This window comes from Hemiscyllium ocellatum, chromosome 9 (genome assembly GCF_020745735.1).
Source record: "Hemiscyllium ocellatum isolate sHemOce1 chromosome 9, sHemOce1.pat.X.cur, whole genome shotgun sequence".
NCBI lineage: Eukaryota > Metazoa > Chordata > Chondrichthyes > Orectolobiformes > Hemiscylliidae > Hemiscyllium > Hemiscyllium ocellatum.
The window spans coordinates 109,173,117-109,317,295 of record NC_083409.1 but is presented as its reverse complement, the minus strand read 5'-3'; positions in this window follow the sequence as shown (position 1 = coordinate 109,317,295).

Sequence of the window (144,179 nt, the reverse complement as noted above, 5' to 3'; positions counted from 1 at the left end):
CTTTGCTAGCACCATGCTCTCTGACTCTGACCTCCAGCATCACTTTTCCAAATCCTTCTAAACCTTTCCTATCCATGTATTTGTCCAAATGCCTTTTAAATGCTGTTAATGTACCCGCCTCAACCACTTCCTCTGGCAGCTTATTCTATAAACGTACCACCCTCTGTGTAGAAAAGATTCCCCTCAGGTTCCCTTTTATTCTTTCCCCTCTAACCTTAAACTGGTGCCCTCTAGCCCTCGATTCCCCAAACCTGGGAAGACTGAGTGCACTCACCCTATCCATGCTTCTCCTAATCATATACACCTCTATAATGTGCCCCCTCAGTCTCCCATGCTTTAAAGAAAAAAGTCCTAGCTTGTTCAACCTCTCCCTGTAACTCAGACATTGAGTCCGGGCATCATCCTTGTAAACTTCTTCTGTATTCTTTCCAGTTTAATAACATCCTTTCTATAGCAAGGTGATCAAAACTTGCAGCTTATCCCTCATAACCCCAGAGACCAGGTAATGCTCTGGGTTCCAGGTCCACTCATAGCAGATGGAATTTGAATACAGTAAAAATCTGGAGTTAAAGAGTTTTAATGATGACCATGAAATGGTTGACCATTGTCAGGAAAGTTCCATCTGGCCCACCAACGCCCTTTAGGAAAGGAAACTACTGTCCTACATGTGGGCATGCACTGCCTCTGGGCAATGAATAAAAATAAATATCTGACCCCCACTGATTTCTCTGGGAAATAGGATTCCCAAGACCCTTTAAAAGGATAAAAGTCCTCCTCATATCCATTTTAAATGGGAGAGCTCTTATTCCAGATCTATGCCCCAGAATCTCCCGTGAGGGGAAACATCCTCTTAGTATCTGTCAGGTCTGGTAAATTCAGAGACATAAACAGTCAATACAGTACAGTATCCCCCACAGGACTGTGTCACACACGTTTCCTCCCACGGTATGTCTTCCCAGCCCATCACCAGATCCTTGCTACCTCATGAGGTCATCCTGCTTCTCCTGAGGTTGGTCAATGATCTCCATCATAACTACTTAACCCCAATTCCACATTCTCAGCATTCTCTGGATGAAGACGTTCCTCCTGAATTTTCTATCAGAGCATGCAGTGATTGTTCCTCAATTAGCCAAAATAACTTTACCTCTATCTCAGCAAAGCCATTTATAATTTTAAAATTTACTGATAGTTCATGCCTCTTCCAGAGTGGAGATCCTGCTTGTTCAGCCGCATGTCACAGCCTCTCAGTTAGAGTCACAGATAGAGTCACAGAGATGTACAGTACGGAAACAGACCCTTCGGTCCAACTCGTCCATGCCGACCAGATATTCTAACCTAATTTAGTCCCATTTAACAGCACTTGGCCTATATCCCTCTACACCCTTCCTTTTCATGTACCCATCCAGATACCTTTAACATGCTGTAATTGTACTAGCCTCCACCACTTCCTCTGGCAGCTTATTCCATACACGCACCACCCTCTGTGTGAAAGGTTGCCCCTCGGGTCCTTTTTAAATCATTTCCCTCTCACCTTGAAACTATGCCCTCTCGTTTGTATGAGGTCTCTATCATTCTTCTAAACTTCAGTGAGTATAATGCTAACTGACTCAATCTGCCCTCATATATCAGTCCTACTACCCCTGGAATCAGCATGGGAAACCTTCTCTGTACTCCCTCTCGAACAAGAACATCCTTCCTCAGATAAGGAGACTAAAACCGCACACAATATTCTATGTGTGGTCTCACCAAGGCGTTGCATAGGTACAGCTCCTGTACTCAAAGCCTCTTGCTATGGAGGTCAGTATGTCTTGTTTGCTGCCTTTTCCATAGATACTCCACAGTGTATCCTCTATCACTGATCACGGGATAGATTCGAGACAAAAAAAGGTAGAGTGATTAATGACAGTGAGCGACACTGATCCAGTACTACCCAGAGGTAGCAGTGGCAAATACTGCAAGGTACCAGGAGAGGTTATCTGTGAAAATGTCACTTTGTCCAGTCCCTCTATATCTATTATTACTTTCCAGGAAACCAAATGATGCAGCAGCCTCCTGGAGATTACACAATTTATTGAGATGCATTATCCTATGCTTTATTTGCTGATTAATTTAGTTTTTGTTGATATTGCTTGTATTCTTATGAGGATTATACACGCAGGAATATGGTGTAGCAGCGCAATAGGAAGACAACATCCCTCAAGTGAAAAAGAGAAGTGCTTTTGCGAGGATCTCTGGGGACCATGTCTTCACAGATGGCTAGAGATGGCAAATAACATCAAGCCCAATTAAAAACAGCAGCACATCTGGATTCTGCTCAATATTCAAATAAACTAAAGGTTTGGAAGTGAATGAAGATGCTTAAAATTAAATTCCCTCAAGCGAAGGTAGATAAGCTTGCTTGTGCATTGATGGTTTGGAGCAACCATTTCTGTTCCAACTAGTAATGTGGGCAAACCAGAATTATATTTTGTACACTTTTCTATGTTTGTCCTTTCCTCCTAAAGTTCAGATATAGTAGGCTCAGTTTCTCACAAAGTACAGGCACCCAACTCCCTCCTCCCCCACCTCCCAAAATGGGCGTGTAAACACACACACACACACACACACACACACACACACACACACACACACACACACACACACACACACACACACACACACACAAATACAGGCACATACTCTTGGACACACACAGAAATGCAAACACACCACAACGCATACTCCTACCCACAATGAAATACAGACACACGTACTCACAGACACAAACAAATACAGATGCACATGTTCACACATGAACACTCAGACACAACATTCATTATTGAAAAGGAGTTGTTTCTGAGCCTTTTAGAGCACAATAAAAACTGGGGCACAGGAAAAATGAAGTGGGTAAAAGTTTGATTGAAGAAGATTTCTTTAGGAGGATCACCGTAGACATATGACAAGGTAGAGAGGTTAAAGGGGAAGTTAGAGGCAATTTAAAAAGGGTTTACACATAATCTTGGAGACAGAAATGATTGGTGATATGAAGGTCAGAAGGTGTGTAAAGACTTACTTAAAAGGTTTGTGCCATTTGAACTGAATAACATTTTTCCGTTCCAATTTGAGCCGCTGCAGTTCATATGCTGTAGGTAGACCCACAATGTCCTGAGTGAGGGCACACACTATGTCTCCTGATATTCTGAGTGATTAAGTTTAACTAGCTCATGGAAATGTAACTGTTTTCAAGATAAGTGCCTCTTCTTATAGTCATGGAGCCATAGAGATGTACAGCATTAAAACAGACCCTTTGGTCCAACCTGTCCATGCCGACCAGATATCCCAATCTAGTCCCACCTGCCAGTACCTGGCCCATATTCATATACTCATCCAAATGCCTCTTAAATGTTGCAATTGTACCAGCCTCCACCACTTCCTCTGGCAGCTCATTCCATACATGTACCACCCTCTGTATGAAGGAATTGCCCCTTAGGTCTCTTTCACTTACTCTCTAACCCTACCACTGTCTGCATAATTGGCCCATTAACCCAATAGAAAGCGCAGGTAACAAAGTGAATTCAGAACCTTTGATCCAGAAAAGATTTACAAGCATGTTGCCAGGATTGGAGGGTGTGGGCTACAGGGAGAGGTTGAATAGGCTGGGGCTATTTTCCCCGGAGGGTCAGAAGCTGAAGGGTGTCCTTATTGAGGTTTAAAAAATCATGAGGGGCATGAACAGGGTGAAGAGCCAAGGATAGGTGAGTCCAAAACTAGAGGGCATAGGTTTCAGGTGAGAGGGGAAGAGTTAAAAATGATCTGATGGACAATCTTTTCATGCAGAGGGTGGTGTGTGTATGGAAGGAGCTGCCAGAAGAAGTGATGGAGGTTGGTACAATTGCACCAATTAAAATGCATCTGGGTGGGTATATGAATAGGAAGGGTTGAGAGGGATACGGGTCAAATGCTGGCAAATGGGACTAGATTAATTTAGAATATCTGGTCAGCATGGCCGAGTTGGACCAAAAGGTCTGTTTCTATGCTGTCCATCTCCATGCCTCTGTGACTCTATGACACCACATAGCTAACTATGCAACCTGACTGCCTGTATCGTGAATGTGTGACGGTGTTGTCACTTTAAATAAGAGGTTATTTTGACCTGGGTTATTGTGAAGAGAGGTTGTAAAGGCAGAGGTGCTGAAGTGGCTATGGGAGACAGCGTAAGTCACTAATTTACTAAGCCTTCGGGTATTTTTTTAAACAGTTTAACAATGGAAGGGGAGTGGCCAGTCCTTCAAGATCAGGATGTTTCAGTTTTGAGCTGGAGCAGTCAGTAGCTCTTTGGGTCCCAGAAGCTTCCTAGCTGTTACTTTCTCTGAAATCTTTCTTGATGTTGTTTCTTCCTAGATTGGAAAACTGCATCTATGAATCTGTGTATGAATGTACCTTTTTGCAAATGGGTATGTTTATGGGATGTTACTATAATAGAACAGTTAATTACTAATTAATTTTCCAATGGGTATTCTAAATTGCTCTTTCTTTTGTTTGTATTTTGACTGTAGTGTTTAAATAAATTGTTTTGCTTAACATTGAGTACTTTGACCTGTCACTTCACATTTGGAACACACACTTCACATCTGCCTTTAAAATAAGAAAAAGTTAGGGTGTAGGCTATCTTGAAAATGCTTGAGAGGGTTTGGGTCTGGTCCATTATAACTGGAAGAGCTTTCCAGACAAGTGAGCTGGGGACCGAGGTAAATTCCTACAGTTGGTTCTGGTATTACATGTGTTTCTTCAAGGTAAACTTGTTATAATGTGATTGAAGAACTTAGACCACAATTTGTGGAATACAATCTTTCCTTGTCTGTATTGGCTATAACATGATTCTGGTCTCATTGGTTTAAAGGGTGCTGCTATTATATGATTTTCTTATAACACCGAATTGCACAGGAATGGAACTATCTCGTTATATCAGAACAGATGCTACTTTCAAGATTCCAGATGACTGGAATGACTAGGTATCATTCTCCAATAAGTACCAGCCAGTGTGCCTCCTCATGGCAGTCATTGACTGCCCATTGCCTAACGTGCCACCCACAGAGGGTATCTCTCCTCTGAAAGCTTGTTGTGTGACCGTCATTGATCTCTCTCTCTCGTGCTGTCAAACCGGGCACAGCCACCAGCATTTACATACTGGTACTGGGTGCAGGGGAAAAATGTGACGGTCCATGCTCCGATCCTCCCCCATCGGCCTCATAGCTTGGTGTTGCTTCCTGTATCTGCTGCAGGTGCTCCTCCTGCGGGAAGCAACAACAGGAGAGTTGTGTGCACCTTCATTCTTGGTGGAAGAGTTTGCTGAGCCATGCTTCCTCATGGAAGAGTCCAAATGATTGAATACGGTTCAGAGAAGGTTAACCAGACTCATACTCACATTTGGTGAGTTGTCTTATGAGGAAAGTTTGGACAGGCTGTATCTGCTGGATGTTAAAAGAGAAAGAGATGATTTGATCAAGATCTTATCACATGGTGGGAGTGGGATAGCCCTGTTCCTTGTATATCCTCCTTTACAAGGCAATGATGCATAGTCCAAATGATGAAGTGTTCACTGATGACATGAGCACATCATCTTCGCCTCCTAGCCGAAACAATGGCCCAAATGGGGATGGAAATGGTCGGCTCAATTGAAATTTGTTTAGTTTTCAAAGATTCTCTGCTAAATTCATGGACAGTGACACTCGTTAACCTTTTCAACACCATGTCACATTGCCTATAGTTAACCCACCTCATCAAGGTGCAGGTAATGTTTTACCCCGGGCATTTGGATTCACAACTTTAACCAGTGGTTAATGAGATTTTGCCAATGCTGGGTGTGCTGGCAATTTCAGTCACCACCCTCCTACAGTGGCTACAGCGAACCGATGTGATAACATTGTGCTTGTTCTTAAGGGGAGGAAGCAATGGTCACATGGTATTGTTGCTGGACTGTTAATCCAGAATCCCAGATAATGTTCTGGGAACTTAGGGTGAATCCTGGCACAGCAGATGGTGGAGCTGGAATTCAATTTTATTTTAGATCTAGAATTAAGAGTCCAAAGATGCCTATGCATCATCTGTTTTATTTCCTTTGAGGAAGGAAACTGCCATCCTTACCTGGCCTGGCCTCCATGTGACTCCAGCCTCACAGCAACATGATTGACTCCAAACTGCTTTATGGACAATTAGGGATGGGCACTAAAAACTGGTCTAGCCAGTGACGTCCATATCCCATGAATGAATAAAAACATTTTGGTGAATTTTCACAGTGGCATATGCCAATCCCACTTTGCGAATGTAAACTTCTTCACCACCCCCCCACCCCTCCCCCCCCCAACCACCCCGCCTTCTTATACTCTCCAGGAATTGTCCAGGAAGATTTTGAGAAGAAAGATTTTGCTGTCAGGTTTTTGCCAGATAATGAAAAGGAGCACAAAGGAACGCCTTCACCTCTCCAAGACTGCTCAATATTGATGGCTGACTCACTCATTTCAGGAAGAGAATGTTGCTCTGCATCTTATAACTGACAAACCCAGCACAGCTAACTGTGTATCTTCACTGCTTTTTAGTGAGTGGAAGATTTTCCAGACAAATTAGCTGGGGACCGAGGTATATTCCTACCTTCAAGATTAATGAAATGCAGAACTCCACTGCACAAACAACAAAGAACAGGGCAGTTGGATGATGAATTATGGATTTAAATATCTATCTTGACTAGGCAAGTCTGAAAAATACTAGACAAATTAATTATGTAGAAGGTACAAAGGGGTGAATGTCCACCGAACCATATTTCAAACAAAAGGGTTAAGTTCTACAAAATTGTTATAAAATTTTAACTTGGGTGAGGTGACCCATAATCTTATAGAATAAAACAAATGAGTTAGAAGCACAGACTCAGTTTTAATGGGGAAATCATAGAGCTTTCATGTCATGGTGACATTACTACAAGTTGCCTGTGGATGGGAGCTTAGCATTTCTGGCTGTAGTGTATTAATGTGGCAGATTAGAAATGACAAAAGATACAATGACCATCAGATGTTGGAAATAGTATAGGCAAGGCAAAAATGAATGGATAATGTAAGGCTAAAATAGAAGTTATCCACAGAGCAGGCGGGAGTGGGTGTTGTAGGGTAAGGATGGTTATCTCAGTTAGATGGACAGATGATCTGCAATGCAAAGTTACACCAACCACGTGATCTCCATCCCCGTGCCAATTGGGGTTACCATGAAGGACTCTGCTTCTCGACCTCTTCCCTCACTTGAGGCATGGTGACCCTCAGGTTGAACCACCACCAGGTGATCCTCTCTCCACTGGGAGAGTAGCCCTACAGTCCAGTAGGACTATGGTGACTTTATAATTACTACAGATCTCCAGACAGTAGTGATAGGAGATATATAAATACAGAGAGCAAGGAAGGAAAATAGTTGTAATGAGAGATTTTAATTTTCACACAGCCTCGGAGAAGCAGAACAATGTAAATATTAAATATAATATTTAATGGGTCATTTAATTTAATGGGACTCAGTCATGCTAGACTTAGTGATAAGGAATTGACCAAAATTAGTTTACATTGAGTCATAGAGTCATACAGCACAGAAACAGACCCTTCAGTCCAACTCATCCATGTTGACCAAAAAATCCTGAACTAAACTAATCCTATTCACCTATATCCCTCTTAACCCTTCCTATTCATGTACCTGCCCAAATGTCTTTTAAATGTAATAGCTGTACCAGCCTCTATCATTTCCTCTGGTAGTTCATTCCATACACGCACCATGCTCTGTGTGAAAAAATTGCCCCTTTGGTCCCTTCTGAATCTTTTCCATCTCACCTTACACTTATACCCTCTAATTTTGGATTCCCCAACGCTGGGGAAAAGACCTTTTCTATTCACCCTATCCATGTCCCTCATGATTGTATAAACCTCTATAAGGTCACTCTCCTATGCTCCAGGGAGGCCATACCTTGCAGATGGTAATTATCATTTGACTGGATTTGATATTAGGTTTAAGAGAGAAGGGAGAATCATAAATCATAGTTTCAAATTTAGGTTAGGCAAACTTCACTGCTGCTTCTTGTAGCGACTCTGAGGATATTAGGGATATTTTGGTCTCTTGCACTCATTCTGCTTTCACCATAATTGCACATCCACTGCAGCTCATTTGCAAATACTCTTTCACATCTATCAATCAGGTACGTTGAGGTTGACCCCTATTTCTGCTCCTGTCCAGTTGAACTGCAATTGGGGTATAGGCTTTGCCTTCAATAAGTTAATTGTATCTGATTTGGCAGATCTGACGACTTATGTTAACACTCATAATACAAGTACAAGGTAATGTGGTATTGAAAGATTCAACAGGCACTTATTATAGACTCTGCCACACACAAATATTTTAATCAGTCACAATTTAATCTTGTACTAATGTTAAGCGAGTCAGTTGCAAAGACTAGCATGTCATGCTTCAAGTTAAGATGGAGTCTGAGACTTTGTACCCTAGTCACTGCAATGATTCAGTGATGATGTCATGAACATGTCCCTTTAAGGTAAGCCACATATGACTGTAAGACATGACACAACACCATTTTCCCCTCAAGAAGAAATCTCTGCAGCATTTGGTTGTTTGCATTTCCCCCATGGGAAACCTGGGCAATAAATAAGGATTGCTAGAAGAAAATAGTGACGTTTGAAATGTGGATGATAAAGTGTATGCGAGAGGTGTCATATACAGACCATCAGGCAAATAGGAAGTCACAGAGTCACAGAGATGTACAGCACGGAAACAAACCCTTCAGTCCAACTCGTCCATGCCAAACAGATATCCCAATCCAATCTAGTTCCATTTGCCAGCACTTGGCCCATATCCCTCCAAACCCTTCCTATTCATATACCCATCCAGATGCCTTTTAAATGTTGCAATTGTACCATTGTCCACCACTTCCACTGGCAGCTCATTCCATACACACATCACCTTCTGTGTGAAAATGTTGCCCCTTTATATGTTTCCACTCTCACCCTAAACCTATGCCCTCTATTTTTGGACTTCCCCACCCCAGGGAAAAGACTTTGTGTCTTTAGTCTATCCATGCCCCTCATGATTTTACAAACCTCTATAAGGTCACCCCTCAGCCTCTGACGCTCCAGGGAAAACAGCCCCAGCCTGTTCAGCCTCTCTCTCTTTCGCTCAAATCCTCCAACACTGGCAACATCCTTGTTGCCAGGAAACAAAGAGTAGTGATAAACGGCTCCATTTCGGAATGGCAGGCGGTGACCAGTGGGGTACCGCAGGGATCAGTGCTGGGATCAGTGCTTTTTACAATATATATTAATGATATAGAAGATGATATTAATAGTAACATTAGCAAATTTGCTGATGATACAAAGCTGGGTGGCAGGGTGAAATGTGAGGAGGATGTTAGGAGATTACAGGGTGACCTGGACAGGTTAGGTGAGTGGACAGATGCATGGCAGATGCAGTTTAATGTGGATAAATGTATGGTTATCCACTTTGGTGGCAAGAACAGGAAGGCAGATTAACACCTAAATGGAGTCAAGTTAGGTAAAGGGGCAGTACAAAGAGATATGGGTGTTCTTGTACACCAGTCAATGACAGCAAGCATGCAGGTACAGCAGGTAGTGAAGAAAACTAATAGCATGCTGGCCTTCATAACAAGAGGGATTGAATATAGAAGCAAAGAGGTTCTTCTGCAGCTATACAGGGCCCTGGTGAGACCACACCTGGAGTACTATGTGCAGTTCTGGTCTTCAAATTTGAGGAAAGACATTCTGGCTATTGAGTGAGCGCAGCGTAGGTTCATGAGGTTAATTCCTGGAATGGCGGGACTACTTTACGCGGAAAGACTGGAGCGACTGGGCTTGTTTACCCTTGAGTTTAGAAAACTGAGAGGGGATTTGATTGAAACGTATAAGATTATTAAAGGATTGGACACTCTGGAGGCAGGAAAAATGTTTCCGCTGATGGGTGAGTGCTGAACCAGAGGACACAGCGTAAAAATAAGGGGTAGGCCATTTAGGACAGAGATGAGGAGAAACTTCTTCACCCAGAGAGTGGTGGCTGTGTGGAATGCTCTGTCCCAGAGGGCAGTGGAGGCCCAGTCTCTGAATTCGTTCAAGAAAGAGTTGGATAGAGCTCTCAAGGATATTGGAATCAAGGGTTATGGAAATAAGGCAGGAACAGGATACTGATTGAGGATGATCAGCCATGATCATATTGAATGGTGGTGCAGGCTCGAAGGGCAGAGTGGCCTACTCCTGCACCTATTATCTATTGTAAATCTTTTCTGTACATTTTCAAGTTTCACAACATCTTTCTGATAGGAAGGAGACCAGAATTGCACTCAATATTCCAAAAATGGCCTTACCAACATCCTGTACAGCTGCAAAATGACCTCCCAACTCCTGTACTCAATACACTGACTAATAATGGAAAGCATATCAAACGCTGCCTTCACTATCCTATCTGTCTGCGACTCCACTTTCAAGGAGCTATGAACCTGCACTCCAAGGTCTCTTTGTTCAGCAACACTCCCGAGGACCTTACCATTAAGTGTATAAGTCCTGCTAAGAATTGCTTTTCCAAAATGCAACACCTCGCATTTATCTGCATTAAACTCCACCTGCCACTCCTCATCCCATTGGCCCAATTGATCAAGATCCCGTTGTAGTCTAAGGTAATCTTCTTCCTTGTCCACTACATCTCCAATTTTGGTGTCATCTGCAAACTTGCTAACTATAATTTTTAAAATTGAAAACAAATTCCAAAAAAAATGACACCAGAACAGAAAAGTTCAGTACTTTTGGGCATTTGTTCAGAGCTATAGAGAATTTGAAAGATGTGAAATTAATTGGGATGCTGGGATGTAAACCAACTATAGGGAGTACTCAAAGAGATGTTTGGGACTATATGAAACTAGTACATCAATGCTAAAGGCAAAAACAAAATCTGCATGAACTAACAAAAACCTTTTATTTAATAAATGTCTTTATAAGTACAAAGGACGTGCCTTATTCTAACTCTATGTCTGAGAATGAGTCTTCAATGGGTTAAAATCAAGTTCAGAGAGTTATAATGGAGAACATAGGCTCATTAAAGTAAGATGAAGGTGAGTCTGAAATGGATAATAGAGAAATAACTGACTTGTTAAATGAATACATTAGATCTATTTCTGCAGCAGAGGAACAAGCCAAGAAAGCAGTGATGCAAAGCGACACTAATATATGTCAGGTGGAGAAACGTGGTACAAGTTAATATCAATTAAAACTAATGATAATGAAGAATATAATTGTAATTGAGGTAGTCAAATTTCCTGGATCTGATGGTTTCCATCACAGGATAGATATCTTTTCTCAACCTGTCAAGAAACACCTTTGGAAAACTTGGCTAGTCTAATTAGTCAGTTTGCAGATGATAGAAAGATTGGTGGAATTGTGGACAGAGAGGATTGTCAGAGGTTACAGCAAGATATAGATCAGTCGGAGGCATGGCAGATGGATTTAAATCAGGACAAATGTGTGGTGATGTATTTTGGAAGGTCAAGTACAGGTGGAAATTATACAGTGAATGGCAGAACCCTTAGGAGTATTGAAATGCAAGGGATTTGGGTGTATAGGTCCACAGATCATTGAAGGTGGTTGTGCTGGTAGATAAGGGAATAAAAAAGGCCTATGACATGCTTGCTTTCATTGGCAGGGGCATTGAGTATAAGGATTGACAAGTTATGCTGCAGCTTTGTAGGACTTTAGTTCAGCCACACTTGGAATATTACACACACTTCTGGTCACCAGACTACCAGAAGGATGTGGATGCTTTGTAGAGGGTATAGGACAGGTTTACCAGGATGTTGTCTGGTTTGGGGATTTTAGCTATGAAGAATGGTTGGATAGATTGGGTTGGTTTTCACTGAAATGCCAGAATTTATAAGATTGTGAAAGGCATGGATAGACTGGCAGGATGGAGGGGCCAATTACTCAGGGGCACTGGTTCAAGGTGTGAGAGGGGGAAGTTTAAAAGAGATGCACGCGACCAGGTTTTCACACGAAGGGGTGGTGAGTGCCTGGAATGTGCTGCCGGGGGAGGTGGTGGAAGCAGACACAATAGCAGCATTCAAGGAACACCTGGATGATGATATGAATAGGAAGGGAATAGAGGGACATGAATCCTGTAAGGAAAGACAGTGTTAGTGTGGAAGGGCAAAATATTTCGGCAGAGGCTTGAAGGGCCAAAGGGTCTCTTCCGATGCTGTATTGTTCTTCGTTCTTTGTTCCAGTCCTCAGTGGAAGAGTCTCTACCTCTGAGCCTGTGTTCAAGACCTTAACTTCTCCAAAGATGTGTAAAAACATCTCTGAACAGTTCATTGAGAAACAACAGCTACACCTCTGGAGCAGGTGGAGTCCTATTGGCCCAGAGGTAGGGACAATGCCACTGCACAGCAAGAGTCCACAATCTGCCACTGGATATTGGAAGAAAGGTTCTCAGTACTGGACTTGTGATGGGGTGAGTGGAGCCAGGGGAAGACTTGATACGTCTTTTTTGTATTGTATGACTCAAAGAAAGGTAGGAAGGCTAAACAGAAGGTATGGGAGAGGTTTACAGGAATGAGGAGTGCAGTTAATGGATAGGATAGACGAACTGAGCCTGCACCCCACGGGGATGATTTGACAGGGGGGAACAAATCCATGAAGAGTCTTGGTGGGAGAAACTATTCCCATAGCTAAGAGGGATGAGAGATGAAGATTTATGATGTTTGGGAGGTGAAGAAGCAACAATGTGAGAAATAATGTATTTTTAATGCAGCAAGTAATTAGGATCTGAAGTATGGAGTCAGAGAGTCCTACAGCACAGAGACTGGCCCTTTGGCCCAAACTGGTCCATGCTGACCAAAATGTCCACCAACATTAACCCCATTCTTGGCCCATATCCTTCTAAACCTTTCCTATCCATGTACGGAGGAACCTTGATTATCCAAATGAGATGAACAGGCACTATTTCGTTTGGTTAATTGATTATTCGGTTAATTGATGCAACGCTTTTCCTTTGGGGCTCGGAGTTTTCTGTTAAGTCCTCTCCCCGTTGAGGAGGCTAGGCTGCAGCACACCACACGTGAGCCCCCGCCAAGACTACTGCTGCTGCTGACTTTGGGATGAGTCTCCAAATAGCACACACGCGCACACACACATCTTTTTACGGCAATTTTTTGACAGTTTCCATCTCTGCCCTGTAGAGGACAATGTTGGAGAGATTATCTGGGGAAGGGGAGGGGGTTTTAGGGTACACTCCTGTGTAGAATGTCAGCGAAAGTGTGTGGAGAGAGAGATAGGGTGGGAGGTCAGTCATTTGGAGACAGTGCCTGGGCTTCCATCGATGTCCAGGACTGCTCTCGACAGCATTCCAGTAAGCCAAGTTCATTTTTAATCATTGTAACAAAAGATGCGATCAGTGTTGGCAACACGTCTTTGATGTAATGTTTCTATCAGGACCTCAAGATCATCTTGGGATAATCCGATATTCAGATAATTGGTATTCAGATACTTGAGGTTCCTCTGTATTTGTCCAAATAGCTTTTAAATGTTGTTAATGTGACCTTAATGAACCTCAACCACTTCCGTTGGCAGCTCATTTCATATGCGTATCACCCTCTGTGTAAAAAAGTTGCCCCTCAATTTCCTTTTATTCTTTCCCCTCTAACCTTAAATTGATGCCCTACAGTCCTCGATTCCCCAACCCTGGGAAAAAGACTGAGTGCATTCACCCTATCTATGCCTCTCATGATCTTATACACCTCTATAAGATCCCCTCTCAGTCTCCTTCGCTCTAAAAAAAAGGTCCCAGCTTCTCCAACGCTCCTTGTAACTCAGACCATTGAGTCCAGGCAACATCCTTGTAAATTTCTTCTGCACTCTTAAGAAATTTAATACCATCCTTCCTATTGCAAAGTGACCAAAACTGAACACAATACTCCAAGTGTGGTGTCACCAACCTCCTGTAACAACTGCAACATAACTTCCCAACTTCTATACTCTATGCCCTGACTGATGAAGGCCAGTGTGCCAAAAGCCTTCTTCACTGCCCTGTCTACCAGAACTCCACTTTCAGACAACCGTGCACCTAAACTCCAAGGCCTCTCTGTTCCACTACACTCCTTAAGGCCCTACCATTCACCATGAAACTCCTACCTTGAATTGACTTTCCAAAATGCAAGACATCACATTTGTCTATATCAAACTCCATTTGCCAATTGTCAGTCCACTTCCCCAGCTGATCAAGGTCCTGCTGCAATTTCTGATAACCTTCCTCACTCTCCATGATACCGCCTATTTTACTGTCATCTGCAAACTTACTAATCATGCCTTGTACATTCTCATCCAAATCATTGGTAAAGATAACAAAAAGCAATGGACCCAGCACTGACTCCTGAGGCACTCCACAAGTCACAGGCCTCCAGTCCAACATGCATCCTTTCACTCTTTGCTTCCTACCACCAAACCAATTGTGTATCCAATTTGCCAGCTCAATCTGGATTCCATGCAATCTAACCTTCTAGAGCAGCCTATCATGTGGAACCTTATCAAAGGCCTTACTGAAATCCATATAGACTACATCTACCGCTTTTGAGTATGAGGAAGGTAGATTCAATTGTATTTCTCTTCCTGTCTTTATTCCTCACATGGATGTAAACTCATGGTACTACTTTACATAGAACATTGAACAGTACAGCTCAGAAATAGGCCTCTCTGCCCACCATGTCTGTGCAGAGTAAGATGCCATTCTAAATGAATCCCATTTTTAAAGACAGTATTTGGACATTTTGGATAAACCAGAGAATTACAGACCAGTGAGTCTCACATCAGAGATAGGAAAAGTATTGGGCGAAAATTCTGAAGCAGAGAATTAATCTTCACAAGTAGGGGGAAGACTTGATCAGGGATAGTTGACATAAATTTGTCTGAGGGAGATCATTCCAAATGAAGGTTTTCGAGGAGGTGACTGGATTTTTTGATGAGGGTGGTGCATTTGATGTAGTTTATATGGATTTCAGCAAAAGCTTCGGCAAGATCCTAAATGAGGGACTAATAAAAAAGATAAAAGCACATGGAATCCAGGGTAATTCAGCAAGTTGGATCTAAAATTAACTTAGTGATAAGAGACAGAGAGTGGTTGTAGAAGGCTGTTTGAGAGACTGCAACCCAGTATCCAGTGGTGTGCCACAGGGTTCAGTGCTGGGAATCTTATTGCTTGTGATATACGGGTGTATAAATTATATGGATGTATATGTTTATATGGAACAATAAAGAAGTTTGTGATAACACAAAGATTGGCTGGGTGGTAGATTAGATTACTAGTTTAGATTAGATCACTTACAGTGATCACTTCAGCCCAACAAGTCCACACCGACCCGCCGAAGCGCAACCCACCCATACCCCTACCCCTAACCTAACGCTACGGGCAATTTAGCATGGCCAATTCACCCGACCCGCACATCTTTGGACTGTGGGAGGAAACCGGAGCACCCAGAGGAAACTCACGCAGTCACGGGGAGAACATGCAAACTCCACACAGTCAGTCGCCTGAGGCGGGAATTGAACCCGGGTCTCTGGAGCTGTGAGGCAGCAGTGCTAACCGTGCCACCCACTATTTGTTCAAAAAGGGGAGGAGGGACAACCCTGATAATCATAGACTTGTGAGTTTTACTTTGATTGAGGGTAAAGTGTTGAAAAGGATTATAAGAGATAGGAGTTATATTTATTTGGAAAGGAATAATTTGATTAGGGATAGTCAACATGGTTTTGTGAAGGGTAGGTCATGTCTCACTAACTTTTTTGCGATCTTTGTGAAGATGACCAAACAGGAGGATGAGGGTAAAGTGGTTGATGTGGTTTATATGGATTTCAGTAAGGTGTTTGATAAGGTTCCCCAGGATAGGCTATTGCACAAAATACGGCACAAGGGGACATAGCTTTAAATTGAGGGGTGATAGATATAGGACAGATGCCAGAGGTAGTTTCTTTACTCAGAGAGTAGTAGGGCTATGGAACGCATTGCCTGCAACAGTAGTAGACTCATCAATTTTAAGGGCATTTGAACGGTCATTGGATAGACATATGGATGAAAATGGAATCGTGTAGGTTACATGGATTTCAGATTACTTTCACAGGCCAGCACAACATCGAGGTCTGACGCCCCTGTACTGCGCTGTAATGTTCTATGTTCTCTGCCTTAATAGAGTGGAAGATTGCTGGCGGTTACTGGAGGATATGGATAGTTGGTCAGATGATATGATCAGTGGCAGATGGATTTTAACCTTGAGAAGTGTGAGATGAGGGACTTTAGAAGAAGGAACAAGTCAAAGGATTACTCATAGAATGGCAGGCCCCAAGGAAGCTCAGAGGAACAGAGGGATCTTGAGATGCTTGTTCACAGATCCCTGAAGGTAGTTGGCCAGGTTAATAAGGTAGATGAGAAAGTATATGGGACACTTGCCTTTCTCAGTTGAGGTTTAGATCAGAGGAAGGTTATGTTGGAGCTGTAAGAAACGTTAGTCACAGCTGTAGTACTATGTGCAGTCATGGTCACCACACTATAGGAAGGATGTGATTGCAGTGGAAGGACTGTAGAGGAGGTGCACCAGGATATTGCCTGGGATGAAGCGATGAAGAGAGGCTGATAATTTCGGGTTATTTTCCTTTGAGCAGTTAAGGCTGAGAGGGGATCTAATTGAAGTGTATCAGGTTATGACAGGAATGGAAAGGGTGGATAGGAAATAGCTGCTCCCCTTAGTTGAAGGGTCAATAATGAAGGGAAAATAAATTTAAGACAAAGGGCAGGAGATTCAGAGGGATTTTGAGGAAACTCCATGAAAAGGAATCAACTTGCATTGTGGCTGCTCATCAAACATCATTTGTTCTGCTTTTAAAATATGTATGTTATGTTGAAAAGGGAGTGTTAAAGCGCAGAAGATGTACAGGAGGCTATATTTGAAACAATCTAGGAAGAAATGACCGTGCAATGGACACATTTGATAAATCACATGCAAATACTTTAACCATTGACAGGAAGAACCTTGGCAAGGAGATAATCACATTGAGCTGCCAAGCTCATCGGACAAACACACTCATAAATCTTCCATAAATGTCCCTCAAGTATGCTCTTCTCTACACACGGAATTCATTGCATATTGTTCAGGATACAGGACATGACACTGTCACAAGACCTTACTCTGACAGACTACAGAGCCCACAGCAAGACATGGATGATCTCACAGAGAATCAGTGTGGGAAAAACGCAAATGATGCATTGTCAACCTGGTAACCAAGAAACGATCAATGTCAATTCAGGAATCAGGTTATGAAAGTAAGATTTGCCTCATTGATGGAATGTAAACTTGCCTCCTTTTTTTGTTTGAGTGGTTTGTATGGCTATGAGCAATCAGTTCGAACAGTTGTAAAGCTGAAAAATGTCACAGAACCTCCAGCACCAGGTGGTGATGCTGAGGGAGGGCACTGTGTAGGGGATATAAAATGTGGAGCTGGAAAAGCGCAGCATGTCAGACAACTTTGGAGGAGCAGGAAAGTCAATGTTTTGGGTCAGGACTCTTCATCGGGAGTGAGGAGGGGGAAGGGGGCTCAGAAATAAATAGAGGGAGGGGTTTGGGAAAACTGTAAGTGGGATGGTGATAGGTGGATGAAGGAAGGGGGTTATTGTGATTGGTCAGTGGGAAGGGTGGAGATGAGGAGGAAGGTGGGCAAGTTAGGCCTGGTCAAGATGGCAGGGAGAAGAGGAAAGGCTGGACAGGGGATGAGGTTGGGCCTGGGGAGATTTTAGAGCTGGTGCACTCTACGTTGAGGCCATTGGGCTGTAAGCTCCCAAGATGCTGTTCCTCTGGTTTGCATGTGGCCTCATTTTGACAGTGAGGAGGCCCAGGGTGGATATGTCGCCAATTGAGGGGAGAGGGGGGAGAAATGGCTGGTAACCAGAAGGTGTTGTTGATTGGAGTGGACAGAGCTCCACCATCAGGTTGCCCCCAGTCTGTACTTGAGCTCTCTGATGTAGAGGAGACCACATTGGGAGTAATGAATGCAGTAGACCAGCTTAGAAGAACATTCCTGATGAAGGACTTATGCCTGAAACATCGACTTTCCTGGTCCTCGGATATTGCCTGACTTGCCATACTTTTCCAGCGTCACATTTTTCAAATCTTATTCTCCAGCATCTGCAGTCCTTGCTTTCTCCAGGTTAGAAGAACAGCAGGGCAGTTTGTGTAGTTGCACTGTGATGTTCAGAAGCAGGTGATGATGTTGAGGGCCAGCAGATGGAGCTGGCGAATGGACCGTCTCTGTGTAAAAGGGTGCCTTTTAGGGAAGGTGGACCCAGGGAAAGAAGATTGTCAAAAGATTCGTCAACCTAATGTAAATCACAGGCTTGTAAATACTTCGTTGTTTAATCTTTATTTCCCTCATATTTGTGACCTGATGTCAGTGAGATAAAGAATCCTTGCATCATGATCTTTGGGCTGTCCATGAGTTCAAATCTCATGTGACAAAAGGAAGGAGCTGAGTCAAGCATTTGCCTTGCAGTGAGTGACCTGAGAGTGGACACTAGGAGTTGGACATAGGGAGGTAATGGCCTAGGAGTCAGCCACTGTTGGAATATTGCATGCAATTCTCATCTCCTTCCTATCGGAAAGTTGTTGTGAAACTTGAAAGGGTTCAGAAAAGATTTACAAGGATGTTGCCAGGGTTGGAGGGTTTGATCTATAAGGAGAGGCTGAACAGGCTGGGGCTGTTTTCCCTGGAGCATCGGAGGCTGAGGGGTGACCTTATAGAGGTTTATAAAATCATGAGGGGCATGGATAGGATAAATACACAAAGTCTTTTCTCTGGGGTCGGGGAGTCCAGAACTAGAGGGCATAGGTTTAGGGTGAGAGGGGAAAGATATAAAAGAGACCTAAGGGGCAACGTTTTCACACAGAGGGTGGTACGTGTATGGAATGAGCTGCCAGAGGAAGTGGTGGAGGCTGGTACAATTGCAACATTTAAGAGGCATTTGGATGGGTATATGAATAAGAAGGGTTTGGAAGGATATGGGCCGGGAGGTGGGAGTAGATTGGGTTGGGATATCTGGTTGGCATGGATGATGTGGTCCGAAGGGTCTGTTGTCATGTGATACATCTCTATGACTCTATGACTCTATAAATCGGCTTCCAAGTGGACTCGAGCATGGAACCCGATTGTAACTCGGGGACCATCTGTATATTTTGAAGAAGGTTTTGAAAACTGTTGAGGTTTACTGGCAATTTCTGATTTTGTTTCTGACTTCCAGCATCTGCAGTCTTTTTTCAAAATTGATGCATTTTTGACATGATGTGCATGGTTATGGGATGTGGATGAAGGTATTTAAATGTTGGATCAGACATCATTGTAGTAAATGGGACAGACTTAATGGGCTGAATGGCCTGCCCCTGTTCCCATTAGTAACCAGATCCGATTCATGATGCAATAAAAAGTGATGTACACGATAAGGGAGGTCACTCAACATCCCTCTCATTTGAGGACCATTTGTCAAGTCACCTCTATAAAACCAAGTGTCTGAAATTTGAATGCGTTCCGTAATACAAGAAGGACTTGAGGGGTAAGTTCTTCACCCAGAGAGTGGTACATGTTTGGAATGGGTTTCCTGAGAAAATGGTTGAGGCAGATACAATAGGTACATGGATAGGAAAGGTTGAAAAGGATATGGACCAAATGCAGGCAAATTAGCACTAGCTGAGTGGGCACTGTGATCAGCATGGACCAGATTCAGTGACAGTGAGGACTGCAGATGCTGAAGATCAGAGTCGAGAGTGTGGTGCTGGAAAAGCACAGCAGGTCAGGCAGCATCCGAGGAGCAGGAAAATCGACGTTTGGGGCAAAAGCTCTTCATCATTCCTGGGCGGCACGGTGGCTCAGTGGTCAGCACTGCAGCCTCACAGCACCAGAGACCTGGGTGCCATTACACCCAGACTGTTTGCGTGGGTTTGCTCGGGTTTCCTCCCACAGTCCAAAGATGTGCAGGTCAGGTAAAGTGGCCATGTTAAATTGTCCCATAGTGTTAGGTGCATTAGTTAGAGGGAAATGGCCTGGGTGGGTTAATCTTCAGAGGGTTGGTGTGGACTTGTTGGGCTAAAGGGAATCTAATCTTATCCCTTTGACTGTTCCATACAAGCCTGCTGCCTGAACAGTAAACACCAGCGCTGTCTCCTTCCTGGCTACGCCCTAGATTTTGACCAGACACAGCATGAAGTTAGATTGCACTCTCCAGCAAAATTGCACAGGGAGTTGATGTACCTTTCCCGTTGTAGGTCGCCTGATCCATGCAGACATTGCAAAGGCATATTTTAGTGTGCAGCGCACTTTGTCAGTAAATGGATGCTTAATTTCACACGCCTCATTATCTGTGTCCTGTAGGATTTGGTGAATTATATAGTGGAGTCATTAGCCACAATTTAATTCCTGGTGCTTATCTTCCAGAATCCATCCAGTCCTCTCCAAACACACAGGATCAAGACACAGTGAAAGAGTCATGCCTTGAGCTCTCAGTTTGTGCATCAATAATTACATGGATTACAAGCCAACTATGCATACAGGAATTAAATTACATTCACTGCCATCCACTTGGTGCTGTCAGACTGATTTGGAAATATCAGCTTTGGACTGGGGTCTTTAAAGTTTAAAAATCACACAACACCAGGCTATAGTCCAACTATGCAAAAGTGAGGACTGCAGAGGCTGGCAATCAGAGTCTAGCTTAGAGTGGTGCTGGAAAAGCATAGCAGGTCAGGCAGCATCCAAGGAGCAGGAAAATCGCTGTTTCGGGTAAAAGCCCTTCATCTCTATAGTCCAACTATACCCACTTCCAAATAAACCTGTTGGACTATAACCTTGTGTTGTGTGATTTTTCACTCGAAGTTTGGGAGAAGATTTGTAGCTCGTGTGCTCGGTGTTGTGGTTCTGTTCGCCAAGCTGGGAATTTGTGTTGCAGACATTTCGGCCCCTGTCTAGGTGACATCCTCAGAGCTTGGGAGCCTCCTGTGAAGCGCTTCTGTGATCTTTCCTCCGGCATTTGTAGTGGTTTGTCTCTGCCGCTTCCGGTTGTCAGTTCCAGCTGTCCGTTGGCACTCATCCACAGATTCAATCAATAAGCACATCGACCTGGACCCAATATACCGGCCACTGCAGCGGACAGCTGGAACTGACAACCGGAAGTGGCAGATTCAAACAACTACAAATGCCAGAGGAAAGATCACAGAAGCGCTTCACAGGAGGCTCCCAAGCACTGAGGATGTCACCTAGACAGGGGACAAAACGTCTGCAACACAAATTCCCAGCTCGGCGAACAGAACCACAACAATTTTGCACTTTGTTAGAATGAGGTTGTTTATTGGTGCCATGTACAATGAAAACTGGCTTGTTGCATCATTCTGCCACTTCCATTTTTAGTCTCCAAGTTCCACTCACAAACTAAAGGGCAGGGGGTAGGTCTGGATCTTCACTTGGATGTTGTGAGTGGAGGATAGACATATAATGGGTGGCACGGTGGCACAGTGGCTAGCACTGCTGCCTCACAGCGCCAGTGACCCAGGTTCAATTCCTGCCTCATGCGACTCTCTGTGTGGAGCTGCACATTGTTCCCGTGTCTGAGTGGGTTTCCTCCGGATGCTCCGGTTTCCTCCCACAATCTAAATAGGTGCAGGTTAGGTGAATTGGCCATGCTAAATTGCCAATAGTGTTAGGTGAAGGGGTAAATGTAGCAGAATGGATCTGGATGAGTTGCATTTCGGCGGGTCGGTGTGGACTTGTTGGGCCGAAGGGCCTGTTTCCACACTGTAAGTAATCTAATCTAAAAACTCTAACAGAATGATGCGGAGGTGCCGGTGTTGGACTGGGATGGAGGCAAGGTCAGAATTCACACGGCGTTGGGTTATAGTCCAACAGGTTTATGTGAAATCACCAGCTTTCGGACATGCAGAATGTCCTTAGCTTGACTATCGCATCAATGTGGGAGGGCCAGAGCAGATCGTTGGTGAACATCTCTCCCAGGAATTTGACGCTTTCAACCTTACTGACATCTTACTTCTTCCCTATCCAGCAGGTCAGGCAGCATCTGAGGAGCAGGGGAATCCACACCGACCCGCCGAAGCACAACCCACCCATTCCCCTACATTTACCCCTTTACCTAACATGATGGCCAATTTAGCATGGCCAATTCACCTGACCTTGCACATCTTTGGACTGTGGGAGGAAACCCACGCAGACACGGGGAGAATGTGCAAACTCCACACAGTCAGTCGCCTGAGGCAGGAATTGAACCCGGGTCTCTGGCGTTGTGAGGCAGCAGTGCTAACCACCGTGCCGCCCACATGTTGGCAATCACCACTCAGGCAGGATCCATGGAGAGAGAGCAAGCTAACATTTCACTGAATCATAGAAACCCTACAGCGTGGAAACAAGCCATTTAGCCCAACATTGACCCTCCAAAGAGTATCCCATCCACACTCATTGCCCTACCCTGCCACTCTGCATTTCCCCTGACTAATCCACGCATCCCTGAACAGGAAAGGCAATTTAGCATAGCCAATTCACCAACCTACACATGTTTGGACTGTGGGAGGAAACCAGAACACATAGAAGAAACACAGAGAATGTGCAAACTCCACACAGGCAGTCACCTGAAGGTGGAATCGAACCTGGATCCCTGGCACTAAGAGGCAGTAGTGCTAACCACTGAGCCACCATGCCACCTGTTCTGAGTCAGAATAACTCTTCAGCAGAGCTGAAGTTAAGCGTGAAAGGGGAAACATTTAATCAAGTGTGTGTGTGTGTGTGTGTGTGTGTGTGTGTGTGTGTGAGAGAGAGAGAAAACGAGATGGTGTGCGGGATGGGGGGGGTTGTCTAACTCTTCAGCCATTCTCACATTCTGATCCCCTGATCTGAACTATCAAGAACCTTTATTTGCCCCCCCCCACCAATATTGTATAAATGCTGACCCCTCCACACTTCACATCAGCTCTGATGAAGGGTCAGCTAGACTCAAAACGTTACCTTGCTCTCTCTCTCTGTGGGCGCTGCCTCATTTCTAGCGTGTGTCTTTTTTAGTCCTTAATCCAAAAGTACTGCTGAAGACAAGAACAAAGAGGTGACACAAGTCCATTTCCCTGATACAGGATACTGATAAACCACTTAGATCCAATATCATATGTACCTATCACAGAACAGATGGCTTTCCTCACCTCAGTAGGAAACAATTCAATTCATGAATATGCAGTTGTTTTATAATCCTTAGTGTGCCATGACTTATTTATATGCAGATTACCTGTGCCCCAGGCATGACACTTCCCTTGTCTCAATCCTCTTTGTCCAGAATGTTTCAGAGATGCATGGTGGTTGGAAGATAAACTCAAGGCATTAACTTGCTGCTAATGACTCCACTACAGCAGGTAATTCACCAGGTTCTAATGAATACATATAATTAGTTATGTGAAACTACAAATTCAAAGGCACTGCAGATTGGAGACTTATTCCTTAAACCACTCCATCTCCTTTTCATTCTTTAACATTTCTTAAAATGAACCTCTTTGATTCAGCTTTCCTTCACATGCGAATGCTTCATTGTCTGTGCACCCCAGACCGCCCGATTCTATCTTCTACCGAAGATTCACTAACCTGACTTCTCTGGTCAACCCATTGTCTCAGCCTGCTCCTGTCCCACTGAACTCACCTCTGCATACCTTGACAATGTTCCCCTTAGTCCAGAAACTCCCTACCTCTGTTTGGGACATCACCAACACCCTTCACCTCTTCCAAGATTTTTGTTCCGCTGGCTCCCAGTGCCTCATCTTCACCATGGATATCCAGTCCCTTTTCACATCCATCCTCCATGAAGAAGCCTCCAAGCCCTCCATTTCTCCCTCTCACGCCATCCCAACCAGTACCCTTCCACTGACACCTTTATCCCCCTGGCTGAACTGGTCCTCACCCTCAACAATTTCTCCTACCAATCCTCCCACTTCCTCCAAACCAAAGGGATAGCCATGGGCACCCACATGGGCCCCAGCTATGCCTGCTTGTTTGTCAAGTACGTGGGACAGTCCATCTTCCACAGTTAAACCGGCACCATTCCCCATTTGTTCCTCTGCTACATCGATGACTGTATCGACGCGACCTCATGCTCCCATGAGGAGGTTGAACAGTTCATCGACTTCACTAACACCTTTCACCCTGACCTCAAATGTACCTGAACCATCTCGGACACCTCCCCCCGCCTCCTGGACCTCTCCATCTCCATCTCTGGCGACTGACTAACCACAGACATCTACTACAAGCCCACCAACTCCCACAGCTACCTAGACTACACATCCTCCCACCCTACATCCTGTAAAAACACCATCCTCTATTCCCAATTCCTCCACCTCCATGCATCTGTTCCCAGGATGACCACCTCAGAAAGTCCCAGATGGCCTTTTTCTTCCAAGATCAAAATTTCCCTTCCCTCATGGCCGACGATGTCCTCCAGAGCATCTCCTCCATTTCCCACACCTCCGCCCTTGAACCCCACCCCTCCCAATGCAACAAGGACAGAGCCTCCCTCGTCCTCACCTTCCACTCCACCAACTTCCGCATACATCGCATCATCTTCCATTACTTCCACCACCTACAAATGGACCCACCACCAAATATATTTTTCCCTCCCCACTGCTATCAGTGCTCCAGAGAGACCATTCCCTCTACAACTCTGTCGTCAGATCCATCACCCCTCCCCCACCCACCCACACCCCTACCCCCCCCCCCCCACACCAACCCACACCCCGCTCTCGGCACCTTCCCCTGCGACTGCAGGTAGTGCAAAACCTGCACCCACATCTCTCCCCTCACCTCCATCCAAGGGATTCTTCCACATCCGTGAGAAATCTACTTGTACCTCTACCAATGTCATCTACTGCATCTGTTGCACCTAATGTGGTCTCCTCTACATCGGGAGACAGGATGCCAACTTGCGGATCATTTCAAATAACATCTCTGGGACACCCGCACCCCATCACCCCATGGCTGAACGCTTCAACTCCTCCTCCCACTCCATCAAGGACATGTAGGTCCGGGACCTCCTCCATCGCCAACCCGTTACCACCCAATGCTTGGAGGAGGAATGCTTCATTTTCAGCCTTGGGACCCTGCAACCACACGTGATAAATGTGGATTTCACCAGTTTCCTCATTTCCCCTCCCCCACAATTTGTCCCTGTCCCAAGCCTCTAACTGTGCACCACCCTCCTGACTGTCTATCACCTTTCCCATCTATCCGCTCCACCCTCCTCTCTGACTTATCACCTTCTCCCTCACCTTCATCTATCGATTGCATTCTCAACCACCTTGCCCCCAACCTCACCCCCTTCTCTCGCAGCCCCTCAGCCCACAAGCCTCATTCCTGATGATGGGCTGATGCCCGGAAAGTCAATTCTCCTGCTCCTCGGATGCTGCCTGACCTGCTGTGCTTTTCCAGCACCACACACTCGACTTTCATTCACCTGTCCCAACATCCTCCTTCAGAATTCAGTTGCAATATCGATCCAATATCATTCCTACAGAGCATCTTGGGTTTCTTTCCTTGACTTGTTTTAAGGTTCTACGTTATTGCTGTGCTGAGATGAGTTCTAGATCAGGTTTTCCAATCTGAAGTCATGGCTGGGATGTTGGGAGTGGGGGTGGGGGGGTCCTTGCTCATTGAAACATAGGAAATCAGAGCAGGAATAGGCCATTCAGCCCCTCCCCAGCCTGCTCCACCACTTAATAGAGTCATGTATGATCATCCAACTTAGTCCCCTGTCCTTGCTTACTATCATATCCTTTGTTCCCTTTAGTCCTAAGAACTGTAAACATCTCCTTGAAAACTAACGTTTTGGCCTCAACTGCTTTCTGTGGTAGAGAATTTCCCAGGCTTTGAGTTCAGGAGGGCAGTAATAGTCCGGACTACTGCCCAGTGATCTGAAGCCATGTTGGTGGTATCAGCACTTGGTACTACATTTACCTATTTCATCCAGAAAATAAATGCTCAATAAATGACTAGCCTGTAGCTAGTCATATCTTCAAAACTCAAGATAGGAACACCGTACCTAAATACATGTAAAGCTAGGCGGAATCTCCAACCGCAGGAACTGCACACTGAAGGAAGGGCAGTATATTGCCAAGTCAGGATGGTGAATGGCTTGGAAGGGAACTTGCACTCCAATACTGATGCCCAGCAGCAGCAGCAAAGTGTACTATCTACAGGATGTAATGCAGAAATTCACCAAAGATGCTTAACCAGCACCTTCTAAATCCATGATCCCTTCCATCTCGAAGGAGGAGGGCAGCAGATACATTGGAACACCATCGCCTGTTAGTTCCCCTCCGAGCCACTCACTATCCTGACTTGTGTGAAAAGATTTTATGTTTTTCCCCTCTTACCTTAAACCTATGGCCTCTAATTTTGGACTCCCCCACCCCTGGGGAAAAGACCTTGGCTATTTACCCTATCCATGCCCCTCATGATTTTATAAACCTCAAAAGGTCACCCCTCTAACTGTGCACCACCCTCCTGACTGTCTATCACCTTTCTATTCTATCCGCTCCACCCTCCTCTCCGACTTATCACCTTCTCCCTCACCTCTGACTCTCCAGGGAAAATAGCCCTGGTCTATTCAGCCTCTCCCTGTAGCTCAAACCTCATCAGAGCAAGTGTGAGAATGCCAAGCTTTCAATAGTAACAATAAGTTATACACGAGGGCAAAAGGGTGTTGTTTGCTTGGCTTGTCAATTCTGATTGGTCAAGGCATTATCATCAAGAAAACATTTGATTGGATCTCCAAGCTCCTGCGCAATTCAGGGTATGAGGCTTGAACATATTCCTTTTGTTTGCAGAGAATAGCTCCCTGCCCATGTACACATGCCACATCTTCCAATCTCTGACATCATAGCTATAGCTCCAGAACTCAAATAATTCTCAAAACTTAAGTAAAGAACCAGGGATGCTGCAAATCTAAAACAAAGTCAGCAAGATCTAATAGTATCTGTGGGGAGAGAAAGCAGAGTTCCTGCTTTCATGATGCCAGACCTGGAGAGTTTTGGCGGGGAGAAAGTGAGGTCTGCAGATGCTGGAGATCAGAGCTGAAAATGTGTTGCTGGAAAAGCGCAGCAGGTCAGGCAGCATCCAAGGAGCAGGATGAAGTCTGCCTTCCCGATGAAGGGCTTATGCCCGAAACATTGAATTTCCTGTTCTTTGGATGCTGCCTAACCTGCTGCACTTTTCCAGCAACACACTTTCAGCTCTGTAGAGTTTTGCCAGCAATTTCTGTTGTTACTTCAAATAATTCTGCTTGCTTCAAGACTCATACAATAGCGTCCTATTGACTAAAGGTTCTGCTGGCTTGCCTTACTTAGAATTGAAAGAGGGTAGGAGCAGTGCACAGAATTGTTTCTTCTCTCTCTACTGATAAACCCAGGGGTGGGATAGTCAAGAAAGGAAAAAGCTGCTGTCTTCCCATTGGAGTTAAACCCATTCCAACAAGACAGGAGCTTAGATTGAGAATGGTGTGCTGGAAAAGCACAGCAGGTAAGGAAGCATCTGAGGAGAAGGAGAATTGACATTTCAGACATAAGCCCTTCATCAGGAGCTCATGCTGGGCGTATGTTGGGCAGTTAACATGTTTGATATTGAAGGAGGGCTGCAATGGTTGTTCATGAGAATTTGGAAGCTGGATGTTTAACATGGACCTGTCACTTTAAGACCGGTGCTGGTCTGCTCCTTGTGTTAAAACGTATACATCCGAAAGTCAGGCAGAGTTTCATTGTTCAGGGGAGATCTTGTAGGTTGTGGTTTGCTTGTAAATTGCCAGCACCACTTCTTGTGGAAATGCCAGTTTAGGAAGGTGGAAAAAACACTCTTCTGGTTGGCACCATGGGCTGGTGGCTCACTGGTTGGCACTGCTGCCTCACAGCACTAGATACTCAGGTTCGATTCTAGACTTGGGCGACTGGCTGTATGGAGTTTGTACATTCTTCCCTGAGTCTGCGTTGATTTTCTCTGGGTGCTCTGGTTTCCTCCCACAGTCCAAAGATGTACAGGTTAGGTGAATTGGCCAGGCTAAATTGCCCATCGTGTTCAGGGATGTGTAGGTTCAGTGCATTAATCAGAGGTTAGGGTAGGGGAATGAGTCTGGGTGGGTTTCTCTTCGGAGAGTTGGTGTGGACTTGCTGGTCCAAAGGGCCTGTTTCCATGCTGTTGGGATTCTATGGAATGATTTTAAGTGTTTTGTCTAAGTTGTGAAACAGATCATTCTCCTATAACGGGAGTTGTGTTCCAGTAAAACCTTGTTTAATAGAAATAGTGGGGCCCATGGGTAAAGTGGGGTTGGGGCAGATCAGTAAAAAATACCACTTAGAAATCACCCAAACATAAAGTATAGCACAGCCTGAATGAAGGTATAAATCATATTTATTAATGAAACAAAAGTAAATTTAACACCATACGGAGGTAAACGTTCTCAAACATACCATTCTCAAATTCTTCAGCGATGTTACAGCCAAATCCCACTGCGGCAACAACATGCATTATCCCAAAATTACCTGTCGATAGAAGACTACACAAACTCTCTCTCTTTCACACACACACACACACACACATCACACTCACACACATCACACACACACACACACCACACAAACCCCTATGTTCACACATACCCATGCACAGATATACATTCACATACTCATGCATGCACATACTCAATGATATACTGAAACGCACACATTCCATACTACATCTCAGCACACATACGTAAAATGTGACAAACACACACGGAGTCGGCCACCAAAGAATAAAGACACAAACTAACCAACAAATAAAATGGAATATGCTGGAAAAAGTCAAGTCTTCACAATGACCTGATGAAAGAGCGGTGCTCTGAAAGCTAGTGCTTTCAATTAAACCTGTTGGACTATAATCTGGTGTTGAGTAATATTTAACTTTGCACACCCCAGCCCAACACCAACATCTCCAAATCAAGTCTTCTTTTCTGTTTGATTTCCACATCTGCTATATTATACTTTGGTTTTGAAAGCCCAATTCCAGTTGGTTTAATAAGACGGAGCGTTATTCTACTTGATAAGTAATGGACCATAAGTCAGGGCTGGGTTCGTCTAAAGTCATGAAGCCTAATTGTTGTTAAGTAAACAGAGGGTCATCTGGATCAGAGCTTAATTGATTGTTAGATTGGAATGTTTTCAGGTGAGTGTCGGAAGGTGTTTTAAAATTGTTTTGTGAAAAATGTAGTGTCTGGGGTGTGAAATGCAACATTCTGTATGTATTGACATAATATTTTAATATGTTAATTGGTATAGATGGATAACAGTGTTAGTGTTTGAAAACTGCACGCTGCAGCAATGATTTAATAACTGTGGCTGGGAGAAAATGTTGATGTGAGGCAGCCTGGCTAGAAGGCTGCTGTAATTAGTATGTATATGTACATGCCACACAATATGCTGAGCAATTTTAAAAGTCGAAAAGGTACAGGTCTCAGAAATAATCCGCTGCAAATCAATAGACTGTGGCATAAATTGGCTTAATGTACTTGACCAAACATTGAGGTTTCTGGAAAACTCCAGAGTAGCTGCTCTGCCGTGTCTAATGATTTCCAACATAACATTTCTCAATGAGATCATTCCTCATTAAAGGAATAAGTCATTAATTTATCAGATGATTTGATGCCTCTGTATTTTTCTGTAACACATTGACAGGGTTTGATTCTATGCACAGCTCCTCGAGGGAACAGCTTGTTCAATGCCCAGTTGTTAAAGAGGGGAAAGGTGAGTGAAAGGGTTATGGTAATTAAACTATGCCTTAGAAATTATTCGGAGACTTGATGAAACTCAACCTTTTTGCTTTGAGTAGGTCACAGACCTCCTGTACATCTTACACCACTAATGAGAGCCCTTCCTAATAACAAGTACAGAGCAACATCCTAATACCATTTGCCCGTCTCTCCCTTCCTAAGGACATGTCATCAAATATTTAGAGATGTTCAGACCGGCGTTTGAGAAATCTAAATTTAGGATCAAGACACTGTAATCTCAGACTCCCCAAGTCATTGACTTTCTTTTCAGCTACAAGGACTTAATTTGTATGTTGTATTTGTCAGTGAGGTTTACAGCTGACACATAATAAATTCATTTCTGGCTTTCTAGAGAGTGAGATTTTATTTTAAGTGGAGTGCCTTCCTTCTCATTGATGTTATTAATTAGACATCCACCTTACAGTTTTAGCACAGAGAGAGACTCGAAAGTTACAAGTTGCTCAGTAACAGCGGGTGAGCTGGCATAGTACCCACTGAGGTTATCTCAATGCATTTTACAGACGGTTCAATATCTTTGAAATGTGGCTGCTTTTGCAACGAAGGTTCAGCTGCTCCTTTGAGCACGGTAGCCACTGGTCAAAGCACAGCAGGTTAGGCAGCATCTCAGGAATAGAGAATTCGACGTTTCGAGCATAAGCCCTTCATCAGGAAGGGCTTATGCTCGAAACGTCGAATTCTCTATTCCTGAGATGCTGCCTAACCTGCTGTGCTTTGACCAGCAACACATTTGCAGCTGTGATCTCCAGCATCTGCAGACCTCATTTTTTACTTACAGCACGGTAGCCACTACAAGCTTGTGGCAATTACCAGATAACTTGCTTTGAATTGATTTGATTTGATTTATTGTTGTCACATGTACCTAAATATAGTGAAAGGTTTTGTTTTGTGAGCATTATAGGCAGATCATAGTAAACAAGGACATACAGATCATAGATTGCTTAGACAGAGTGAGGCATATAAGGTTACATCTGCATGGGAGGTGCGCAAAAGCAAGGTCAACATTATTTGAAGTTAGAGAGTCCGTTCAGCAGACTGATAACAGCGAGAAAGAAACTGTTCTTGAACCTGTTGGAGTGTGTTCAAGCTTCTGTATCTTCTGTCTGACAGAAGAGGGTGGAAGAGAGCATTACCGGGTGGGAGGGGTCTTTGATGATATTGGGGTAAAAAAATGAGGTCTGCAGATGCTGGAGATCACAGCTGAAAATGTGTTGCTGGTTAAAGCACAGCAGGTTAGGCAGCATCCAAGGAACAGGAAATTCGACGTTTCGGGCATAAGCCCTTCATCAGGAATGGCTTATGATATTCTTTGATGATATTAGCAGCCTTTCTGTGGCAATGAGCCGTGTGTATGGAGTCCATGGATGGGAGGTTGGCTTCCACAATGGTCTGGGCTATGCACACCACCTTCCATAGACCTGGGTACAGAAATTTTTCTTAATTTCAAAAATATACTTTATTCATAAAATTATTCGGATCTCTACACAATTGATCATGCCATTCTTGTACACGCATTCCATTGCTTTATATCCAGACATCGAAATTTATTTTTCCTATATACAAGTCTGTATGTTTACTATCTAGCTCTTCTGCTGAGGTGTCTGCAGAGCCCAAATGACTGGGTGGCCCCTGTTCTTCTTAGGCAGGCAGCTGTTACACGGTGGTCTTTCCCCACCGCGCCTTGGCGGCAGCTGCTCCAAGCTTCAACGCATCCCTCAACACGTAGTCCTGGACCTGGGAATGTGCCAGTCTGCAACACTCAGTCGGGGTCAACTCCTTCAGCTGGAAGATCAAGAGGTTTTGGACAGACCAAAGAGTGTATTTCACCGAGTTGATGATCCTCCAGGCACAGCTGATGTTCGTCAGGGAACAGACTGTAGAGTATGGAGTCCTGCGTCACGGAGCTGCTCATGACGAACCTCGACAAACCCCACTGCATTCCTCTCCAGACTTCCTCTGCATAGGCACTTCCAGAAGGAGGTGTGTGACAGTCTCATCCCCCCCGCAGCCGCTTTGAGGGCAGCGTGCGGTGCGGCTGAGAGTCCGGGCGTGCATAAAGGATCTCACAGACAGAGCCCTTCTCACCACCAGCCAAGCCATGTCTTGGTGCTTGTTGGAAAGTTCTGGTGATGAGGCATTCTGCCAAATGGCTTTGACAGTCTGCTCAGGGAACCGCTCAATAGGATCCGCCCTCTCCTTTTCCTGAAGGGTCTCAAGGACACTACGTGCTGACCACTTCCTGATGGATTTGTGGTCAAAGGTGTTTTTCTTCAGAAACTTCTCCATGAAGGACAGGTGATACAGAACGGTCCAACTACTCAGAGCGTTCCGCGGCAGTGAGGCCAGGCCCAACCTTCGCAACACCAGGGACAGGTAGAACCTCAGTACATAGTGACACTTGGTGTTTGCGTACTGGGGATCCATGCACAGGTGGCCATCAGGGTGAGGGTGGCATTGGGTGTGTTTTTTCCCCCATTGTCCAGATCTTTATACATCGAGTCCCTTCGGACCCAGTCCATCTTCAATCTCCCTATAAAATGGAAGATGGCTCAGGTGACTGCAGCGGCACAGGTTCTGGGAATAGGCCAGACCTGTGCCACGTATAACAACACTGACAGTGCCTCACACATGATGACCAGGTTTTTTCCCACAATGGAGAGCGACCGTAGCTTCCATCTGCCCCGTTTCTGTCCCACTTTGCTGATACACCCCTCCCAAGACTTGACGCACGCCCCAGCCCCCCCGAACCAAATACCCAGCACCTTCAGGTAGTTGGTCCTAATGGTGAAGGGGATCGAGGATTGGTCGGCCCAGTTCCCGAAGAGCATGGCCTCGCTCTTGCCTTGGTTTACCTTGGCCCTTGAGGCCTGTTTGAATTGGTCACATATGCACATGAGTCTGTGCATGGACAGCGGATCCGAGCAGAAAATGGTGATGTTATCCATGTACAGGGAGGCCTTAACCCGCAGGCCCCTGCTGCCAGGAATAGTCACCCGCCTCAGGCTCGCATCCTTCCTGATGGACTCGGCAAATGGCTCTATGCAGCAAACAAACAAGGCAGGAGAGAGAGGGCAGCCCTGCCTGATTCCAGATCTGACTGGGAAGCTGTCTGATGTTGTGGTTCTGTTCGCTGAGCTGGAAGGTTTTGCTGCAAACGTTTCGTTCCCTGGCTAGGGAACATCATCAGTGCTATTGGAGCCTCCTGTGAAGCGCTGCTTTGATGTTTCTTCCGGTATTTATAGTGGTTTGTTCTTGCCGCTTCCGGGTGTCAGTTTCAGCTGTAGTAGTTTGTATGTGGGGTCCAGGTCGATGTGTCTGTTGATGGATGTTATTGCCGCTTCCGGGTGTCAGTTTCAGCTGTAGTGGTTTGTATATGGGGTCCAGGTCTATGTGTCTGTTAATGGAGTTTGTGGATGAATGCCATGCCTCTAGGAATTCCCTGGCTGTTCTCTGTCTGGCTTGTCCTATGATGGTAGTGTTTTCCCAGTCAAATTCATGTTCCTGGTTGTCTGAGTATATGGCTACTAGGGATAGCTGGTCGTGTCGTTTTGTGGCTAGCTGATGTTCATGGATGCGGATTCTCACTAGAACAAAGGACCCAATAGCCAGCACGAGCCAAACTAACGTAGTTTACAAAATACCATGCAAGGACTGCACAAAACACTATATAGGACAAACAGGAAGACAGCTAACAATCCGCAAACCACTATAAATACCGGAAGAAACATCAAAGCAGCACTTCACAGGAGGCTCCAATAGCACTGATGATGTTCCCTAGCCAGTGAATGAAACGTTTGCAGCAAAAACTTCCAGCTCGGCTAACAGAACCACAACAATGGACACCCGAGCTACAAATCTTCAACCAGACTTTAAGCTGTCTGATTCCCACCCATTGATTGAGACTGCACTGACAATGTTGGTGTAGAGCAGTCTGATCCAATTGCAGATTCCCTCCCCAAAGCCCATTTTGGAGAGAACATCTCTCATATACCTGTGTGATATCCTGTCAAAGGCTTTCTCCTGATCCAGGCTGATGAGGCAGGTGTCCAACCCTCTGTCCTGCATGTAGGCAATCGTATCTCTGAGGAGTACGAGACTCTCAGCGATCTTTCTGCTCGGTACAGCACAGGTTTGGTCAGAATGAATCACCGACCCCAGAGCAGACCTGACCCGGTTGGCGATGACCTTTGACAGAATTTTGTAATCCGCATTCAATAGTAAGGTTGGTCTCCAATTTCTGAGTTCCTCTCTCTCCCTTTTCCGCTTGTAGATGAGGGTGATGATGCCTTTCCTCATGGATTCACTCATGGTACCTGCCCGAAGCATACTGACATATACCTCCAGCAGGTCCTGGCCAATCAAGTCCCACAGAGCAGAATAGAGCTCGATCGGAAGCCGTCGCTTCCGGGAGTTTTATTCTTTTCGAAGGACTCGAGGGCCTTGGTCAGCTCATCTAGAGATAGCGGCTGGTCCAGCCTCTCCCGTGTTCTGTCGTCTAAGACCTCCGTGATAGGGGACAGGAACGACTGGGAGGCCGCGCTGGCAGTTGGCTTTGTTGCACCCAAACAGTATGCTCTCAGTCGTGCATCTGTAACAGCTGGTGAGGGCCCTTATGGTCCTTCTTTCAGTGATGTTGATTTAAGGATAAAAACTGGCCAGGACTTTGGTTAGAACTGGCAATCAGAGAATTACAGAATTATTATTCTTTTGGTTTTGATTACAGTGCAGAAAGAGGCTATTTGGCCCATTGTGCTTTCATCAGCTCTATTCTCAAATCTGGCTCTCGTGTGCAGTGTCAATCTCCTGCCTTTTCTCCATCTCCCTGCACACCATTACTATTTTTAAAAAAAACATCCAATGCCCCTCTTGAATGCCTCAGATGAACGTGCCTCCATCTTATTTCCAGGCAGTATATTCCACACCCTAGCCACTCACTGTGTGAAAAAGTTTTCCCTCACTTCAGCCTTGCTTAATTTGAATATCACTTTAAATCTGTGCCCTTGGCTCTCTATGCAGGAGTCGTCCCCCTTTCTCTCGGGGATCTGGGATGGAGGGTGCTGCACGCAGCGGTCCCCTGCAACCGCAGATTGCGGTGGTTCACGGACTCCCAGCCCAACTGCTTGTTCTGTGGTGCTGTGGAGTCCGTGGACCATGTGTATATTGGGTGTGGGCGTTTGCACTCCCTTTTTGTTTTTCTTAAAAACCTCCTCCTCTGTTTTTAGTTGCAGTTCAGTCCCATGCTCCTGATCTTCGGGCACCCGGTGCGGAGGAGGGAGGGCAGGTCTGAAGACCTCCTCGTGGGTCTGCTCCTGGACCTGGCCAAACTGGCCATAAACAGGTCCAGGCAGCGGGCCGTGGAGGGGGTCGTGAGGGCTGACTGCCTGCCCCTCTTCCGCGGTTACGTTAGGGCCCGGGTGTCCTTGGAGAAGGAACACGCGGTGTCCACCAACACCCTGGAGTTGTTCAGGGAGAGGTGGGCGCTGCAGGGAGTGGAGTGCATTATTTTCCCCTCCAACTCTATTCTGATTTAACCCCTGCCCTCCCCTTCACTGTTTGATCACACAGCATTGCCCTTTGATGTGAAGGGCACTGCTTGTCACTAGCCACTCGGGTGTTTCTTTTCTTCCTGGTGGTGGAAACTGAATAAAGATTCGTACACCTTGTGTCTCTCATTGTGTCTCACACCTGTACACACACACCATGGGTGCTGGGGGAAAAATAAGCACTACTGCAGTTAGGCGGTGGTGTGGGGGTTAAAAAAGAAACAGGAGCGTCAGAAATTCTCTTCACTCTGAGAGCAGGCTCTGAGGGAGCTGGATCAGTGTCAAGGACTCTCCATGTGTAAATAAAGGGTGACTTGGTGATGGGATACCAAAAAAAAACAGGAGTGTCAGAGGTTCTGTTCACTCTGAGAGCTGGCGCTGAGGACACCAGACAAGTTGCAGGTACTATTCACAAGTAAATAAAAAGTGATATAGTGACAGAAAATCAGCTTCTGTGGAGTTATTTCAGTGGTGACGAGAGAAAAATATGCTCCTGACGAAATTCACTTGCAATAGTCGTCTTTGGGTTGGAGTAAGCATTTCTGGCTTTGTGCTGTAATTTGGGAAGTTTGACTTGTTTGATCCTGCCCTCGAAAGCTCGGCCCAGTATGTGGAAAGAATGCATTATTTTTTCAGGGCAAATGACAAAAAAAAATAAATCCGTGCCCTTTCATTGTTGTTTTTTTCATGAGCAGGAACAGCTTCACCCTACCTACTATGTCAGCCCGCTCATGATTTTGAAAACCTCGATCAGATCTCCTCTCAACCTTCATGCCTCCAAAGAGAACAGTCCCAACTTCTTCAGCCTAATTTGATTTCATTTGACTTATTGTTGTCACGTGTACCTAAGTGGAGTGAAAAGTTTTGTTTTGCCAGCAGTAAAGGCAAGTCATAACATACAAGGATATACTGATCGTAGGATGTTAAGACAGAGCAAGGCATACAAAATTACAGTTGCACAATAAGTATACAAAAGCAAGATTTGCATTAGAATTGAATTTCGAGGCAGGAGTTAACTATGATGCATGTCTCCTGGCACAGAGATAAGGATACCCCACTGCGCAACAAATGCTTCCAGCCAACACACAACTGAATTTGGTTTAGATAGTGTTGGCTCATTGAAAATGAAACACAAACTCTCTTTCTCTCTCTTCACAGCTGCTGCGAGACCTGCTGAGCATTTCCAGAATTTTCCATTTGTGTTCAGGGTTTTAAAGAAGTTAGCGTGGGAGAGTGATAGGACACTGAAAGGAACATCAGCTTATTTGTACCAAATATCTCCATTTGTTCTATTTGTGATTGTTTCATGTGTATAAATCATAACAGCACCTGTTTGAGAGTAAATCCACTCTGACGTGGGAGTCTTTTAATGACCAGTGGGTTAGAGTGCAGGACAGGCATGTTCCTGTGAGAATGAAGGACAGGGATGGTGAGATTTGGGAACCTTGGATAACAGGGGAAATTGTCAGCTTAGTCAAAATAAAGGATGCACACCTAAGGTCGAGGCAACTAAAAGCAGACAAAGTCCTTTAAGTTGGGGGAATCTACAGGAATGTTTAAGGAGCGCTGGTTATGGAGGTGGGTAGATAAAAGTTTGTTGTACTTACAGTTTTGAAAGTCCTTTAAGTGTTTAGAGAAGGGAGGAAGGAGTTCAAAAAGGGAGTTAGGAAGACTAAAAGGGTCTATGAAATGTTCTTGGACAGAAGGTTTAAGGAGAATCCCAAGACATTTTATATGTATTAGGAGCAAGAAGGCATCTAGGAAAAGTAGGCCCATTCAAGGATAAGGGAAAGTGGTTATATTTGTATCCAGAGGAAATGGGTGGGATCCTTAATGTATATTGATATTGACCAAAGAGAAGGATGTGAGGGATGTTGAGGTTAGGGAAAAGTGTGTGATTACTTTCCGCAGGTCAACAAGACGTGTTGTGTGACTTGGATTACGTTAAGTTGGACAAGTCCACAGGGCAGGGTGGGATCTATCCAAGGATACTGCAGGAGGTGAGGGAGGAAATAACTAGGGCCTTAACAGATAACTTTGCCCTCAGGGAAGGTTACAGAGGACTGGAGAATGACCAATATTGTTCCTGTATTTAAGAAGGGAAACAGAGATATTCCAGGTAATTATAGGCCAGTAAATCTGACATCAGTGGTGGGGAAGCTATTCGAGAAGATTCTGAGAGATAGGATTTATATACATTTGGAAGTGAATGGACTTGTTAGTGATAAAGCAGTTTGGGTTTATGTGGGGAAGGTCATGGCTTACCAACTAGGTTGAGTGTTTGGAGGAGGTGACAAGAATGGTCACGGGAAGGGCTGTAGATATTGTCTACATTGACTTCGATAACGCATTTGATACAGTACCTCATGGCAGGCTGATACAAAAGGTAGAGTCTCGTGAGATCCGGAGTGGCCTAACTACATGGATACAAAACTGTCTTGGCCATAGAAGCAGTAGTTGTGAAAGGATGCTTTTCGGAATGGAGATCAGAAATTCATGGTGTTCCACAGGGATCAGTGCTGGATCTATGTTGTTTGTACTATATGTAAGTGATCTGGAGGAAAATGTAGGTGCTCTGATTAGTAAGTTTGTGGATGACACTGAAATTGGCGGTGTTTCAGACAGTGAGGAGAATTCTCTAAGGATACAGCAGGATATAGATAGATTGCAGATTGGTCAGAGAAATGGCAGATAGAATTTAATCTGGATGAATATCAGGTTATGTATTTTTGAAGATCAAATTCAGGTGTGACTTGTACAATAAATGGCAGGACCCTTTGCTGCGTTGACATACAGAGGGATCTGGGCGTACACTTCCACAGATTCCTGAAGGTGAAAACACAGTTGGATAAGGTGATCAAAAAGGCATCCAGCATGCTCGCCTTCATGAGCCAGGGCATTGAATGTAAAAGTTGGCAAATTATACTACAGTTGTATAAAACTTTATGGTAAAAACGAGGACTGCAGATGCTAGAAACCCGAGCCTGGATTAGAGTGGTGCTGGAAAAACACAGCAGGTCAGGCCGCATCCAAGGAACAGGAAAATCGACGTTTCAGGCAAAAGCCCATCATCAGGAATAGAGGCAGGGAACCTGAAGGGTGGAGAGATAAATGGGGGAGTGGGTGGAGAAAGTAGCATAGAGTACGATAGGTGAATTGGGGTGGGGATGGAGGTGATAGGTCAGAGGGGAGAGTGGGGGAAGGTAGAAAGAGTACAATAGGTGAATGGGGGTGGGGATGGAGGTGATAGGTCAAATGTGGCTGTGGTAGTGAGTCTGTTTCAGGACATGGTTGAGGAGTTTCAGGGCAGAGGAGATGACCCTGGGGTTGCAGTGAGAGAGAGACTCACTGAGATTCTTATAGAGTGAGGAGGAGAACTTCTTCAAGGCAAAGTTAAAAATCACACAACATCAGGTTATAGTCCAACAGGTTTAATTGGAAGCACACTAGCTTTCGGAGCGCTGCTCCTTCATCAGGTGATTGTGGAGGGCTCGATCGTAACACAGAATTTATCGCAAAAATTTGCGGTGTGATGTAATTGAAATTATACGTTGAAAAATTGATTGTCTGTTAAGCCTTCCATCTGTTATAATACAGTGGTAGTTTCACTTCTTTCATGTGTAAATTACAAAACCTTTTTTTTTAAAGTTGCATTCTCGGGTTAGCTGTTAACAATGGTGATAGCTAGACAATATGTTGAAGGTGTTAGCCCCCTGTTTTCTCTGTCTATTATTGTGGTTCTGTTCGCTGAGCTGGGAAGTTTGTGTTGCAAACATTTTGTCCCCTGTCTAGATTAGATTAGATTAGATTACTTACAGTGTGGAAACAGGCCCTTCAGCCCAACAAGTCCACACCGACCCGCCGAAGCGCAACCCACCCATACCCTACATTTACCCCTTACCTAACACTACGGACAATTTAGCATGGCCAATTCACCTGACCCGCACATCTTTGAAATGTAGGAGGAAACCGGAGCACCCGAAGGAAACCCACGCAGACACGGGGAGAACGTGCAAACTCCACACAGTCAGTCGCCTGAGTCGGGAAATTGAACCCAGGTCTCAGGCGCTGTGAGGCAGCAGTGCTAACCACTGTGCCACCGTGCCGCCCACTAGCATGTTTCCTCCGGCATTTATAGTGGTTTGTCTCTGCCGCTTCCGGTTGTCAGTTCTTGCTGTCCGCTGCAGTGGACGGTATATTGGTTCCAGGTCAATGTGTTTGTTGATAGAAGCACTTCACAGGAGGCTCCCAAGCACTGAGGATGTCACCTAGACAGGGGACGAAATGTTTGCAACACAGATTCCCAGCTCGGCGAACAGAACCACAACAATGAGCACCCGAGCTACAAATCTTCTCCCAACTTTGATTCTCTGTCTATGACCTGATGTTTAGATTGATTCTAATCTAAAAAGTGAGATAACAGTGTTTTACATAAATTCTTGCAGTTTTTGAGCTCAGAGTTCTACATGAATGTATGCAGTTTTTGAGCAAAGTGCTATGTAATTCTGCAATGCAAATTCACCCCACAAAATATATGTGTGCATGTGGGTCTTTGTCTGTATGTGTGTGTGTGCGTCTGTCTGGGGTGGGAGATGTGAGTTTGAGAAAGTGTGTGTGTGTGTGTGTGTGTGTGTGTGTGTGTAGTGGGTGCAGAGTGTCTTAAGACCCACATGCACACATATATTTTGTGGGGTGAATTTGCATTGCAGAGTTACATAGCACTTTGCTCAAAAACTGCATACATTCATGTAGAACTCTGAGCTCAAAAACTGCAAGAATTTATGTAAAACTCTGTTATCTCACTTTTTAGATTAGAATCAATCTAAACATCAGGTCATAGACAGAGAATACAGGGGGCTAACACCTTCCACATATTGTCCAGTTATCACCATTGTTAACAGTTAACCCGAGAATGCAACTTTAAAAAAAAGGGTTTTGTGATTTACACATGAAAGAAGTGAAACTATCACTGCAATCTAACACATGAAAGGCTTAACAGACAATCAATTTTTTAATGTATAATTTCAGTTTCATCACACTGCAAATTTTTGCTATAAATTCTGTGTTACGATCGAGCCCTCCACAATCACCTGATGAAGGAGCGTCGCTCCGAAAGCTAGTGTGCTTCCAATTAAACCTGTTGGACTATAATCTGGTGTTGTGTGATTTTTAACTTTGTACACCCCAGTCCAACACTGGCATCTCCAAATCATTCTTCAAGGCAGGCAGCCTTGCAAGATGATTCACAATAAAGTTAAAATCAACTAGGTAAAAACAAGGCCTGCAGATGTTGGAAACCAGAATCTAGATTAGAACCTCATTTGGAATATTGTATGCAGTTCTGGTTGCCACGTTACCAGAAGGACATGGATGTTTTTGAGAGGGTGCAGAGAAGGTTTAGCAGGATGTTGCTTTGTCTGTAGAGTTTTAGTTATGAAGAGAGGTTGGACAAACTTGGATTGTTTTTCACTGGAAAGACAGAGGCTGAGAGACAACTTGGTAGAAGTCCATAAAATTACAAGAGACCTAGATAGGGTGGATAGTCAGAAACGTTTCCCCAGGATGGAAAGGTCAGCTACAAGAGGGCATAGGTTAAAAGTGAGAGGGAGAATGCTTTGGGGAGAAGTGCAGGGAAAATCTTTCACACAGAAAGTGGTGGTGGGTGCCTGGAATGCACTGACAGGGGGAGGTAGTGGAAACAGGCATGTTAGCGATGTTTAAGGGGTACCTTGACAGACATATGAACACGAGGTGAACAGAGGAACAGAAACCACATATGGGTTGTAGGTAGCAGGTCTAAATAAGGACGAGGAATTGGCTCAGACTTGCTTGGTCAAAGGTTCTTTTCCTGCACTGCATTGTCTTGTATTATCGTACAGTATTGTATATAAATACATCGATCCATTTCAATAAAGAGAATGGCTTGACAATCGAAAGGTTTACAAGCAAAGCCTTTGTAAACAAGATGCATTAAACTCTCACTGGAACAATAGATGGAACATTGTAATCAATAACTGAATATGCAGTAACAATAGGCAGCTGGGACTCATAACAAGGCAGTAATCCCATGATGATAGCACCGTGACCCACTGAGCGAAACTCAGAGAGTTCACATCATTAACCCTCCACAGCCTTGAAAGTACTCCTGAGAATCAGTTTGAAGTGCTCTCAGTTTTGAAAAGTGCAACTCCAATTGCAAGTAGCAATTGATGAGCGAGAAAATTTAATGCCACGGCAATAATCAAAATATGTTATTCATAACTGTAATTTTGGCATTGACTTTACCTGCCCCTTGGCTGGGAAACTGTTGGCAGGGTGGGGACTCAGACAAAATAAGGAAGCCATGGTTCCCATCTAGTTCTGCATTGCGTGGCAAGACACAACATCGGAACACAGGAACAGGAGGAGGCCATTCAGCCCCTTGAGTCTGTTCTACCATTTAACAGCTGATCTGTGGCCTGACTTCATATGCCTGCCTTTAGCCCATATCCTTTCATGTCTAACAAAATATTATCTCTCTGATTTAAAGTTAACAACTGATCCAGCATCCACTGTGGATTGTTGATGAGCGTTCCAAACCCTTTCTATGTAGTAATGCTTCCTAACATCTCTCCTGAATAGTTTGGCCCTAATTCTCAGAGTGTACCTGTTAATGCTGGAATCTCCAATCAATGGAGATAGTTTATCTGGACCTACCTTGTCTTTTCCTGTGAATGTCTTGAAGACTTTGATCAGATTCGGCCTTAATCTTCTGAATTCAAGAGAAAAAAAAGGCTTAATTTAGATGGTCTCTCCTCATAACCCCTCAAGTCCAGGTATCAACCTGTCAGACGCAAGGCTGACTCTGATTGGTCATGGCATTGCCCTGAGACATGAATCAAAGAATGATTACCACCAGTGCTGTGGAGTTGAAGTAGGCACAATGCATGTACAAGTTGTTTCGAAAACAGAAATTGCTAGAAAAGCTCAGCAGATCAGACAGCATCTGGTGGAGAGAAATCAGAGTTAATGTTTCAGGTCAAGCCTGACCATTGATGCCCACACCCCAGAAAAGACTCTACATCCAGCAAAGTTGAAGAAAAGCTGCTGGAGGACAGAGTGGGTCAGTCGAGGATTGTGGAGTATGGAAGCGAAAATAAATATCACTGTTTTATTAAGATGAAGAGAAATAGCAAGTTATATGACAGTAGCAAGAGTCGAAAAATGTGGTACTGGAAAAGCTTAGCCGGTCAGGTAGCATTCAAGGAGCAGAAGAGTCAACGTTTCAAGAATAAACCCTTCTTCAGGAATTGGTGGGGGGGAAGGTTATAGCTGAGGGGGCTGAGAAATAAATAGGTGGGTGAGGGTGGGGGTGGACGTGGACATGGGGACGAGATAGCTGAGAAGATGATAGGTAGATGCCATTGGAGGGTGATAGTGATAGGTTGGAAGGGAAGCCAGAATGGATAGGTGGGAAGCAAGATGGACAGGTAGAACAGGTAAGACATTGCCGAGTTGGAGGGTTGGATCTGGGAAGAGGTGGAGGGAGGGGAGATGAGGAAATTGGTGAAGTCGATGTTGATGCCATGTGGTTGGAGGATCCCAAGTGGAAGATGAAGAGTTCTTCCTCCAGACATCGGATGGCTTGAATTTGACGGTGGAGGAGGCCAAGGACTTGCATATCTTTGGTGGAGTGGGAGGGGGAGTTGAAATATCTGGCCACAGGGTGGTGGGGTTGTTTGGTGCAAGTGTCCCAGAGATGTTCCCTGAAATATTCCGCAAGTTGGTGTCCTGTCTCCTCAAAATAGAAGAGACCACATCAAGAGCAAAGGACACAGTACCAATTGCAACTGATTAATGGCCAGCTGAAAGATCTTTGAAATGAAGGTTAACAGGAATAGATAGAAATGTGGAATTTGAAACATAACCAGATCAGACATGAACTCATTGAATAGAAGTCTAGAGAAGTGAATAGTGTAGTTCTGCCCCTAATTTGTAAGCTCATGTGGAACATAGAACATAGAACAATACAGCACTTTGTTTGTTGATACTACGCCGGCGTTTTATCCTACTCTGTGATCAGACTAACCTACATACACATCATCTTCCATGTGCCTATCCAAGATTTGCTTAAGTGTCCCTAATATATATGACTCTACTCCCACAGCTGGCAGTGCATTCCACACACCCACTACTCCTTGTGTAAGGAGCCTCCCTCTGACATCTCCCCTGAACCTTCCTCCAATCACCTTAAAATTATGTCCCCTCATGATAGCCATGTCCGCACTGGGAAAACATCTCTGGTTATCCACTCTATCTATGCCTTTCATCATCTTGTACACCTCTATCAAGTCACCTGTGATCCTTCTTCCCTCCAATGAGAAAAGTCCGAGCTTCCTCAATCTTTCTTCATAAGACATGCCCTCCAGTCCAGGCAGCATCCTGGTAAATCTCCTCTGCACCCTCTCTAAAGCTTCCACATCCTTCCAGCTGCAACATAACCTTGTGACTCTTAAACTCAATTCCCCTGCTAATGAAAGCCAACAAACTACATGCTTTCTTAATAACTTGGATGACAACTTTGAGTGATCTATGAATGTAGACCCCAAGTTCCCTCTGTGCCTCCACACTGCCAGGAATCCTGTCTTTAATCCTGTAAATGACATTCAAAAATTCAACTTTCCAAAATTGGTCACACCACGCTTTTCCAGGTTGAACTCCATCTGCCACTTCTCAGCCCAACTTTGCATCCTGTCAATGTCCCATTGCAACCTACAACAGCCCTCCACACTATCTACAACTCCACCAACATTCATGTCATTGGCAAACTTACTAACCCACCCTTCCACTTCCTCATCCAAGTCATTTGTAAGAATCACAAACAGCTGAGGTCTCAGAACAGATCCCTGCAGAACACCACTGATCACCAAGCTCCAGGCTGAACACTTTCCATATACTTCCACCTCCTGTCTTCTATGGGCCAGCCAATTCTGTATCCAGACAGCCAGATTTCCCTGTATCCCATGCTTCCTTACTTTCTAAATGAACCTACCATGGGGAATGTTATCAAACGCCTTGCTAAAATCCATATACATCACACCTGCTGTTCTATCTTCGTCAATGTGTTTTGTCACATCCTCCAAGAATTCAATAAGGCTTGTGAGACAGACCTTCCCCTCACAAAGCCATGCTGACTATCTCTAATCAAATTATGGTTTTCCAAGTAATCATGAATCCTTTCTCTCAGAATCCTCTCTAATAATTTGCCCACCACCAATATGAGATTAACTGGTCTGTAATTCCAGGGATTATCCCTATTTCTTTTCTTGAGCAAAAGAATAACATTTATTACCCTCCAATGATCTGAATTTATCTAGAACTTTTGATGCTATTAAAACATTTAGAGAAGCAGAAATAAAACAAAGAAATTCCTTCCATATGCTTTGCGAAATGGACTGCGGAATCCATATTACATTTTATTATTTGTTCATAGGGTATGGGCATTGCTGGTGAGTTTATTGTTCATCCTAAATCGACCAGAAGGGAATTAAGATTTTAATGTTAGTTAAGTTACTTCATTGATAACTACTATCCTTAAAAGTTCTGATCCATAAATATGATAAGGTATGTATTGCCGTACTCCCACTGTGTATTTCTGAGTAAGTTAGGCAGAAATGCAAAATGACCAAGCCATGAAAAGCCACATTTTAGCTGGTGGAAGACGTACAGTAAGTTTAGCCAAATTTGTTCTAAATCTTCAGAAAGCAAACGTGTACTTGTATATTCACCATCTAGGTGGCACAGTAGCGCAATGTTTAGCACTGCCGCCTCACAGAGCTAGGGATCTGGGTTCAATGCAACCCTTTGGCAACTACCTGTGTGGAGTTTGCACATTCTCTCCGTGTCTGTTTGGGTTTCGTCCGGGTACTCTGGTTTCCTCCCACAGTCCAAAGATGTTCAGGTGAAGGGGAATTGACCATGCTAAATTGCCCCATAGTGTCCCGGGATGGTGTAGGTTATGTGGATTGGGGAAATTCATGTTTACAGGGATAGAGTGGGGGGAAGGTTTGGATTTGAGTGTGATTCTCTTTGGAGGATTGGAGGGGCTGAATGGCCTGCTTCCACACTGAGGGGATTCTATGATCTCTCTTCCCATTCTTCTGTCTCTCCATATTTATCCTGTAGTTACATGTAATTCAATGTCAACAGTGTCCTTGGGAAATGAACCATTTGGTGCAATATCATGGGACACTTTAGAATGCATTTTGCTTAATGCAGCGTATAAGATAATGTGCACAATTTGGGTCTGCAAGGCAAATGAAGGAGGGCTGGGCTAGCTTAGTTCCTGAGGTGTTTGCGTGTGGTTTAAAGTAACATCAACAATGCATATTTGATTCCCATTCAGGCTAAGGTAGACCTGGAAACCGCCTCCTCCCAAGTGCCCCTGAAAGTAGAGGCTAATAGCAACCCATTGCTGACAAAATCTGTCAAGGAAACAGCTCAGACAATGAGACAAAGGTTTGCCTGCAGGCAGAGTACTCAGGAACTCAAGAGGAAAGGTGAGACAGTCTAGGGCTGTATTTTCTGTAGTTTAGAAGAGACAGACATGACATAACTGAAACATTTAAGATTCTGTGGAGACTTGAATACATGCTTCCTTTTGTTAAAGAATCTAGAATTTGGCGTCACTGTTTAAAAATAAAGGTTCACCAATTTAAACAAAAAGATGAATAAACATTTTATTTTCTCTCAGATAGAGTCATAGAGATGTACAGCATAGAAACAGATCCTTCGGTCCAATTCGTCCATGCCGACCAGATATCCCACTCAATCTAGTCCCCTTTGCCAACATTTGGCCCATATTCCTCCAAACCCTTCCTATTCAACTACCCATCCGGATACCTTTTAAATGCTGTAATTGTACCAGTCTCCACCACTTCCTCTGGCAGCCCGTTCCACACAAACATCACTCTCTGCCTGCAAAAGTTGCACCTTAGGTCCCTTTTATATCTTTCCCCTCTCATCCTGAGACTATCCCCTCTAGTTCTGGAATCCACCACCCCAGGGAAAAGACTTTGCCTATTTACCCTATTCATGCCCCTCATGATTTTATAAACCTCTACAAGGTCACCCCTTAGCCTCCTACACTCCAGGGAAAATAGCCCCCAACCTATTCAGACTCTCCCTATAGCTCAAACCCTCCAACCCTGTCAACATCCTTGGAAAAATATTCTGAATCGTTTCAAATTTCAAAACATCTTTCCAATAGGAAGGAGACCAGAACTGCACAAAATATTTCAAAAGTTGCCTAACCAATGTCCTGTACAGCTGCAACATGACCTCCCAATTCCTGTACTCAATACTCTGACCAATAAAGAAAAGCATACCAAACACCTTCTTCACTATCCTATCTACCTGCGACTCCACTTTCAAAGAGCTATGAACCTGCATTCCAAAGTCTCTATTCAGCAACACTCCCCAGAACATTCCTATTAAGTGTATAAGTCCTGCTAAGATTTGCTTTTCCAAAATGCAGCACTTCACATTTATCTAAATTAAACGCCATCTGCCACACCTCAGCCTCAAGATCCCATTGTAATCTAAGATAACATCCTTTGCTGTCCACTACACCTCCAATTTTGGTGTCATTTGCCAACTTACTAACTATACCTCCAATGTTCATATCAAAATCATTTAAATGAATGACGAAAAGCAGAGGACCCAGCACCGATCCTTGTGACATTCCACTGGCTAGAGGCCTCCAGTTTGAAAAGCGACCCTGTAACACCACCCTCTGCCTTCTACCTTGGAGTCACCTTTGTATCCAAATGGCTAGTTCTGCATGTATTCCACAAGATATAACCTAGCTAACCAGTTTATCATGAAGCACCTTGTCGAATACCTTACGGAAGTTCATATAGATCAAATCTACCGCTCTGTCCTCATCAATCCTCTTTGTTACTTCTTCAAAAGCTCATTTAAATTTGTGAGACATGATTGTTATGAGTCTTTGGAATTCTTTCTCTCAAAAGTCAGTGGACACAGAATCTTTAAATATTTTTAAAGCCAGGGATAGTTACATTTTGGATTAGCAAGGGATGAAACATTTTCAGGAATGGTGCAACAGGCCTCATCACATATCTTGCTTATATTTTTATTTTATTTACGGGATGAGGGTGTTGCTGGCTTGACAGCATTTGTTGCCCATCCCAAGCTACCCCAGGGGTCCATTAAGCATCAACCACATTGCTGTGGGGCTGGAGTCTCATGTAAGCCAGGCCAGGTAAGGATGGCAGATTCCTTCCCTAAAGGACATGAGTGAAGCAGATAGGTTTTTCCTGACAATGGATTCATGGTCATTATTAGACTTTTAAAGTCCAGATCTATTTTTAATTAAATTCAAATTCCTGCTTTGGTAGGATTTGAACCTAGGTCCCCAGGACATTGTCTGGGTCTCTGAATTAATAGTCCAGTGATAATCTCGCTAGGCCATCACCTCCCCTCTATGTTCATGCCTGATGACTGATCAGACCAAAGGAAAGCAGGCTACACTTTGGCCTGTATTTCAGGCACAGTTTGGTATGCTTCACTCTCTTACTGGAGTTCCATTGTAGGGTGGTCCTAGCGATATTATCTTTAAAATTAATTCAGAGTTCTTGGTAATGTACTGAGGGCCTGGTTTTGAATTCTGTCATGGCAGATAGTGAAATTTGAATTCAATGAGTACCTGGAATTTGGAGTCAAAGGTTGACCAAGAAGCCATTACCTATTGTTGGGGCAAAGCTTATCTGCTGAGGAAAACTCATAGTTCGGCACACTTTTGCTTTTCACTTTGCACAAAGACCTGGCTACAGTCAGATGTAAGATTACTTCCTCTTGGCAAAAGGAGGCAGCTCAGAACATAAGTTAACTCAGTTTGGTTTGAAGACCAGAAATGTTTGGTTGGTAACTTGAATCAGTTGTTTGTAGCTCAGAAAGTTTCAGCTCAGTTGTGTGAATAATCTAAGAAAAGTTATCAAGCTCCCAGGAGAATTGAAAGAAACAGTTCAGTCAAGCTCATAGATATGATAGAGAAAGGATTTTTCTCTGGTGTTTGAGTATTGTGAAGTAATGGTATTAGGAATAGATGGGATTTTATTCAGCTGTATGTTCTGAAATGTTTCAAATTGATTCATTGGTAAATAGCTTGGTTCATTCTACTTTATCTTCATTTAGTTTGTGTAATGAACTTCTGTTTTGTTGTTGAAATTAAATCTGTCACATTGTGTGTTTGTGTTTCAGTGAGAGAACACCTTATTGAAATCAAAATGATAAAACATGATCAATCAAGCCAGTTTTCAGTTTGGGAGCTGTCTTGTCCAGTAGTAGCATCAGCTGGGCTCATATGGGTTTTGCAACAATAGTGATCATTACTGAGACTTATTTTAAATCCCAGATTTATTATAGAGTCATAGAGCTATACAGCACTGAAGAAGACCCTTCAGTCCAACATGTCCATGCTGACCAGATATCCTAAATTAATCTAGTTCCATTTGCCAGCATTTTGGCCCATATCCCTCTAAACCCTTCCTATTCAACTACCTATCCAGATGCCTTTTAAATGTTGTCATTGTACCAGCCTCCACCACTTCCTCTGGCAGCTCATTCCATACATTCACCACCCTCTGTGTGAAAAAGTTATCCTTTTTAAGTCTTTCCTTTCTCACCTTAAGCTTATGCCCTTTAGTTTTAGACTCCCTGGGGAAAAGACCTTGTCTATTTCCCCTATCCATGCCCCTCATAATTTTATAAACCTCGATAAGGTCACCCCTCAGTCTCTGTCATTCCAGGGAAACGGCACCAGCCTATTCAACCTCTTGCTATAGCTCAAACCTTCCAACCCTGGCAAATCCTTCCAAAGCTTTTCTGGTCTTTTTAGTAATTGAATTTAAACTCCATCAATTACATGATGAGATTTGGACCCAGGTTGTCCAGAGAATTATCCAGAGACAATGAATTCTAGTCAAGTCACATTACTCCTGGAGCCCCATCTGTCCTGATACAATCCAAATGGCTGCTTTGGTATGACAGGGCATGATGAACATGTGATGTTTACTTGCATCTAATACTGTAACTGCTAGTGAACAAAAACCAAGGAACTCCATAGAATATGAACAAATGACCAGTAAGTGAAGAAAATGGTCCAATTTTCAAACTTTTGATACGCTCTCAGAGCTTTAAGAATCTTATAAACTTCTCATTAAACTGTAAATGTGCTGCAGTCCACAACATGTAGCCTGACATTTGATGTTGATAGGAAAACAGCTAAATTGTCAAGAAAAATCTCCTGAACTTCTATTTTCATCAGAACTCTATTAACTGCAAAAAAAAATCCATTGATGCAATCATAACGTGTAATGCACAGAGTAAACAATCCCATTGTTCATTTTGAGCTGCTCTCCTGATGGCTTGGTGAGTTAAGGCAGTGCATTACGCAAATGGAGTCAATTACCATCTCGAGTTGGACTAGTTGTGCTAGACTCGGGTGATGGTGGACGGGCTGCACTTGGTTATAGCTTCCCTAAGTTTAGAAAGGTTAACGACTGATGAAGGCTTCTGCCACTGATTGTTGTTGGAACAACAGCTATTAGAGAGTCATACAACACAGAAACAAGCCCTTCAGCCCATCAGGTCAATAGTAACTCAAATTCCTGATGAAGAGCTTATGCCGGAAACATCGATTCTCCTGCTCCTTGGATGCTGCCTGACCTGCTGTGCTTTTCCAGCAAAATACTCTCGACTCTGATCTCCAGCGTCTGCAATCTCCACTTTCCCCTGCGATCTAACAAATGGCAAACTGCATTAATCCCATTTACCCATTCCGCAGTTTGCCAGCAATTCCCAAATCTGTGACATCCCATGGCTGGAAGAACCGAGAGACAAAAACAAACAGCAGATGCTGGAATCCAAAGTCGATGGGCAGGAGGCTGGAAGAACACAGCAAGGCAGGCAGCATCAGCAAGTGGGGAAGTCGATGTTTCAGGTGTAACCCTTCTTCAGGTCTGCAGGTGGATGGGACCAGCTCCACCTGCAGGCTCCCCCCCACCCCACCCCCATCCCCTCCAGCCATAGAGTAATGGGAGAGAGTGAGGACTGCAGATGATGGAGATCAGAGCTAAGAATGTGGTGCTGGAAAAGCGCAGCAGCTCAGGGAGCATCCAAGGAGCAGGAGAATCGATGTTTCAAGTATGTGCTCTTCATCAGGAATGAGGCTTGTGGACCAAAGGGGCTGAGAGATAAATGGGAGGGGGGTGGGTCTGGGGGGAAGGCAGCTGAGAATGCAAGAGGTAGATGAAGGTGGGGGTAATGGTGATATGTCAGAGAGGAGGGTGGAGAGGCTAGGTGGGAAGGAAGATGGACAGGAAAGACAGGTCAAGAGGGCGGTGCCGAGTTGGAGGGTTGGATCTGGCAGAAGGTGGGGTGAGGAGAAATGAGGAAATTGGTGATATCCACATTGATCCCATGTAGTTGGAGAGTCCTAAGGTGGAAGATGAAGTGTTCTTCCTCCAGGTGGCAGATGGTAAGGGTTTAGCAATGGAGGAGGCCCAGGATCTGCATGTCCTTGGCGGAATGAGAGGGGGAGTTAAAGTGATCAGCCACGGGGCAGTGGGGTTGCTACATGTGTGTGTCCCAGAGATGTTCTCTGAAACAATCCGCAAGTTGGCGTAATATCTCCCCAATGTAGAGGAGACCACATCGGGAGCAACGGATACAGTAGACGACATATGGATGTGGAGGTGAAACTTTGATGGATGTGAAAGGCTCCTTTGGGGCCTTGGACAGTGGTGAAGAGAGGTGTGGGTGCAGGCTTTGCAATTACTGCGGTGGGGGTGCCGGGAGGGGGAATCTGATGATGGAGTCGTGGAGAGAATGGTCTATATGAAACACTGTTAGGGGAGGGGAGGGAAATATATCCCTGGTGGTGGGGTCTGTTTGTAAGTGGTGGAAATGGCAGATGATGATGATGCAATGTTTTCAGAGGTTGCTGGGGTAGAAGGTGAGGACCAGGGTGGTTCTGTCTTTGTTGCAGTTGGAAGGGTGGAGTCTGAGGGCGGAGCTGGGAGAAGTGGATGAGATGTGCTGGAGAGCATCATTGACCACGTGGGAGGGGAAATTGCAGTCTTTAAAGAAGGAGGCCATCTGGTGTGTTCTATGGTAGAATTGGTCCTCCTGGGAGCAGATGCGGCAGAGGCAGAGGTGGGGGATTTGGGATTAAGGGATCATATTTTTCCAGGAGGCCAGATGGGAGGAGGTGTAATCCAGGGAGCTGTGGGAGATGGTGGGTTTGAAGTAGATGTCTGCATTGAGTCCGTTGCTGTTGATGGAGATGGAGAGTCCAGGAAGGGGAAGGAGGTGTCCGAGATAGTCCAGGTGAACTTAAGGTCAGGGTGGAAAGTGTTGGTGAAGTTGATGAACTGTTCAACCTCCTCATGGGAGCACAAGGTAGTGCCGATACAGTCATTGATGTAGCGGAGGAACAGGTGGGGAGTGGTGCCAGTGTAGCTGCAGAAGATGGACTGGTCCACGTTCCAAGGGGCAGGCATTGCTGGGGGTTGAGAGTGGATTGCTGGAAAAGCACAGCAGGTCAGGCAGCATCCGAGGAGCAGGGGAATCGATGTTTCTGGCCTGAGCCCTTCATCAGGAAGATGATGAACTGTCTGTTCTCCACTTTGCAGATACTTGGGGGAGTGGTCCCTCACCACTGGCCTTTCCTGTGTGCCATGATGCCATTGCTGGTCCTGAAAATGTCCCCTGCTGTCTCCAGAACATGCCCGGGCAGGAATCACTCACATGACGAGGTATATTGCAGTGGTTAAAGAAGGCAGCTCACTATTACCTTCGGGATGGGCCGTAAATGCAGGCCTCACCAGTAGTGCCCACATTCTGTAAAACAATAAATGTTTCAGGAGAAGCTCTTTCATCCTACTCTGCCCATCAGATCGTGGCTGACCTGTAGCTCAACTCTCATTACTCACAATCAGTCCATACACTTTCATCACCTGACCCAACAAAGTTCTGTCTGACGTGACAAAGTCAGAAGTCACATGACACCAGGCGAGAATCCAACAGGTCTATTTGAAATCACAGCAGTGCTCCGAAAGCTTGTGATTTCAAATAAACCTGGTAAAAACAAGGACTGCAGATGCTGGAAGCCAGATTCTAGAGTAGAGTGGTGGTAGCCTCGGATGCTGCCTGAACTGCTGTGCTTTTCCAGCATCACTCTAATCTACAATTTCAAATAAACCCATTGGACGATCACCAGATGTCATGTGACTTCTGATTCTGTCCACCCCAACCCAGCACCGGCACCTCCACATCATGGTTAGCTAACAAAATTCAATCTTACCGAATAAAGCTCTATTAACATCAGACTTGTGACCTGCAATAGTCTAACAGCATAAACATGTCATTTGAGAATTACAGATAATGAGAATGCTCTCCAGGGAAAGGTGTTTTCTGATTTTGGAACACAGAACATAGAACTGTACAGGCCCTTCGGCCCTTGATGTTGTGCTGACCTTTTATGCTACTCTATGATCAGACTAACTGACATACCCTTCATCTTACTATCATCCATGGGCCTATCCAAGAGTCGTTTAAATGTCCCAATTGTATCTGACTCTACTACCACTGCTGACAGTGCATTCCACGCACCCACCACTCTCAGTGTAAAGAACTGACTTCTGACATCTCCTCTAAACCTTCCTTCAATCACCTTAAAATTATGCCTCCTTTCGATAGCCATTTCTGCCCTGACTATTCACTCTATCTATGCCTCTCATCATTTTGAACACCTCGGTCAAGTTGCCTCTCACCTTTCTTCGCTCCAGTGAGGAAAGCTCCCTCAACCTTTCTCCATAAGACACATCCTCCAGTCCAGGCAGCATCGTGGTAAATTCCCTCTGCACCCTCTCTAAAGCTTCCACACCTTTCCAATAATGACGTGACCAAAACTGAACACAATATTCCAAGTGTGGTCTAACCAGTGCTCTATAGAGCTGCAGCATAACCTCATGGCTCTAAAGCACAATCCCCCTGCTAGTGAAAGTCAACATGCCATCAGTCTTCTTAGCAACTCAACTTGGGTGGCAATTTTGAGGGATCTATGGACCTGGACCCCAAGTTCCCTCTGTTCCTCCACACTGCCAAGAATTCTGCCTTTGACCTAGTATTCTGCACTCAAATTTGACCTTCCAAAATGAATCATTTTACACTTTTCCAGGTTGAACTCCATCTGCCACTTATCAGCCCGGCTTTACATCCTGTCAGTGTTCCATTGAAACCTACAACAGCCCTCCACATTATTCACAACTCCACCAATGTTCATGTCATTGGCAGACTTACTAACCCACACGTCCACTTCCTCATCCAAGTCATTTATAAAGATCACAAAGAGCAGAGGTCTCAGAACAGATCCCTGCTGAACATGTCTGATCACTGAGCTCTAGGCTGAATACTTTCCATCTACTACTACCCTCTGCTTTCTGTGTCTAGACAGCCGCATTTCTGTGTATCCCATGCCTCCTTACTTTCTGAATTAGCCAACCATCGGAAAGGTTATCAAACATCTTGCTAAAATCCAAGTGCACCACATCCACTGCTCTACCTTCATCAATGTGTTTTGACACATCCTCAAAGAATTTAATAAGATTTGTGAGGCATGACCTGTCCCTCACAAAGCCACGCTATTTCTAATCAAACTTGGTTTTCCAAGTAATCATAAATTCTATCTCCCAGAATCGCCTCCAATAATTTGCCCACCACAGATATAAGACTGACCGGTCTGAAATTCCCAAGAGTATCCCAATTTCCTTTCTTGAACAAGAGAATTACATTTGGCACCCTCCAATCATCTGGCACAACTCCAGTGGACAGTGAGGACTCAAAGATCATTGGCAAAGGTGCAGCAATCTCTTCCCGCATTTCTGAGTAGTTGACATTGAGTATATTCTGTCTGATCCAGGGGACTTATGTTTTTCAAAGATTTTAGCATATCTTCCTTCTTAACATCAACCTGTTTGAGCATATCAGTCTGTTTCAGATTATCCTCACAAATGGCAAGGTCCCTCTCAATAGTGAGTATGGATTCAGAAAAAGAAAGTCAGAGTTATTGATTAATAGATTTTTTGCAAGAAAGTTAAATGGAATTAAGAAAGAAAACCACAGACGCGTTCCTTGTTTTTAGAATCAGAAATATATAGAATATAAAAACAAAGAAATGATGCAAAATCTTTTTCATCATTGGTTGGGCAAGAGCTGGAATACTGAATCCAATTCAAAGAATTGCTATTTGGAAAGGATGTCAAGATCTTAGAGATAGTTAGAGGGGATTTTCTGGTCTGCTGGTGTTGTGGGACGACAGGGTATTTTGCCTAATATGGCAATGCTTTTGTTAGTTCCCATGACATAAAAAAGACTGGATGTAGATATTGTGATATTGAAGGATTCAACAGCCGTTTACCGTATTGAATCCTTATGCACAAGTTCTATATTGTTCAGTGTATCGGTGTCTGGACTAACACTGAGTAATTCGATTGCAATAGAATAGAATGCTTCCAGTAGCATGCCATGCACCAAGTGATCTGAAGGTAGGGTGTAACAGCAAGTCTTTTAAAGATATACTGACCTACCGACTGTGAGACATAATACAAGGAAGCAGGACTTCAGTTACATGATAAGGTGAGAGGAACTGTAGTCGTTTGTCTTTGTTAAGGTATTGTGGTAATTTAATAGAGAGAATCAAAATCATAGTAGGCTTGGCTGTGACAAATGGGAAGAAATTCTTTCAGTGGTAAAAGGGCGACTAACCAAAGAATACAGATGCATGATCATTAGCAAGAGAGCCAGGGGCAAGGCAAGAGGAAATTATTTACATGGCGAAAGTGGGAACTGCAGATGCTGGAGATCAGAGTCAAGATTAGAGTGGTGCTGGAAAACTATATCAGGTCAGGCAGTATCCGAGGAGCAGGAAAATCAAAATTTCAGCCAAAAGTTTCCTGATGAAGGGCTTTTGCCCAAAACGGCGATTTTCCTGCTCCTCGGATGCTGCCTGACCTGTTGTGCTTTTACAGCACCACACTCTCAACTGAGGTGAAGACAGACCAGGTTTATGTGGCTGCTTCTCACTATGCAATTCACCAAACCTTGGCATCATTCTGACATAGCTATATTATCAAAGTGCAGTATGTCCTACCCAAGGTGCAATTTCCAAAACCAACGCAGCATTCCAGCGACTGCCTGGAATTCTTAGTGTGTGGCTATTAGGTGAGGACAAGATGGGCTCTTCAATTAAACAATGCGCCCAATACTAAAAAGCAAGACTCAATAATGTTTTATGATAAAATCAAAAATAGCTGGAAATATCCAGTAGAGAGAGTGATAGGGTAGTTGAATGGAATCTTCCCTGTTCTGCATGGTGGTTTTACGATTGAACTAATGTGACCCCACGATTTACCAAGGGAGGGAGAGGGTGAATGGAGAACAGTAGACCTGTTGGTTTGGTGCCAGTCATGGGAAATAGTTGAAACCTAATATAAAAGATGTGAAACAAGCACAGAGAGTGCTGGAGAGACTCAGCAGGTCTGGCAACATCTGTGGAGACAAACAGAGTTAATGTTTCAGGTCCAGGATGACTCGACTTCAGAACCGAAGAACTCAGCCTGCAGTTGAAAGGTTAACGCTGTCTCTGTCTGCACAGATGTTGCTAGACCTGCTGAGTTTCTCCAGCATTCTCTGTGCTTGTTTCAAATTTCCAACATCTACAGTATGTTACTCCCATGAAAAATGTAGTAACCAGAGACTTTGAAAATAATTGGCTGAGTGGGCAGAGTCACTACAGATTGATGAAAGGGAAATCATGTTTGATAAACCTGTTGGAGCTTTTGAGGGTGTTGCTTGCAGCATTTATAAAGCAGAACTGGTGGATGTGATGCATTTAAAGTTTGAGAAGATGTCTGAGAGGTTGCACAAAGGGGGTTAGGAAGTGAAATTATGGGATTGACCATTTTAGTTTGGATTGGGAATTAGTTCGCTAAACAGAAAGCAGAGAGTAGAGATGAATGGATCATTTGAAAGATAGCAAGCTATTACCAGTGGGGTACCACAAGGAATCGCTGATAAGACCCAGCTGTTCACAATCTGTATGAACAAGATTGATGTAGGGAACATGGTAAAATTTCCAAATTTTATGGTGATCCAAGACTAAGTGAGAAAATGCAAGAAGACTTCAGGAGGATTTGGAAAGACTGAATGAATGTAAAATGTGATTAAGTGTGAAGTTATCCACTTTGATGGAAGAAACAGAATTACAGAGAATTCCCAAAATAATAGGCGTTTAGGAGGTGTGAGAGCCCACTGCCTGTATGTCACTGAATTACAGCATGCAGGGTCAACAATCAATCAGCGTGGTAAATGATGTGTTGGTCTTCATAGCAAGAGAGTTTGTGTACAGAAATAAAGATATTCTTGCGTTTAGCCTTGGGGACTGCACACCTTGAGGATTGTATTCAGATTTGGTCTGTAATGAACACTTCTCTTTAAGGGATTGCAATGAAAACTCATCAGATTAATCTTTTGAGGAAAAATTGAGAAAATGTGGTCTAGTTTCTTGAGAGCTTTGAAGAAGGGGAAGTGACCTCGTTGAAGGTTACAAATTCCTGCCATTGAGTTGTTATAGTCTCTCTCTATTCAAAGAACAAGAACAAAGAACACTACAGCCAAGGAACAGGCCCTTCAGCCCACCAAGCTTGCGCCAATCCAGATCCTCAGTCTGAACCTGACACCTATTTTAAGACCATAAGACCATAAGACATAAGAGTGAAAGTAAGGCCATTCAGCCCATCGAGTCCACTCCGCCATTCAATCACGGCTGATGGGCATTTCAATTCCACTTACCCGCATTCTCCCCGTAGCCCTTAATTCCTTGTGACATCAAGAATTTATCAATCTCTGTCTTGAAGACATTTAGCGTCCCGGTCTCCATTGCACTCTGTGGCAATGAATTCCACAGGCCCACCACTCTCTGGCTGAAGAAATGTCTCCGCATTTCTATTCTGAATTTACCCCCTCTAATTCTAAGGCTGTGTCCACGGGTCCTAGTCTCCTCGCCTAACAGAAACAATTTCCTAGCATCCACCCTTTCCAAGCCATGTATTATCTTGTAAGTTTCCATTAGATCTCCCCTTAGTCTTCTAAACTCCAATGAATACAATCCCAGGATCCACAGCTGTTGCTTGTATGTTAGACCAGGGATCATCCGTGTGAATCTCCACTGGACACGCTCCAGTGCCAGTATGTCCTTCCTGAGGTGTGGGGACCAAAACTGGACACAGTACTCCAAATGGGGCCTAACCAGAGCTTTATAAAGTCTCAGTAGCACAACGGTGCTTTTATATTCCAACCCTCTTGAGATAAATGACAACATTGCATTCGCTTTCTTAATCACGGACTCAGCCTGCATGTTTACCTTTAGAGAATCCTCGACTAGCACTCCCAGATCCCTTTGTACTTTGGCTTTACAAATTTTCTCACCATTTAGAAAGTAGTCCATGCTTGTATTCTTTTTTCCAAAGTGCAAGACCTCGCATTTGCTCACATTGAATTCCATCAGCCATCTGTATCCCTTTGCTCCCTGCCCATTCATGTATTTGTCCAGATACATCTTAAATTACACGATCATTCCCACCTCGACCACCTCTGTTGGCAACGTATTCTAGGCACCCTGCTGTGTAAAGAACTTTCCATGTATATCTCCCGTAACCTTTTTCCCTCTCACTTTGAACTCATGACCCCTAGTAATTGAGTCATTCACTTTGGGAAAAAGTTTCTTGTTATCCACTTGAGGTTTATAAAATTATGAGGGGCATGGATAGGATAAATAGACAAAGTTTTTTCTCTGGGGTCGGGGAGTCCAGAACTGGAGGGCATAGGTTCAGGGTGAGAGGGAAAAGATATAAAAGAGACCTCATGGGCAACTTTTTCACGCAGAGGGTGGTACGTGTATGGAATGAACTGCCAGAGGAAGTGGTGGAGGCTGGTACAATTACAACATTTAAAAGGCATCTGGATGGGTATATGAATAGGAAGGGTTTTGAGGGATATGGGCCGGGTGCCGGCAGGTGGGACTAGATTGGGTTGGGATATCTGGTTGGCATGTACCGGTTGGACTGAAGGGTCTATTTCTGTGCTGTGCATCTCTATGACTCTAAAAATCTCATGATTTTGTCAGCTCAAACAGATCCCCCCTCAACGTCCTTCTTTCCAATGAAAACAATCCTAATCTACTCAACCTCTCTTATAGCTAGCACCCTCCATACCAGGCAACATCCTGGGGAACCTTCTTTTTAGTTTCTCCAAAGCATCCACATCCTTTTGGTAATGTGGCGACCAGAACTGTACACAATATTCCAAATGTGGCCGAACCAATGTCTTGTACAACTTTAACATGACCTGCCAACTCTTGTACTCAACACCCCGTCTGATGGAGGAAAGCATGCCGTGTGCCTTCTTGACCACTCTACTGACCTGCGTTGCTACCTTCAGGGAACAATGGACCTGAACACCCAGATCTCTCTGTACATTAATTTTCCCCAGGACGTTTCCATTTACTGTCTGTTTGCTCTTGAATTGGATCTTCCAAAATGTATCACCTCACATTTGTCCAGATTGAAGTCCATCTGCCATTTCTCTGCCCAACTCTCCGAGCTATCTGGTCCTCCTGTCAAAATGTATCACTCCCCATCTTCCTCTATTAAGTTCCATCTGCCACCAGTCCCCTTGAGCCTGGTCCACCATTCAACAGGATCATGGTCGATCCGACATTCCCCATGTCCACTTTCCTGCCCTTTCCCATAATTCCGAATTCTCCAACGGATCAAGAATCTACCCATCTACGCTTTAAATATACATCATTCTTTTGAGCAATATTTATTTAGGTATTATAAAAATAGAGAGGTTCTATCTTTGTTCCTTGGGGACCATTACTATTTATCATCTCCTGGAATGAGTAATAGCCAATACAAGCATGTGCTGCTTTTTAATCAGTGAAATTATTATGCTGGACACAATTCAGAAGAGATTTACCATAATGTTGCAGAGTATGGAAGGTTTAAGTTATTAAGAAAGGCTGGTAAGGGAACTTTCTCATGGAGTGTAGGAGGTTGACAGATGACCTTATAGAGGTTTATAAAATCATGAGGGGCATGGATAGAATTAATCGAAGTTGTCTTTTCCCTCGGATGATGTGGAGGTGCCAGTGTTGGACTGGGGTGGACAAAAGTTAAAATCACACAACATTAGGTTATAGTCCAACAGGTTGATTTGGAAGCACTAGCTTTTGGAGCACTGCCCCTTCATCAGGTGGTTGCGGAGTATACTCTAAGAGTAAACCACATTGTTGTGTGGGCTGGAGTAACATGTAGGGCAGAGTATTCTCCACAACCACCTGATGAAGGAGCAGCGCTCTGAAAGCTAGTGCTTCTGAATAAACCTGTTGGGTTATAACTTGGTGTTGTGTGATTTTTAACCTTCCCTCGGATGGGGGATTTCAAGACTAGGGGGCACATTTTTAAGGTAAGAGGAGCGAGGTTGAAAAAAGACATGAGAGGCAATTTTTTTACACAGAGGGTGGTTTGTGTGTGTGAATGAACTTCCTGAGGAAGTGGTAGATGTGGGGACAGTTGCAATATTTAAAAGATATTTGGATAAGTACATGAATAGGAAGGGTTTGGAAGGATGTAGACCAGGATCAGGCAGATGGGATTAGTTTAGTTTCGGATTATGTTCGGCATAGATTAGTTAGACCGAAGGATCTGCTTTTGTGCTGTGTAACTATATGACTCTATGAACACTGATCCTCAAATTCCTGGTGCTATAATTTGGTTTGATGTGGTACTTTGTCAAAGACTTTCTGAAAATCCATACTGACAGTGAAGGCAGTGTTCCAACTGTTTGGGAAAATGCGCTGATTCCAAAGCACCACTATACCCGGATCAGTGCAAAAGTAAATGATCCAGTCAAATTCCCAATTTACCGGTCTGATGGAATCAGGTCAACAGAAAACATTGACATGGTTTCTGTACTTCACAACAACTGTTATTTGTTGTTTAAAAACAAATAAGTATTGGTCACAATTAAGTGCAATAGTGGAACCATCAACAAACATGTCAACTGTTTGGAATTCTAATCCCCTTTAAAACCCCTGCTACGCACACAGTCAAGACAAAAATGGTGCTCAGCATGATAGAGGAAAACATTGAGGAAGCACAGCTCAATAGCATCAGTTTGTTGGATTTGTTGAGATGTTCCTTTCCTTTCCAAGGATCTTCTGATCTTTGATCTTCTTCAGATTCTTTCACTTATTTGTAGGAGGCAAACAATTTGTGCACTAATTATAAAATCGCTTCGTTACTTTTTAAAACATCATTGATGCGGTGAGGGCTAGGCCAGTACTTATTGCCCATCCCAGAGGGCAGTTAAGAGTTAACCCCATTGTTGTGTGGTCTGGAGTAACATGTAGGGCAGACCAGGTGAGAATAGCAATTTCCTAATGGTCATGAGTGAACCAGAACTACATGGATTAGCACCAGGAATTTGAGGGTCAGTGTTCATAGAATCATACAGTCGCATAGGACAGAGATGGACCCTCAGTCTAATCAGTCCATGCCAAACATAATCTAGTCCCATCTGCTTGATCCAACAAACAGATACATTGAATTGCTATGGTAGGATTTGAACCCTGGTCCCCAGAACATTCCCTTGGGTCCCTGGAATAATAGTCTAACAGTTTTACCACTAGATCATCACCTTCCCCTATTACAGGTTACCAGCAATGGTTAACAGCAGCTGGTGGGAGAAAATTATTTTCTTACTTCAGGATTCAGATATTTTCGCTGGATGAACATAGAGATATAGTTTCTGCTTTCTCCCATTTTGGAATCTTCCTGCTTCTGTACTGACCATACCCACAAGCTGTTTGACTGCCCAGGATCCAATCAGAGAGTTGCCACCAGGCCGATGACCTTTGGCATCCACAACTGGACACAACCCAAACTGCACAAACCAATCAGAACTCTATTGCTGGCCAAATCTCACTCAGCACCCAGGCGCACACACCCTGGTGCCCTGTCAGTTACCATTCCCATGAAATGTATTCCAACACCACTCCCACAGGGATCGCCTGGCAATTGCCAATAGGTTTTTAGAAAAAAAGGTTCAAATGTCATTCTCCTTCCTATCGGAAAGATGTTGTGAAACTTGAAAGGGTTCAGAAAAGATTTACAAGGATGTTGCCAGGGTTGGAGGGGTTGAGCTTTAGGGAGAGGCTGAACAGGCTGGGGCTGTTTTCCCTGGAACATCGGAGGTTGAGGGGTGACATATTGAGGTTTATAAAATCATGAGGGGCATGGATAAGATAAATGGACAAAGACTTTTCCCTGGGGTGGGGAGTTGAGAACTAGTGGGCATAGATTTAGGGTGAGAGGGGAAAGTTATACAAAAGACTTAAGGGATGACTTTTTCACACAGAGGGTGATTTGTGTATGGAATGAGCTGCCAGAGAATGTGGTGGAGGCTGGTACAATTGTCACATTTAAAAGGCATTTGGATGGGTATATGAATAGGAAGGGTTTGGAGGGATATGGGCTGGGTGCTGGCAGGTGAGACTAGATTGGGTTGGGATATCTGGTCAGCATGGATGGGTTGGAATGAAGGGTCTGTTTCTGTGCTATACATCTCTGTGACTCTATGACTGTATCCTCCGAAGACCCCTTCTTCATCCTCTCATATGCACCCCTGCCACCCTCCAATAGTATTTCTGGTGAAAGGGTTGGCATTTCTCCAAGGACTGAGGAACCCAGTATCTATTGCATATTGGGCAACAGACCTAGAGTATGCCACCTCCAACAAGGTCATGCTAGGGGACATGAAAACTTCCATCTCACACCTTGATTGACATTAAGATGTTTTAATTTGTGGTCCTTTCATCAGAACATTAACTCTTTCACTCTTCATGGATGCTGCCGGACTTGCTGAGTACTTTTCTGGTTTCATTTTAGATTCCCAGCATCCATAGTATTAGACATCAATTGCAGTAACGTTTTCTTGGAGAAATACCTTGCAATTTTGCAGAGCTGAGTCCACCAGGGAAACAGGGGAGAGATGAAGATCCAAGGCGGGTCCCACTCCAGAGAGTTGACAATGAAACCAAGACTGCGCTTGTGGTGCTGAGGGAGTGCTGCATGTTGGAGATGCCATTCAAATGGGATGTGAGGCAAAGCCTCAAACACGATCTCTGAGGATCCCAAGACCATTCCAGTTTAAAACAGATTGAGTTCTCTCCTGTGTCCTAGTCAACTCTTAACCCTCAACGAAACATTAGTAAAGCAGATAGTCTCAGTCTTTAATTCATTGCTGTTTGTGGGACCCTGCTGCGTACAAATTGGCTTTCTGAAATCACAGCAGTGACTACACAGTGTATATTGTTCCTAGGCTAGAAAGCAGGTCCTTAGGTCATGAAAGACACAGTAACTGGAAATGCAAAAACTTCTTTGTTTGAAACGTATAATGCACCATTCTCTGACAAATCGCATTTATTAAAATGTGCATCTGGTGAATAGCTGGACAACCTCTATTTTGTATCAGCTTCATTAAATATTATTGCAGTCACCATCTGTAGGGCTTCAATTAATGTGACTGCTTTTCTTGTTCCATTTTATTTACTGCCTCATTTAGCAACTTATTACCATACTGCCACATTCATTTTTTAAAATTTGGCAAACATTTCTCTCTTTAATTTTTGAGTAAGTTCCAGTAACTGTGGAAACCTGTTGAAAAAACATACATCTATGTGCAAATTTCTAGGAAACATTTTACTTGTTTTGGCACAGGAGCTAAATGACAATTTCCATTTTGTTCTTGCACACTCTATTTCCTTCTCTTCTGAAAGCAGCAGTCTTTAGGCGAATGTACCCAGGTGTGCTTTCCTGTTTGTGGTTTCTCTGTAGCCCAGGCAGTCAGTGTCAATGGAGGAATGCACTTTGTGAGATAAGCCTCTATATTACAGCTCCGTCTTCTATCTGCCAACTACTTCCAGAGTGAAACTATGGCTGAGCTGAGCTATCCATCTGGGTAATGTTGAGAAGATAAGGAGGGATTTCTTCTCTCAGACAGTCATTCGTCTTTTGGAATTCTCCCTCGCACCAGAGAACAATGGAGGATAGGTCATTGAATATATTCTTATGAGATCAACAGGTTATTGATTGGCAAGGGAGTCATGCAAGGAGACAGGAATGTAGGGCTACAACCACACCAGATCTCTCATGATCAGATCAAATGGCTGATTCGTATTTCCATTTTTAATGTTCTAATTGACCAAATATTGATAAATAAGCTGCATCCCAGAGGTGAGATGAGAGTGATTGTCTTTGACATCAATGCTACTTTTAGTCATAGTCAGAGAGTCATAGAGACATACAGCTCAGAAACAGACTCTACTGTCCAACTTGTCCATGCCACCCAGATATCCTACATTAATCTAGTCCCACTTGCCAGCACTTGGCCTATATCCCTCTAAAACTTTCCTATTTGTATACCCATCGAGATGCCTTTTAAATGTTGTAATTGTACCAGCCTCCACCACTTCCTCTGACAGCCCATTCCATACACGTACCACCTTCTGCATGAAAAAGTTGCCTTTTAGGTCCTTTTTAAATCTTTCCCCTTTCACCTTCAACCTATGCCCTCTAGTTCTGGACTGCCCCACACCAGGGAAAAGATCTTGTCTATTTATCCTATTCATGCCCCTCATGATTTTATAAACCTCTGTAATGTCACCCCTCAGTCTCCAATGCTCCAGGGAAAACAGCCCCAGCCTGTTCAGCCTCTCCCTGTAGCTCAAACCCTTGAACCCTGGGAACATTCTTGTAAATCTTTTCTGAATCCCTTCAAGTTTCACAACACCTTTCCAATAGGAAGGGACCAGAATTGCACACAATATTCCAAACAGGGCCTAACCATTGTCCTGTACAGACACAACGTGACATCCCAACTCCTATACTCAATGCTCTGACCAATAACAGATAGCATACCAAACACTCAAGAAAACGTAGCAAAACTGGAACCAATGGGAAGAAAAGACAAAAAAAAACCCTCTTTTGGATTTATTCACATCCAACTCAAAGGAAGATGGATGTGGTTGTTGGAGGCCAAACATCTCATCCCCAGGACATCTCTGCACAGGTTCCTCAGAGTGGTGTCTTAGACCCAACCATTTTCAGCTGCTTCATCAATGACCTTCCCTCTGTCATACGATCAAAAGTGGGGATGGTCACTGATAATTGTTCAATGTTCAGCACCAAACATAACTGTTCAGGGAATAAATTAAGTCATGCCCATCCCTTAACCAAACCTAGACACCACTTAGATTTTCTCTTTGATGAATTGGAGCTTTAAGTGAAGGGAAATGCCACCACCTTGGATTTCTCATTTATCTTATGCCTGATCCTGATTTAATTATACACTGCTATTTCACTGTTGTTGACTCAAAATCCTGGAAATCTGAACAACATGATGTGTATCCCAACACCAAGGTTCGATTCCAGCCTCGGGTGACTGTCTGTGTGGAGTTTGCACATTCTCCCCGTGTCTGCGTGGGTTTCCTCTGGGTGCTGCAGTTTCCTCCCACAGTCCAAAGGTGTGCAGGTCAGGTGAATTGGCCATGCTAAATTGCCCATAGTGCTGGGTGCATTAGTCAGAGGGAAATGGGACTGGGTAGGTTACTCTCTGGAGGGTCAGTGTGGACTTGTTGGGCTGAAGGGCCTGTTTTCACACTGAAGGCAATCTAATCTAACCAAATGGACTGCAGTAGTTCAAGAAGACAGCTCACCACCATCTGCTCAAGGGAGTTAGGGATGGGCAATAAATATTGACCCAAAGGTGACAGCAATGTCCTAAGAATGAATATTAAAACGAATATGAGGATGTAATTGTACTGAAGGACCGCAGAGGAGATGCACCAGGATGTTAAAATTGTTGCAGTGTAGAAGCAGGCCATTCAACCCATTGAGTCCATACTGACTGTCCCACTCCCCTCCCCTATAGCTCTGCATTTCCTGTGGTTAATCTACCTAACCTGCACATCTTTGGATTGTGGGATGAAACCAGAGCACCCAGAGGAAACCCACGCAGATACGGGAAGAATGTGCAAACTCCACACAGTGGGTCACTCAAGAGTGGAATTGAACCAAGGTCTTTGGCACTGTGAGGCAGCAGTGCTAAGCACTGAGCCACTGTGCCACCCCTTGCTCAGAATGAAGAGAGGCTGGATAGGTTTGTGTTGTTTTTACTTTGAAGTAGCAAAGACTGAGAAGAAATCTGATTGAGATGTTTAAGATTATGAGGGGCATGGACAGGTTGAATAGGGAGCAGCTGTTCTCTTAATTGAAGGGTTAATAGCAAGGATGAATAATTTCAAGGTGAAAGACAGGCAGTTTAAAATGGTATGAAGAAAAATGTTCCCGCAGTGGGTGGTGGGGCGTCTGGAATGCACTGCCTGGGAAGGTAGTTGAGGCGAGGAACCTCACAATGTTTACAAATTACTTGGGTGACCACTTGAAATGTCAGAACATTCAAGGCTGTAGGTCTTGTGTGGAAAAGTGTAGATTTAGTTGCACTTTAATAGTACAGACTTGATGGGCTGAAAGGCCTCTTCTCCACTGCATGATTCTAAAAGAAATTAAAAACACATGCTAAACCTCTACAGTAGGCATGTTGAAAGTGTTACTGTATGTGTGTATACACAGCTCTGATATCAGGTGCATATGTAAGTCCTAATTAGAGGATAGGTATTGGCCTGGTGGTATTATCACCAGACTGTTAATCCAGAAACCCAGTGAACCTTCTCATGAACCACATTCAAATCTTGCCATGGCAGATGGTAGAATTTGAATTCAATAAATAATTCAATAAATCATACAGTGCAGAAGAGGCCTCTCAGCCCATCAAGTCTGTACTATCAAAACTGTAACTAAATCTACACTGGTCCCACTTGCCCCCACAAGGCCTACAGCCTTGAATGTTCTGACATTTCAAGTGCCAGAGGAAGTGGTGGAGGCTGGTACAATCTCAACATTTAAGAGGCATTTGGATGGGTATATGAATAGGAAGGGTTTGGAGGGATACGGGCCGGGTGCTGGCAGGTAGGACTAGATTGGGTTGGGATATCTGGTCGGCATGGACGAGTTGGACCGAAGAGTCTGTTTCCATGCTGTACATCTCTATGACTCTATAACTGTGCTTGTTGTTTGAAAAAAAATACAGTAATGGACTACTTTTGGAATTGTTCTGTCAGGACCTGGTTTAGAATGCAAGCAAAGAGTATAGATGAGGGCACAGTGGAGGACATGATCTATAAGGACTTCAGAAGGGTGTTCGACAAGGTTCCCCATGGGAGATTAGCTAACAAGGTTAGATCACATGGAATAAAGGGAGAACTTGGATTTGGAAATAGAACTAGCTCGAAGGTAGAAGACAGAGAATGGTAGTGCAGGGTTGTTTTTCAGACTGAAGATCTGTGACCAGTGGAGTGCCACAAGGATCGGTGCTGGGTCCACTGCTTTTTGTCATTTATATAAATAATTTGGCTGTGAACATAGGAGGTATGGTTTGTAATTTTGCAAATGACATCAAAATTGGAGGTGTAGTGGACAGCGAAGAGGGTTACCTCAGATTACAGCGGGATCTTGATCAGATGGGCCAATGGGCTGAGAAGTGGCAGATGGAGTTTAATTCAGATAAATGTGAGGTACTGCATTTTGGAAAAGCATACTCAGGCAGGGCTTATACATTTAATGGGAAGGCCCTGGGGAGTGTTGCTGCATAAAGAGACCTTGGAGTGCAGGCTCATAGCTTCTTGAAAATTGAGTTAGCGATAGATAGGATAGTGAAGAAGGCGTTTTGTATGCTTTCCTTTACTGGTCATAGTATTGAGTATAGGAGTTGGGAGGTCATATTGCGGCTGTACAGGACATTGGTTAGGCCACTGTTGGAATATTGCGTGCAATTCTGGTCCCCTTCCTATCAGAAAGATGTTGTGAAACTTGAAAGGGTTCAGAAAAGACTTACAAGGATGTTGCCAGGGTTGGAGGATTTGAGCTACAGGGAGAGGTTGAACAGGCTGGGGCTGTTTTCCCTGGCGCATTGGAGGTTGAGAGGTAACCTTATAGAGGTTTACAAAATTATGAGGGGCATGGATAGGATCAACAGAAAAAGTATTTTCCCTGGATGTGATATCCAGAACTAGATGGCACAGATTTAGGGTGAGAGGGGAAAGATATTAAAATAACCTAAGGAGCAACTTTTTCATGCAGAGGGTGGTGTGTGTATGGAATGAGTTTCCCAAGGTGGAGGCTGGTACAATTACAACATTTAAAAGGCACCTGGATGGGTATATGAATCGGAACGGTTTAGAGGGATATGGACCAAGTGCTGGTAAATGGGATGAGATTAGTTTAGGATATTTGGTTGGCATGGATGAGTTGAACAAAAGGGTCTGTTTCCATGCTGTACATTTCTGTGACCCTGTGAAATAAGTCTGGAATTAAGAATCTAATGATGACCATGAATCCATTGTTGGAAAAATCCATCTGGTTCACTGATGCCCTTTAGGGAAGGAACTGCCACCTTTATCCAATCTGGCCTACGTGTGGCTCTTGCAACATGGTTGATTCTTAACTACCTTCTGGGAAATTTTAAGGATGGGTAAAGGTGCTGGCCTAGCTAGCAACTCCCTCATCCTGTGAATGAGTTTTAAAAAATTAACCAATACACCCACCATATTATTTAGCAAGGGCACAAGATGCACAAAGAGTTGCAAGGACACCCATATCCAAACCTGACTGAGCATCGTGCATAAGCTGCAACGTGAGAGAGTGACTCTGACACAGTGATTCAGCCTCCGTGATTGAAATGAATGATTCGAAACAGTTTGTGCTTTGGTATGTGATTGTTCATGATGTCATCTGAACATGATTAAGATTCCTTTCTGGTAATCACTCTTAAGTATCCATTATTCTGTGTATAATTTGTCACTGCTCTGTAAGAGGAGAAGCCGCATTCTTTCTGTCCCATGCACTGCCTCTGGGCACTCTAACAAAGTGCAGGCAGTTATTATTCTCAAGGTTTAAAGGGGAACTGTGTGATGATAGCAAGCTACATCAGAGAATACAAAGCAGAGCACCACGGCAGGTCATTATTTTAAATAGTGACACAGAATGTCCTAAGTGTACACAATGAAAAGTTTTGATACAATGGGTTGGACAGTCCTCCTTATGTGTCAGTGTTTTAGTGAGTCACAGTTATAAAGTGGAAACTGATGTCTCTCACACAGCCCCATGTAAATAAATTAGATTATTTACAGTGTGGAAACAGGCCCTTCGGCCCAACAAGTCCACACCGACCCACCGAAGACCAACCCACCCCCCTACATTTACCCCTTCTCCTAACACTGTGGGCAATTTAGCATGGCCAGTTCACCTAACCTGCACACCTTTAGAGCACCCAGAAGACACGGGGGGAATGTGCAAACTCCACACAGACAGTTGCCCAAGGCAGGATTTGAACCCAGGTCTCTGGCACTGTGAGGCAGCAGTGCTAACCCCTGTGCTGCCTGTGCCCTTACATTTAAGCCAGATGTGGAGGAGCCAATGATGTACTGAGATGGTCAAAGTCACACAACACCAGGTTACAGTCCAACAGGTTTATTTGAAATTATAAGCTTTCGGAGCACTGCTCCCTTGTCAGGCGAAGTCACTTTGACATTTTGAGACAAATGAACTTCTTCAAGGTCCTGACGAAGAGTCACTCGACTGAAATATTAACTGATTTCTCTCCACGGATGCTGAGCTTTTCTAGCAGTTTCAGTTTCTGTTGTTGGTTGTGAATTAAATAACCTTTACTTCCCTTATCCCAAGGCAAGATTTAAAGTAGAAAACAAATATTGAATTTATTTTGCACTTTTCACAACCACCGAATTCCCCAAAATGCTTTCCAGTCAATGACAGCAGAGTCAGCACTGTAATTTTGGCAGCCCAGCAGCCAGTTTATCCAGAGTAAAGCCGCATCACAATGAAATAATGATTGGAGGATGGATTTTCACAATGTCGATAAGAATAGGTTATGACAGAAGGCAAATTTTCTCAACCTTTCTTTGAAACAGGGCTGTGGGATCTTTTATGTCCACCAGAGAGAGCAGATATAGCAAGGGCTTAAAGATAGCATCTCCAACAACGCAGCTCTCCCTCAGTCGTGTCAACATAGATTTTATGCTCATGTCTCCAGTTGGGAACTTGGACTAATTACTTGGAATAACTTCCCAGAGAGCATTGTGGGTCAACCTACAGCAGAAAGATTGTAACTGTGTAAGAAGACAGCTCCCTATCATCATCTCCATGGCAACTGGGGATGGGCAAAAAATTGTTGCCCTGGCCAATTATGCCAACGTTCTGTGAATGAATATGACAGCAGCCATATGTGGCACCAGGTCAGCTTTGAACTTCATTCATGATGTTGCTCTGTTATCTAGTTGGCACAATGTTTTCTTGACTTGTTCAAAGGACGCTTGTATATTAGTTATTTTATCAGTACTGAGCGAGTGCTGCACTGTCAGAGAGTCGGTACTGAGGGAGCACCATGCTGGCGGAGGGTCAGTACTGAGGGAATGTGGCATTGTCAGAGGGCCAGTGCTGAGCGAGAACCGCATTGTCGGAGGGTCAGTGCTGAGGGAGAACTGCATTGTCGGAGGGTCAGTGCTGAGGGAGTGCCACACAGTCAGAGGGTCACTACTGAGGGAGTGCTGCACTGTTGGAAGGTCAGTGCTCAAGGAGTCCCACACTGTTAGAGGGTCAGTACTGAGGGAGTGTGACACTGTCAGAGGATCAGTACTGAGGGAATGCCGCACTTTCGGACAAGTAGTGCTGACAGAATGTTGGAGGGTCAGAACTGACTGAGAATGAGTGCTGACAGAGTGCCACATTGTTGGAGGGCCAGTGCTGAAGGGGTCCGGCACTGTTAAAGGGTTAGTACTGAGGGGGTGTGGCATTGTCAGAGGGTCAGTACTGAGGGAATGCCACATTGTCAGAGGGTCAGTACTGAGGGAGTGCAGCAATGTTGGAAGGTCAGTGCTAAGAGAATGCCGCACTGTCGGAGGGTCAGTGTTCAGGGAGTTATGCACTGTGAGAGGGTCAGTACTGAGGGAATGTGGCACTGTCAAAAGGGTCAGTACTGAAGGAATGTCATGCTTTCAGAGGGCAGCACTGAGGGAATGCTGCACTGTTGGTGGGTCAGAGCTGAGTGAATGCGGCACTGTCTGAGAACCAGTGCTGATGGAGTGCCACAATGTTGGAGGGCCAGTGCTGAGAGAGTCTGGCACTGTTGTACGGTCAGTCCTAAGGGAGTGCCACACTGTCAGAGGGTCAGTGCTCAAGGAGTCCCACATTGTTAGATGGTCAGTGCCGAGGGAGTGTGGCATGTCAGAGGGTCAGTACTGAAGGAATACTATACTTTCGGAGGGGCAGCACTGAAGGAGTGCTGCTCCCTCGGACGATCAGTGCTGACGTAGTGCCACACTGTTGGAGGGTCATAGCTGTGTGAGTGCGGCACTGTCTGAGGGTCAGCGTTGAGGGAATGCTGCACTGTCGCAGGGTCAGAGCTGAAGGAATGCTGCACTGTTGGAAGGTCAGCACTGAGAGAGCGCCACACTGTCTGAGGGTCAGTGCTAAAGGAGCGCTGCATTGTTGCAGGGTCAGTGCTGAGGTTGAGTCTCACTGTCTGAGAGTCAGTGCTGAGGGAGTGCCACACTGTCGGAGGGTCAGACTGAGGGAGTGCCTCACTGATGGAGGGTCAGTGCTGAGGAAGTGTCGCACTGGCACAGGGTCAGTGCTGAGGGAGTGCCGCACACTTTTGGAGGGTGAGTGCTGAGGGAGCGCTGCACTGTTGGAGGGTGAGTACTGAGGTAGTTCAGCACTGTTGGAGGGTTAGTACTGAGGGAGTTCCTCACTGTCAGAGGGTCAGTGCTGAGGGAGCACGGCACTGTTGGAGAATCAGTACTGAGGCAGTGCTGAACTGTCTTCGAGTCAGAGCTGGGGGAGTGCGGCACTTTTGGAAGGTCAGTGCTGCGGGAGTCTGGCACTATCAGAGGGTTAGTACTGAGGAACTGCCACACTGTCAGAGAGTCAGTGCTGAAGGAGTGCCGCACTGTCGGAGGGTCAGTGTTGAGGGAGTGCCGCACTGTTGGAGGGTCAGTGCTGAGGCAGCACCGCACTGTCGGAGGGTCAGTGCTGAGGAAGCACTGCACTGTTGGAGGGTTAGTGCTGAGGGAATGCCGCACTGTTGGACTGTCAGTGCTGAGGGAGCGCTGCACTGTCGGACGGTCAGTATGAGAGAGTGTTGCACTGTCAGAGGGTCAGTGCTGAGGGAGCACCGCACTGTCGGAGGGTCAGTGTTGAGGGAGTGTTGCACTGTCGGAGGGTCAGTATGAGAGAGTGCCGCACTGTCAGAGGGTCAGTGCTGAGGGAGCACCACAGTATAGGAGGGTCAGTGCTGAGGGAGAATCGCACTGTTGGAGCGTCAGTGCTGAGGGAGTGCCACACTTTTGGAGGGTCAGTACTGAGAGAGTGTCGCACTGTCAGAGGGTCAGTACTGATGGTGGCCGGCACTGTTGGAGAGTTAGTACTGAGGCAGTGCTGAACTGTCTTAGGTTCAGAGCTCAGGGAGCTCCACACTGTTGGAAGGTCAGTGCTGAGGGAGTCTGGCACTATCAGAGGATTAGTACTGAGGGACTGCCACACTGTCAGAGAGTCAGTGCTGAGGGAGTGCCGCACTGTTGCAGGATCAGTGCTGAGGGTTCATGGATTGTTGGATTGTCAGCGTTGAGACGGTGCTGCATTGTCGTAGTGTCAGTGCTAACAGTACCCTTTGGTAGGAGGGTACCAATTATGTGTTGATGACAAAGTAGATGCCATGAAACAGCTGGCTTCACCTGGAACTCAAATCTTTTAAGACACTGTGCCTTTTCCAGGGTAATCTGAGGTGGACTGGGCATCTTTCCAAGATCAAAAATAGTCATGTTGGACCTATATTTGAGTTTGCATAATATGCAGTAAACAGTACTTAGTTCATAGAATCATAGAATTTCTACAGTGTGGGATTAGGCCATTTGGCCCATTGAGTTCATACCGACCCTCCAAAGACCATCCCACCCAAACCCAATCTTTTACCCTATCCCTGTAACCCTGCATTTCCCATGGCTAACCCACCTAACCTACACATCCCTGGACACAATGGGCAATTTAGCATGGCCAATCCACCATAACTGTGCTGCGCTGTATTTTTCTATGTTCTATGTTCTAATCTGCACAACTTTGGACTTGGTAACCATTATCCTGCTGGATAGAAACACAAATAGAAATTGCTGGAGAAACTCAGCTGGTCTGACACAATCTGTGGAGAGAAATCGAGAGTTAATGTTTCAGATTTTGACCCAAAACATTAACTTTGATTTCTCTCCACCGATGCTGCCAGACCTGCTGAGCTTTTCCAGCAATTTCTACTTGTGTTTCTGAGTTACGGCATCCATAGTTCTTAGGTTTTTATCCTACAGGATAAATTTGATTCAGCATCAAGCATACATTGCAAAGAAATGGTTTGGGACAATGTCACTGGTAATGGAAACAACAAAATCCCAAAGTGTTAACCAAGAGTAGACTGAGTGGTGAGAAGCCATTAGCAAATTTCCCCACTAGCATGTTGAGGAATGGGAGCTCTTTGAGCAGAAGAACTGAATAATTGACCACTTCATTGAATGGTGAAACAATTTCAACAAAACATTAGATCTATCACAGCTCCACTGTATTTTTTTCCTTATTCTCTATGTAGTCATTCTTTTCAGATGTTAAGGAAGTTGAGGTTAGAGGTGACGATGATATCCAGTGAGGGATAGGTAGAAAACGAGCAGTGAAGAGGAAAAGAAACTGCTAAATTAAGCTACGTACAATATTTTTAGACAGGCTGCGCTGTAAGCATTGAATTTAAACTAATGAGAAGCCTTCTATCTGGAAGGATAACACATGGCTAAGAGTCTCTGCAGTTCCCAAGTCTCTGCAGCTCCACAGGGTGGAAAATGCTGAGATTAGCAAATGTGAGCTGCTTAGTGTTAACAGCTGATTTGTGGAACTCTTTGCAGATTACAAAATAAAACATTTTCGATTCCCCTCCCTCAGCTCCGCCATTCATGAACACTGCTCACCCATGACAACCCCATCCCTTCCCTCCATAATTACCTGGAGTTCATCTACACGACCCCCAACATTAGATTACACAAAAAGCAGTAGGGTGGCGTGATAGCTCAGTGGTTAGCACTGCTGCCTTATAGTACTATGGATCCTGGTTTGATTCCAGCCTCGGGCAACTGTCAATGTAGAGTTTGCACGTTCGCCCTGTTCTGGATCAGTGGTGCTGGAAGAGCGCAGCGTCCAACGAGCAGCACAATTGACGTTTCGGGCAAAAGCCCTTCATTTATTCTTGATGAAGGGCTTTTGCCCGAAACATCGATTTCGCTGCTCGTTGGATGCTGCCTGAACTGCTGTGCTCTTCCAGCACCACTGATCCAGAATTTGGATTCTGCCAGGGCCATTCAACTTCTCACCTCACTGCAGGCTTGTTTCAAACATGGATGAAAGAATTAAACTTCAGATGGGGAAAAGGGAATAATTGTCTGTGAGGTCAAGGCAGCATTTGGCTGTGTGCAGCAAAACTGGAGGCAACGTGTCATAATCTTAGCTGATACTATTCCTGGACAAGTGAGACTGAATCTTGGCTTGTTAGCTCATGTTTTGTTTTGTTTGTGGAGAGTTAAGCTAGGGGAGGGTGGGGTGGGGAGAGAGTAGCATAGAGTTTTCAGGACATGGTTGAAGAGCTTCAGGACAGAGGAAATGACCTGGGAGTTGCAGTGGGAGAGGGACTCCCTGAGATTCTTGTAGAGAGAGGAGGAAAACTTCTTCAAGGCAGGCATCCTTGCAAGAGGATTCGCAGTAGGGTTAAAATCAACGAGGTAAAAACAATGACTGCAGACGCTGGGAACCAGATTCTGGATTAGTGGGGCTGGAAGAGCACAGCAGTTCAGGCAGCATCCAACGAGCAGCGAAATCGACGTTTCGGGCAAAAGCCCCTCATCAGGAATAAAGGCAGAGAGACTGAAGCGTGGAGAGATAAGCTAGAGGAGGGTGGGAGAGAGTAGCATAGAGTTTTCATGACATGGTTGAAGAGCTTCAGGGCAGAGGAAATGACCTGGGTGTTGCATTCACCCTGAGTCTGTCTGGGTTTTCTCCCAGTGCTCTGGATTCCTCTCACAGTCCAAAGATGTGCAGCTTAGGTGGATTGGCCATGCTAAATTGCCTATAGTGTGCAGGGATGGAAGTAGGGGGCTAGGACTGGGCCTTGGTGCTCCTCTTAGTAGGTCAGTGCAGACATGATGGGCTGAATGGCCTCTTTCTGCAGTGTAAGGATTCTATGACTGCCAACCAGTGAGCACTTGCAAAGTATTCAGCCATGACATGCAGCATGTTGGGGACAGGGCCAAAGCTATACTCAAATATGTGATTAGTGGATAGTAAATGAAATAAGGAATATGGAGTTGATGATTGATATTAAAGACATTGGTGAGACCACTTTAGGAATATTGCATTTAATTCTGGCCTCCCTGCTATCTGAAAGATGGTATTAAACCTGAAAGGGTTCAGAAAAGATTTACAGGGATGATTCCAGGGTTGGAGGATTGAGCTGGGGGGGTGGGGGGTGGGGGGTGGTGGTGGAGGGGGGAATGGTGGGGGGATCCAGAACTAGAGGGTATAGGTTTAAGATGAGAAGGGAAAGATTTAAAAGGGACCTAAAGGGCAAGTTTTTCACTGTGTGGATGGAATGAGCTGCCAGAGGAAATGGTGGACCATGGTGGCACAGCAGTTAGCACTGCTGCCTCACAGCGCCAGGGACCTGGGTTCAATTCCCGACTCAGGCGACTGACTGTGTGGAGTTTGCACGTTCTCCCCGTGTCTGCGTGGGTTTCCTCCGGGTGCTCCGGTTTCCTCCCACAGTCCAAAGATGTGCAGGTCAGGTGAATTGGCCATGCTAAATTGCCCCTAGTGTTAGGTAAGGGGTATATGTAGGGCTACGGGTGGGTTGCGCTTCGGCGGGTCAGTGTGGACTTGTTGGGCTGAAGGGTCTGTTTCCACGCTGTAAGTAATCTAAAAAAAAAAATCTGGTACCGTGACCACATTTAAAAGGCATCTGGATGGGTATATGAATAGGAAGGTTTACAGGAATATAGGGCAAATGCTGGCAAATGGGACTAGATTAGATGGGGATGTCTGGTCAGCATGAAAGAGTTGGGCAGAAGGGTCTGTTTCCATGCTGTACATCTTTATGACATGAATGGGTATGGAGAGAAAGGAGAATGTCCTGTTGTGATAAAGCATCAGCTATGACCATACAAAGTGGCGGAATAGTCTCAGAAGGCAGAATGGGTTACTCTTGCTCCTAGTGGGAAGGGGAGAGTTTGATGTTGTCGATGAAGGGTTGAATGACTGACTTCAGCTCTTGTCTCTCTTCCAGTCTGGGAGTTCGGACACTGAAGCTGATTATAATCCCACTGTTTCTATCACTCCACCCTCTCAAACTCAGTGAAGTGTGTATATGTGTATGAGAGTGTGTGTATGTCATAGAATAGAACCCCTACCCTGTGGAAACAGGTCTTTTGGCCCAACAAGTCCACGCCAACCCTCCAAGGAGTAACCCATCAGTACCCTCTTACTCTACATTGACCCTGACCTACAAATTCCTGAACACTAATGGCAATTTAGCCTGATCAATTCATCTAATCTACACATCTTTGGACTGTGGGAGGAAACCCACATAGACACTGGAGAATGTGCAAACTTCACACAGACAGTCACCCAAGGGTGGAATTGAACCCAGGTCCCAGGCGCTTTGAGACAGCAGTGCTAACCACTGAGCACAGTGCTGCCCAAATGTGTGTGTGGCTGTGTATGCGTGTGTGTGTGTGTGTGTGTGTGTGTGTGTTTGTGAGTGTATTTGGAAGGGTGCGAGTGAGGGGAGGGGTGTAAGGTGGGTGGAATATGGTGTAATTTCTGGTTTGGATACTTAGCTAGTCACTTAACCAGCTGAAACACCCTGGGAGGATGAGTTAAAGCCTTTTTCTAACAGCTAGATACTAAACTATTACTTTTAGATATCTAATCTAAGCAATGATGGATGTGTAGCACTGACAGTTACATAATTGAGGGAATTCAAATGATATAAATTATGAAACTGATGCTCGAGAGGATTCTGTACCTCATCAGTTTTCATAACCGTGCTTCGATTCTCTGAGGCACTGATCTATTTTTTAAATAAATACAATGTTTGACTTTATGACTGGTGAATTAAAATACACACATGTATTTGCTTGAATGAACCAGCTCCCCATAACTGAGCTCACCAATGGGTGGGATTTGTCGTCAGGAGGTTTTAAATATACGGCTTTTAACTCCAATGCTTTGCTCAGAATCTGAGGAAGTATCTAATGTTTTGGAGCAGGCATTGAATCCTACAGAGAAAATCAATGGGTGGGATTCTAAATTCATGCCTTCTGCCTTGTCTGTCCATGCTGACAAAATAATGAGTCTTTCAATATTTCATGAAACTGAACCTTTTAATCACACATCACCCCATTTCCAGAACTTGCCATCAATGTTCATATTAACAAGCCACACAAATGTGTGTGTGTGTGTGTGAGAGATTGTGTTTGCATCTACATATATGGTGTATGTCAGTGTGTGTGTGTGTGTGTGTATATGCATGTGAGTACATGTAAATTTGAGTGTGTACGTGCATATGTAGTGTGTATGAGAGGAGTGTATATGTGTCTGTGAGTACGTACATGTGGGATTCTATGTCAATGTGAGTGTGTGTGTGTCTTTATGTGTGTATGTGCATATGTGGTGTTAATGAGTGTATGTGCATGTGTGTGTACAGGTCTTGTGTGTGAGTCTATATGTTTATGTGCATGTGTGATATATAGGAGGGTGTGTGTATGAATGTGAATGCATGTGTGTGTATTTGCGTAACTGTGAATGTGTATGCATGTTTGTGTGCGTGAGTTTACGTGTGTGTGAGTGTGAGTGACAGTGTGTGTACATGTGTGTGTCTCCATGTCTAGTGAATCTTCTGTGTGCTGCCTCCAATATCAATATATTTTTCCTCAGATGAAGGGCTCAAAGCTGCTCTGAGATTTCCAGCTGTGGTCTGACTCATGAATTGAATAGTTTTGGTAAAACTTCCCTATTTTTTGTATTTCACTCCCTTTGAGATCAAAGCAAAGATTCCAACTGCCTTTCCGTGTTGGTCGCTGAATTTGGATGCCAGTACAATGGCAGTACAATCTCCAGCAGCAGCTGACGCTGGTGAGGGATTCTTTGAGCAAGAGAGCAGCTCAGTTCTCCAGGACCTTTAACAGATTGTCTCAGCCTGCTCCGCAGCTACACTGGCACCACCCCCCACTGAACTCATCTCTGCATACCTCGACATGGTCCTGTCCCCCTTAGTCCAAGAACCCCCTACCTACATTCAGGACACCATCCACGCCCTCCACCTCCTCCATGATTTCGCTTCCCCGGTCCCCAATGCCTTATCTTCACCATGGACATCCAGTCCCTGTACACCTCTATCTCCCATCACGAAGGACTCAAAGCCCTCCGCTTCTTCCTTTCCAGCCGTACCAACTAGTACCCTTCCACTGACACCCTCCTTCGACTGACTGAACTGGTCCTCACCCTGAACAGCTTCTCTTTCCAATCCTCCCACTTCCTTCAAACCAAAGGAGTAGCCATGGGCACCCGCATGGGCCCCAGCTATGCCTGCCTCTTCGTAGGATAGGTGGAACAGTCCATCTTCCACAGCTACACTGGCACCACCCCCCACCTTTTCCTCCGCTACATCGATGACTGTATTAGGGCTACCTCGTGCTCCCACGAGGAGGTTGAACAGTTCATCCACTTTACCAACACCTTCCACCCCAACCTCAAATTTACCTGGACTGTCTCAGACGCCTCTCTCCCTTTCCTAGACCTCTCCATTTCTATCTCGGGCGACCGAATCAACACGGACATTTACTATAAACCGACCGGCTCCCACAGCTACCTAGACTACACCTCCTCCCACCCTGCCTCCTGTAAAAATGCCATCCCATATTCCCAATTCCTTCGTCTCCGCCGCATCTGCTCCCAGGAGGACCAATTCCAATACCGAACAACCCAGATGGCCTCCTTCTTCAAAGGCTGCAATTTCCCCCCAGACGTGATCAACGATGCCCTCCACCGCATCTCCTCCACTTCCCGCTCCTCCGCCCTTGAGCCCCACATCTCCAATCGCCTCCAGAACAGAACCCCACTGGTCCTCACCTACCACCCCAAAAACCTCCACATACATCGTATCATCCATCGTCATTTCCGCCACCTCCAAACGGACCCCACCACCAGGGATATATTTCCCCACCTCCCCTATCAGCATTCTGAAAAGACCACTCCCTCCGCGACTCCCTCGTTAGGTCCACACCCCCCACCAACCCAACCTCCACTCCCGGCACCTTCCCCTGCAACTGCAAGGAATGCAAAACTTGCGCCCACCCCTCCTCCCTTACTTCCCTCCAAGGCCCCAGGGGATCCTTCCATATCCGCCACAAATTCACCTGCACCTCCACACATATCATTTACTGCATCCGCTGCACCCGATGTGGCCTCCTCTATGTTGGGGAGACAGGCCGCCTACTTGCGGAACTTTTCAGAGAACACCTCTGGGACACCCGGACCAACCAACCCAACCACCCCGTGGCTCAACACTTCAACTCCCCCTCCCACCTCCACCAAGGACATGCAGGTCCTTGGACTCCTCCATCGCCAGACCATAGCAACACAACAGCTGGAGGAAGAGCGCCTCATCTTCCGCCTGAGAACCCTCCAACCACAAGGGATGAACTCAGATTTCTCCAGTTTCCTTATTTCCCCTCTCCCCACTTTGTCTCAGTCAAATCCCTCGAACTCAGCACCGCCCTCCTAACCTGCAATCTTCTTCCTGACCTCTCCGCCCCCCCCCCCCACTCCAGCCTACCACCCTCACCTTGACCTCCTTCCACCTATCGCATTTCCATCGCCCCTCCCCCAAGTCCCTCCTCCCTACCTTTTATCTTAGCCTGCTGGACACACTTTCCTCATTCCTGAAGAAGGGCTCATGCCCGAAACGTCGACTCTCCTGCTCCTTGGATGCTGCCTGACCTGCTGCGCTTTTCCAGCAACACATTTTCAGCTTCAACAGAATGTGCCAACATTGAGGGAGGGCAGTTGGAAGGGGGACACAGATGGTCATTATCGGAAAGGAAAGCTGTATTTCATGGAAAAAGGCAAATGGGAAGGGAAGGCAAAGGAATTCCTTAGTCTGATGTGAACTACATTATCATTCAAAGTATGGAGTTCTTTGCTTAAATCTTAATTTTTCTTCCTGTTTGTAATGGCTTGATGCCAGTGGAATAAATAATCCATGCTATATGATCTTCGGGCCTTCGGTTTGTTCAAATGTCATGTCACACCAGCTTCTTTTGATTAATGCACAAGAATTGTTGTGGCATTGCTTTCTGGAAACTTTCTCCATTTGGATAGTGGTCACATTGATGTAACATCCTTTCAGCTTCTGCTTTGCCTTCCTCTATCAAAGCTTGTGATGTCCTCCTGAGAATAAAGAAAATGCAGAGACGATGGGAGGGTCTTCCCTCTCAGTGTCTGTCATCTTTCAGTGAAGAAATCAAACCTGGAGCCTTTACCTCTCTCCCTCTGCTTTGGTTCTACCAGAGCATTGGCTAAAATGGAAATGAAAAGACAAAGGGAAGAAAAAGAATGTGAGATGGAACACAAATGGGATTGGGGAAACAAAAGGAGAGGAAGTGTACATGAATTTGACAGACATTATTTTTAGTTTCCCAAGAACTGATTTTTAAATTTGATGACTAACCAAATGAGATGAGCTTGACCTTCTGGGGAATGGCTGGACGGATTGGGCCTGTGAGGAATGATTGCATGGACTAGGCCTGTGAGGAATGATTGGATAGACTGGGCCTGTGAGGAATGGTTGGGCGGGCTGGCTCTTTGCGGAATGGTTGGACGGGCTGGGCCTGTGAGGAATGGTGGGACAGACTGGGCCTAGAGGAATGGTTGGATGCACTGGGCCTTGAGGAATGGTTGGATGGACTAGGCATTTGAGGAATGGTTGGATGGACTGGGCCTGTAAGGAATAGTTGGACAGGCTGGCTCTATGAGGAATGGTTGGACGGGCTGGGTGTATGAAGAATGGTTGAATGGGCTGGCTCTATGAGGAATGGTTGGATGGGCTGGGTGTATGAAGAATGGTTGAATGGGCTGGCTCTATGAGGAATGGTTGGATGGGCTGGGTGTATGAGGAATGGTTGGATGGGCTGGGTGGATGAGGAAAGGGGAAAAAATGAGGTCTGCAGATGCTGGAGATCACAGCTGAAAATGTGTTGCTGGTTAAAGCACAGCAGGTTAGGCAGCATCCAAGGAACAGGAAATTCGACGTTTCGGGCATAAGCCCTTCATCAGGAATAATTGGATGGACTGGGCCTGTCAGGAACAGTTGGACGATCTCGGCCTGTGAGGAATGGTAGGAGGGATTGGGCCTACGTCTATTGCAATTTAAAAGAATATGAGGGGACACATATAAGATCCTGAGAAGTCTTGACAAAGTGAATGCTTAAATTATGCTTCCTCTCATGAGAGAGACTAGAACTAGGAGACAGTTTAAATGTAAAGACCATATCTTTCTATTCTTCTGTATTTTTGATTGTGGGTTTGCACATTTGCAAAGCATGATTTGGCCACCAGCAAATAGCTGATTGGTCTGAGTGGTTGATAATAAAGGTCTTCTGCCTGCCAACAGCCACGTGATTGGCTCCTAGATGGATGACTAAGTTGTGAGAGGTCTTTGGACTTCCGAAGGGAGAGATGGTGTCCTTCTCTCTGCAGTAAAAATATCTAAAGCCAGCTTATTTTCCCTCCTCAGTTGCTAGAAGCTGTAGCTGTTAGCCAATAAGCCAGAGACTTTATAATGTGTGAACCAGTTGCTGTGTGCTTGGTGAGACTGAAGATCAGGAAGACCTGAAAATAGAAAAAAAAGTATCATCTTTTTTGACATCAAGAATCAAACTCTTCACAGTTTTTCCTTCCCCCCAGATCAGCAATGTTTATTTGTCAGTGCATGTGTGGCATGTGCTTGTGTGTGTGCATGGAAAGTTTAATAAGCGATTGGAGTTTGAAGCAATGTGTCTATTTATTTGTAGTAAATGGTAACTCTGATTAAGCACATAAGCCTCATCTATACTTTCTGTTAACCAGGGTTTAATAAAACTGATAAATTAGGGGATTTTGCCACTTTATTGAAATTTAGCTTTTGTGACAACCCTGGTCCTACTGAGGCTTGATTCCCAGTTGTTTGACAAAACAAAGGTCTTCCATTTAACAAAACCAGAAATTGCTGGAAAAGCTCACCAGGTCTGGCAGCATCTGTGTGGAGAGAAATCAGAGATAGCATTTTGGGTTGAGTGACCCTTCCTCAGAACTGATTATAGCTAGGAAAATGTCAGTTTACATGCAGAAGATAGGGTGGGGTAGGGAGTAAAGGAGCAAGCAACATGTGGGGATAGTGGTCATCGAGAGAGAAGATCAGTTGGCCAGGCAGGGGAGTGGATAACAATCTGGCTGGAAGGGTGATAGTTGTTAATGGGGACTGTTAGTGGCTAAGAATAGGTAGTGTGTAATAGCAGACTATGTGATAACAAAGCATGACACGGTGGCACAGTGGTTAGCATTGCTGCCTCACAGCACCAGAGACCTGGGTTCAATTCCTACCTTAAGGCAACTGACTGTGTGGAGTTTGCATATTCTCCCTGTGTCTGAGTAGGTTAGGTGAATTGGCCATGCTAAATTGCCTGTAGTATTAGATGAAGTGGTCAGTGTGGGCTCGTTAGGCCGAAGGGCCTGTTTCCACACTGTAAGTATTCTAATTCTGAATAAGGAGGAGTGTGCAACTGCCATTCATCATTGATTTTGTGGGTGGCACAGTGGTTAGCACTGCTGCCTCACAGCGCCAGAGACCCGGGTTCAATTCCACCTCAGGTGACTGACTGTGTGGAGTTTGCACGTTCTCCCCGTGTCTGCGTGGGTTTCCTTTGGGTGCTCCAATTTCCTCCCATAGTCCAAAGATGTGCGGGTCAGGTGAATTGGCCATGCTAAATTGCCCGTAGAGTTAGGTAGGGGGTAAGTGTAGCGGTATGGGTGGTTGCGTTTCGGCGGGTCGGTGTGGGCTTGTAGGGCCGAAGGGCCTGTTTCCACACTGTAAGTAATCTAATCTAATCTAAAAAGGCCTGGTGTGTGAGGGCTAGATAAGGACACAGGACAGCACAAACCCTAAAGTTATTGAACTCGATACTGACTCCAGAAGGCTGCAGGGATCCCAATCAGAAAATGAAATGCTGTTCTTCCATCTCGCGCTGAGCTTCACTGGAGCACCACCTCAAGCCTGAGATAGAGATGTTGGCCAATTTGATGGTCACCTTGGTCATTAATGGCATTGTTGAAACAGACGGGTTTTGATGACAGGTGACAATGGGCTCATGGTTCACCATTTCTGAAACAAGCCTTTCACTTCCAGATATATTCATTGCATTTTAAAAAAAAATAAAAACCTGTTATCTTGTGATTAAAACCTATGACCTCAAAGCATAGATCTCTTAACTAGTCACTTTATCTCTTTGACACTGAGTCCACTCCCCTCCAGTTGAGGCTTGAAGTTTAAAAGAGAAAGAGGTGTCTTGACTGTAGCGTATCATATAATTCTGAGGTGTTTTATGGATTGATAGATAGACATGTTTCCTGTTGTGGAAGAATCCGGAACATGGAAACAGAATTTAAGAATATGTGGAATCTACTGGTACTCTCCGAATTGGAATTTCAAAATTTGGAATTTTGAGATGAGGATCTTTAAAAAACATATAAAATTCAGAAGGGAGGTTGTTTCCAATGCTGGGTGAAACTACAACTAGGGGATGTGGCCTCAAAATAATGGGGGGGGGGGCGTGATTGAAGGACAAAGAAAAGCCCCTGAAGTAAGGTTAATACACAAAGTGTTGACCTCTCCACTTCATGATGCTGCCTGACTTGCTAGGAGCAGATTGAGGACTGAGTTGAGGAAGACTTCTTCATCTGAAGCATCTGTGGAATTCCATGCCCAGTGAAGCAGTTGAGGCTACCTCACTGAATGTTTTTAAGGCTGATAGATTTTTGAGCAGTAAAGGAATTAAGGGTTATGGTGAGCAGTCAGGTAAGTGGAGCTGAGTCCATGAAAAGATCAGCCATGATCTTATTTAATGGCCGAGAAGCCTCAAGGGGCCAGACGGCCTACTCCTGCTCCTGGTTCTTATGTTCTACGTCATCCATTTAAGACAGAGAAGAGCAGAATTCCTTTTCTCACGGAGAGTTGTTAGGCTTTGGAACTCTCTTTCTCAAAAGATGGTAGAAACTGAGTCCTTCCATATCTTAGTGACAGAAGGGGACAGATTTTTGTTAAGTTTCTTTATGTTAAGAGAATGAAAGGTTATCAGTAGTATGGAGGAGCAAGTAACATAATCAGACCAACCATGATTTTATTGAATGGCAGTCCAGGCTGGAGGGGCTGAATGGCCAGCTCCCGTTCCTATTTCACATGTCTGTATGCTCCTTCCTTATTCTTTCTGCTCATTCTACTCTCTCCCTTTTGCTCAGACACTTAAAAGTATTTACCTTTTAGTCACCTGAGATAATATTGCCTTATATGGCCTGATGTGATCATGCTCTTGTTTAATAATGTTCAAGGTGCCACATAAATGCAGGCTATTCTCATTGGCGTATAGTCCAAAAAAAAACTAGCATAGCGGGCAACGCTGCACTCTGTCTTAAATCAATGCACAAACACAATTTAGCTGGAAAAGGACAATTCTACAGATGCATACTCCTAATAGGGAACCTCACTGTCAGGAGCACATGTTGGAAAACTGTTAGACCTGCGATTTGAAAAAATAAACACTGGCACAAAGGAGGTGATATTATCCTGATCTTAGATCTCCATGTGAACCTCCTCACTCTAATGCTTGCACATTAGACAGTAAAGTCATTGAACTTGGCTCATGGTCTGAGTCACAGGTTCATCTTTACTCAGCGGGTTGTGAGTTCATGGAATGCCCTGCCAGTAGCAGTGGTGGACTCTCCCTCTTTATGGTCATTTAAGCGGGCATTGGATAAGCATATGGAGGTTATAGGGCTAGTGTAGGTTAGGTAGGCTTCGGTCGGCGCAACATAGAGGGCCGAAGGGCCTGTACTGCGCTGTATTTTTCTATGTTCTATGTTCTATGTTCAAATCCAATCTTAGTGACTAATGGAATTTCAACTTAATTAATAAAGATCTGAAAATGAAAGCTAGTCTTAGTGATTTTACTGATGGAAATGTAATTGATTTTTCATATTATTCACATCTGGTTCTCTAGACTTTACAGGAAGGGAAGCTGCTAACCTGACCCGGTCTGGCCTATTTGTGCCTCCATTGACACAGTACTATGGGTGATTACTAACTACTCTCTGTAACAGCATGCCCAGAGCAAAGGCAATTAAGGATGAGTAACATCGTCAAAATTGTAAGTGATGCTCACATCCTACGAAAGAATAAATAATAAAAAAACCTGAGTTTTTAAAAGATCAAACTGAAAAGACGTTGAGAGGGTGCAGTCATCTCTCCCTGACGTCATCTCTCCCTGACGTTCAATGGCATTATCATCGCTGAGTCCCATGATCACCACTGTGAGGATTACCACTGACTCAAAGGCAGGATCATTTCAGATGACGAAGCAGGTCCAATGGAATTCCTGATGAAGGGCTTATGCTCGAAACGTCGAATTCTCTATTCCTGAGATGCTGCCTGGCCTGCTGTGCTTTGACCAGCAACACATTTGCAGCTGTGATCTCCAGCATCTGCAGACCTCATTTTTTACCCAATGGAATTAAAGTCTACCTGTGCTCCTATTTCTTTTGTCTTTATGTTTGTATGTTGGTGGCCCACCTATCGTAGTGACCAGTTGCTGGTATGGTGTTTATATTCCCCGGGATTTGCTCCTGGTCAGGATAGTGTTGACTCCCATAATCCACTGGTATGCTTTGTAATATTTTTATTTGTATACAGAATATGGTGTCATGAGTGAGTCCGGAGTCTACTATCCAAGTTGCATTCTTCTCCATCTCTGTATCACACTCTAATCTCTTGTTTGTCTACCTGTGCCCTCACTGCTGGGTTGGATGTGTTTGGCGAGAGACAAAGGACCAGCAGCCATGTGCACTTGAGCCAATGCCTACAGGCACCAATGTGTGGACAAAATCTGCCCCTTACTGACAGGACTTACTGATGAGGATAGATCGAAGCAATTGCAAGTGTTCTCCTTAGAATGAGGTAGGCTGAAAGGAGATTTGAAACAGGTTTCCAAAATCACGAGTGGCCTGGACAGAGTAGATAGGGAGATGCTGCTCCATCTCATAAAAGGACAAAGAATGAGAGCACATGGATTTAACATGATTGTAAACAAAACAGGGGTGATGTAAAAAAAGCGTTTTTCACACAATGAAGAGTTAGCACAGGAATGTAGTGCCTGGAAATGCAGTGGAGGCAGGTTCAGTCAAAGCATTCAAGAGGGGCACTGGCTGATTATTTGGATGGAAATAGTGTACAGGGACATGGGAAAAGGTAAGAGATTGGCACTGGCTGGTGATGCTTGCTTGAAGAGCTGGTACAAGAATGATGGGCCAAATGGCCTCCTGCGATTCAGTGATGGTGCTGCTGTCAGGTGGAAGTGGCTTTTTTTAAACACTGCACCCGAGTCTTCATTATTTCCCAGCACTACAACTTTAACAGTGAGACAAGCAAAAAGAGGAGAGAAATTCCAGGCTGAGAGTCACCCCAAGACTGGGAGCTCAAATCCCATCTTGGACTCAGTCTGGAAATGAAACTGTGACACTCTCTTGAGAAAGAAACAAACTGGCTCACCAATAATTTACATGGACACACAAACAAGGAGCAGGAGTAGGCTATTCAGCCCTTCCACATGCTCTGCCATGCTATAAGACCGCAGCGGATCTGATTTCAACCTCAATCCTACATTCCTGCATATCCCTGATAATCTCTCAAACCCTTGGTCATCAAGAATCTATCTCCCTCTGCCTTAAACATAATGAAAGCTTCTGCATCCACTATCTTTTGAGGAAGGGGATTCTAAAGACTCTCAATCCTCAGAGAGAAAAGAAAAGGTTTCTTCATCTTTATTTTGAGGAGGGACGACTCTTTTATTTTAAACAATGGTTAGTTATGGATTTCCACACAAGAGGAAACATGCTTCTGATATCCATCTCGTCAAGTCCCTCAATTGGGTCACCTCTGACTTCTCTAAATTCCGAAGGATACAGGCCCAGTGTGTAGCTTGTAATCAACTCAATCCAGGTATTAATCTAGTAAACCTTCTCTGAACTACCTCCAACGCAGAAAGGAAACATCCTTTCACAATAACCTGGTCAAGTCCCCTCGGGATATTATAAGTTTCAAAGAAAACACGTATGACTCTTCTATACAGCCCAGCTTCGCTACCCTTTCCTCATAAGGTAATGTACTCACTCCATGTCACAACACAGTAACAAAGCTATGGAACAAGTACAGGTAGAAGATCCTTTATCCGAACATCCAAAAACCGAAAAGCTCCAAAATCCGAAGTTTTTTGTGAAGATTTTTTTCTCATTTACAAGATTGTTTGGCGTGCAAACAGTTAACCCAACTCCACACCTACTCGATGCGTGTCACTCAGATGTGACATGGGGAGATGTGGCCAAGCACATTTTTAGTTTGAAGTCTGCTCCTCCAGTAAGATTTTTAAAGATTTCACCATGAAACTACCACTATTCTGAAAACTAAAAAAATTCCGAATTCCGGAAAACAGCTGGTCCTGAGCATTTTAGATAAAGGATCTTCTACCTGTATTGTAAAATGGGATTCGAACAGCATGGTGCTCATTTATTTGAGCTGAAAATGTGTTGCTGGAAAAGTGCAGCAGGTCCGGCAGCATCCAAAGAGCAGGAGAATCTCGGTTTTCAGCTCTGATCTCCAGCATCTGCAGTCCTCACTTTCTCCTCGTTTGATTGACACAGACTCAATAGATCATTGGGCTCTTTTCTGTGCTGTACATCTCTATGACTCTTACTCTAACTCGTCTATGAACTGCTTACAAAGCATTAACATCTTTCTTAATTGCAGTGACAAATATGTACACAGTACCCCACATACATACTCAACAATACCCTGTATAACTGAAGTATAGCCTCCCTACTCTTGCATTCAATTCCCCTCACAATAAAATATAATTCTATTAGCTTCTCTGATTGCTTGCACACTAACTTTCTGCCATTCATACACAAGGGTACTCAGATCTCTCTGCATCTCGGAGCTCTCCAACCTCTCACCACTTAGATAATATGCTTTTTTTGTCTTTCATACATTGCACCCCACTTGCTAAATCTTTGTCCATTCACTTAACCTATCGATATCACTTTGTAAGGACCTTATGTTCGCTTCACTACTCACTTTCCTGCCTACTGGGACAGTACTGTGCCTTTAAGAGAGATGTGTCCTGTGCTGTTGTATTGCAGAGATGTATTTCCATAGCGGTGAAGGGCTATCTGCTTCTGAAGTAGTGAGTAAACCTTTGAGTTCCTTGAGCAGATTTTTAAAAATTAGACGAAAGAAGCCTGAGAGGGTGGAGTCAGGCTCCCACAGACCCAGGGTTTTAGTTTTGTTTTCAGTTGAGGTTTGGAGTTGGTTGTTGAAGCTGATAGATACAGCTCTCTCTCTGCGGCAGCAGAAAGCTTGAGTTCTGTCTCTGCTGCTAGATTATCTTTCAGCATTCCTTTCTCTTGAACTGGAGAGAGATAACATGCGAGGAAAATCTGTTTTGCTGCAGTTGCCTTTCCCAAGGATGGGTATACAGGATTCTGCTACATTGGAAAAATTGATGATTAGTAGTTAAATAATATATATTATTTTCTTAAGTATTTCAATAGAGATAAAGTTATGCTAATTCTTCTATTTTTTGCTTGAAGTTTAACTGTGGTGAAAGAATAAAGTGTGCTTCGCTTAAAGCCCAGCTGTAGACCAATCAAATCACATCTGGAATTGCACTTACCTTGAAATAAAATTAAAAGATAAGGACTAGACTATCACCTTGATTTATTTTGAGGGAGTTTGGTCGAGTCCATAACATTATTTTTGTGCCATCAGCAAATTTAACCAACATGCCTTTGATATATTTATCCGAATTATTTACATAAATTGAAAATTTGAGAAAGGCTTTCACCCTCCTTATCCATAAGACTCCACCTTGCTAATCATGCAGTTGACCTTTAATTGCTTCTGAAGTGAACCAGGAATCCATTGGATCCTGGGGATGAGAAATAAAGCCATGTTCAGTTGCCAAGAGTAGTTGTAGTGCAAAGACTCTTTGGGCAATTGATAAGATTAGCTCCCTTTCTGTTTGTGTAGAAAGTGTTCAATTCATTGCCTGGATACTTGGAGCATGACTTTCAAACAGATACATGCAATACAACTGAACCATTGCATCAACCCCAGGTGCTCTGAGCAAGCGGCTCATCGAGAGTCAATGTTTTACTTCCAGTCACGTCTCGTCTGTGTGAAGCAAGTTACATCAAGTTATGAAAAATTCCCTTCCCCCAGTGCTTTGAAATCAGCATTTCCTTCACTCTGAGCCGGAGAATCTTTCAAAGGATCAATCATCATGTCAACCCCAGCACTTCATATAGAAGACATTTTATAATATTAGAAATATAAATCAAACCAAGTTAATGAATTAGTTTCAAAGGGTGTAACATGCAGGTAATTCCAGCGTTTGAAAGATTCCACTTAAAATATTGGTTCAGTTTGTTGACAATAAAATAGACTGACAGTCCCCGAGGCTCATAAAACTCTTCGGTCCATTAATCCTTGAGTAAATGCCTGTTCCCAATGTTGATGGATAAGCCCAGTGTTCGAATTATACATCCTTTTGGCTTTCTTTGAAGTTTAGACTCCAGAATTATTTTCAATCTTGGTGGGAATGAGAAAAAAATGCCTGACATTCATGAAAGCGTTGCTGGTCTTAAGCCCATTTCTCTCTAACACAATGATCTGTTGCTAACAATTTCCCATCCCTCTCCTCCACCACTATTTCCCCTGACAACACTCCCACTCCTCCAAAGTTGTCAATCATTGCACCTCTTTGTCAAACTTCAAACTATATAGTTCTTCAAGACTGTACTGAGGTAACCTGAAGCATTTTACAGCTGAGAGATTAAGCTTGATGGAAAGATAAGAGGGTGCAAATTAGTTTAGGATTATGATAGAAAGTGGCACCAACTGTGTGCGTTCAATTCCTATCCTGGCTGAGGTTACCACGAGCTCTTCCCGCTCTCTCCTGAGGCGCAGTGACGCTCAGCAGTAACCAACACCAGTTGTGTTTCTCTGGTAAGGGAGTAGGCTATGGGGATTTTACCTTTTACTCTTGCGTGTAGCCACTGTTTCAAGGTAGGAAAATACTATCTTCACCATGGACATCCAGTCCCTGTACACCTCCATCCCCCATCACGAAGGACTCAAAGCCCTCCGCTTCTTCCTTTCCCGCCGTACCAACCAAAACCCTTCCACTGACATCCTCCTTCGACAGACTGAACTGGTCCTCACCCTGAACAACTTCTCTTTCCAATCCTCCCACTTCCTCCAAACCAAAGGAGTAGCCATGGGCACCCGCATGGGCCCCAGCTATGCCTGCCTCTTCGTAGGATAGGTGGAACAGTCCATCTTCCGCAACTACACTGGCACCACCCCCCACCTTTTCCTCCGCTACATCGATGACTGTGTCGGTGCTGCCTCGTGCTCCCATGAGGAGGTTGAACAGTTCATCCACTTTACCAACACCTTCCACCCCGACCTCAAATTCACCTGGACCTTCTCAGACTCCTCCCTCCCCTTCCTAGACCTTTCCATTTCTATCTCGGGCGACTGAATCAACATGGACATTTATTATAAACCGACTGACTCCCACAGCTACCTAGACTACACCTCCTCCTACCCTGCCCCCTGTAAAAATGCCATCCCATATTCCCAATTCCTTTGTCTCCACCGCATCTGCTCCCAGGAGGACCAGTTCCTATACTGTACAGCCCTTCTTCAAGGACCGCAGTTTCCCCCCAGATGTGATTGACGATGCCTTCCACCGCATCGCCTCCACTTCCCGCTCCTCCGCCCTTGAGTCCCACATCTCCAATCGCCACCAGGACAGAACCCCACTGGTTCTCACCTACCACCCCACCAACCTCCATGTACAGCATATCATCCGCCGCCATTTCCGCCAGCTCCAAACGGACCCCACCACCAGGGATACATTTCCCTTCCCTCCCCTCCCCTATCAGAGTTCCGAAAAGACCACTCCCTCCGTGACTCCCTCGTCAGGACCACACCCCCCCACCAACCCAACCTCCACTCCCGGCACCTTCCCCTGCAACCACAAGAAATGCAAAACTTGCGCCCACACCTTACTTCCCTCCAAGGCCCCAAGGGATCCTTCCATATCCACCACAAATTCACCTGCACCTCCACACACATCATCTATTGCATCTGCTGCACCTGATGTGGCCTCCTCTATATTGGGAGATAGGCCGCCTACTTGCGGAACGTTTCAGAGAACACCTCTGGGACACCCGGACCAACCAACCCAACCACTCCGTGGCTGAACACTTTAACTGCCCCTCCCACTCCACCAAGGACATGCAGGTCCTTGGACTCCTCCATCGCCAGACCAAAACAACACGACGGTTGGAGGAAGAGCGCCTCATCTTCCTCCTGGGAACTCTCCAACCACAAGGGATCAACTCAGATTTCTCCAGTTTCCTCATTTCCCCTCCCCCCACCTTGTCTCAGTCAAATCCCTCGAACACAGCACCGCCCTCCTAACCTGCAATCTTCTTCCTGACCTCTCCGCCCCCACCCCACTCCGGCCTATCACCCTCACCTTGACCTCCTTCCACCTGTCGCATCTCCAACGCCCCTCCCTCAAGTCCCTGCTCCCTGCCTTTTATCTTAGCCTGCTGGACACACTTTCCTCATTCCTGAAGAAGGGCTTATGCCCGAAATGTGGAATCTCCTGTTCCTTGGATGCTGCCTGACCTGTTGCGGTTTTCCAGCAACACATTTTCAGCGCAGGAAAATACGATAGCCAATTTGTGCACAGCAAGATCCCACAAGCAGCAACACAATGATGGGCAGATTACCCATAAATAATGGATGAATATTGAGCAGGGCACCGGGGAGAGCTCCCTTGATATTTTCCAAAGCATCTTTTACCCATGTCATGTTCATATGTGGATAAATGTGAGATTATTCCCTATGGAAGCAAAAACAAGGCAGCAGGTTACCACCTGAATGGCTGTAAATTGAGAGAGGGGAGTGTGCAGTGGGACCTGGGTGTCCTTGTGCACCAGTCACTGAAGGTAAGCATGCAGGGGCAGCAGGTGGTAAAGAAAGCAAATGGGATGTTGGCCTTCATTGGGAGAGGCTTCGAGTACAGGAGCTGGGGTGTGTTGTTGCAGCTATACAGGACCTTGGTGAGGCCATATCGAGAATATTGTGTGCGGATTTGGTGTCCTTTTCTGAGGAAGGATGCTCTTGCTCTCGAGGGAGTGCAGTGAAATTTTCCCAGGCTGTTGCTGGGGATGGTGGGACTGATGTACAAGGAGAGATTGACTAGATTAGGATTATTTTCACTGGAGTTCAGACAAGTGAGGTTGAGGAATCTCATAGAGCCTTAAAAAATTCTAACAGGACTAGACAGGGTAGATGCAGGGAGGATGTTTCCGATGGTGGGTGTATCCAGAACCAAGGGCCACAGTCTGGGGATTCGGGATGGACCATTTAGGACGGAGATGAGGAGACATTTCTTCACCCAGAGAGCAGTGAGCCTGTGGGATTCACTACCACAGGAAGGAGTTGATGCCAAAACATTGAATGTATTCAAGAGGTGGCGAGATATAGCACTTGGGGCAAATGGGATCAAAGGTTACGGGAAGAAAACAGGATTAGGCTACTCTACTGAGTTGGATGATCAGCCATGATCATGATGAATGGCAGGGCAGGCTCAAAGGGCCGAATGGCTTCTTCCTGCTCCTATTTTCTATGTTTCTACATTTCTAAATCTGATCTTTGTTCTCTGAACACATTGTTGATGGCTGGTTTCCCCAAAGCTTGTTTTGTCTCCTAGTCGAGCTACGTGTCAATCTCCATCATTTTGAGGTGCAAGGCTGATCTATAGAAGGCAGTTTAAGATCCACATCATCCATCCATAATACCTGACTTTCAGTGTTTCTAAAACTAGCATCTTTCACCTCAGAGATTGGCAAATTTGCAACTGTCAATGTGACAATGACTACAACAACTACTTGCAATCATGACAGGCACCCAACACAGTACAGCATCATAAGGCACATCGCAGGACAGACTAACAAGCAACGTTTACCACTGAGTCTAATAAATGTGTAAGTGTAGAAAATAAGAGCAGGAGTAGGCCACTCGGCCCTTCGAGCCTGCTCTGCCATTCAATATGATCATGATGTGGAGGTGCCGGTGTTGGACTGGGGTGGACAAAGTCAGAAGTCACAGTGTCCTGTTCCTGCTTTCTCCCCAGATTCTTTGATCTTTTTAGCCTTGAGAACAACATTTAACTCCTCCTTGAATGCACTCAATGTTCTGGCCTCAACCAGTTTCTGTGGGAGAGAATTCCACACACCCTCTGAGTAAAGAAATTTCTCATCATCTTAGTCCTAAATGGCTCGCCTCTAATCCTTAGACTGTGTTCCCTGGTTCTGGACTGGCTGGTTATCAGGAACATCCTTCCTGTGTGTATTCAGTCCAGTCCTGTTAGACTTTTATAGACTTCTATGAGATTTCCCTCATTGTTCTTCTAAGCTCCAATGAACACAGTCTTAATTGATTTTCACACACCAATCCTGGCATCACATCAATCAGTCTGGCAAATGTTAGGAATTAGTGAGTTTTTGCAACAAACAAGACTAATGTAATTTACAAAATATCTTGCAAGGACTGTAACAAACACTACATTGGACCAACAGGCAGAAAACTGGCCACCAGGATACATGAACATCAACTAGCCACAAAAAGACATGACCCTTTCTCACTAGTATCCTTACATACAGATGAGGAAGGACACCACTTCGACTGGGACAGCACATCTATCCTAGGACAAGCCAAACAGAGACATGCGCGAGAATTCCAAGAAGCCTGGCATTCTAACCATAACACCATCAACAAAACACATTGACTTGGATCCCATTTACCACGCCCTGAGAAAAAGGAATAGGAAATGACACCACCATAGGAAATGATGTCACCACAGATAATGACATCACCAACCCAAGGAAACCCAAACATATAAATAGAAAGCGGGCTGTACCATCAGTGCTTCATCTGTAGGCTCACTGAAGATGTTACCTAGTATGATGACGAGACGTCTGAAAGTGAACCTTCCAGCTCAGCGAGCAAACCTACGTCCAATGTTAGGAATGCTGAGAAAGTTGATCAAAAGTTTGGTCCAACAGGGAGATTTGAAAAGTGTCTTCCATGCTGAACATCTCTATGATTCTATGACAGAGAGAGTGAGAGATTTTCTTATTGCGGCTAATTGATATCTGTGCATTTTCACGTTAACCCTACCCCTGGACTGATCATCTATGGAGCCAGAGGATTGACTGTGACTCAAAGATAGAACAAAATATAACACAACACAAGAACAGGCCCTTTGGCCCATCAAGTCTATGCCAACACATGACACCATTTTAAACTGAAAGCCTTTTTCATCTACATGGTCCATATCCCTCTATCCTCTTCTTATTCATATATCCGTCAAGGCTCCTCTTAAATGTTGCTCTTGAATCCACTTCCACTACCTCCTCTGACAGGACATTACACGCACTTAACACCCTCTGTGTATAAAACTAGCCTCACCTCTCCTTTAAACTTATCCCCTTGGCCCATCAAGTCTATGCCAACACATGACACCATTTTAAACTGAAAGCCTTTTTCATCTACATGGTCCATATCCCTCTATCCTCTTCTTATTCATATATCCGTCAAGGCTCCTCTTAAATGTTGCTCTTGAATCCACTTCCACTACCTCCTCTGACAGGACATTACACGCACTTAACACCCTCTGTGTATAAAACTAGCCTCACCTCTCCTTTAAACTTATCCCCTTTTACCTTAAACCTATGTCCCTCCAGGTTGAAAGTTTGTTCGTTAAGCTGGTAGGTTTGTTCTTGGACGTTTCATCACCATGCTAGGTAACATCAACAGTGATCCTCCAGTGAAACGCTGGTGTGCTGCCCTGCTTTCTATTTCTGTGTCTTGGTCTCTTAAGGGGGGTGATATCATTTCCAGTTCTTTTTCCTCAGAGGTTGGTAAATGGGGTCCAAATCAGTATGTTTATTGATGGAGTTCCAGTTTGAATGCCAGGCCACTAGGAATTCCTGTGCATGTCTGTTTAGTCTGTCCTAGGATGGATGTGTTGTGCCTGTTGAAGTGGTGTCCTTCTTCATCTGTATATAAGGATGCTTGTGATAGCTGGGTCATGTTTTTTTGTGCCTAGTTGGTGTTTGTGCACCCTGGTGGCTAGTTTTCTCCTGTCTGTCTGATGTAGTCTTTGTTACAGTCCTTGCATAGTATTTTGTAAATGACATTCGTTTTGCTGGTTGTTGGTATAGGGTCCTGTAGGTTCATCAGTAGCTGTTTCAGTGTGTTGGTGGGTTTGTGGGCTACCATGATGCCAAGGGGTTGGAATAGTCTGGTAGTCATCTCTGAGATGTCTTTGATCTATGGTAAAGTGGCTTGGTTTCTGAGTAATTTGTGTCTACTTGTTTGGGATTTGTTGTTTAAGAATCAGCGGACTGTGTTTATCTTCTTCTTCTTGAATATGCTGTACGGGTATTCTTCTGCTGTGATGTCCCCTGATAATTGACATTTCTAATCTGGGAAAAGGACTCTAACTATCCGCTCTATTCATGCCTTTCATAATTTTGTCAACTTCTATCAGGTGGTCCCTCATCCTCTGATCCTCCATACTAGGCTACATCCTGGTAAACCATTTCTGCACCCTCTCCAAAGCATCTACATCCTGCTGATAATATGGTGACCAGAACTCTACGCAATATTCCAAATGTGGCCTAACTCGAGTTTAATGCAGTTTTTATCCCAATCTTTGGACACCAGAGACATAAATCTTCTGGCAGAGAATACTCACAACTGGATGCCTGATTGTGACCAATCTTCTGGACTGGTATGGAAAGTTGCTTTTCTCTTACTGTGAAGGACCCCCGGCTGACATGGACTTTACTGAAGACTAATACCCTAAGACTTTAATACAGAGCTGCCCGCTTGTGACATATGCCATGCATTTGTGGCTGGCATGTGGTGTAGGTTGGAAATTGACATAGAAACTGCCTCATAGCAAGAGTGACCATTGAGTGCAGGAGTTGGGAGGTCATGTTGCAGCTGTACAGGACATTGGTTAGGCCACTGTTGGAATATTGCATGCAATTCTGGTCTCCTTCCCATTCGGAAAGATGTTGTGAAACTTGAAAGGGTTCAGAAAAGATTCAAAAGGATGTTGCCAGGGTTGGAGGATTTGAGCTACAGGGAGAGGCTGAACAGGCTGGGGCTGTTTTCCCTGGAGCATTGGAGGCTAAGGGGCAATCTTACAGAGGTTTATAAAATCATAAGGGGCATGGATAAGTTAAATACGTAAAGTCTTTTCCCAGGGGTGGGGGAGTCCAGAACTAGGTAGCATACGGTTAAGAGTGAGCGGGGAAAGATATAAAAGAGACTTAACCGGCAAAGTTTTCATGCAGAGGGTGGTGTGTGTATAGAATGAGCTGCCAGAGGAAGTGGTGGAGGCTAGTACAATTGCAACATTTAAGAGACATTTGGATGGGTATATGAATAAGAAGGGTTTGGAGGGATATGGGCCGGGTGCTAGCAGGTGGGACTAGATTAGGTTGTGATATCTGGTCAGCATGGACAAGTTGGACCGAAGGGTCTGTTTCCATGCTGTACATCTCTATGACTCTATGACTGAGGAATTGTTCAGCAACATAGCAAGGCATGGATGCCAAGAGGTGCTGGGTGAGCAAGCAAGCAGCCCTGAGATGCAGCCTGGTCTGTCCTGTGAGCTGGGTGCATGACCCTGTGCTCAAAGTCTCCCAGCCTTTCAATGCCAGTGCGCCATTGCAATGCAGGTCTGTGCTTCCTGTGAGTGGATTGGGAGAGGTGCCCATGGTTGGTAAATCATATGCCAATGTCCGTGGATGGAGGGCGGTTTGTGATGAAATATCCTGAGATGCTGTGTGGTGCTGAGTAGCTTGGAGGGACCTGAGTCCCAGTGGGGAGCTGAATATGTCAGGTAACCTCTCCAACTGCCATATCAAGAATTCTCAACTTCTTGTTTGCTCAATAGACTAGATATCTTGGGAAGCTGTGTACGGATGTACTGAGCAGAACTTTTAATGAAAATCCAAAAGAACTGTGGATACTGGAAATCTGAAAGGAAGACAGAAATTGCTAGACAAGCTCAGCAGGTCTGGCAACATCAGTGGAGAAAAACCAGAGTTAATGTTTCGGGTTCAGTGACCCTTCTTCAGAGCTTCTGAGGAAGGATCACCAAACCCAAAGTGCTAATGCTGATTTCTTTCTACAGATGCTGAGCTTTTCCAGTGATTCCTGTTTTAGTTTGTGCATTTAATGACGTACTTAACAAGGAGCATTGTCCCCTAATTGGTAACCGGCCACTTCATCGTGAGAAACTCACCTCTGTTGGTGGCAGATGAAGAAGAAATGGCAAGAAATGCTGTGGACATTGAAGTGCCTGTCACTAGGTTTCTGCCACAAATCTCACCATGACACTGTGTTTAGATTAGATTACTTACAGTGTGGAAACAGGCCCTTCGGCCCAACACCAACCCGCCGAAGCGCAACCCACCCATACCCCTACATTTACCCCTTACCTAACACTACGGGCAATTTAGCATGGCCAATTCACCTGACCCGCACATCTTTGGACTGTGGGAGGAAACCCACGCAGACACGGGGAGAACGTGCAAACTCCACACAGTCAGTCGCCTGAGTCGGGAATTGAACCCGGGTCTCAGACGCTGTGAGGCAGCAGTGCTAACCACTGTGCCACTGTGTGTTGTTCAGGTCCCTGTAAGATTTGGCCTGCAATCTTAAATTTAATGCACATTGATAATTTGTATATACTTAAATTTTTGCATTGAGTTTGTCGCTGATTATACCCTATTTTGCATAAGTTCTGTCTCCTCATACATAATCAAACATATGCTAATTTCAACATCATTGCCCACATAATCAGGTCAAGGCAAGCAGCTGTCCAGCACTCATTTCGGGAGAGATCTCTTTGGTGGTTTCAGGGTCTTTAATAAACATTAGATTGTCTGTGAGCTGCAGCACAGCCACTAATTCATTCATAGGAACAGATGCAAGTGATTTCTCTCTTTTTGAAGTTGAAGAACACTCCTTTGATAACCAGGCAAGAGTATCAGAAGCGTAGCCAAGTCAGCCAGATGTAGCAGATTCTTGGCTGAGTGAGAGGATCTCGGCCAAAGCCATGGTCAGAAAGCACATGTGTTTATGTTATGCTGTTCAATACCTCTGTTTATTCACTCACAGGACATGGTGTCGCTGGCTGGGTCCACCATTGATTGCCTGTCCCCAGTTGCCTCTTGAGGTGATGATGGTGAGCTGCCTTCTTGAACCGCTGCAGTCCACGCACTGTAGGTGGACCCATAATGCCCTGAGGAAGGGGATTCCAGGATTTTGACCCAGCAACACTGAAGAAACAACGAAATATTTCCAAGTATAGGAAACTGCTCCATTTCTCTATCCCAGGGAGGAGGCTCAAGGCCCTACTCCTCACTCCCTTTACCCATCCATGGATGATTTGCAGCCAATGTTGACCCTGTTTAGGAGACACCGATTAAACCCCAGCTAAAGTATAGCGTATGGTTATGGGCACCACTTGGTCATAAAGTTGTGACTGCTTTGGTGAGAGTAGTATCCCTACAGTGTGGAATTGGCCCAACAAGTCCACATCGACCCTCCGAAGAGTAACCCATTCCCCACCATACTACTCTACATTTACCCCTGACTAATGAACCTAACCTACAGATCCCTAAACACTATGGGGAAATTTAGTACAGCCAATTCACCTAACCTGCACATTTTTGGACTGTGTGAGGAAACCGGAGCACCTGAAAGAAACCCACGCAGACACGGGGAGAATGTGCAAGCTCCACACAGTCAGTCACCTGAGGCGGGAATTGAACCTAGGTCTCTGGCGCTGTGAGGCAGCAGTGCTAACCACTGTGCCACTGTGAGTAAAGAAGCGATTCATCAGAATGGTTGCAGGAATGAGAAGCTTGAGCTATGAGAACAGCTTCAGGGGGTGAAGTTGTACCTGTTTTCATTGGAAAAGAAAAGGCTGAGGGGAGATGCGATACAAGTTTTCAAAATCATGAGACACCTGAGTGGATAGGGAAAAGCTATTCTCTCTCAGAAGTGGACCAAGAACCAGAGTGGCCAAATAGTGAAATGCAGGATGAGAACACTTTTATCTCACATTGAGTAGTGAGCATCTGGAATATATTGCTTGGAAATGTGGTGGAGGCAGATTTGATGGAAGCATTAAGGGGGCATTAGATGTGGGTGAATTAGCTGAGTTGGCTTGGCAGCTGGATTGTAAGGTAAAGTGATGCTGACAATGTCGTTTCAATTCCCTCACCAGTTGAGGTTTCCATGAAGAACATTCCTCCTCAGCCTTTCCCCTTGCCTGTGGATGATGACCTTCAAGTTATACAATTACCAGCCGCCTGGGACTACAGCAGCTTCATTAAAACAGGTACAATGTTACAGGGAAAAGACAGATCAATGGCACTAAGTTAAAATGTTCAGACAGCTAGTGTTGACACGATGAGCTGAATGGCTTCCTGCAATCTTTCCGACTCAGTCCAAGATTTGCCCAGGTATCTCTTGTTATTGAACACACGTTTCTGCAAATTCCCCAGTCACTGGCTCGGTGAAGCTGCTATTCAGCAATGATGGTGTATTCCCCTTGGCACAAACTTCCAAGTTTTTCATTCTTGGGCTCAATACCTTTTGTCTCATTCCTTATAGGAAGGAAATCCGTCATCCTGAAGTGACCTCTCTGTCTCTTTTTAAAATTTGTTCATAATGAAGTGGGCTTTTCTGGCTGGCCTTGTATCTAATGCCCACCCCTTATTGCCCTTTGACAGAATGGCTTCCTAGACCATTTCAGCAGATAGCTAAGAAGCAATCACATTGCTGTAGGTCTGGAGTCACATGGAGGCCAGACCAGGGAAGAACAGCAGATTTCCTTCCCAAAAGCATATGTGTGATGCAGATGGGCTTTTATAAAGTTACATGCCATTAACCTCCAGATTTTATTCAATTTAAACTTCACTGATGACCTTGGTGGGGATTTGAATCTACCTCCTCAGGGCATGAGAGACACTGAATTACAGGTCTAGTGACATTGCCACTATACCACACCTTTCCCAACTTATACTTTGAGTCTCACAGCTATGTCGTTAATTCTTAATGGTCTTCTACAATTGACAAGCCACTCAATTCATGGACAATTTGGCATTGGCAACAAGGGTCACGAGAAAGAATATATTGAAAAAAAATCAGTTTCTCTCAGATAGCGAGCGCAAAAGTACCCAAGGTTTCTGCTGTAAGTGCTGTGTAGCTGGAAGTGCTCATATGCAGATGGTAAGCTGGAGTTCAGTTCGACAAAATGCCCTTCATGGTCAAACTGCCTGCCAACGCTCACTATTAACTTTCACCTGTGAGGTAACTGGGTACAGAAAGGAGCAGAGCGTGCGGAAATTGAAGCTGATGAATAGCAAGTGAGCGCAGGGCAAGAACAAAGAAGGTTGGTGAGGTTAAATAGTTAAAGTATGTTTTTAATAAAGGCCATGCATATGTCTTTCATATTGTAACAGTAAAGATTCATTCATTCGGGTACCAAAGAAACAAAGATGGCCTCTATAGGTCGAAAACATGGCTGGAAAATGGCCAGCAGCCAAATAGCAATGGGAAATGTCAAACTTGATTTTTGTATTTTTACGTATAGCTTACAGTCTCTTAATAATTAGTTTTTTCCGTCAACCTCAATAAAATTATAGCAATACATTTATCAACAGGGAACATAAAGCCAGTGCTATATTGACACAGCTTATCCCTCCAGGTTGGTTTCAATTGATAATAAAATGCAAGAATCTGGTTTAGTAAAGCATTCGAGTGTTTATTGTTCCCTTCATTTCTTGCCAAAATAAACATAACTCAAATACATGAATCCATAAGGTACTGTTTATGGGTGACATTACAAAGATCGCCACAATATAGCGATATTGTGAACAGCATGTGTAACAATTATGTGGCTTTAATGATTAATTAACTGCTATCATGAAAGCAGTGAACCATTATGGAATCGTCAAAATAACATCTGTCAAAATCCGAACAGTTATCTTTTTATTTCATTCCCTTGAGCTGCCGATGATATCCAATTTCTTTCCACTGGATCAATGCACCGTGGTATAGGGCTGTAGCCATGAAGCCAAGTGAGTGAGACCAAGAGAGAGGGTGGACTGGCGACACCTCTTGTATCCTTCCCTACCATCACCAGCACACTGTGGCTGCAGCATGTCCCACTGACAGATGGAGAGCTCAGGGACTTGTCCCTTCACCTTGGACTTGGCAGGTTGTGGAGTCAAAGTCCCATTGCAGGGAGCTGGGGGCAAATTCCAAGCTGAAGCCCCCAGCGTAATATTGGGGGATTGCTGCAATGCTGGATGTGTTGTCTTTTGGATGAGACCTTAATTCATGGCCTTGCTTGATCTTTCAACAAAAGTTCCCATGACATTATTCTGAAGAAGAGTGTAGCAATTTTACCAGTTATTTATTCAATATTCATTGCCCCTTTTTAAAATAAATTATTCACAGGATGAGGGTGTGTTTGGCCATGTCAGCATTTATTACCCATACCTAATTCCCCAGAGAGGTGGTAAGAGTCAACACATTGCTGTGGGTCTAGAGTCATGTGTAGGCCAGACCAGGTAAGAATGGCAGTTTCATTCCCTAAAGGACATTAGTGAACCAGCTGGGATTTTCCAACAATCTGCCATGGTGGGATCCAACCCCACGTCCCCAGATCATTACCTGGGTCTCTGGATTAACGGTCCAGTGATAATGCCACTAGGTCATTGCCTCCCCTGTTGTTAAAGCAGAAGCTCTGAACCTTATCAATTTGATGTTGTGGGTGTTTGCTGTACACAAATTGACTTCCATATTTTCTTACATTACCACAGCTACACTTCTTTGAAGAAATAAATTATTGGCTGTAAACTCTTCGGGAAGTACGAAAATCATTGCTTTATGAAAATGAATTTTTTTCCTTTTTTCTTTAGATGTACAACATTGAGTCCCCAGACTATTGCCAAAACTGACTTTTAAACAGCAACTCTTAGAAAGAATGATCAATAAAAAAATCCACATTCATGACGCCTGCCACTCAGGACCCTCTCAACTGATGTATAGAGAGAGAGACAAAAAAAATCACGTTTCTGTTAGCAACACCAAGAATAAAATCAAACATTAGGGAAGTCTTCTCCTGTGGACTGTCCTGTCGTACCACCAGGTGTGAGGCATTTCTAACACAGTGTATTTTGATTGAGGGGTATGGAGATTGTGAGCTCACCTGATACACCGTGACAAGGTGCAGGAGCCTGGGCTGTGCTCTCGAGTAGGTCCAAGCCTGGCTCTGGAGTTGCTGTAAAGATCTATAAAACTCATGTTTAACTGTGTTCTACTTTCAATGAAATTTGTGGCTGAGACAATAACACAAGAACTAGGAGCAAGAGTAGGCCATTCAGCCCATCAAGCCTGATCCGCCATTCAGTACAATCATAGCTGATCTCAATTTGACCTCATGTCCATGCTACTTACAACGATTCGCGACCCTTTGAGAGAAGGAATTCCTCCTCACCTGTTTTAAATCTGCCACCCCATGCCCTAAAACTATAATGTCTCATTCTAGGTTGTGTTATGGACCAGACCAGACCCCACCAATATATTTTCAAGAAGGTAGCCTGGACCCTAACTTTTTGCTATTTTAAAGGTGGATGTGAAATGACATGTTCCAGTTGTGATGTGACTGATGAAACTACTTGACTAAAAGCAAAACACAATTTATTTAAACATTATAGTTAAAATACAAACAAAAGAAAGAGGAATTTAGAATAACATAATCATTGGAAAACTTAGGAGAAGGTGAGGACTGCAAACGCTGGAGATCAGAGTCAAAACGTGTGGTGTTGGAAAAATACAGCTGGTCAGGCAGCATCTGAGGAGCAGGAGAGTCGATGATTTGAGCGTAAGCCCTTCATCAGGAATGTTTCAGCTCAGCTCTGATCTCCAGCATCTGCAGTCCTCACTTTCGCCAACCATCTAACCAAAGTAACAAGTCAATAAGGTCATAGCCTTAAATCCATGTGCTCACCTACCTCGCCCACGAACACTCATAATAACCTTTGTCACTACGAAGCCATCAAAATATATCTCTAAGATATTCAATGACTCTACCTCCACCACTCTTAGGAAGACAGTTCCAAAGACTTGCCACCCTCTGAGAGAAAGGAATTCCCATTTCCATGTTAAATGGGCATTCTTTTTAAATCCTTGAACTGTGTCCCCTAGTTCCAGTTTCTAAAGGTTTGCAAAGCTGCTGAAGTCAAGAGGATGTCACTTGTTCAAGTAAAAGTCAAAGCACCTTTTGCTTCGCCAGACATCAGCCTGGTTTTTCCACACGCCAGCAAAACCATTGGATTATCATAGAATAAAAAGTGAGGTCTGCAGATGCTGGAGATCAGAGATGAAAATGTGTTGCTGGTTAAAGCACAGCAGGTTAGGCAGCATCCAAGGAACAGGAAATTCGACGTTTCGGGCCAGAGCCCTTCATCAGGAATTATCATAGAAACCCACACTTTAAGGATACTGGAAATCTGAAGTAAAAAGAAGTTGCTGGAGAAACCTGCAGGTCTCGCAGCATCTATGGAGAGAGAAGATTCAGACTGAATTGAAATGGTAAACACTAAACATTAACACTGTTTCCCTCTCCACAGGTGTTACAGTGTTAATGTTTCCAGTTTAACATATAGAGTCCAGTGTGACCTGCTGAGTTTGTCCAATATTCGCTGTTTTTATTTTGAGGAAAATGTGTACCTCAACAAGGACCTCAAATGCCACAAAGTTGGGCTAAAACAACAAAGAGCCTTACTGCAAAACTGTGTTTGATTTTGTGCAAAATACATCTCTCTCTTCGTAAATCTTTATATTTCAATAATTTTCTAAGAAATGAAAACTGGGGGCGGGGGAGCGCGCAGAACATGGAGTCACAGTGTCGGTTCCGTAGATATTATTAAACGCAACATCAGAGATTTAGCTAATTTAAATGATGTATAGTTTACTGAAAGCTCCAAGACACTGACACAGCCTGGCATTGATTGATGCTTTCTAGATTTATATTCTTTTGAAATATGGAGAAACTAACTGCACTTGAAGTTATATTGCTTTATATGCTTTACGAGAGAAACTCTTGTCTTTAGTTTACTAAGCAACCATTTAGAAAAAAATCAGTAATTTGAGGGGCGCTGATTGTTTCATTATCTTGAAGGTCCTGGAAAGTGTGACCAAGATAAGAAATATTAGAAAGGTGGACAAGTAATCTCAAGGCTAGCTAGCACCCATGGGTTTAAAAAAATGATGTTGGGCCAATAACTAATAGGCATGTAGACTATTTGTGGTCCCTTGAGGTAGGTCTACCATTTATAAAGTCATAGAGTTATTTGGTATGGAAACAGACCCTTCAGTTCGACCTGTCCATGCCAGCCAGACATCCCAAAATGACCTAGTCCCATTTGCCAGCATTTGGCCCATATCCCTCTAAACCTTTCTTTCTTCACATACCCATCTATATGCCTTCTAAATGTTGCAACTGTAGCAACCATACATTGGCAACATGGTGGCTCAGTGGTTAGCACCACTGCCTCACAGTGCCAGGGGCCCAGGCTCGATTTGTCCTCAAGCGGAGATTGCACATTCTCCCTGTGGCTGTGCGGGTTTCCTCCCACAATCCAAAGACCTGCAGGTCAGGTGAGTTGGCCGTATTAAATTGTCCATAGTGTTCTGTGCATTAGTCAGGCTTAAATATAGGGTAGAGGAATGGATCTGGGTGGGTTACTCTTCAGAGAGTTGGTGTGGACTTGTTGGGCCAAATGGCCCATTTCCACACTTTAGGGAATTCCATCACCTCCTCTGGCAGCTCATTCCATACATGCACCACCCTCCACATGAAGAAGTTACCTGCCAAGTCATTTTTAAGCCTTTCACCTTTAACCTAAGTCCTTGACATTTGGACTGGCCTACCCGAGGAAAAGGATCTCACCTATTCATCCTATCCATGCCCCTCTATACCGTCACCCTTCAGCCTCCGATTCTCCAGGGAAAAAAGCCTTAGCTGAGAAACAGAAAAGGAGAGGTCACCCTGTTGGGAGTTTTCTATGGGCCTCCAAATAGTTTAAGAGATATAGAGGAAAAGATAGCAAAGATAATTATAGATAAGAGCAAGAATAACAGGGTAGTTGTTATGGGGGCCTTTAACTTTCCAAATATTGACTGGAAATACAATAGTTTGAGTACTTTAGATGGGTCAGTTTTTGTTCACTGTGTGCAGGAGGATCTCTTGATACAGTATGTAGACAGGTCAACAAGGGGCGAGGCCACATTGGATTTGGTACTGGATAATGAACCTGGCCAGGTACTAGATTTGGAGGTAGGTGAGCACTTTGGTGATAGTGATCACAATTCAGTACGGTTTACTTGAGTGATGGAAATGGATAGATATTTAACCGAGGACAAGAGTTATTGTTGATGGAAAGGCAATTATTATGTGATTAGGCAAGATTTAGAATGCGTAGGATGTAGAAGGAAACTGCAGGGATGGGCACGATTGAAATGTGGAGCTTATTCAAGGAACAGCTACCGCGGGTCCTTGATAAGTATGTACTGTCTGGCAGGGAGGAAGTGGTTGAGCACTAATGAAATTGAATCACTTGTCAAGAGGAAGAAGAAGGCTTATGTTAGGATGAGACAAGAAGGTTCAGGTAAAGGGCTAGAGAGCTATGAGTTAGCCAGGAAAGACCGAAGGACAGAGTTAAGAATAGCCAGGAGGGGTCATGAGAAGTCATTGGTAGCTGGGATCAAGGAAAACCCTAAACCTTTCCATAGGAGATCAAGAATAAAAGATTGACTAGAGAAGGATTAGGCCAATCAGGGATAGTAGTGGGAAGTTGTGCATGGAGTCCGAGAACAAAATAGTGATGGAAAATGATAGACCAGACCTAAAAGCTGAAGTTCTAAATTGGAGTTCTAATTTTGACGGTATTAGGCAAGAACTTTCAAAAGCTGATTGGGTGCAGATGTTCGCAGGTAAAGGGATGGCTGGAAAATGGGAAGACTTCAGAAATGAGATAACAAGAATCCAGAGAAAGTATATTCCTGTTAGGGTGAAAGGGAAGGCTGGTAGGTATGGGAATGCTGGATGATTAAAGAAATTGAGGGTTTAGTTAATAAAAAGAAGGAAGCATATGTCAGGTACAGACAAGATAGATCGAGTGAATCCTTGGAAGAGTACAAAGGAAGTAGGAGTATACTTAAGAGGGAAATCAGGAGGGCAAAAAGGGGACATGAGATAGCTTTGGCAAATAGAGTTAAGAAGAATCCAAAGGGTTTTACAAATACATGAAGGATAAAAGGGTAACTCGGGAGTGAATAGGGCCCTTCAAAGATCAGCAAGGCTGCCTTTGTGTGGAACTGGAAGAAATGAGGGCGATACTAAACAAGTATTTTGCATAAGTGTTTACTGTGGAAAAAGACATGGAAGATATAGAATGTAGATAAATAGATTAGATTCCCTTCAGGGTAGAAACAGACCCTTTGGTCCAACAAGTCCACACCGACCCTCCAAAGAGCACCCCACCCAGACCCATTTCCTTCTGACCAATGCACCTAACACTACGAGCAATGTAGCATGGCCAATTCACCTAACCTGCACATTTTTGGACTGTGGGAGGAAACCAGAATTCCCGGAGGAAAGCCACGCAGACACGGGGAGAACATGCAAACTCCACACAGACAGTCACCCGAGGCTGGAATCAAACCTGGGACCCTGGTGCTGTGAGGCAGCAGTGCTAACCACTGAGCCACCATGCTAGCCCAGCATCTTGTAAAATGTCCACGTTACAGAGGAGGAAATGCTGGATGTCTTGAAATGCATAAGGTGGATAAATCCCCAGGACCTGATCAGGTGTACCTGAGAACTCTGTGGGAAGCTAGGGAAGTGATTGCTGGGCCTCTTGCTGAGATATTTGTATCATCGATAGTTACAGGTGAGGTGCTGGAAGACTGGAGGTTGGCTAACGTGGTGCCACTGTTTAGGAAGGGCGGCAGAGACAAGCCAAGGAACTATAGACCAGTGAGCCTGATGTCGGCAGTGGGCACGTTGTTGGAGGGAAGCCTGAGGGACAGGATTTACATGTATTTGGAAAGGCAAGGACTGATTAGGATAGTCAACATGGCTTTGTGCACGAGAGATCCTTGAAAATAGAGTCACAGGTAGATAGGATCGTGAAGAAGGCATTTGGTAAGCTTTTTTTTATTGGTCAGGACACTGAGTATAGAAGTTGGGAGGTCATGTTGCGGCTGTGCAGGACATTGGTTGGTTAGGTCATTTTGGAAAATTGCGTGCAATTCTGGTCTCCTTCTTATCAGTAGGATGTTGTGAAACTTGAAAAGGTTCAGAAAAGATTCACAAGGATATTGCCAGGGTTCGAGGATTTGAACTCAGGAGAAGCTGAACAGGCTGGGGCTGTTTTCCCTGGAGACTCGGAGGCTGAGGGGTGACGTTATAGAAGTTTATAAAATCACGTGGGGCATGGATAGGGTAAATAGACTCCCTAGGGTAGGGAATTCAAGAACCAGAAGGCATAGGTTTAGGGTGAGAGGGGAAAGATATAAAAGAGACCTAAGGGGCAACTTTTTCACGCAGAGTGTGGTGTGTGTGTGGAATGAGCTGCCAGAGGGAGTGGTGGAGGCTGGTACAATTGCAATATTTAAAAGACATCTGGATGGGTAAGTGAATAGGAAGGGTTGAGAGGAATATGGGTTAAGTGCTGGCAAATGGGACTAGATTAGGTTGGAATATTTGGTGGTAACGAATCAGTTGGACTGAAGGGTCTGCTTATAGACCAGCGAGCCTTACTTTGACTGTGGGTAAAGTGTTGGAAAAGATTATAAGAGATAGAATTTCTAATCATCTAAAGAGGAATAAGTTGATTAGGGATAGTCAACACAGTTTTGTGAAGGGTAAGTTGTTCCTCACAAAACTTATTGAGTTCTTTGAGAAGGTGGATGAGGGTAATATGGTTGATGTGGTGCATTCAGTAAAGCATTTGATAAGGTTCCCCATGGTAGGCTATTGCACAAATTATGGATACATGGGATTGAGTGTGATTTAACGGTTTGGATCAGAAATTGGCTAGCTGAAAGAAGATAGAGGGTGGTAGTTGATAGGACATATTCTTCCTGGAATTTAGTTACTAGTGGTGTACTGCAAGGATCTGACTTGGCGACACTGCTGTTTATCATTTTTATAAATGACCTAGATGAGGATGTGGAAGGATGGGTTAGTAAATTTGCTGAAGACACTGAGGTCGGTGGAGTTGTGGACAGAGCTGGGCTGAGAGGTGGCAAATTGAGTTTAATATGGAAAAATGTGAGGTGATTCACTTTGAAAGGAGCAACAGGAATGCAGAGTACTGGCCTAATGGTACCACCTGATGAAGGAGCGATGCTCCGAAAGCTAGTGTGCTTCCAATTAAACCAGTTGGATTATAACCTGGTGTTGTGTGATTTTTAACTTGGTAAGATTCTTGATAGTGTAGATGAGCAAAGAGATCTTGGAGCAAAGGTATCACGGTCCATTTTGATAGGTATGGTCTAAGCATGTGGACCGAACATGCTGTCACTTTGGAAGGAAGGGCATAAATTTTATTGCAAAGAGTGACTGCAGGTTGGCACCTTTGCTTTTTTAAAATTTATTTGCAGATTGAGTTCATTGCTGGGCCAGTGTTTATTGTCTATCCCCAATTATCCAGAGGACAGTTAAAGAACAAAATAACTAAAGAGAAGTAAAGCACAGGAATAGGCCCTTCAACCCTTCCAGTATCCCTCTATTTCTTGTAATCATCCAAATGCCTCTTAAATGTCTCCAACCTGCCTGCTTCCACCACATCTTCTGGCAGTGCGTTTCAGGCTCCTAACATGCTCTGAATGAAAAACCTCCCTCACGCATCTCCCTTAAACATTCCCCTTTCACCTCAAAACAGTGCCCCCTTGTAATTGAAACTGCAACCTGGGAAAAAGCCTCTGACTATCCATCCTATATTTGTGCAGACCTTGGTCAGGTCAGCTGCTGTCTTCCCAGTGAAAACAATCATAGTCTTTCTAACCTTCCTCATAACCAATGCCCTTGAGACCAGGCAACATCCTGGTGAACTTTCTTTGCACTCTCTCCAAAGTTTCCATCTCCTTCTGATCAAAACTGCACACAGTACTCCAAATGCGGCATGACAAGGGTTTTAAACAGATGCAGCATGGTTTGCCACCTCTTGTACTCCATGCCCTGGCTGATGAAGGTCAGTATGTCAAATACCTTAATCACCTTGGCCACCTGTGTCGCCACTTTTAGGGAACTGTGGGTCTGCACGCCCAATCCATCTGTACGTTAATCTTCCTAAGGGTTCTGCCATTTACAGTACAATTCACACTGAAATTTGATCCTTCAAAGTGCATCACTTGGCATTTTTCTGGATTAAACTCAGTCTGCCATTTCTATGCCCAAGTCACCAATCTATCTATATCTTGGTGTATCCTTTCAAAATCATCGGTACTATCAGTAACTCCTCTAGTCTTCACATCATCTGCAAACTTACTAACCAGTCCACCCACATTTTCCTCCAGATCATCTATAATTGCTACAAACAACAGAGGGCCGAATGTTGCTCCCTGTGGAACACCACTAGATGTCAGTCTCCATTCTGAAAAACACTCTTCCACTGCTATCCTGTGCCTTCTATGACCAAGCCAGGTTTGTATCCCTGTGGCCAGCCCACCATGAATCCCATGTGACTTTAGCTTTTGTATCAATCTGCCATGTGTGACTTAATCAAATGCCTTATGAAAATCCACATAGACTACACCCATAGCTCTTCCGTCATCAATTATCTTTGTCACCACTTCAAAAAATTCAGATTGGTGAGACATGCCTTTCTCTGTACAAAACTCTGCTGCCTGTCATTAATTAGTCCACTTTCTTCCAAATGTGCATATATCTTGTCCTTCAGTATCTTCTGCAAGAGCTTCCCCACCGCAGACATCAGGCTCACCAGCTTTAATTTCCTGAGTAATCACTGCTTCCTTTTTTAGACAAAGTGAACAACATTGGCTAATCTCCAGTCCTCTGGAACCTCACCAGTGGTCAAAAACAATGTGATGATATCTGCTAATGCCCCAGCTATTGCTTCCCCTGCCTCTCACAGAAACCTGGAATACATCCCATCTGGCCCTGGGGACTTGTCTTCCATAATGCAATTTAGGATACCCCAAATTTCCTCCTTCAATATATTGACATTTTCTAGAGTATTCACACATTCATCCTGGATCTCAGCATCAGTTATGTCCTTCTCCTCAGTGAATATTGACACAAAGTACTCATTAAGGATCTCTTCCACTTCCTGTGACATGACTTCCCTCCTTTGTTATTGAGTTAGCCTACTCTTTCCCTTGCTACCTTCTTTCTACTAAAATATGCATAAAAAGCCTTGGGATTCTCCTTGATCCTGTTTGCTAAAGACATTTTAAGGCCCCCTTTTAGCCTTTCTAATTTCACGTTTAAGTTCCATTATTGTGGGTCTTGGGTAAGGATGGCTGTTTCCATCCTGAAAGGACAGTCGTGAACCAGCTGCATTTTTCCCACTGATAATGAACTCATGGTCATCAGTTAACTTTTAATTTCAGGTTTTTATTGAATTCAAATTCCACAATCTTCCATGTGCAGGATTCAAATCTAGGTCATGGTGGCACAGTGGTTAGTACTGCTGCCTCACAGCGCCAGAGACCCGAGTTCAATTCCAGCCTTGGGCGACTGACTGTGTGGAATTTGCATGTTCTCCCTGTGTCTGCCTGGGTTTCCTCTGGGTGCTCCGGTTTCCTCCCACAGTCCAAAGATGTGCAGGTCAGGTGAATTGGTCATGTTAAATTGCCCATAGTGTTAGGTGAAGGGGTAAATGTGGGGAATGGGTCTGGGTTGGTTGCTTTTCGGAGGGTCGGTGTGGACTTGTTGGGCCGAAGGGCCTGTGTCCACACTGTAAGTAATCTAATCTAAAAAAAATGACCTGGGTCTGTGGATTAATTGTCTCATGGCAACCTCCCCTTTATTCAGGACTGCAGTCACCAGGAACTGACTGCTCACTGGGTGATTTTATGTCCATGGAATGTATTTGCAGGCTAGTCTTCTATAATGGTAAGTGGAATGTTTACCAGGTATAGCAAAGATGTTTAGGCCTGTTGTCTTGTGGGCCAGGGTGTTCCGTTTAGGAATTAACTTATGGCAGAGGATGTCTTAGACAGTATCACTCCTGCCATGGCCCTGGTGCGTTTTGTAACACGATTGTCCACTCTTCAGTTCATTTTGTATGCAAACAATCTCGATGTAGAGTTACGTGGTCAAGTGTAGCGGAGCACTCAAGCCCCATGACGGGACCATGCATCAGTTTTGGACCAACTCACTCAGTACTAGCTCGAACAAGGCTGAGCCTGTGATTTTAACATATGTACATACCAGGAGTTGTAATCGACATCTGTTAAATCTTTTAGTACTGTGTTACCCATGAGTATGACAGGAGATAAATATAATCAACCAGTGTCAGCTTGGCTTCATGAAAGGGAAATCATGCCTGACAAATTCCAGTGGCCACCTGACAGAAATTCCTTTCTAATCCCACAAACCTCAGAAAGCCTGACTGTCTGCTCAATAGTTCCAGCATAAATTATTCTCATTTACCACAGAGGGAAGTAAATGCTGAGAGGATGTTTCCTCGCGCACAGGAATCCAGGACTAAACGGCACAATTTAAAAATAAAATGGAAATGAGAGATTCTTCTCTCTGAGGGTCAGTCTTTCAAATTCTGTTCCACAGAATTTGATTAAAATGAGGCTGAGCTTCGACTAATCTTTGATCAATTGGGGTGAAGGTTATGGCAGAACAAGCAAAAAAAAAGGAGTTAAAGCCACAGTCAAAGATTAAAAGTAACACCCTAGTAATGGCTATAAATCAGGAAATGGAAGGTAGAGAGGAATTACCACGGCAGGGGCAGAGAGTAAATTGTTGGAACAATGGACTGACTGCTCATGTCCTGATGGACCTCATCCAAGCATCCTTCGAGAACTGCTCTTGTGATAGTTCATACATTAGTTTTAATTTTAAATCAATCAACCCATATTAAATTAGATCAGCTGCATTGGCATTCAACGGCAGAGCAGGCACAAGGAACTGAATTCCATATTTCAGCTCCTTGTTCTTATTTTATCATATCATTTTCTAAAGTTTCCTAGATTTTGGAAATGTTTCCAGATCAGGAAATATTGAAGGTAACTCTTCCATTCGAAAAGTAGGAAAGACAGAAAACTGGGTTAATGCCTGTCAAAGTGAAGATATTAGAAATTGTTATTAAAAAGAATATGGCAGGCCATTTAGATAAGTTAGATAATCAGGTAGAGTCACTATGGTTTTGTGAAGAACAAATCCTATCCAACCAAATGATTAGAGTTCTACAAAGAGGTAACATATTGCTGTGGATAATGTGGAGCTGATGGAGGTTTCGTGTTTAGATTTCTAAAAGGTGCCACTCAAAGGTAATAATGAATAAATTCCATGGAACAAGAGGTAACATAATAGCATTAGTATAAGTTTAGTGATCTTACAGGAAACTGAGAATAGATATAAATTGATTTTTTTCAGGTTAGCAAGATCTACTGAGTGATATGCCACAAAAACAGTGCTAGGACCACATCTTTTTGATGTTTGTATAAATGGGTTGAATGAAGGACTGAATGAATGGTTTGTTGATGACATTTGTTATTATTATTTATTATTGGCACATGTAACAAGATACAGTGAAAAGTATTGCTTTATTTGTTAACCAATCATACCTTACCTAAGTACATCAGGGTAATAGAACAGAATGCAGAATTTGATGTTAGAGCTACAGGGAAGGTGCAGAGATGAACTCTAATATATGAGAGTTCATAAGTCTGATGATAGCAGGGAAGAAGCTGTTTTTAAATCTGTTGTTGCGCAATTTCAACCTTTCATATTTTCTGCCCAATGGAAGAAGGTGGGAGAAAGTATAACCAGGGTGAGAGGGGTCTTTGATGATGTTGGCTGCTTTCCCATGGCAGCAGGAAGTATAGACAGAGTCAATGGATGGAAAGCTGGCTTTTGTGATGGACTGTGCTGCATTCACAACTTTTTGTAATTTCCTGTGGTCTTAGGAAGAGCAGTTGCCGTACCACTCTGTGATGCATCTGGATCGGATGCTTTCTATGGTGTATTTATAAAAATTATTAGCAGTCATTGTGGAAAAGCTGTATTTCCTTACCCTTCTGAGGAAGTCAAGGCATTGGTCTGCTTTCTTGACTGCAGCATCTCCTTGGATGGACCGGGACAGATTATTTACTCCGAGAAACTTTGACCACCTCCACCTCAGCACCACTGTTACAGACAGGGGAGTGTCCTCCAGTCCATTTTGAAAGGTGATAACCAACTCCTTTATTTTATAGTCATTGTCAGACAGCATGAAAACAGACCCTTAGGTCTGACCAGTGCATGGTGACCACATTCGCAAACTAAACTAGTTCCATCTGCCTATATTAGGCCTGTAACCCTCCAAGGAGAAAGTGAGGACTGCAGATGCTGGAGATCAGAGCTGAACATATGTTGCTGGAAAAGCGCAGCAGGTCAGGCAGCATCCAAGGAGCAGGAGAGTCGACGTTTTGGGCATGAGCCCTTCTTCAGGAATGATTTCTGAAGAAGGGCTCATGCCCGAAACGTCAACTCTCTTGCTCCTTGGATGCTGCCTGACCTGCTGTGCTTTTCCAGCAACATATGTTCAGCTATAACCCTCCAAACATTTCTTATTCAGGTACTTGTCCACCTGTTTTTTAAAATATTGTACCTGTACCTGCATCCACCATTTCCTCTGGAAATTAATTCCGTGCACGAGCCACTCTCTGTGTAAAGAAAGTTGCCTCTTGTGTCCTTTTTAAGACATTCTCCTCTCACTTTAAAAATAAACCTCCAGGTTTTGAACCCCCCTCCCCCAACACACAAGGAAAATGACCCTTGCTATTCACACTATCCATGCCCCTCATGATTTTATAAACCTTGATAAGGTCACCCCTCAACCTCCTATACTCCAGAGAAAAAAGTCCCAATCCAGTCTATCTTTGTAACCCAAACATTTCATTCCTGGCAAAATCCTAGTAAATTGTTTCTGATTCCTCTCCAATTTAATAATATCCTTCCAATAGCAGAGTGACCAAAACTCGACACAGTATCCAGAAGAGGCCTCACAAACATCATGTATAACTTCAACATGACATCCGAATTCTTACACTTCAAGGTCTGAGCAGTGAAGGCAAGCGTGCTAAGTGCCTTCTTAGTCACCGTCTCCACACGAGATGAAAATTTCAAAGAATTATATACCTGAACAAATTTCTCTGTTCTACAACTCTACCCAGAGCCCTACCATTAATTGTATAAGCACCACCCTTATTTGTTTTACCAAAATGCAACATCACATATTTATCTAAATGTAGGGGTCACGAGTTCAAGGTGAGAGGGGAAAGGTTTAAGGGAGATAAGTGTTGAAAGTTCTTTACGCAGAGGGTGGTGGGTGCCTGGAACATATTGCCAGTGGAGGTGGTAGAGGTGGGCATAATAGTGTCATTTAAGATGTATCTAGACAGATACATGAATGGGCAGGGAGCAGAGGGATACAGGTCCTTAGAAAATAGGTGACAGGTTTAAATAGAGGATCTGGAATGGTGCAGGCTTGGAGGGCTTAGAACATAAAACATGGAACATTACAGCGCAGTAAAAAATGAGGTCTGCAGATGCTGGAGATCACAGCTGCAAATGTGTTGCTGGTCAAAGCACAGCAGGTCAGGCAGCATCTCAGGAATAGAGAATTCGACGTTTCGAGCATAAGCCCTTCATCAGGAATGCAGTATAGGCCCTTCAGCCCTTGATGTTGCACGTGTGAAACCAATCTGAAGCCCATCTAACCTACACTATTCCATTTTCATCCATATGTTTATCCAATGACCTTAAAGTTGGCGAGTCTACTACTGTTGCAGGCAGAACTTTCCATGCCCGACTACTCTCTGAGTAAAGAAACTACCTCTGACATCTGTCCTATATCTATCACCCCTCAATTTATAGCTATGTCCCCTCATGTTAGCCTTCACCATTTGAGGAAAAAGGCTCTCATTGTCCACCCTATCTGACCATCTGTTCATCTCGCATGTCTCTATCAAGTCATCTCTTAACCTTCTTCTCTCCAACGAAAACAGCCTCAAATCCCTCAGCCTTTCCTCATAAGACCTTCCCCCAATACCAAGCAACATTCTGTTAAACCTCCTCTTCACCCTTTCCAATGCTTCCACATTGTTTCTATAATGCAGTGACCAGAAATGTATACAATACTCCAAGTGCGACCGCACCAGAATTTTGGACAGCCGCAACATGACCTCATGGCTCTGAAACCCAATCCTTCTACCAATAAAACCGAACACATTGTACACTTTCTTATCAACCTGGGTGGCAAGTTTCAGGGATCTATGCACATGGACACTGAAATCTCTCTGCTCATCCACACTACCAAGAATCTTACCATTAGCCCAGTACTCCGCATTCCTGTTGCTCCTTCCAAAGTAAATCACCTCACACTTTTCCACATTAAACTCCATTTGACACTCCATAGCTCATTGACCCAACTGGTTAAGATCTGTTGGTGATCTTAGATTACCTTCTTCTCTGTCCACTTTGCCAACAATTTTCGTGTTACCTGCAAACCTACTAACCAACTCTCTTAAATTTTCAAGGTTTGTGCGAAGATTTGTAGCTCGGGTGCTCGTTGATGTGGTTTTGTTCGCCGAGCTGGAAGTTTTTGTTGCAAATGTTTCGTCCCCTGCTCTGGAGCCTCCTGCGAAGCGCTTCTTTGATGTTTCTTCTGGTATTTATAGTGGTCTGTCCTTGCCGCTTCCGGGTGTCAGTTTCAGCTGTCCGCTGTAGTGGTTGGTATATTGGGTCCAGATCGATGTGTTTGTTGATGGAGTTTGTGGATGAATGCCATGCCTCTAGGAATTCCCTGGCTGTTCTCTGTCTGGCTTGCCCTATGATAGTAGTGTTTTCCCAGTCGAATTCATGTTGCTTGTTGTCTGAGTGTGTGCCTACTAGGGATAGCTGGTCGTGTCGTTTCGTGGCTAGTTGACGTTCATGTATGCGGATTGTTAGCTGTCTTCCTGTTTGTCCTATATAGTGTTTTGTGCAGTCCTTGCATGGTATTTTGTAAACTACATTAGTTTTGCTCATGTTGGGTATCGGGTCCTTTGTCCTGGTGAGTTGTTGTCTGAGCGCGGCTGTTGGTTTGTGTGCCGTTATGAGTCCTAAGGGTCGCAGTAGTCTGGCTGTCAGTTCTGAAACGCTCCTGATGGATGGTAGTGTGGCTAGTCCTTTTGGTTGTGGCATGTCCTCGTTCCGTGGTCTATCTCTTAGGCATCTGTTGATAAAGATAAAGTCTCTTAAATTTTCATCCAAATCGTTTAGATAAATAACAAACAAAAATGGACCCAGTACCAATCTGTGTAGAACTCAACTGGTCACAGGCCTACATTCTGAAAAACAGTTCTCCACCATCACCCTCTGTCTCCTACTGTCAAGGCAATTTTGTATCCAATTGACAAGTTCTCCCCGAATCCCATTTTTTTCCTGATATTGAGGGAGAAATTATCGTCTTTACACCATGGCAATAAGCTTCCTATTCCCTTCCTGTATTCCGACTCATCTTTGTTTGACATCCAACCCACTACAGTGGTGCCATTAACAAATTTGTAAGTGGAGTTAGAGCTGAAATTGGCCACACATTCATGACAGTATAAGGCGCACAGTAAGTGGCTGAGTATGCAGCCTTGCTGATCCATGCAAGATCTGGGCGCAGGGGGACTCCATCTGGTCAGTCGCTTTCCGAGACATAAAGTCCTAGAATCATAGAGATGTACAGCTTGGAAACAGACCCTTCGGTCCAACCCATCCATGCTGACCAGATATCACAACCTAATCTAGTCCCACCTGCCAGCACCCGGCCCATATCCCTCCAAACCCTTCCTATTCATATACTCATCCACAAATGCCTCTTAAATATTGCAATTGTACCAGACTCCACCACTTCCTCTGGCAGCTCATTCCATACACGTATCACCTTCTGCGTGAAAAAGTTGCCCTTTAGGTCTCTTTTACATCTTTTCCCTCTCACCCTAAACCTATGCCCTTTAGTTCTGGACTCCCCCACCCCAGGAGATGATTTTGTCTATTTACCCTATCCATGCCCCTCATGATTTTATAAACCTCTATGAGGTCACCCCTCAGCTTCCGACGCTCCAGGGAAAACAACCCCAGCCTGTTTCAGCCTCTCCCCATAGCTCAAACCCTCCAACCCTGGCAACATAAAGATCATTGGACAGTAAATTGTAAATATATAGCAATGAAGGGTTTTCGATAGGTTAAAAGAGTGGAGTATAATGTGGAAAGTGTAAAATTGCCCATTTTGTTTGGAAGAATAAAAAAGATAGTGAGAAACTACAAGTTCCAAGATACAAAAGGATCCGGATATCCCAGTGCATGAATCACTGTAAGTTGGTATACAGGTACAGCAAGTAATTGGGAAAGTTAATTGAATGCTATTGTTTACTGCAAGGGGAATTGAATGAAAATGTAAGCAGGTTGTACTTCTGTTATATAGAGCATTGGTGAGACCTACATATGGAGCACTTGCACGGTATTGGTCTCCTTAGTTAAGGAAGATGTAACTATATTGGAAAGAGTTCAGAGAAGGTTTACAGAATGAGTACCAAGAATGAAACAGGTTGCCTTATGAGAAGGGGTTAGATAAGCTAAGTTTGTATTTGCTGAAGTTTCCAACAAAAAGGGGTGACTTGATTAAAGCACATAGATCCTGAAGGGCCTTATCAAGGTGAATGTGAAAACAGTGTTTCCTCTTGTGAAAGAGTCTAGAACTAAGGACATGCTGTTTATAGAATTATCGAATCACCACAATGCAGAAAGAGGCCATTCAGCCCATTGAGTCTGCACTGACCCACTTAGACCCAGCTCCCCCAAACCCTATCCAATTTACCTAGACCATCTCTGACACCTCCCTCCCCTTCCTGGACCTCTCCATCTCCATTAATGACGACCGACTTGACACTGACATTTTTTACAAACCCACCGACTCCCACAGCTATCTGGATTATACCTCTTCCCACCCTACCTCCTGCAAAAATGCCATCCCATATTCCCAATTCCTCCGCCGTATCTGCTTCCTGGAGGATCAGTTCCACCACAGAACACACCAGATGGCCCTTCTTTAGAGACCGCAATTTCCCTTCCCACGTGGTTAAAGATGCCCTCCAACGCATCTCGTCCACATCCCACACCTTTGCCCTCAGACCCCACCTCTCCAACCGTAACAAAGACAGAACACCCCTGGTGCTCACCTTCCACCCTACCAACCTCCGCATAAACCAAATCATCCGACATTTCCGCCACCTCCAAAAAGACCCTACCACCAGCGATATATTTCCCTCCCCACCCCTTTCCGCCTTCCGCAAAGACCGTTCCCTCTGTGACTACCTGGTCAGGTCCACGCCCCCCTACAACCCACTCTCCCATCCTGGCACCTTCCTCTGCCACCGCAGGAATTGCAAAACCTGTGCCCACACCTCCTCCCTCACCTCCATCCAAGGCCCTAAAGGAGCCTTCCACATCCATCTAAGTTTTACCTGCACATCCACTAATATTATTTATTGTATCCGTTGCTCCCGATGTGGTCTCCTCTACATTGGGGAGACAGGACGCCTCCTAACAGAGCGCTTTAGGGAACATCTCCGGGACACCCACACCAATCAACCACACCGCCCTGCGGCCCAACATTTCTACTCCCCCTCTCACTCTGCCGAGGACATGGAGGTCCTGGGCCTCCTTCACCGCCGCTCCCTCACCACCAGACGCCTGGAGGAAGAACGCCTCATCTTCCGCCTCGGAACACTTCAACCCCAAGGCATCAATGTGGACTTCAACAGTTTCCTCATTTCCCCTTCCCCCACCTCACCCTAGTTCCAAACTTCCAGCTCAGCAGTGTTCCCATGACCTATCCTACCTGCCTATCTTCTTTTCCACCTATCCACTCCAACCTCCTCCCTGACCTATCACCTTCATCCCCTCCCCCACTCACCTATTGTACTCCATGCTACTTTCTCCCCACCCCCACCCTCCTCTAGCTTATCTCTCCACGCTTCAGGCTCTCTGCCTTTAGTCCTGATGAAGGGCTTTTGCCCGAAATGTCAATTTTACTGCCCCTTGGATGCTGCCTGAACTGCTGTGCTCTTCCAGCACCACTAATCCAGAATCTGGTTTCCAGCATCTGCAGTCATTGTTTTTACCTATCCCTATAAACCCGCATTTCCCATGGCTAACCCACATAGCCTACACATCCCTGGACACTGCAGGGCAATCTATCTAAGCTGCACATCTTTAGGCTGTGGGAGGAAACTGGAACACCCAGAGGGAACCCACACAGACACAGGGAGAATGTGCAAACTCCACACAGACAGTCATCCAAGGCTGGAATTGAACCTGGGTCCCTGGCACTGTGAGGCAGCAGTGCTAACCACTGAGCCACCATGCCATCCATGTTTATAAACAAGCAGTCACCTATTTAAGACTGAGGTAAGGAGAATTCTTTTCCCACTTTCAGGGCTTTGAGAGTTTGGAACTGTCTTCCTCAAAGTGCAGTGGAAGCAGAGCTTTATTTATTATTTTTAAGGCAGAGGTAGGCAGCTCTTGATAAGCAAGAGGGTGGGAATAAAGACGTACCAGGATATGGAGGAGTTTGGAGTAATCTGATCAGTGATGATCTTATGGATTGGTCTCTCCAATACCCTCCTTGGCAAGTTTAATATTTATGCCCTCCTGGAATACCCTGTCTGTGAGTCATCACCTAGCTTATGGAGACTGGTGTATCTAACAATAATGTGAGAGATATGACTTCCACCAATGATCCTTAACAGGGTGGCACAGTGGCTTAGCATTGCTGCCTCACAGCACCTTGGACCCGGGTTTGATTCCAGCCTCGGGTGACTGTCTGTGTGGAGTTTGCACGTTCTCCCTGCGTCTGCGTGGGTTTCCTCCAGATGCTCTGGTTTCCTCCCACAGTCCAAAGATGTGCAGGTCAGGTGACTTGGCCATGTTAAATTGTCCATAGTGATAGGTGCATTAGTCAGAGGGAAGTGGGTCTGGGTGGGTTATTCTTTGGAGGGTTGGTGTGGACTATTTGGGCAGAAGGACCTGTTTCTGCACTGTAGAGAATCTAATCTAATCTAATCTAATCTAATCTTAACTTGAGATAGTACCTTAAATCTTCCAGTATAAGATCTCCAAAATATTCCAGTGAAATATCTGCTCAAAGGCTGAGCCAATCTTGCTGATCTCATGCATTTACCGATAAAAGTAAATCTCTTGTAGTTTATGCAACAGTATACTGCTGCTAAAATTCACTGGGGTGCAATCTGAGATGCATACAGAGGATATGGGAAGTCATTCGCAATGGTTTTGAGCTGTGCAACAAGATTAGTTTTGAGGGACAATGTCAGTTTGAGATTAATGTAAGTTGTTGATTAGAGTGCAGGAGAGACATGTTCCTGTGAAAATTAGGATAGAAATGGCAAGGTTAGGGAACCATGGATGACAGGTGAAATTGTGAGACTAGCTAAGAGGTAAAAGGAATCATTCTTAAGGGCCAGGTGACTGAAGACAGACAAAGCTTTCGAAGAATATCGGGAATGTAGGACCAATCTGAAATGGGGTATTAAGAGGGCTAAAGGGGGCCATGTGATATCTTTAGCAAATAAGGTTAAGGAAATTCCGAAAACCTTTTATTCATATATAAGGGGCAAGAGGGGCAACTAGAGAAAGGGTTGGCCCACTCAAGGACAAAGGAAAAAAGTTATGCATGGAGTCAGAGAAAATGGGTGAGATTCTTATCGGGTACTTTACATCGGTATTCACTGAGGAGAGGAACATGACAGGTGTTGAGGTTAGGGACAGATGTTTGATTACTCAAGGTCAAGTCAGCATAAGGAGGGAGGAAGGTATTAAGGTGAACAAGTCCCTGGGTCCAGATGGGATCTATCCCAGGTTATTGAGGGAAGTGAGAGAGGAAATAGCTGGGGCGTTAACAGATATCTTTGCAGCATTCGTGAACAGGGGTGAGGTCCTGGAGGACTGGAGAATTGCTAGTGTTGCCCCCTTGTTTAACAAAGGTAGCAAGGATAATCCAGGTAATTATAGACCAGTGAGCCAGACAGCAGTGGTAGCAAGGCTACTGCAGAAGATACTGAGGGGCAGGATCTATACCCATTTGGAAGAAAATGGGCTTATCAGTGATTGGCAGCATGGTTTTGTGCAGAGAAGGCCATGTCTTATCAACTTTATAGAATTCTTTGAGAAAGTGACAAAGTTGATTGATGAGGGAAGGACTGTAGATGTCATACACATGGAACTTCAGTAAGGTGTTTGATAAGGTTCTCCATGATAGGCTGATGGAGAATGTGAAGATACATGGGATCTAGGGTGTATGAGCTAGATGGATAGAAAACTGGCTGGGCAACAGGACACAGAGAGTAGTAGTGGAAAAGAGTTTCTCAAAATGGAGACCTGTGACCAGTGGTGTCCCACAGGGATTGGTGCTGGAACTACTGCTGTTTGTGATATACATAAATGATCTGGAGAAAGGTATAGGTGGTCTGATTTGCAAGTTTGCAGATGAGACTAAGATTGGCGGAGTAGCAGATAGTGAAGGGGACTGTCAGGGAATGCAGCAGAGTAGATAGATTGGAGAGTTGGGCAGAGAAATGGCAGATGGAGTTCAATCTGGACAAATGTGAGGTGATGCATTTTGGAAGATGCAATGCAAGAGCGAACTATACAATAAATGGAAAAGTCCTGGGGAAAATTGATGTACAGAGAGATCTTGGTGTTCAGGTCCATTGTTCCCTGAAAGTGGCAATGCAGGTAAGTAGAGTGGTCAAGAAGGCATATGGCATATGACAGGGTGTTGAGTACAAGAGTTGGCAGTCATGTTACAATTGTATAGGATTTTGGTTCCGCCACATTTGGAATACTGAGTACAGTTCTGGTCGCCACATTACTAAAAGGAAAGGTTGCAAACGAAGTTAACCAGGGTGTGCCTTATATGGAGGGCACTAGCTATGAAGAGAGGTTGAGTAGATTAGGATTATTTTCATTAGAAAGGTTGAGGGGGGAAACCTGATTGAGGTCTACAAAATCATGAGAGTATAGACAGGGTGGATAGCAAGAAGCCTTTTCCCAGAGTGTGGGACTCAATTACTAGGGGTCACAAGTTCAAAGTGAGAGGGGAAATGTTTAGGAGAGATATGTGTGGAAAGTTCTTTATGCAGAGGGTGGTGGGTGCCTAGAACATGTGCCAGGTGAGTTGGTAGAGGTGGGGACAATAGCGTCATTTAAGATGTATCTAGACAGATACATGAATGGGCAGGGAGCAGAGGGATACACATCCTTAGAAAATAGGTGGCAGGTTTACATAGAGGATCTGGATTGGTGCAGGCTGGGAGGGCCGAAGGGCCTGTTCCTGTGCTGTAATGTTCTTTATTCTTTGTACATCCTTTCTGAAAAAAAAACCTGCTTGCCACCAGTCAGCCCACGTTCCGCCCAGATAAATCAAAGAAATAAGCATCTGAAGAGATAAATAGCGTCTCCTGTCACTGAATTCTGGACATAAAATCATCTTGCAGAGGAGGACTTGATAGTTTTAAGAATGATACATGCTCTGAAATGGTAATCAGCTCTCCACTGTCAAGAAGAAAACAACAGAAAGGCGGCAATGAGAGAAAAAAGACTGAAATATACCACAGGATTGTCAGCGCCTGGAAGGAGAAGCGAGGGGTTCACATTGAGGATTGTGAAACGCAGTATCAAGGTCAGGAAGGGTGGAGATATCTAGTGATGCAGAACTGATACTCAACACACCGGCCCAGTGCAATCATGGCCAGTAACGTGGGAATCTGTGATTCCTTTTTTTTAATGATGTTGCTTGAGGAATAACGCATTGGAATAACTATACGCATTGGAATTTATGATGTGGAGGTGCCTGTGTTGGACTGGGGTGGACAGGGTCAGAAGTCACATGACACGAAGTTATAGTCCAACAGGTTTATTTGAAATCACAAGCTTTCAAAGGTGAATCTGATGAAGGGCAACGATAATGAAAGCTTGTGATTTCAAATAAACCTGTTCAGCTCTAACCTGGTGTCGTACACCTTCTTACACTGGAATTTAGAAGAATGAGGATTTTATGGAAATATTTAAAATTATGAAGAGAATAATAAGATCGAAGCAGGAAGGTAATTTCCACTGGTGGGTCAAACCAGAACTAGGGGAATAGCCTCAAAGTAAAGGGGAGCAGATTTCGGACTGAGTTGAGGAGGAACTTCTTCACCCAAAGGGTTGTGAATCTGTGGAGTTCCCCGCCCAGTGAAGGAGTTGAGGCTTCCTCATTGAATGTTTTTAAAGCAAAGACAGAGAAATTTTTGAACAGTAAAGGAATTAAGGGTTATGGTGAGTGGGCAGGTAATTGGAGCTGAGTCCATGAAAAGATCAGCCATGATCTTATTGAATGGCAGAGCAGGCTCGAGGGGCCCTACTCCTGCTCCTTATAACCAGGACACTCGAGAGAACTTGCCTGCTCTTCTTCAAGTGTTCATGTCAAGGTTCTTTTACATCCATGAAAGGGGTAAACATGGTATCAGAAGTTGAGGCAGAGATTCCACTAGCTGGGTAATTGTTGGAGCAGTGCAGGCCAGAGTTTCACAATGAGGACTGTAAGGAATCCGGATTGCAGCTCTTCCTACCTGAAATGCTTTTTGTCACTCATGGAATGAGGGTGTCACTGGCCAGGCAGGATTTATTGCCCATCCCTAATTGCCCTGAGAGCAGTTGAGAGTTAACCACATTGCGTGGGTCTGGAATCACATGTCAGCCAGACTAGATAAGGATGGCAGATTTCCTTCCCTAAAGGACATTAGTGAACCAAGTGGGTTTTTTTTCCTGACAATTGGCAATGGATTTATGGAAGTCACCTGATTCTTAATTCCAGATTTTTATTAAATTCAAATTCCATCATCTACTGTAGCGGGATTTGAACCAGGGTCCCCAGAACATTATCTGGGTCTCTGGATTAACAGTCCAGTGACAATACCACAAGGCCATTGCCTCCCTTTACCAAGTTAATATTTCCCATGTGCCTTTGCCTTTCATATAGAGAATTTGGAGAGTTCCGACTCGATGTGGGTGGCATGGTGGCTCAGTGGTTAGCACTGCTGCCTCACAGCACCAGGGACCAAGGTTCAATTCCAGCCTCTGGTGACTGTCTGCATGGGTTTCCTCTGGGTGCTCCGGTTTCCTCCCACAGTCCAAAGATGTGTAAGTTAGGTGAATTGACCATGCTAAATTGCCCAAAATACTAGTTGCATTAGTCAAAGTGAAGTTGATCTGGGTGGGTCACTCTTCGGAGGGTCGGTGTGGACTGGTCGGGCCGAATGGCCTATTTCCACGCTGTAGGGAATCAAATCCAAAATCTCTGAAGCTAATGGCTATCAAGGAAAGGTGAGGCATAAAAGCCTTGTTGGATTCCAAGATAACGATGAAACTGACTCCTGACTGCACACCCACTAAGCATGTACAGGCCCGACTCCTGATGAAAATCCCATGCCAAGATTCTACCTCCATTTGACCCTGTGGGGTCTGATCTATCCTCCTGCCCACCCCCCTCACCACACTAAGTTTCCACCCCTCCCCCTGGTGACCAACACTCGAGAGAACTTGCCTGCTCTTCTTCAAGTGTTAATGTCAAGGTTCTCTTACATCCATGAAAGGGGTAAACATGGTATCAGAAGTTGGCACAGAGATTCCACTAGCTGGGTAATTGTTGGGGCACTGCAGGCCAGAGTTGCACAATGGATCAACATTGTTTTCTCCTCCCCTACCCCACCTTCAGACTAGACACTGTAGACTCCCTGGCCTGACACCTCCAACACGGAAACAAGCACAGATGATGCTGGAGAGACTCCGTAGGTCTGACAGCATGGGTGGGGAGAGAAACAGAATCCTAACTAACTCCCAGCTGTCACACGTCCCACTCCCTCCCAAACCCAGCAAATCCCCTCAGGGAGCCTGATCCCTTTGAAAAAGATACACATTTTTCATCAATCTCAACTGGTATTATCCTCGTTGATCCAATCTCACAATCAACATTGCCTTACAACCCGTACAATTGATGGATCTCAATCTTGCAAATGACTGTATGTATCCCAGTATTCCACTCAGGTTGCACCTCAATAAATCTTAATTGTGGTGTACTGTCATAAAAATCACAAGAGATTCACATTTAGCAGTAATCACACAAGATCGGCAAGAACTGGCTAAGCCTTTTCCCAGATATTTCACACTGGCTGGAGAGGAAATATCTGGGAGATCCCACACTGGCTGTGCATGCTGCAGTCCATGTGCTGAAGGCAGACCCTCAATGACCTTAGGGAGGGAAGTCCAGGATTTTGACCCAGCAACACTGAATGAATGGTGATATATTTCCAAGTTAGGATGGGCGAAGGGGTTTGTCTGCTGAGGGGGGTTGGGTTGCGAAGGTACAGTTGTGATTCTGCAAACTCTTTCGGTTAAAACAACAGAGCAGAGGCTGCAATATATACCTAGTACCAACACAGGGGCAACTCAGAGTCCCTTCACCTGGTACCACCTCAGGGACAGCTCAGAGTCCCTTCACCTGGTACCACCTCAGGGATAGCTCAGAGTTCCTTCACCTGGTACCACCTCAGGGCCAGGTCAGAGTCCCTTCACCTGGTACCACCCAAGGCACAGCTCAGAGTCCCTTCACCTGGTACCACCTCAGGGGCAGCTCAGAATCCCTTCACATGGTACCGCTCAAGGGAAGACGTCCAGCCCCTTGCCACTGCACTCCTATTTCCTTTTCAAGTGCACCGACAGATGTCACCTGCTCAGACACTTTGGACACAGGAGCATCCCACAGACAGAGACTGATTCAGGGAGTAGGGCTGCCGGCTTGCTGACTGAAACTCCCACTGCACTTTGTCGAAACAACTCCACGAGAGAGACTGTCTCACCCAGAGAAACTACCATTTAGTTTCTCACAGGAGACACCTTCATTGGATCCATTGCATGCGTCGGGCTGTCACTCTGAATATTCGACTTTAATTGAAGAATAATTAAAATCAGAGAATAGTGCTTTTGAGAAACAGGCTTGCCCAAGGGGCAAATACATATTAAAAATTAATGTTAAGCCCTACCTAGACTACATTTAAAACCCCATGTAGTCAGTCTGGGCTGTGCATAGAGAAAAAAGGAGATTGTAATGGAGTCTGAAGACCATAGCATTGTGGAGGTTATGTTGAAAGATACCATTAAGCCACTTTGCTTTATTTAACCTCCACAGTTAGGACCTGGTTATTTATTAATTACTGAATTGAATCCATGAAGTTAGAATCATTTTAATATGTTTGGGGGGGGATTTGACTTTGAATAACACACAAGTCTTTTCCAGCAGTCGGATGATCTTACTTCTAAAGGGTCAAAATTAAAACCATGGAGACAGCCACAGGACAAAATGAAAGAAATTGATTTGGTTTCGGATGATGAGTCCAACAAAAAGCCAGCCTTCCCCGCAGGTTATTACTGCGGTTTTGTGGTCCGAACTTTTAGTCTCGCCAGCAGACGGATGCTTTCCTACTTAAGGGTGATACTTTTAGTTTTGAATTGTTGTGTTTCCACCTTCCCGCCAGACAGCCCTGTTTGGCTGGGAAGGCAGGCTGGACAGGATCATTGTCTTTTTAGACAGAACCAGCACTAACTGCCAATAGGAAGTAAATAAATTTCAGACTCAGCTGCATCCATTTATACACAAACAGCACTGCAACCAAACCTAGAACAGTCCGTCCCTAGATCTGATAAGGCTCCCTTCTATTGACAAGCAGGATCTAAATACCGAGCAACTTTCAGACTCGAGTACAAGAGATGTTTTTTGGTAAGTCAGCCACAGGCAGCTGCAGGAATATAACAACTACATTGCTGGATAAATACCTGGCGACAAAGAGCATGAATCTCGTATGAATTTGAAATTAGGATTAATTTAAAAATTCTGGAATTAAAATGCTCGTATCAGTAAATGTGAGGATCATGCTGTCAGGCTGTCAGTGACAACACAACTGCCTCAGGCATGCCCCTTTACAACAACAACTTGGATCTATATAACATTCCAAGATGCTTCATAGGAGCAACATGTCCCACCGACACCCACCAGGAGGCTACCAGGGCAAATGAGCAAAATCTTGTTTGAGAGGCTCAGTTTTATGGACTGGTTTTGTTTTTATTTCAAAAATATACTTTATTCATAAAATAATTTGATGGTCTGTACAGTTGGTCGTGCCATACATATGTAAACATTAACGTACAGAGATCAGAATTTATCATTGTTATATACAGGTCTGTATATTTTTCAATCATATACCCATATAATTAGCTGAGGTGTCAGCAGAGCCCAAATGACTGCATGGGCAAATGAGGAAAATCTTGTTTGAGAAGCTCAGTTTTATGGACTGTTTTTTTTATTTATTTCAAAAATATACTTTATTCGTAAAATAATCATAAAATTATTTGATGGACTGTACATTAGGTCATACATATGTCAACATTTACATACACAGCTCAGTTTTGTGGACTGGTATGCTTTCCGTTATTGGTGAGAGTATTGAGTACAGGAGTTGGGAGGTCATGTTGCGGCTGTACAGGACATTGGTTAGGCCACTTTTGGAATATTGTGTGCAGTTCTGGTCTGAAAAATGTGTTGCTGGGAAAAGCGCAGCAGGTCAGGAGCATCCAAGGATTAGGAGAATCGACATTTCGGGCATGAGCCCTTCTTCAGGAATCCCGGCAGAGACAGAGTACCAACCTGTCGGAGGCGAAGGAATTGGGAATATGGGATGGCATTTTTACAGGCGGCAGGGTGGGAGGAGGTGTAATCTTGGTAGCTGTGGGAGTCGGTTGGTTTATAGTAAATGTCCGTGTTGAGTCGGTCGCCCGAGATAGAAATGGAGAGGTCTAGGAAGGGGAGGGAGGAGTCTGAGATGGTCCAGCTAAATTTGAGGTCGGGGTGGAAAGTGTCAGTGAAGTGGATGAACTGTTCAACCTCCTCAAATACAGACCTAAGGGCAACATTTTCACACAAAGGATGGTACGTGTATGGAATGAGCTGCCAGAGGAAGTGGTGGAGGCTGGTACAATTGCTACATTTAAAAGGCATCTGGGTGGACATATGAATAGAAAGGGTTCTGAGGGATATGGGTCAACTGCTGGCAAATGCGACTAGATTAATTTTGGATATCTGGTCAGCATGAACAAGTTGGATTGAAGGGTCAGTCCTCGCTTTCTCCTGAAAGAGTTTGATTTATCTCTGTCACGTGCTGAGATAAGGGTACAAAAAAGATTTACAAATATGTTGCTGGAACTGGAGGATTGAGATATAAGGAGAAGTTGAAAAGCTGATTTTTTTTTCCCTGGAGCATAAGTTGACTGAGAGGTGACCTTATACTGGTGTATGAAATCATGAGGGGTATCGATAAGGTGAATAGCAGGGTAGACAAGTCCAAAACTAGAGGATTTATGCTTAAGATGAGAAGAGAAAGTTTCAAAAGGTACTTTAGGATCAACTTTTTCACTCAGAGGCTGGTGTGTGTATGGAAGGAGCTGGCAGAGGATATGGTTGAGGTGGCTCCAATTATAGCATTTACAAACCATTTTGGCAGGTACACGGATAGGAAATGTTTAGAGAGATATGGGCCAAATGCAAAGGTAAATGGGACTAGCTCAGTTTTGAAAAGCTGGTTAGGGTGAAGTGTCTGTTTTTGTGCTGCATTAGTCTATGATATTGTGATGAGCAGATCTTATCTTGGGATGTCAGTTCATCCTGTCAGGTCCAAAATGTATTTCACACCAAGATATTGCTTGACAAGAACAAAGAAAAGAACAAAGAACAAGGAAAATTTACAGCCCAGGAACAGGCCCTTTGGCCCTCCAAGCCTGAGCTGATTCAAATGTTCTGTCTAAACCTGTCGGTCAATTCCTAAGCATTTGTATCCCTCTGCTCCCCACTTACTCATACATCTGTCCAGATGCATCCTAAATGAATCTGCCGTGCCTGACTCTACCACCTCTGCTGGCAACGCATTCCAAACACCCACCACCCTCTGTGTGAAGTACTTGCCGTGTGTATCTCCCTTAAACTTTTCACCTCTCACCTTGAAAGCGTGACCTCTCGTTATTGAATCCTTCATCCTGGGAAAAAGCTTGTCTCTATCCACCTTGTCTATACCCTTCATGGTTTTGTAAACCTCAATCAGGTCTCCCCTCAATCTCCTTTTTTCTAATGAAAATAAACCTAACCTACTCAACCTCTCTTCATAGCTAGCACCTTCCATACCAGGCAACATCCTCGTAAACCTTCTCTGCACCTTCTCCAAAGCGTCCACACCCTTTTGGTAATGTGGCCACCAGAACAGTACACAATATTCTAAATGTGGCCGAACCAATGTCGAGTACAATTTTTACATGACTTGCCAGCTCTTATACTCAATACCCCGTCCAATGAAGGCAAGCATACTATATGCCTTCTTGACCACTCTATCGACCTGTGCAGCAACCTTTAGGGTACAATGGACCTGCACTCCCAGATCTCTCTGCCCATCAACTTTTCCCAAGGCTCTTCCATTCATTGTATAACTCACTCTAGAATTAGTCTTGCCTAAATGCATCACCTCACATTTGTGCCCTCTTCTAGATCATTTATGTATATTACAAACAACAGTGGCCCCAATACTGACCCCTGTGGAACACCACTGGTCACCTTTCTCCATTTTGAGAAACTCCCTTCAACCACTACTCTCTGTCTCCTGTTGCTCAACCAGTTCTTTATCCACCTAGCTAGAACACCCTGCACACCATGTGACTTCACTTTCTCCATTAGTCTATCATGGGGAACCTTATCAACTGCTTTACTAAAGTCCATGTATATGACATCAACAGCCCTTCCTTCATCTATCAACTTGGTCACTTCCTCAAAGAACTCTATTAAGTTGGTAAGGCACAATCTCCCCTGCACAAAACCATGTTGCCTACCACTGATAAGCCTATTCTTTTCTAAATATAAATAGATCCTATTCCTCAGTACCCTCTCCAGCAACTTTTCCACCACTGATGTCAGGCTCACTGGTCTGTAGTTACCCGGAATATCCCTACTACCCTTCTTGTACAGGGGGACAACATGAGCAACCTTCCAGTCCTCCGGCACCTCACCTGTATTTAAGGATGCCACAAAGATATCTGTCATGGCTCCAGCTATTTCCTCTCTCGCTTCCCTCAGCAACCTGGGAAAGATCCCATCCGGTCCTGGGGATTTGTCCACCTCAATAACCTCTAGCCTACCAACACATCTTCCCTACTTATGTCAGCGAGATCCAGACTAATCAAACTACTATCTCTAATCTCAACATTCATCATGTTCCTCTCCTCACTGAACAGTGATGCAAAGTAATCATTCCGAATCTCACCCATTCTCTCAGATTCGGCACACAGTCTTCCTTCATTATCCTTTAGCGGACCAATCCTTTCTCTCGTTATCCACTTGCTTCTTATATCAGAATAAAATGCTTTGGGATTCTCCTTAATTCTGCTCGTTAAAGCTACTTCATGACCCCTTTTAGCCCACTTGATTCCGATATACCTCCAGGGCCCGTTCTGTTCTTAGCTGCCTAGACCTTGTGTACGCTTCCCTTTTCCTCTTGGCTAGTCGTAAAATTTCTCCTGTCATCCACAGTTCACGAATCTTCCCCTTCCTATCCTTTGCCTTCATGTGACATACCTATCCTGCACCACTGTTAACCTATCTTTGAAAGCCTCCCACATCTCAAATGTGGACCTTTCTTCAAATAGCTGTGTCTAATTCACATTTTCCAGCTTCTGCCTAATTTTGATATAATTGGCCTTGTTTAGCATTTTTCCCTTAGGACCACTCTCATCCTTATCTACGAGTATTCTAAAACTTACAGAATTGTGGTCACTGTTCCAAAGAAATCTCCCACCACAACTTCTACCACCTGCCCTGGCTCATTCCCCAGTACCAGGTCCAATATGGCCCCTTCCCTCACCGGACTATAGACATACTGCTCTAGAAAACTCTCCTGGATGTTTCTTACAAATTCTACTCCATCCAGACCTCTGACACTAAGTGTATCCCTGTCAATGTTGGGAAAATTAAAATCTCCTATCACCCCTACCCTATTCGTTTACATCTTTCCATAATCTATTTACCCATTTGTTCTTCTACCTCTCCCTCACTGTTGGGAGGTCTGTAATACAGCCCCAACAATGTATCTGCACCCTTCTTATTTCTCAGCTCCACCCATAATGCCTCACTAACCAAGACCTCTATAATGTGCTCCTTTATACAGCCCTGATATCATCCCTGACCAGCAATGCAACTCTACCCCCTTTTACTTCCCTCCCTGTCCTGTCTGAAGCGTCTATATCCTGGAATATTTAGTTGCCAATCATCATGCCCTTCCTTCAACCAAGTCTCTGTGACTGCAATAATGTCATATTCCCAGGCACCAATCCAAGCCCTAAATTCATCTGCCTTACACACTATACTCCTTGCATTAAAGTGGATGCATTTCAGGCCACCAGTTTTTTTGTGCTCATCTGCTCTCTGCCTACTCTTCCCTTTATTAATGCTATCTTCATAATCCTCACAGTCTCCAGTCTCCACCTCACTGCCGACTTGTTTTCTTTTCTGGTTTCCAGTCTCCTGCCACATTAGTTTAATACCTCTCCAACAGCAGAAGCAAAAGGACATTGGTTCCAGTTTGGTTCAGATGTAGACCGTCCATTTTGTAATAGTCCCACCTTCCCCAGAACCAATTCCAAAGTTCAACAAATCTGAACCCCTCCCTCCTGCACCATCTCTCAAGACACGTGTTCATCCTGCCTAATCTTTCATTTCTACGCTGGCGAGCATGTGGCACTGGTAGTGATCCCAAGATCACTACCTTTGAGGTCCTCCCCTTTAACTTCTCTCCTAGCTCCCTGAATTCTTCTTTCAGGGCCTCATCTCGCTTCCTACTTATATCATTGGTGCCTATATGCACCAAGACAACTGGCTGTTCACTCCCCCCTTTTAGAATGCTCTGCAGCTGATCGGTGACATCCCTGACCTGAGCACCTGGGAGGCAACATACCATCCGGGAGTCCCGTTTTTAGCCCCAAAACTGCCTATCTACTCCCCTCACAATAGAATCCCTAATGACTATGGTGCAACGAATCTTTTTCCCGCCCTTCTGAACAGCAGTGCCCACCACGGTGCCATGATCCTGACAACTGCTGCCCTCCCCTGGTGAGCCATCTCCCCTAACAGTATCCAAAACGGTATACCTGTTTTGGAGGGAGATGATTGCAGGGGACACCTGCACTGCCTTCCTACTCTTTTTCTGCCTTTTGGTCACCCTCTCACTGTCTCCCTCAGCAATCCTAACCTGCGGTGTGACCAGTTCACTAAATGTGCTATCCACGACCTCCTCAGCATCGCTGATGCTCCAGAGTAAGTCCATCAGCAGTTCCAGAGCCGTCATGCGGTCAAACAAGAGCTGCAGCTGGACACACTTCTTGCAAGTGTAAGAATCAGGAATGTCAGACACATTCCTAAGCTCCCACACCAAGCAAGAGGGACATGCCACGGGTCTGAGGTCCCCTGCCATTGGAAGCTTACCTTTATATGAACTAACTAAAACCAAACAATGCACTGAAATATATATGAAAAAGGAAAGATAAGAAAGAAATAAATGCCTTACCTTACAGAGTCTCTTTCTTCTGCTTAGAGGAGGGGGGAGGGAGGGAGATCTACACATGTGGTATCTTGGGTTTAGCCACTGCCCAAATATAAATGAAGCCCTTACCTTCCCTGCAGCCCTTGCTTCACCTCACCTTCTCTCCTCGCTGCTCTGTCAAAATGGAGAAGCCAGTGTAGGTTGGAAAGTACACAATGACTTGATAGGGAGCTTAGTTAGGATGCAGACAGCAGAATTTTAAATTGCTCATGTCCGTGGAGGATAGCATGAGTGGGGACCAGCCGGGAGTTGACTGTGACTGAGATAACGGTAAAAGTCAGAGGTGGAAGTTAGTGTTGTAGGTGATATCTGTGGTCAGAACTCAGACGTCGTGGCCAGATGGAACGCATTGCGATTGGCCTGAATAGGTTTCGGGGAGAGGAACAGAATCAGCAATGAAACAGAGTCATTCTGGATGTTTCTCTCTCCACAGATGCTGCCAGACCTGCTGAGTTTCTCCAGTGTTCTCAGCGCTTGTCATGGACTCAGAAGGTTGGAGACTTAAACCCATTGATTTGGCCTTCCCAAAATTCTGTCGCAGTAAAACGCCTGCTCTTCCAGTCCAAGCAGCGTGGCGAGTGAGGGATTGTCGAGAAGGAAGCTGATTGGTCTTTTTCGGGCTGGTCTTTATGTCACTCCAGACCCATAGGCGGACCACTGACTCTTAATTGCCCTCTGAAATGTTAGCCACTCCATTGACTCCAACTGCAGTGCATCTAGGGAAGAGCAATAAATAGCAGCATTGCAGGCGACACTCAGAACTTGTGAATTAATTTAATGAAAAGTCCCAGCACCTGATAACCTTCTTTTCTCTTCATTCCTGGCTAAGAAGGAAAACAGCAAGCAGCATGAGGGCCCAGTGACTGATGAGCCTCATATGGGATGCACTCTGTGCTACCACTGTTGTGTCATTCATCATTGTAATTCTTTACTCAACTCATTTTACTCTAACTTCTTTTTATCGAGTGTTGTCACACACAATATTAGTTGACTGTCTACAACTGAAGCTAAAAGAACATCAGATTAATGACGGGAACAAATTGTACAGAAACTCATCTGTCACAAATTTGATTACAGCCACTACTAATGCATCAAGTCGTTTACCAAAGATAAACTGAATTCAGTCAACAGTGAGTTACAAAGCTGCAGAATGAATATATCTTTAAGCAGTTAAGCTCATATTTGGAGACAGAGGCAGAGCCAAGTGATGAATATGTGCTGTAATGCTGAAAAAGTGAACTGTAATGTTAGTTAACGTAATATGCCAGCCCAGCGATGCAGGCATACACGTCTTTCGAATGTATCATTACAACACAAATCCCTAAAGATTTCGCATTTGAGGTGCAACTGAATGCCTGTGACTGACACCAGTGGCTGTTCTAACCCGTTGCTACACAGAATCAAACCCACAGCCTGACAAGTCAGCCCTGACTTATTAAATGAAGGACAGTGAGTTATCATCCTGACTTGTTTATACCTGCTTTGAAGATGTATTGCCAGTGGAGATTGATTTGGAAAGGGGGCTGCTTGTAAATTCTTGCTCTGTACTCGTTGTTGAAGTCAATGAGAAACACCAAGTGACCTCAGGGTAGCCACTGAGACATTACATTTGGTGCCTTCACATTTATTCAGTCAGGTTCATTGCTCCTTTCTTATTTCACTTGTTGACCTCAGGGCTCTCAAACTGATGCAATGTCAGGAAAGTAAAATCTGTGGGCCCCAGCTTCTTTTCTGATGCAGTCAACAGCTACTCAATGCCCTTCTGCCAAAGTACAACAAGCTCCTTCAGTGTCTTTCAAACTCCAGCCAGCGTTGACAGGAACATTGTGAATCATAGTGTTTGTTGGTAATGCTAAACGAGGAAGGCGATACTCATCCTGGAATGCAGGATTGGAGAATCGCTGACAAAGGATGCACTTAGTCGAAATTTCATTTTGCGTTTCTCAAGAAAATATGCAAGGAATTTCAAAATGAAAGGAAAGCAAATGAAAGGAGAGTGCTGATTGGTTGGTAAGTGGGGGCTCTGATACATGAGGGCATTGCCATATAGTTTGTACCAGTTGATAATGACTGACACTTAAACTGACAGATTTGCTTGAATTTTAAACAAGACAGATTAGTTCAGCATACTTAAGGCATTGCCTCAGAATTGAACTAGAAAATGTCTGTTTTTTTCTTGTTTGGATAAAGCAGACACAGCACATGTTCAATCTGTCTGCATGGATGACATGGGGATGACAGTGGATGAGCGATAATGTCACCAAATAGTAATCCAGAACCCCAGGTTAATATTCTGGGGACATGGGTTTGAAGGGCAATGTTTAATCTCAATAAAAACCTGGAATTAATATCTTGTCCATTATTAAGGTGAATGTACTGTCGATTGTTGGTTAAAACCCATCTAGTTCATTAATATCCTATAGGGAAGGAAACCTGTCTTCTGGAGTACATTGCCTCATTCCTGTCAGCCTTTTATAGGAAGGATATTATTAAGCTGAAGAGGTTTCAGAAGAGATTTAACAGGATATTGCCAGGAATGGAGGGCTTGAGTTATGAGAGGCTGGATAGACTGGGACTTTTTTCACTGGAGCATTGGAGATTGAGGGGTGACCTTATAGAGATTTATAAAATCATGAGGGGCATGAATAGGGTGAATAGCAAGGCTCTTTTCCCCGCAGTGGAGGAGTTCAAAACTAGGGAACATATTTTTAAGGTGAGAGGAAGAAGTTTTAAAAAGGTCACGGGGGGCAACTTCTTTACACTGTTACGACACATTGGTAAACCCTTCTGCTAATTAAATCAAACACTCAGAAAAGCTCATCTCATTTCATAAGCTATTAAAGTATGAGTGACAGAGAACTCCCCAAATTCCACTGTTTGAAGAAAAAATAGCAATTTTATTCTTTAACTCTAAAAGTGAACATTAAACAATAATAATAATCACAACTTTCTTGAAGGTTTGTTATCTACCTCCAACTCTATAACAATATACTGTTCCAATAAAGCCCTTATTAAAATTACAGCAACTCAATTTTCAAAATGAGGGAGCAGCTGTTGCCTCCACTCTCAATCGTTCTCTGTAAATCTCCCTGGGTCATCTTCGGTCTTCCGCTGCACACGTGAAAATGGTACCTTTGACAAAGAGTGTGGTGCATAGTAGTCTTTCAAATAGTAGGTGGTGCTCTTTCTGGCTAACTGTCCAAAATGCCTGCTTTTTATACTCCAAACATTGGATTGTGTCTTTGGTTCAATGTTGTCAAAACAGTAAAAATCAAATTTGATTGGGTTTTAGCATCTTGGGGCATGACTTAAACTGATTGGTAAAATTCGAATTGCTGTGAACACAACTGGATCTAGGTTACCATCAAAATGTTCCATCTTTCAGTTTTCCAGCACACTGTGATATGACATGTGTTTGTCAGTTTTCCCTCTCGCTTAAAGGTACAGTAGACGCCTTCAACTTCATAACAACACAGAAAGTGGTTTGTGTGTGAAATGATCTGCCAGAGGAAGTGATGGGTGAGGTATAATTACAATGTTTAAAGACATCTGGATGAACACATAAATAAGAAATGTTTGGAAGAATATGGGCCAATTGCAGGCAGGTGGGACTAGATTGGGTTGGGATATCTGGTCGGCATGAACTGGTTGGACCGAAGGGTCTGTTTCCGTGCTGTATGACTCGACGACCCCATGTGTTGGCAGCCTGAAGCTACGAAATAGGACTAATTGTCTACAAAATAGAAGAAACAACAAGTGGTAGACAAGATCGAGAAATCTTACAAGCAATAGATTAAATCTAAACTCTGCAGTCCTGCCACATCCAGTTGTGGCATCCATCTGCATTGTAGGAATCCTATGATTTTTGACTGTTCAAAATCTATCCCATTAAGCACAAAGTTAGTGCTGCACAATGTACCACAGATTATCCTCAATGTGAGGACAGTTTGTGTGATGTTCATACATTGAACATAGGGCATTAAACATAGAGTCACAGAGACATAGAGATGTACAGCATGGAAATAGACCCTTCGGTCCAACCTGTCCATGCCGACCAGATATCCCAACCCAATCTAGTCCCACCTGCCAGCACCCAGCCCATATCCCTCCAAACTCTTCCTAATCATATACCCATCCAAATGCCTCTTAAATTGTACCACCGTCCACTACTTCTTCTGGCAACTCATTCCATACACGTGCCATCCTCTGCATGAAAACATTGCCCCTGAGATCTCTTTTATATCTTTCCTCTCTCACCCTAAACCTATGCCCTCTAGTTTTGGACTCCCTGACACCAGGGAAAAGTCTTTGTCAATTTATCCTATCTACACCCCTCATGATTATATAAACATTGATAAGGTCACCCCTCAGCCTCCGACACTCCAGGGAAAACAGCCCCAGCTTGTTCAGCCTCTCCCTATAGCTTAAATCCTCCAACTCTGGCAACATCCTTGTAAATCTTTTCTGAACCCTTTCAAGTTTCACAACATCTTTCCGATAGGAAGACCAGAATTGCATGCAATATTCCAAAAGTGGCCTAACCAATGTCCTGTACAGTCGCAACATGACCTCTCAACTCCTGTACTCAATACTCTGACCAATCAAAGAAAGCATACCAAACGCCTTCTTCACTATCCTATCTCCCTGTGACTCCACTTTCAAGGAGCTATGAACCTGCATTCCAAGGTCTCTTTGTTCAGCAACACTCCCTAGGACCTTAACATTAAATGTATATGCCCTGATAAGATTTGCTTTCCCAAAATGTAGTACCTCGCATTTATCTATATTAAACTTCATCTGCCACTTCTCAGCCCATTGGCCCATCTGGTCCAGATCCTGTTGTAATCTGAGGTAACCTTCTTTGCTGTCCACTACACCTCCAAGTTTGGTGTCATCTGCAAACTTGCTAACTGTACCTCTTATGCTCGCATCCAAATCATTTATGTAAATTATAAAAAGTAGAGGACCTAGCACCGATCCTTGTGGCACTCCACTGGTCACATGCCTCCAGTCTGAAAAACAACCCTCCACCCCCATTCTCTGTATTCTACCTTTGAACCACTTCTGTATCCAAATGGCTAGTTCTCCCTGTATTCCGTGTGATCTAACCTTGCCAACCAGTCTCCCATGGGGAACCTTGTTGAATGCCTTACTAAAGTCCATATAGATCACATCTACTGCTCTGCCCTCATCAATCTTCTTTGTTCCTTCTTCAAAAAACTCAACCAAGTTTTTAAGACATGATTTCCCACACACAAAGCCATGTTGATGATCCCTAATCAGTCCTTGCCTTTCCAAATACATGTATATCCTGTCCCTCAGGATTCCCTCCAACAACTTGTCTACCACTGAGGTCAGGCTCACCGGTCTATAGTTCTCTGATTTGTCTTTACCGCCCTTCTTAAATAGTGGCACCACGTTAGTCAACCTCCAGTCTTCTGTCACCTCACCTGTGACTATTGATGATACAAATATCTCAGCAAGAGGCCCAGCAATCACTTCCCTAGCTTCCCACAGAGTTCTCGGGTAAACCTGATCAGGTCCTGGGGATTTATGCGTTTCAAGACATCCAGCGCTTCCTCATCTGTAACATGGACATAGAACATTGCAATTACGTACAGGCCCTTCAGCCCTCAAGGTTGCGCTACCCTGTGAAACCAATCTGAAGGCCATCTAACTTACACTATTCCATTTTCGTCCATATGTCTATTCAATGACTCTTTAATGCCCTTAAAGCTGGGGAGTCTACTACTGTTACATGCAGTGTTTCCATGCCCCTACTACTCTCTGAGTAAAGAAACTACTTCTGACATGTATCCTATATCTATCACCCCTCAATTCAAAGCTATGTCTCCTTGTGCTCACCATCACTATCCGAGGAAGAAGACTCTCAATGTCTACTCTCTCTAATCCTCTGCAGCTTATCTATGTCCCTCTCTAACCTGCAACATCCTTCAGACTATTCACAACTCCACTGACCTTAGTGTCATCCGCAAAATTGTCTACCCATCCTTCTACGCCCTCATCTAGGTCGTTTATAAAAATTACAAACAACAGTGTCCCCAAAACAGATCCTTGTGGTACCCCACCGGTAACTGAACTCCAAGATGAACATTTCCCATCAACCACCACCTCTTCTTTCAGCTGGCCAATTTCTAATCGAAACTGCTAAATCACCCTCAATCCCATGCCTCAGTATTTTATGCAATAGCCTACCGTGGGGAACCTTATCAAACTCCTTACTGAAATCCATATACACCACATCAACTGCTTTACCCTCATCCACCTGTTTGGTCACCTTCTCAAATAACTCAATAAGGTTTGTGAGGCACGACCTACCCTTCACAAAACGATGTTAACTAACCCTAATCAACTTATTCCTTTCTAGATTATTAAAAATCCTATCTCTTATAACCTTTCCAACACTTTACCCACAACTGAAGTAAGGCTCACTGGTCTATAATTACCAGGGTTGTCTCTACTCCCCTTCTTGAACTAGGGGACAACGTTTGCTGTCCTCTAGTCTTCTGGCACTATTCCTGTTCACTTCTATCAGTATTCTCGTGGCAGATACAACTGTGGTAGACAGGTCAGTGAATATGAAATCATGCGGCAGACTCAATGTCTCTGCTATATTCTTTGGGACTAAGCCCACTTGGTCAGTCATGATGCTCCCTCATTATTCTTGATGATAGATTGTGGATACCACCATCCTGAGTACACTCTGTGTTCTTGAAACCCTCAGTGATTCTTCCAATTAGCGTCCTACCAAGGGGTGGTGGATGGGAGTTGTTGGTGGTACATTGATATCAGCAGGATGTTCCCTTGCGTACACTTGACCTGACGCCATAAAAGCTTGTGAGGTCCAAAGTTAAGGTTGAGAACGTCAAAGACAATATTTACCTTACTGTACATGACTATGCTTATCATTGAGATAAGACAAACTCAGATGGTCCTGGTAATGTCTGGGACATTGTCTGTAAGGTATGGCTATATGAATACAACTTTGACAGTTTACCATTGCTAGTATCTTGGTCCACCTGGTTATTCCATCACTTAGTCTTTTGTTGTGGGAATCAAGGGAAAATCTCTCCACTGGTTGGAGTCATACATAACAGAAAGAAAGATGGTTGTGGTCATTTTAAGTCAATCATCTCAATCCCAGAATATCAAGAATCCCGCAAGTTAGTGCCCAAGGGAACCAGCATCTGAGTATAGTTTTATGATCACCATTAGACTAGATTTCATTCAGGATTTATTAACTGAATTGAGATTTCACCATCTGCCATGAAAGGATTCAAGCACAAACTCAAGTGGTTCCGTAGTTAAAACTGCTGCCTCACAATGCCAGGGACCTGGTTTTGATTCCAGCATTGGGCGACTGTCAGTGTTGTTTGCACATTCTTCCTGTGACTGTGTGGGTAAGTTCCCGTTTCCTCCCACAATCTGATGATGTGCAGGTTAGGTGAATTGGCCACGTTAAATTGCCCATAGTGTTCAGGATGTGTAGATCAGCTTTATTAGTTAGGGGAATAGGGCTTGGTGTGTTATTCTGTGGAGGGTCGGTGTGGACTTGTTGGGCCAAAGAACCTGTTCCCACACTGTAGAGATTCTATAAAAAGAGACTGACCTTACCATCATGCTACTGTTGCTTCAATTCCACCCTTTACCTCCAGATAGTCATGCCTATTCACGTATTCTCCACTCTGTCTCAGTGAATTTGTGCTTCATGCTTTAATAATTTCCCTTTGTCAAATTTAACACCTTTGCTTCAGATTTAATTACCTTCCTTTCAAGCATAATGTAAATTTTAAAACGTTGTGGTTACAAATTCCTAAAAAGTCTTTTCAAACAAGATTTTTAACCGGCCCTTTATCAGTACACTGTACTTAATCCAAAATATCACATCCTTGAGTTGGTTCTACAATATACCGCTTTGGAAAACCAATGGTATACCCACTCCAGAAACTCATCCTGCACAGCTTCACTGCTGGAATTCTAATAGAAGATTGTAGTCACCTTTGATAACTGTGTTGCTCAAGCGACAGGTTTCTCTGATCACCTGTATCATCATAGAATTTCTACAGTGTGGAAGCAGGCCATTCAGCCCACTGAGTCCACACTAACCCTCCGAAGCATATCTCACCCTATCCTTGTAACTCTGCATTTCCCATGGTAAACCCACCGAACCTGCAAATCCCTGGACACTGTGGGGCAATTGAGCATGACCCATCCACCCTAACCCAATCTTTGGACTGTGGGAGGAAACCACTTGTTTGGTGTCTTTAAATAATTTCAACCAATGTTTGCTGCTTTTTCTGTTCATAGTTGTGCATTAACAGAATCTACACTTTGTTATCCCTGTTTGAGATCCTCATTTATTAGTGTGCTGAACTCAGTTCTGTATTATCATCACCATCCAGACATTCATGAAGTTCACCTCTGGAAGTGTTTCCAACTGGAGTTACTGCACCAGCACAGTAAACTAATTCCATGATTTCTTTGTGCACTGTTTTCATTTGCTCACTTTCTCAAACACAGAATCTTTCTACAACTTCTTCCTCTACAGATGAAATGTCTTCAAACGTCACAAGAGACTGTAGGCTCAAAGGCAGAAGACAGAGGGTGGTGGTGGAGGGCTGTTTTTCATACTGGAGGCCTGTGACCAGTGGAGTGCCACAAGGATTGGTGCTGGGCCCTCTACGTTTTGTTATTTACATAAATGATTTGGATGCGAACATAAGAGGTACAGTTAGCAAGTTTGCAGATGACACCAAATTTGGAGGTGTAGTGGACAGCAAAGAGGGTTACCTCAGATTACAACAGGATCTTGACCAGATGGGCCAATGGGCTGAGAAGTGGCAGATGGAGTTTAATTCAGATAAATGCAAGGTGCTGCATTTTGGGAAAGCAAATCTTAGCAGGACTTATATATATAATGGTAAGGTCCTAGGGAGTGTTGCTGAACAAAGAGACCTTGGAATGCAGGTTCATAGCTCCTTGAAAGTGGATTCGCAGGTAGATAGGATACTGAAGAAGGCGTTTGGTATGTTTTCATTTACTGGTCAGAGTATTGAGTACAGGAGTTGGGAGGTCATGTTACGGCTATACAGGACATTGGTTAGGCCACTGTTGGAATATTGTGTGCAATTCTGGTCTCCTTCCTATCAAAGAGATGTTGTGAAACTTGAAAGGGTTCAGAAAAGATTTACAAGGATGTTGCCAGGGTTGGAGGATCTAGCTACAGGGTGAGGCTGAACAGGCTAGGGCTGTTTTCCCTGGAGCATTGGAGGCTGAGGGGTGACCTTATAGAGGTTTACAAAATTATGAGGGGCATGGATAGGATAAATAGACAAAGTCTTTTCCCTGGGGTCGGGGAGTCCAGAACTAGAGGGCATAAGTTTAGGGTGAGAGGGGAAAGATATAAAAGAGACCTAAGAGGCAACCTTTTCACGCAGAGGGTGGTACGTGTATGGAATGAGCGCCAGAGGATGTGGTGGAGGCTGGTACATTGCAACATTTAAAAGGCATCTGGACGGGCATATGAATAGGAAGGGTTTGGAGGGATATGGGCCGGGTGCTGGCAAATGGGACTAGATTAGGTGCGGAAATGTGGTCAGCATGGACAGGTTGGACTGTAGGGTCTGTTTCTGTGTCGTACAACTTTGTTACTGTGTGACCCAAGTTCACTTCAGAAGCCTGGTTGACATGGACGAGTTGTACTGCAGGATCTTTAGCTGTGCTGTATGACTCTTTGGTGGTAAAGGGAGAGCGAGGTAAAAATGTAAGAAGGTAAACCCACCTCAAAATCAGCTCCTGGTATTTGTGATTTTTTAAATAAACTTCTGAATGACCATGAATTGACCACTGAGAAAATCTATAATGCTGACAAGGCAGTGTTAATGCGGTGATCCCAACCAAGCACAACCTTTGCTAGTGCTGAGGAAGAGGTTACTCATGGCTTTAAGTCAAACGAAGACTGTATAAACCCAAGTGCACAAATACAGTGGGAATAGAGAAGGTGAAATTGACCATTTTCAGGAAATGTGCAAAACCAAGATGTTTCAAAGGCATAATTCATCTTCCTGTTGATTACAAAGCTCAAAGGAATGCTTAGATGGATGCAGCGATCGCTCCTTGGTGGTTTAATCACATTTTTGTGACTCATGTGAAAGAACATTTACAAAAGAGTGGAAGGCCTGATAACAAAGTTGTGCTTTTATTGGATAATTGTCAGTCATCCTTCTTGAAAAGAACTCATTAATGGCAATGTCTCAGTGCTTTCTCACCCTCTTAATGTGACAAGTTTGATTTAGCCAATGTATCAAATTGTGATCTAAAATTTGAAAAATGTTTTGCCAATGTGGTCACACAAGAAAACCGACAAAGTATGGACAAAATGTTCACAAATTTTTGTCCAAGTGTTCTAACAACACTGTTAATGAGTCGTGTTGTGTGTGTGGAAACGGGTGAAGAGTAAAAGTCTGCAAAGATGTTAGAGTCATAGTGTCATAGAGATGTACAGCATGGAAACAGATCTTTCGGTCCAACCTGTCCATGCCGACCAGATATCCCAACCCAATCTAGTCCCACCTGCTTGCACCCGGTCCATATCCCTCCAAACCCTTCCTATTCATATACCCATCCAAATGCCTCTTAAATGCCGCAATTGTACCAGCCTCCACCACATCCTCTGGCAGCTCATTTCATACACGTACCACCCTCTGCGTGAAAAAGTAA